Raw genomic sequence first — 144,179 nt, 5'->3', positions numbered from 1 at the left:
TCAGAAGAAGCAGCTAAATGTATTTTGGGGTGCAATTCCACATATCCCCATGGCATGTTTGAGCAATATATCATTTAGTGACAACTTTGTGCAAAAAAAATAAAAAATTGTCACTTTCCCGCAACTTGTGTCAAAATATAAAATATTCCATGGACTCAACATGCCTCTCAGCAAATAGCTTGGGGTGTCTACTTTCTAAAATGGGGTCATTTGGGGGGGGGTTTGTGCCATCTGGGCATTTTATGGCCTTCAAAACTGTGATAGGTAGTGAGGAGTGAAATCAAAAATTTACGCCCTTAGAAATCCTGAAGGCGGTGATTGGTTTTCGAGGCCCCGTACGCGGCTAGGCTCCCAAAAAGTCCCACACATGTGGTATCCCTGTACTCAGGAGAAGCAGCTGAATGTATTTTGGAGTGCAATTCCACATATGCCCATGGCCTGTGTGAGCAATATATCATTTAGTGACAACTTTTTGTAATTTTTTTTTTTTTGTCATTATTCAATCACTTGGGACAAAAAAAATTATTATTCAATGGGTTCAACATGCCTCTCAGCAATTTCCTTGGGGTGTCTACTTTCCAAAATGGGGTCATTTGGGGGGGGGTTTGTACTGCCCTGCCATTTTAGCACCTCAAGAAATGACATAGGCAGTCATAAACTAAAAGCTGTGTAAATTCCAGAAAATGTACCCTAGTTTGTAGACGCTATAACTTTTGCACAAACCAATAAATATACGCTTATTGACATTTTTTTTACCAAAGACATGTGGCCAAATACATTTTGGCCTAATTGTATGACTAAAATTGAGTTTATTGGATTTTTTTTATAACAAATGTAGAAAATATCATTTTTTTCAAAATTTTCGGTCTTTTTCCGTTTATAGCGCAAAAAATAAAAATGGCAGAGGTGATCAAATACCATCAAAAGAAAGCTCTATTTGTGGGAAGAAAAGGACGCAAATTTCGTTTGGGTACAGCATTGCATAACCGCTCAATTAGCAGTTAAAGCGACACAGTGTCAAATTGTAAAAAGTGCTCTGGTCAGGAAGGGGGTAAATCCTTCCGGGGCTGAAGTGGTTAATAAGTCTCTAATTATGTGAGATCTAATGCTAAAACCGCTTGATCTTACCGGATCTAACGAATATCTATTAGCCTGAATGATTTTTGGCCAGAAAATTTGATAAGGGGGGCCAGCCTGTCCATATGTACCACCTAATATCTCTATTTTGATGTGGAATATCTCTGAAATGATGTGAGATCTAACGTTAAAACCACTTGCTCTTACTGGATCTAATGAATATCTATTAGCCTGAATGATTTTTGACCAGAACATTTGATAAGGGGGGGGCCAGCCCGTCCATATGTACCACCTAATATCTCTATTTTGATGTGGAATATCTCTGAAATAATGTGAGATCTAACGTTAAAACCACTTGATCTTACCAGATCTAACGAAAATCTATTAGCATGAATGATTTTTGGCCAGAAAATTTGATAAGGGGGTCTAACCCGTCGATATGTACCACCTAATATCTCTATTTTGATGTGGAAAATCTCTGAAATGATGTGAGATCTAACGTTAAAACCACTTGATCTTACCGGATCTAACGAATATCTCTTAGCCTGAATGATTTTTGGCCAGAAAATTTGATAAGGGGGGCTAACCCATCCATATGTACCACCTAATATCTCTATTTTGATGTGGAATATCTCTGAAATGATGTGAGATCTAACGTTAAAACCACTTGATCTTACCGGATCTAACAAATATCTATTAGCCTGAATGATTTTTGACCAGATTTTTGATAAGGGGGGGCCAGCCCCCCCTCATTAATCACTTAATAAGTCTCTAATTATGTGAGAGCTAATGTTAAAACCACTTGATCTTACCGGATCTAACAAATTGCTTCCAAAATAGCTAACTTTTTGGTCAATTTTTTGATAAGGGGGGGCTGACGGGTTAGCCCCCCCAGCAAATAACTGTTAATATTGCTTCTTCTGTGTGAGATCTAATGCAAACAACAGTTGATCTAACCTGATCTAACAAAGATCTAACAAACTGCATAAGATTTTTTCAAAAATTTTGATATGGGGGCTAACCCGGCAGAGGTACCCCGAGGACCCGCTCATGGCCGACATCGCCCGGGAGTACAAGTACCACCGAGCCGCCTACACCGCCACCGCCCGCACCTGGACCCAGAGACACGCCGGGGCCCACACACAAGAGGGTGGGGCCCGAGAGGGAGGAGCCGAGCAAGAGGCCCTGTCGGGGGGAGGAGCAGGGTGACTTCACGGGGCGGGCTCAATGATGACCGGCTGGGGGGAAGATCTGACTGATGTGACATGTGTGCAGCAGAGGAGTCACATGACTTTGTTGTCCCCATGTGACTCCAGAACCAAACAACACTGCCCCCTAATAATGCCCCGCCCAGCCTGCTCCACCCTGAGTGATAAGACTGTTGATGTCACAGGAGGGTCTGCCCAATCCAGCTCACCCCCTCTGATCCTGCCCCACCCTAATTGATAATGCCCAATCCAACGCACCCCCTCTGATCCTGTCCCACCCTGACTGATGATGTCACAGGAGGGTCTGTCCAATCCAGCTCACTCCTCTGATCCTGTCCCAGCCTGCGTAAATGGAAGCTTGGTGTCCCCATGTGACTACACAAACACTCTGGCTTATCCCTGAGGGTGTCACAGGCTGCTCCACCATAAATAAGACTGCCTGTGTTTTGGAAGGAATAAATGGCTGATCGTGTCCCCATGTGACTTGAGCCCCGAACTTTGGCTTGTATACCTGATGGTCGCCTGGCCTGCTCCACCCTCAATGACGGCCTGTCTTATGATGTATCAGGAGGGTATGAATGGCGACCGCTGTCCCCATATGACTCCAGAACCAACTGATCTAGCTTACCCCTCCGATGGTGTCCCAGCCTGCTCCACCCTGAATTGCAGCCTGTGTTCTGGATAGTCTACATAGCAATCTCTGTCCCCCCATGTGACTTCTGAACCAAACTGAGTCAGCATTAAAAAAAAATAAAATAATAGCTTGTATTGCGAAACGCTTGTAAACCACGTTACTCGCAATCTGAGGTATTACTGTATGTTCCACCCTGAATGACAGCCTGTTATGGATAGTATAAATGGCAGTTGCTGTCGCTGTAACTTCTGAACCAATTTAGCTTTTTTCTGGTGATGGCAGTTGATGTCACCATGTGACTTCTGAACTAAATACTCTGGCTTATCCCTGATGGTATAAAGCAGGGATGTGTAGTTGGCGGACCTCCAGCTGTTGCTAAACTGCAAGTTCCATCATGCCTCTGCCTCTGGGTGACATGCTTGTGGCTCTGAGTCTTGCTATGCCACATGGGAGTTGTGTTTCTGCAGCAGCTGGAGGTCCGCTAGTTGCATATCCCTGATGGTATAAAGGTAATGGGGACGCTGCTGCAGGTCAGTCCACCCTAATGGGTGCGGGTCCAGCTCCTTCCCAGAAGACCTAATGTTCGGTGTGGTGGATGAATACTCTCCAGTAAGATGAACCTCCTGTAAATTTAAAGGTACAACGGGAGAGGTGAGACTTCGAACATGCTTCACACTAGAATGCGTATTAATAGAAAAGTTTGGATTGGTTTGCATTATGTTCGAAGTCTCACTTTGCCCCTGTAATGAAGTGTGTTTTGTTGGGGTGCGGCCATCCTCTCTATTGAATATTGCTATCCCCTGATAGTGTACCAGAATGTTCCTGGATGACGGCCTGCCCCACGATCTCCCAGAATGGTGGATGAACATCAGCTGACTTCCCCACGGGGCTCTGGAACCAAACATCTTTTCCCCCATGTCCCAGTATACTTTACCTTGTGAAGTTGCAGGATGTTCTGGCTGCTGGTGACTCTTTAACCATCCAGTCTTAGTGATATCCGAGCATGCACTGCACTGAATGGTTCTCTGTTCCTCATGACCTCACAAGAACAAGTTTATCAGTGCTGGTGACTCTGCATCATCAATCGTCCTATAATCCAGGGGGGTGTCACAGAATTTCCTTTAAAACCCGTCCTTCGAGAAATATGAAGGTTGTCATTTCTGCCGTACTTTTTGAAAATGCTAGTTGCCTGGCTGTCATGCAGCTTTTCTTGCTTCATTACATTGAATCATTTCTTAATGTTTGCAACCTGTACTGATGACGGCTGCAATTTACAGGCTGCTAGAGTTGGCAATGTGACACTACAGAAATGGTTTTCTCTGAAAGGGTGGCAGGAGGTTGAATGTATATAGATAATAAAAAATGTTTTATTGATGGCTTATAAAATGTTAATTTATGTCCATGCACGGTTTGCAGTGGAGAGCAATTGTGTGAATATTGTGAACAAAAACATTTCAAGATTAAAGTTTCCTTAATGATATTGTTCTTATAGTTGGACCTCCTATTGAATGTTTTTTGCTACTTTTTCCTTTCTTTCATCTCCTCCTCTTCCCGTCGTCTGTCTGGTTTAAGTCCTGCTTTGAGTTTTTTTCTGTTATATTTGTGTCACCCACCCCATCATTTCTTTGTAAGTTCCAAAATAAAGTGAGAGAGAAAAAAAAAAAAAAAAAAGAGTGGTCCCTTCCCTCCTTCTCCTCCTCTTGTTCGTGTCCAGAGGCGGCTCTCTTCGCCCATGTTCTGACAAGAAAGGCGCCGCTGTGTTTCCTGCTCAAGCAGCCCCTCCCCCCTTCCTCCTTCTGTCAGAAAAGGAGAGCAGCTGGAGATGAGATCGGAGGCGGAGCAGCTGGTCTCTGTGTGGATGGGGGAGAATGTGAAGGATAAGGATGGGGGGATACAGGACTTATATAGCGTTGACAGTTTACACAGTGCTTTACAACTTGAGGGTAGACAGTAAAAATACAATACACTTTAATACAGTAGGAATCAGAGGGCCCTGCTCGTTAGAGCTTACAATCTAAGGGGAGGGTCAAGAGATACAAGAGGTAATAACTGTGGGGGATGTGCTGATGGAGAAATAAAATGTACAGTTGTTAGGTGGGGGCCACATAGGCTTCTCTGAAGAGATGAGTTTTCAGGGATCGTCTGAAGGTGGATAAAGTAGGAGATAGTCAGACAGATTGGAGTAAAGCATTCCAGAGGATGGGAGAGGCTCGGGAGAAGTCCTGAAGGCAAGCATGGGATGAGGTGACAAGGGAGCTAGAGAGCAGGAAGTCTTCGAAGGAGCCTTGTGAACTATTTGGTCTTAGTATTTGTTAGTATTATGTATTTGAATTCCCATTTGTGCCTCCAGAAGTTATGGACGAGGTGGAGACCCTCAGAGAAGGCTGGTGTGAGGCTGAAATACAGTGAGGGAAAAAAGTATTTGATCCCCTGCTGAGTTTGTTTTCAATAGTTCAGAAGATATCAACAAAAGAATTTAGCAAGAATACAGGTATAACCATTGTGCAACAATTAGTACCAGACAGATCATAAAATACAGTAAAGATGGAGACCAGTATGTTGTCAGCAGTAGGTTAAGTCTAATAGGGCGTACACACGGTCGGACTTTGTTCGGACATTCCGACAACAAAATCCTAGGATTTTTTCCGACGGATGTTGGCTCAAACTTGTCTTGCATACACACGGTCACACAAAGTTGTCGGAAAATCCGATCGTTCTGAACGCGGTGACGTAAAACACGTACGTCGGGACTATAAACGGGGCAGTAGCCAATAGCTTTCATCTCTTTATTTATTCTGAGCATGCGTGGCACTTTGTCCGTCGGATTTGTGTACACACGATCGGAATTTCCGACAACGGATTTTGTTGTCGGAAAATTTTATCTCCTGCTCTCCAACTTTGTGTGTCGGAAAATCCGATGGAAAATGTCCGATGGAGCCCACACACGGTCGGAATTTCCGACAACACGCTCCGATCGGACATTTTCCATCGGAAAATCCGACCGTGTGTACGGGGCATAAGAAGACTGACTCCAGTGAGAGGGGTCACTCCTCCACCCCAGCACCGCTTAAGGAAACTCGCTGTGCCGGGAGGGGAGGCCCGCCCCCCAGGTGGAGCCTAACATCCAATATTATTGCATATGGTGTAACAAAAGTGAAGCAAAACCGTTAGAAAGGAGAGTGAATCAAAATATGAAGTGTCTAGCATGAAGACTGAACCTAGACTGTTGGGAGAACAAACAGAGATTACGGCAATAGTTGCATGTGGAGGTTCAATAGATGGAGGGAATCGAACCATAGGTCCAATCTTCATCTAATTAGCTTTGGTAACAATCTGAAGAGGCCTTTCATCTGTAAGTAAGTATGGGCTGAAGTAGCTTCTCCAAGTGTTAGCAAAGTAGTAGAACCTGTATGCAGATAACAAGAAGTATAGAAGAGGAAAAGAAAGAGGAGAGAAGAGAAAAGAGAGGGTAGAGAAGAAAAGGATGATACATCGTAAGACGGTGCAGTACTCGCTCATCTACAGAAGCCCGGGTGATGGAGATGCCGTGGGCGGTAGAGATATGCAGGGCTTTTTTTTCAGCGGGAACGCGGGTGAATGCAGTTTCGTCACCTCCACCACTGAATGTATGTAATGGCAAGGAATGCTGGGTTGTGCTACAGTGTCTATTGATGCTGGCTGCTGATCGATCTATTGTTGCTGGAGGGGATCTATTTCTACAGAAGGGTTGATTGCTGCTGGGGAGGTCTATTGTTGCTGGTGGGGGATCTTTTGTTGCTGGGGTGGGTCTTATGTTGCTGGGGGGTCAGTTGTCGCTGGGAGGGATCTACTGTTGAGGGAGCAGTCTATTATAGCTGGCTGCTAGAGGGTCTATTGTTGCTGGGTGGTATTTTGTTGTAGGTGGTCCATTGTTGCAGGGGGGATCTATTGTTGCTGGTGGGTCTATTGTTGTTGGTTGTTGGGGGTCTATTTTACTGCTTTTCTTGTTATCAATAACAAATTCCATACAAATTACTTAGTACCACAAATGTTACTTGGTTCTGTATTCTCTAAAAGTAGCAGTGCTGGGGGTGGAACCAAGGACTGGTGCTCAGAGGTAGGTAGGGGCAAAGACAATGGGTAACTCCCAAAAGGGGGAGTTCCTGCACCTATTCTCTGAGAAAAAAAGCCCTGGAGATATTTATTTAGTCCAGGGATCCCAGATAGCATCGTGTTTGGAGGTAGTGTCCAGAAGGATGCTAACCGTTTTCTCCTGGGCCATGATCCATGAAATCTTTCTCTTGACCAATAGAAATGATACAGTTGGTCTTTTCCAAGCCTGTGCAATTGTGAGTTTAGTCCCAAGGAAAATGAACATAGGAAGTCGTTGGACTAATTTAGGGGTGTTTGGGCAAGGAAAGTTTAGGAGAGCTAGCTGAGGAGACTTTTGGATTGGTAATCCCGTTATTTTCCTAATGATAGTAAATATCTTATTCCATAGGCCCCTGAGCCTGGGGCAGTCCCACCAAATGTGCAGCATGGACCCAATATGCCCACAATTGCGAAAGCACATGGGAGAGGCGTTTGGGTAGATTTTGGAGAGTTTTAGGGGGACCATATACCACCTCATGAGGACTTTCATATTCGCTTCAATTAATGCTATATTCAAAATGCCCTTATACGCTGCAGTAGAAGCTCTATGCCATTCTTCAATACTCCACGTGTGTTGTAGGTCGCTTTCCCATTCTCTCATAAAGAGCGATTTGGTCTCAGCCTTAGCAAGTGATCGGTAAATCACCGTAATTCCGCCCCTCTGCTCCACAGCCTGATCACACCACCGTTCATATTCCGTGATTGAAAGTGGGGTGGGATTGGGGGACCGAAGGGACTGAAGAAAGTGAAATATCTGTCTGTATCGGAATCTTTCTATGCTGGGCATGTCAAGTTTGTTAATGCAATGGGCCAAAGTAAGGGGTCCCGTAGGGTTAGCAAAATGTCCTATCCTATACATCCCCTTATCCAACCACCACTGGAACGCTTTTATGTCCATGCCAGGAGGAAAAAGAGAGGCATTTAATTTCCAATGAAACCCATGTTGATGAGTCATCGGTTTGTGTATGATCAAGAGGAGGAAAGAATGGTCCGACCAGACAGAATCCTTAATGAATGCTTTTCGCACTAGCGGGGTGCGGGGTGTGTTTTTTGCAAAATGAGGAAGTGATCAATTCTGGCTAAAGTATTGTGGGGACTGGAATAGTGTGTATAGTTCCGAGTCCCAGGATTTAGTTCTCTCTAGGCGTCCACCAGACCCTGTTCGAAAATCTGTCTGGCTATGTTGAGACTCTGTCTGGTGGGACGCACACCATCCTTTCCGGGGGGCCGGGACTTATCCTTTCCTGCGTCAAATGCTATGTTCGAATCTCCGCCATATAGGACCATGCCCTCCAGCATTGGAGCTAGGGTGAGAAAGAGGGATTGAAAAAACTTCGATTGGCCTTGATTAGGTGCATAGTATGAGATTAAGGAGTAAAGCTGGTTATCAATGAGTCTCTTCACTAGAATGAACCTGCCATCAGGGTCCCTAAATTCTGAGGTCAGTGAAAATTGGGTTTTGCGGGAAAAGAATATACCCACCCCTTTAGTTTTTTTGTCAGAATTGGCAAGGTAGAACGTAGGGAATTTGGCATGTATGAAAGACGGGGCATAGGATTTTGGGAAGTGCATTTCCTGTAGGAACAGTATATCTATTTTTCGGTCATTATAATATTGAAAGACTTTCCGACGCTTAATTGGGGAGTTAATCCCCTGTACGTTGTGTGAAGCAAAGCGCAGGGCCTGTGTGTAAGTGGTGTGATCAGCAATGGAGCAATGTAGGCTGAAATGCCAGCAAACCCCAATCACCTACCTTCCATCGGAGGGGTGATTCGTGGTCACGAGCCAACCTCAAGACCAATAGATCACGTTCCCGGGTCCTGCGGGCGAGCAAGAGCACACATGTCACTGAAAAGAATAAAAATTTAGCAAAGGGTAGAAGAGGGAAAGAGAGGTGAAGAGTAGTAAGAAAAGAGAGAAGGATCGAGGGATATGGGAGAAATGCGTTCTCCATATCCCGAGATACAAATATGGTACCCCCAACTAGTGGGGGAGATCCCAACCAGGAGCAGGAAGAAAAAAAATTCGGCTCCGAGTGTAGGAGGAGGCGCAAAGGCGCAAAACATTGGTAATAAACAATCTATAACATGTTAGGACACATTCCCCTTCCCAACTATAACTTATAACAAACCCTTTAAAGGTAGATTCTGGGATCAAAACCTGAAGGGGTCACAAAGGGAAAAAAAAAAAACAGTGAAGATCGCAAAGGATCAATGTCCCCCAAGACCTATGAGGAGCCCTCTCAAGACGGAGGTGGGAAGCAGAGAGCCTGTGGGGTGGGTGAGGTGGTAACTCAGGGGATTCTAGAGTAAATGTTTTCGCGGAGCAGCGGCTAATTTAATGCTCGGTAACTGATGGTGGGAAACAAGAGACAACAACGTTCGTCAGGAAAAAGAACCACTTATAGGACCTAGGGAGGTGTAAATTAGAAAGAGAATTAGAAAGAAAGAGAATTCCGGAAATGTTCCCGATCAGGTCATATAAAAGGAAGTTCCACAGCTGAGGGTAACCGTAGCAGTGTACTGAATCCAGCAGGGTAAGTTTGAACCACAGGGTAGTGAGGTCAATTGAAGAGATCAGGGAGGCCTGAGCACCCACATCCCAAAAAGGGATGAGAAAGGGAATAAGTTAAGTGGGTCTTTTAGTTCATGTAGCAATGCCTTCCTTGGCTTTCTTGTACTTGGGTTTTTGCCACGTAGATGTGAGAGGACTAGATGGGGGAGGCCATTTGGGCAGGCTGGACGGAGATGATTTCATCTGTGAATTTGGGTCAGTGGGCAAGAGGCCCAGTTTTTTCAGCAAAAGTTCTCCTTCCGCGAGTGTTGAGAATCTGAAGGGCTTGCCGTTAAATTCAAACTTCAGGCTCAGGGGGAAAAGCCACCAGTATTTAATATTTTTCTGTTGCAGGACAGTCAGAAGGGGTTTGATTGCTTGCCTTTTGTGGATGGTATAGGGAGAAATATCAGCATAGACTTTATGACCCAGAAGCTGAATTTGAGGGATGGTGCGAGCTCTCCTCATGACTTCCTCTTTATCATTGTAGTAATGAGGTTTCACCACAATGTCCCGAGGTAGACCATCTGAGCGAGGGGGACCAAGGGCTCTGTGGGCCCGATCAAGTTCCAATTTGTGAGCTCTGATTTCAGGTATAAGGTTTTTGATGAGAGAGTGCACTGTTTCTGGAATGTCAGTGAAAGTCTCAGGAAGGCCTCTGATCCTAAAGTTCAGCCTTCTGGACCTATTTTCAAGGTCATCAATTTTGGCTATGGCCCCCTCCAACTGTTCATGTAGTTCTTGAAAGCGATCTGTGTTTTGATTGACTCGATCTATTGTGGCGTCCATTTTATTTTCAATATGCTCAATGCGAGAGCACAAGAGGTGAAGGTCTGATTTAATATCTGAGGTGATTTTAGCAGCAGTTTGAGCAAGACCTTTATCGAGCATTTCTGCAAATCTTGTGTAGCACTAACTCTCGGTGGAGCTGCTGGTTTAAAGCGGGCTGTTACCTTCACTCTCGATACCTCTGTTTCACCGGCACCGGGTCTAGGGTTCCGTTGAGTTTACCTCTGGACGATATAAGCACCAAACACTTGAGTAGGTTTTCCAATGCTTTAATGAACCAATAAAAGGAAGTAGCAGGAAAGAGGTACAAGGAAAGCTGCAGGGAAGCTCAAATACCTTTCCTTAGTATTCTTTAGAACATTCTTCGGAATTGAACACTTGTTGCTGAATGCGCTCCCCTTGTGGGATTCAATCTTTTGCCCGCCTGGATAGGCCGCTCTCACTTGCCTAGCAGCCAGTACGTAGCACGAACAAAAGTCTCTGCCACAGACTTGTTTGGAATAAAACCCGTATGATCCTCTGCCACAGGATGTATTGGTTTGCGATGAATGTCAGACACAGTACTTGAACCTTTAAGCCAACCCGGCAGTATGCAGTAAGACTACTTCAGGATACGTCCTCCAACCGAGTCACCAGGCCCCTCTCCAGACCAGCACTCTGCATGATCCTTCCATGACGGGTCCTCCCCTGGGATCTTCTCGGTTGTCCAGCTTCTTCACTCAGGGTAGACAGCTCAGGACCGTTCCTCTGCTGCTGTGGTAGGCCCCAGACAGGCTTCTGGGCCCACCCACAAGCCGCAGCGACGTGGGCCTCCGGAACGGAGGACCATGAGGTGGTATTTTTAACACATACCTGTCGGCCAGGAGGGCCAGCAGGTGGCTGAAAACGAACCCCTAAATATGGCATCTGTTCCATAAATACCCTCTCCCAGAATGCAACTCGGAGGACCACCTCCACCGAGTTATCTCCGGGACAGAGGAGCACTCATCCGCTTCAGCACGTTGCTTTTCCAACACAAGCCCGTGGCGACAACGACACCCACCGGCACAGTGTGGAACTACACGCAACGTCAGCCAAGCTGGAACAGAGGCAAATCTAACTTCCTCTAATAAGCGACCTCCGAAATTTACCTATCAGCGGTAGATCAAAAATCTACCAGTGCTACACTTGTAAGGAGCATAGTGATATCATGGGGATGTGAGGTAATCTGGCTCATATCCTGTTGCTGCATTCCAGGCCGTTGTGAGGCTGAAACAGTGGGTGACTTGTTTATTTCATCCAGAGTCTGATTGATAAGGGATATCGTGGAAGCTGGTGACGCTGGTCCCATTATTGATTGAAGCATTGGGGCCCCTCCACATACCACCTCCTGAAGAGCAGTACGCCAGGGAGAAGAAGCTGTTGTGCCTGTGTAAGCAGCATCGTGGGTCTGCCATTCTGCCGCCATCTTAGGTGTCTTCGCGGCTGCTAGCAAGGCCGTGAAACAGGCAGTGGGGGTCCGTTTCGGTGGACCAATCCGCCCGTATCTGTGCCCGAGGGTTGCCCGGGTATTCCGGTCCTGACTGAGGGTATGGAGGGAGAGCGTGTCCGTTGCGGGGTGGGGCGACGAAGGCTCGGAGCGGGATGGAGCTCTGTGATCAAGCTTCCATGTCACAGAGCGCCGCGCATGCGCCTCCCCTGCTGATTTTGTACGTTTGCTCACTGACAAAGAAATGATCAGCCTATAGTTTTAATGGTAGGTTTATTTTAACAGTGAGAGGCAGAATAACAACAGAAATATCCAGAAAAATGCATTTCAAAAAAGTTATAAATTGATTTGCATTTTAATGAGTGAAATACGTATTGACCCCTTATCAATCAGTAAGATTTCTGGCTCCAAGGTGTCTTCTATACAGGTAACGAGCTGAGATTAGAGCACTCTCTTAAAGGGAGTGCTCCTAATCACAGCTCGTTACCTGTATAAAAGACACCTGTCCACAGAAGCAATCAATCAGATTCCAATCTCTCCACCATGGCCAAGACCAAAGAGTTGTCCAAGGATGTCAGGGACAAGATTGTAGACCTACACAAGGCTGGAATGGGCTACAAGACCACCACTAAGCAGCTTGGTGAGAGGGTGACAACAGTTGGTATGATTATACACAAATGGAAGAAACACAAAAAGAAAAGTCAATCTCCCACCTGCGGCCTGATTGTTTCACACTGTTGCTTTCCTCCTCAGGACTTTAGGGAACTTACCAGACATACCTACTCACTGATGGATTTTTCTTACTGCTGGGCTTCTGATTGCCTTCCAATTCTCTCCCCTGACTCCTTGAGCCCAGCAGCACATTTCAGCACACAAGCAGATGTCTCGGCTGTTGAAGAGCCGCTCAGCTTACTCCTTGACCCCCCAGATACTGTTCGGAGGGGTTTGGGATCAGCTCTTGCACAGGACCCCCCTTTGCAGTCGGCGAGCTGATTTGGTTTGGTTTGGATACGCGCATATAGAGGATTTTAATGCCCTGTACACACTGGCGGACTTTTCGACCGAACTTGTCCGCCGGAACGAATCCGTCGGACAATCCAACCGTGTGTGGGCTTCATCGGACTTTCGACGGGTCTTTTCGGTCGAAAATCCAACGGACTTTAGATTTGAAACATGTTTCAAATCTTCCCGCCGGAACCAGTTCCTATTGGGAAGCCCATTCGTCTGTATGCTGGTCCGACGGACCAAATACGACGCAAGGGCAGCTACAGCACCTGCTGGCGAGAATGTGGATCGCGCTGGTTCTCGGCGACAGGGTACTATACATCTTGCGCTCGCTGCAATAGGAAAAACACATTTTCCTATTGCAGCGAGCGCAAGAAAGAGACGACAATGTCCCTTAGGTCTGGTATGGATTTTAAGGGGAACCCCCTACGCCGAAAAATTGGTGTGGGGGTCCCCCAAAATCCATACCAGACCCTTATCCGAGCACGCAGCCCGGCCGGTCAGAAAGGGGGTGGGGACGAGCGAGTGCCCCCCCCTCCTGAACCGTATCAGGCCGCATGCCCTCAACATGGGGGATGGGTGCTTTGGGGAAGGGGGGCGCCCTGCGGCTCCTCACCCCAAAGCACCTTGTCCCCATGTTGATGAGGACAAGGGCCTCTTCCCGACAACCCTGGCCGTTGGTTGTCAGGGTCTGCGGGCGGGGGGCTTATCGGAATCCGGGAGCCCCCTTTAATAAGGGGGCCCCCAGATTCCGGCCCCCACCCTATGTGAATGAGTATGGGGTACATCGTACCCCTACCCATTCACCTGCGGAAAAAAGTGTCAATAAAAAAAACACACTAGACAGGTTTTTAAAGTAATCTATTAGGCAGCTCCGGGGGTCTTCTTCCGACTTCTCCGCTCTCTCCGGTTCTTCTCCCGCTCTCCGGCCTCTTCTCTGCTCTCTGGTTCTTCTTCCGGGCTCCTCCGCTATCTTCTGCTCTTTTGCTGCTCTCTTGCTAACGGTGGCCTGGTCTTCTCCATCGTCTTCTTCCCTGTTCTCTTCTTCCGATGTTGAAACGACACTCTCTCCCGCTGTAATGCTGTGTTCACGGTGCGCAATGACTTATATAGGCATTGGGTGTGGTCACCAGTTGATGTCACCCTGTGACCCCGCCCCTTATGATGGCACAGTCCCGGGGCGTGCTGACATCACCCGTGACCACGCCCCATGCCTATATAAGTCGTTGCACACAGTGAACACAGCATTACAGCGGGAGAGAGCGTTGTGTCAACATCAGAAAAAGAGAACAGGAAAGAAGACGACGGAGAAGACCGGGCCACCGCTAGCAAGAGAGTGGCAAAAGAGCAGAAGATAGCGGAGGAGCCCGGCAGAAGAACCGGAGAGCAGAAGAAGATCCGGAGAGCAGGAGAAGAACCGGAGAGTGGGAGAAGAGGCTGAAGAGAGCAGAGAAGTCGGAAGAGACCCCTGAAGTCGGAAGAAGACCCCCGGAGCTGCCTAATAAATTACTTTAAAAACCTGTCTAGTGTGTTTTTTTATTGCCTTTTTTTTCCGCAGGTGAATGGGTAGGGGTACGATGTACCCCATACTCATTCACATAGGGTGGGGGGCCGGTATCTGGGGGCCCCCTTATTAGGCTATGTTTCCACTACTGCGACTTATTTTGCGACTTGACACATGTCAAGTCGCATGACAAGTCAAAACCCATGTATTTCAATGGTCCCCGTTCTAATTGGTGCGACTCAAGTCGCAGCGACTCGAAAAAAGGTTCTTGCACTACTTTGTTCCGTCTTCGGTGCGACTTGTTCTCCATAGAAAGGTATTAAGTCGCAATGCAGTCGTATGTACATGTCTGACACCGCGACTTTGTTGGGACTTCCACGGAAGTCTACGGAAGCACATGATCTCTGCTCCTCCCAAATACATCACTTCCTATATTGATGTATGTGAGTGTGGAAGACAGCAGGAAGCATGCCTAGGGCTCGAAAAATTAAGCGACAAGTGCATGACAATGAGGAAATTATTTGGCTTGTCAGACAACGTCCGGCAATATATGACCTCAGAGATCCAGGTTACAAAGATCATGCAAAGAAGGAGAGAGCATGGTTGGAAGTGGCTCGCATATATTATGAGACCTGGGACTCTTTATCAGCCACAGAACGTTCTTCAAAAAGTAAGTGGTTGATATATGCTGCTTAGCACTTTGCGCCTTGCACCTATTTAAATATTCTGTAACCAATGGGTGTGTGTTAACAATGTGCACTGTGTTTTCTTGGTGGGGACCGCTTCTCCTGCCAGGAGATCACAATGGTTTGGCAGGAGGGAATCCCCTGTCAACACTATCTGTGTTGATGGTGGAATTTATATAGTTACTTTCCTGTAACCTGTGGCTGCAGGAAAGTAAATCTATGTGTGTGGGCCAGCAAATAATATTTGACCAGGGTCCAAATAATATTAAATAATATTAAAGATGGCCCTGTCAACATCCTCCAGCACATGGCAAATTATGTAGGTGTCATGGGTAATATATTTAGCGGTTGTTTTAACACCATCCATATCAATTATGCAGCCTAGCAAATGAATGACCTATAGGCAGTTACTAAAGTTTTTGGTTTTAATTTACATTATGCTATGGCATCCTGCTGCCAGGGGACAGAACCAGCAGCAGACATAAAATAAGACGAGAATCCCTCACGCACACTGGCACCATTGGTGGTGCCCCTACTGGCACTCCATTGTGCACCTTCCAGATCGTGCATGAGGGAATCTTCAAAAAGATAGCCATCACGAATTCTAACAAAATTATGAAGCACACATGCTGCTTTTACTGCAGATATTGCATTCTCAAGTTTTAAATTAATCGGTGTATGTAGCAAACGCCACTTGTTGGCTAAAATGCCAAAAGAACATTCTACCACTCGTCTTCCCCTCGTTAACCGGTAATTGAAGATTTGCTTCTCTTCACTCAGACACCTATTGGAATAAGGCCTTAATAGATGCTCACTGAGAGCAAAGGCCTCATCCCCAACAAACACAAATGGCATTGGCGGCCCATTTGTTCCTGGCAACGGACAGTCCTGTGGCAGGTCCAGACCATTTTCCCGCAACATTCTTCCAAACGATGATCTTTGGAAAATACTGGAGTCTGAGCTGCTGCCATATGATCCGATGTCTATATAGCAAAAACAATAATTGGCATCAGCCACTGCTAGTAATACAAAAGAAAAATATTTTTTGTAATTAAAGTATTTTGTTCCACTGCCAATGGGCATCACTACCCTCATATGTTTTCCGTCAATTGCCCCTAGACAATTTGGGAAATTGCAACGATCCCAGAAAACTTCCGCTATCTTGCACCAATCTTCGCAAGTGGGCTTTTTCAGGACCAAATCCCTAAGGACATTCCAGATGTCTCGGCAGATATCGTGGACAATATTGCTGACAGTAGTTTTGCCAACCAAAAACTCATAATGCAAACTTGCAAAGGAATGTCCAGTTGCCAGGTACTTAAAATGGAAAAGTACATACATTTTATGATAATGATACATATTTACACTAAGCTACTTCAATAAACAAAAAAAAATGAGCTAGGAAGGAGGTGCCTGAGGAAGTGAAGAATGAAGAAGAGGAGCAGGAGAAAGACACTGGTGATGTAGAGGCAAAGTTAAGATTGTAAAAACAAGCTTACGCACAATTACATGCTAGTATTTATTTTTGGACTTCATGTAAAGATGATGAAAGAATGATGTGGATCTCCAAATGCCACATTAATGCCACATTGAAGTTAAGAAGAAGAAACAGTAGGTATGAAAAGTTACCTCAATGTTATTATGAGTTTTTCAACAGCTGGAATACTCCTTCTGAAACTTGTGTTTTGTCGCTCTAGATGACTAGAGAGCAAAGCCAACAATTCATCAAAACTGTAAAGAGAAAAAATATGGCTATTATCTACACTGATTATGTAAAAATCAAACATTTACAAATGGAGTTCCATTTTTATAACAATTTGATCAGGTTATAGTTAACACTTCTAGCTATTCAAATCTAAAAATTATAAAAAGAGTCATACTGACCAGGCATATACACATTTTCATAAATATATCTGGCAGCATTTGCAAGTTGACATCAAAAAATGTTCTCACCTCCTAATTGACATCCTTGTGCAGTTGAAGAATTTGTCTTCATGAGCCCGGAGGTCATTGTAAAGGACCCCAAACTGGCCTCTCACTTCCCTTTGGGCGATGATGGGATAGATCCAAAACCTATGCCTTCTCCTCCTCCGGTTATCCTCCTCTTCTTTATCTATAAATGCTGCTACAGCAGCCAAAATGACTGCTGACCCAACATATTGCATAGCCAACATGTTTGCTAACAAACATACAACACGTGACAACGAAAGAGGAAGGGGAAATAAATAAGCAGGATAAGGAATTACATCACTATGACTAAATCGCAGAACATCCAAGTCGCACAAAGTCGTTATTAAAGTCGCAACAAAACGCACCACAAATCGCATCGCAAAATCGCAGTGTAAAGCGCGCGACTTTGGGGACGCACTAGTGGAAACATAGCCTTAAAGGGGGCTCCCGGATTCCGATAAGCCCCCCACCCGCAGACCAGAGGCCCTTGTCCTCATCAACATGGGGACAAGGTGCTTTGGGGTGGGGGGCGTAGGGCGCCCCCCTTCCCCAAAGCACCCACCCCCCCATGTTGAGGGCATGCAGCCTGGTACAGTTCAGGGGGGGGGCGCTCGCTTGTCCCCACCCACTTTCCTGACCGGTCGGGCTGCGTGCTCGGATAAGGGTCTGGTATGGATTTTGGGGGGGACCCCCACGCCGTTTTTTCGGCGTAGGGGGTTCCCCTTAAAATCCATACCAGACCTGAGGGCCTGGTATGCTCTACGACGGGGCTCGCAAGGTGTTAATCTCACCGATAAAAGCGGCAAGATTGACTTCCTTTTCTAGTCCCGTCGTACCTCATCACGTTCAAAATGAATGGACTTTAGTCCGTGTGTGGGTCAGTTCGTTCGGAAGTCCGCCGTAACTCCGTTGAAAGTCCGTCGGGAAGACCGTTGGACCTATTCGGCCGAAAAGTCCCGTCGTGTGTGTGCGAGTCCGTTCATTTGGAAAGTCCGTCGGAAGTCCGCCGAAAGTCCGTCTGGAAGACTGTCGGACCTAGTCTGCTGGAAAGTCCGGTCGTGTGTACAGGGCATAAGGCGAACCTGATAATACGTTGAACCTGGTCTACTGAGAAGGTGCGATCTAAATCCCTCTCCCATTTACTTATACGATTCAAGGTCGTGTTTCCCGCGGGGGAGTTCAGGAGGTTGTACATTAATGATAGAACCCGTGGGAGACTATGCTCTGACGTCCAGTGTTCCTCAAATGTCGTTAATGGTTTATTGAATTGTTGCGGATTAGGTATTGACGTGAGGTAGTGTCGCAATTGGAGGGCAGACCAGAATGGCAGTCTAAAGGGACCTTTGTCGCATCTTAGTGTCTCCAGTGAGGGCCATGAGCCATTTATCAAAAAGTGCTGTGCCCTCGTGCGATTAGCCATGCGTAGTGTATCTCCGATTTGGAGGTCTAATCTAGGGGGGAACTGCGGGTTACCTACAATTGGGAACAACAGTGAGTCAGGCGTGGACAATGAGTGTGCTAAGCAAGCTCGTGATCCTATGCGGAGCGCTGTGCCTATTAATGGGTGCTTCTTCAGGAGTTTTGGCAGGTGGTCATAGCACCAGATCGCTCCCGGCAGCGGAATTCGTGTTTGACCTTGTTGTAGTTGTGTCCATAACTTGGAATTCCGGTGCTGACACCAGTCTATAATTCTCCCTAAATGGGCTGCTTGGTAATACTTCTTCACATCAGGGACTGCCAGTCCCACATTAAGTTTAGGAAGGGACAAAAGATCGCGGGGTAAGCAAGGTTTTTTATTTGCCCAGATAAATCTGTTATATTGAGCATGTACCTGTTTAAAAAATGACGGTGGGATAGAGATTGAGAGTGTCTGCAGCAGGTATAAAAACTTAGGTAGGATACACTTTTTAATTAGTTTACATTTACCAAACCGGGTGTGTAGGCCATTTTGCCATGCATCTAATAGGGTCCGGGTTTTAACCAGTAGGGGTGGAAAATTCGGGCATTTCACACTGGGGCGGGGGCGGCATCGGCGGTAAAGCGGCGCTTTACCGTCGGTATTCGGCCGCTAGCTAGGGCGGTTTTACCCCCCACTAGCGGCCGAGAAAGGGTTAAAAACCACCGTAAAGCGCCTCTGCACTGCACCCTCAGTCCCGGGCCTACACCTGTCACTCCGCATTTCACCATTCCTTCTCTAGGATCGATCTGGCCTATGTGGGAGGAGCAGCTTTGCCTAGAGCCATGGATATCAGGATACTTCCAAGGGGCATATCAGAACATGCACCGCTGCTTCTGGTCATGGACCTGTCCTCGGCCCCGGAAGCTACACTGTGGAGGCTCTCCAGGTTCTGGGTGTTGGACGCGGCGGTGGATGAGCAGTTCAGGGGGGCATTACAGGAGTACTGGGCAGTTAACCCTGAGTCGACTAGTGCGCTGATGGTGTGGGACGCCTTCAAAGCTTACACCAGGGGGCAGTACCAGACCATTATAGCTAAAGTTCGCAAGGAGAGAAGGGCTGAACTGAACAGTGCAGAAATGGAGGCGGGTCTGCATGAAGCAAGATTTGCTAGATCTAGGGACTCACAGGATTATGTCAAACTACAGTCTCTGACTGGGGAGGTGCTACGAATCCGTACCTCTCTCACTCAGAAACAATTGCTGGCCCAATCACAACGCATTTTTGAACAGGGGGAAAGGTCGGGGAAACTTCTGGCCTGGCTATCACGGGAACAGTCGGGGGCTATGTGTTTCTCACATACAGGGCCCTAGTGGAGATCTTCTTTATGCCCCTGACAAAATAAACAGTTGCTTTGTCTCCTTCTACCAAAACCTCTAGCAACCAAAAGCTCTAAGGTGGTATACACCCAGGATGAACTGACTTCCTACCTAGACCCTATTGACATCCCTTTCCTCAACTCGAAGTATTGAAATGCACTTGACGGCCCCATTACAGTGGAGGAGAACTTAAAGGCGCACAAAACACTCCAATCAGGCAAGACCCCCGGCCCGGACAGTATTCCAGCTGAATTCTACAAGCAGTATGCCAAGGAGCTAGCTGTCAGATTACACACCATGTTAATAGAGGCGCAAACGAAAGAGGAACTCTCGAGCTCCTTCAGCGAGGCAGTAGTGGTGTTGATCCCTAAGCCAGGAAAGGACCCCTCCTTGTGCTCCTCATACTGCCCTATATCATTGATAAACATAGACTCAAAACTGCTGGCCAAAGTATTGGCCAATAGACTGAGCACAGTCATATCAGTGATAGTTCACCCGGACCAAACGGGGTTCATGGGAGAGGCACGGACGTAAACATTAGAAGACTTTTTACACACATGGCCAGGGCACATCCAGAGTCAGGCAGATGTGGTGGCCTCACTCGATGCTGAAAAAGCCTCAGACTCAGTGGAGTGGAGATATCTATGGGGGGTCCTTTCAAGGTTTGGATTTGGCTCTAGGTTTATGACTTGGCTGTGCATGCTCTATACCAACCCGAGAGTCAGGGTCCACACTAATGGTAACCTTTCAGATACATTCCCTTTGGGGAGAGGCACGCACCAGGGATGCACTCTATTACCGGTGCTGTTTGCCCTGGAACCCTTGGCCATCACTTTGAGGGCGGAGACAGGTGAAGGGCATAGTGGTCAGCGTGGTGGAGGAGAAGGTATCCCTATATGCGGACGACACCCTGCTCTACCTTGCGGATGCTTCGCGGTCGCTGGGGAGGACATGGACCTATTCGAGAGGTTTGGCCGAATTCTCGGAAATTCGCATAAACTGGGACAAGTCGGTCCTGTTCCCACTGCACCCCTCCATCCCAAGGATAGATACGGGCACCCCCGTATCTAGTGGGTTGAGGAATATTACCTACTTATCAAGATTAAGGGCATTAAGATCAGTGGCACAACAAGCAAATATATGGAGAAGAACATGCAACCCCTCATGTCCCAACTTACAACTAAATGTACAGCTTGCTGCACCCTCCCACTTACACCAGTGGACAGAGTCAATCTCCTGAAAATGATACTCCTTACGAAATTCCTGTATTTCTTCTGTAACACGATGTCACATATACCCAGAGCCTTCTTTAGGTGCCTGGAGGGAATACTAACCACATTTACTTGGGCTGGGAGGCCCCCCAGAGTGGCAAAGCATATACTATACCTCCCCTTATCGGGGATTGGCGCTGCCCAACTTCCTCTTATACTACTGGGCGGCCATCCTTGTCACACGCGCTGGTGGTTCTCCCAACCAAAACAGAATACGGAGGTGAGACTGGAGGCTGCTATTCTGGGGTCTTATGCGGCATTGAGCAATCTGGTATTTAGGGGGGTAAAAGCTCCCCATTCCCTGATGGCCCCCATAAAAACAACAATCTGGGTCTGGCAGGAGGCCAGGGCGATATACAGCAAACCGAACTGTGTGTCCCCACACACTCCACTCTGGGGGAACCCTAGACTACCTCACCTATGCTACATCCCGGACCCCTTCCAGTGGGCTAGACGAGGGATTACCACTCTAAACCATATTGTACTGAACAGGACGATCATGCCCTTTCCAGAACTAAAACGCCTATATTTACTGCCTAGCTCCTTTGAATTCAAATACTGGCAAATGAGACATGCAATGAGGGCCCAGTTCAAAGAAGTGCTGACTCTTGAATCCGATTCCATCGAGCGCCTGTTGATCTCCAGCGTGATGGGAAAACCCCTCTCTACTCTTTATCTCTACAAGACGGTGGCCCATGACACCAAACCCACCCGTTCCCTGGACAAATGGAGGGAGGACATTCCAGCCCTGGGGGAGGACGAATGGGAAGACTGCATATCTACCTTCATTCCCTCTATGATAGCAGCTAAAGACGGATTCATACAACTTAAGTTTATCCACAGGGCATACTTCACCCCGCATAGAATGGCCAGCATATACCCGCATCTCGACCCCTGCTGCCCTAGATGTAGGAACGAGGTTGGGACATTCTGGCATATGGTCTGGTCCTGTCCAAAACTCCGGACATACTGGGAGGAGGTGGCTGGGAAGTTGAGTGACCTGAGCGGGGCACGGGTACCAGCGGAGCCTTTGGTGTTCTTGCTGAGCTATCTGAAGGAGGTTGAGGGGGACAGGTATACCAAACTTTGCATTACCTTCTCACTGTTTTACGCCAGGAGGGAGATAATGCTGCACTGGAAGTCGGCCAACCCGCCCACGCTTGAATCCTGGCAAAAGGCGGTCGACTCAGTAGTACCCCTGTACAAACTCATTTACGAGAGTAGGCAATGCCCAGGTAAATTCAACAAAGTGTGGTCAGCACGGATGGACGCCCGTGGGTGAGGGGGCGTGGAAGAGTGGGTCTGTGTGAATGGGATCCCCCCCCCGTCTATCTATCATACAGTACTTGCCATAATATCCCACATAGTATTGGCACGACTTTGGTTGCTCCCCCCCCCGGGAGACTGATTCAACAACCTTCAATGCTTGAGGGTAAGCTACTGAGGGGGGCTCTAAATGATTATCCATCTTGAATAGGACGCGATATTGCTTTACTCCTCTACAGAATTGATTGCACTATGTATTTGTAGGTTGATAAGCTCCGACTACGGATTACATCTGTAGACAATGCATGTATGGAAACGTTATGAATATCTGTTGCTGACTATGATGTAATGCTGATTTGTTTATTTAAAAAACTTTCTGTTAAAAAAAATAAAATTATAGGCTGATAATTCCTTTGTCAGTGGGTAAACGTACAAAATCAGCAGGGAATCAAATACTTTTTTCCCTCACTGTATGGGAGTTTTTACATGTGCCCAAGCCTCATCACAGAGGAGCCAAAGGGTTTTGGGAGGAGTTCTGTAGTATTAAATGCAACTGTAGCTGGGGCAAATTCATATTAAAGGATTGTGCCCTAATAAACAAATTAGACAGGCCTGGCCAAGTAAGGTCTATAAGCATTTAGGGCCCAGATAAACAGATGGTCCAGGTCCCTAATTCGGAATTCTATCTGTGAGCCAGAGGAGGACTGGCTACTTCTATCTTATTTTGACTTTGTTGTCATCCAATCAGCTGACTCTTCCAAGTTCTACACATGGTCCACAGCTGTGTGTCCAGCTGCTGTGCTGAGGATTCAGAGGACCCTACAAGTTTTGGGGCCCTACTGTGACCCCTTTTGAAAGGACTGTTCCTGTAAATGGACAGAGTATCCACATCTGTAGCTGCTGACTAGGCGTAACTAGAAATAGCAGGGCCCCATAGCAAAATGTTGTACGGGGCCCCCCTGCGAACAGCCCCCCCCAGCTGCCCTAGTGTCAATGCAGCATGACCTGTGCCACATATAGCGTGACCTGTGCACAATGCAGCGTGATCTGTGCCCAATGCAGCGTGACCTGGGCCCCATACAGCGTGACCTGTGCCCCATGCAGCGTGACCTGTGCCCCATGCAGCGTGACCTGTGCCCCATGCAGCGTGACCTGTGCCCCATGCAGCGTGACCTGTGCCCAATGCAGCGTGACCTGTGCCCCATACAATGTGACCTGTGCCCCATACAGCGTGACCTGTGTCCCATACAGCGTGACCTGTGCCCCATACAGCGTGACCTGTGCCCAATGCAGCGTGACCTGTGCCCCATACAGCGTGACCTGTGCCCCATACAGCGTGACCTGTGCCCCATACAGCGTGACCTGTGCCCCATACAACGTGACCTGTGCCCAATGCAGCGTGACCTGTGCCCAATGCAGCGTGACCTGTGCTCCATACAGTGTGACCTGTGCCCAATGCAGCGTGACCTGTGCCCAATGCAGCGTGACCTGTGCCCAATACAGCCTGGTCTGCCTGTGCCCCATACAGCCTCACCTGTGCAGAGGAAGAGGCAAGCCACCCGGATCAGCAGAGAGCAGGATTGCCCACTGTAATAGCTTTCATTTGAATTTCCCGTCTTCCCGGGGCTCATCGTCACATAGCCCCACCTCTTGGCCTGACGCCTTTGATGACGTCACACTTCCTGCATTGAATTGACGTTCTGTCTATCAAAGGCGCCGGAGCTATGTGACGTGAGCCCCGGGAACACTGGAAGTTATAATGAAAGCTATTACATCGGGCAATTCAGCTCTCTGCTGATCTGGGTGGCTTGCCTCTTCCTCTGCACAGGTGAGGCTGTATGGGGCACAGGCAGACCAGGCTGTATTGGGCACAGGCAACGATGTACTGGGCACAGGTCACAGCTTGCCTCTTAATCTCCTCTCTCTTCCCCTGGCTGGGAGACTGTGCCGGCGGTGCTCTCATCCTCACTGGGCCCCACTTGGCTGCGGGCCCCATAGCGCCCGCACGGGTCGCTATGGTGGTAGTTACGCCCCTGGTGCTGCCACCACCATCTCGGCTAATAGAAACCGGCAGTGAATGCCTTGCGGCTTGACAGCCAGTTCCCTACTGCCCATGTGCGAAGTGAGATGCGCTTTCGGGAATAGTCCGGCTGCGGTGGGAAGGAGGAGGGTTGCTGCACTTCTGGCTGAGTTTGCTCAGTTCCGCTGAGTTCAGCGAGAAGTGGGAGCGGATATCTGTCAAAACCAGTTACCTGCTCCCCTCCAAAAGGTGCCAAATGTGGCAACGGAGGGGGAGAGGAGGAGACAGAGAGGTGGAGTTTCCCTTTTTGGGTGGCACTGCGCTTTTCCTTACTGCAACCCTCTCCTTTTGCCATTTGAAGAAGCCGTTTTTTTGTATGTTGGTTTTTAAGTTTTTCGTCCAGCACACCCCCTGCCTCCATTCTAGCCTAGGCAAAATTGGCATGTCCCTACTTCTGCAGTCTTTTGGGATGACCCTGTCATATATCCTAGGGGGTTGAAGGATTAGGGACGCACAGCAGCTGACTGGAGGATCTGAAGGCGAAATGAAGAGAAGATGGCAGAGTGAGACCCAACAGGTGGCAGCAGAGTGGCGGATCGCAGCACAGGAAAACCCTGGAATCGCTGGGCATGCGAGTATATAAAATTGATGATAACTCTACAAAAAACTAAGTGGCAATAGAAAAAAAAAAATCATGGGTAGGGGTGGGGGGAAGTTCTTCTTTAATTCCAGTTAGAGACCTCCCTATAGCAGTTTTACTGCTACAGGGCATCCGCTGTGCTGTATATATAAGTCATCCTGCACTTCCTGGTAGCAGGCTTGAATGCATACCACCGCCAGCTTGCTCCTGCTGTGATTATTCACAGCAGGAACCAATGGGCGGGTACCACAGACTCTATGTCTGCCGGCAACCGCCGATCGGTAGGTACAGAGGCAGAACAGCAGATTACCTTTGTGTCTCTGCAAAGTAGGGACATGGATCCTTGTCTTTCCCTAGTAAAAGCACCCCCCACACTGTAAAAAAAAACACTGGCTAGGCACACAGTTAACCCTTTCATTGCCCCTGATGTTAACCCCTTCCCACCCGTGTCATTAGTACAGTGGCAGTGCATATTTTTAGCACTGATCACTGTATTAGTGTCACTGGTCCCCAAAAAAGTGTCAGTTAGTGTCTGACTTGCATGATCCATACCAGTCCTTACGGTGATGTCACGAGGCAGGTTCTCCGAGTGACGTCACAGGATGGCCATGGCTATATAAGAAATGGCAGACAGCGGAGCCGACACAACGGAGGCAGCCATCGTTGGAGGCTTTTTTTATTTTCAGTGGGTCAGCAGCAGTGGAAGAAGAAGACATCACCAGAAGACAGCGGAGGTAGAAGACAGCACCAGAGGGAGAAGACAGGAAGAAGAAGACATTGGTCCCAGAGAAAGAAGATACGTTAGAGCTACAACGGGGTACATTCTTTGTTTTTGACAAATCCTTTATTAAAAATGGTCTGTTTTTTTTTTTTTAAACACTTCAATGCTTTTTTTTGAGTGAATGGGCAGGGGGAAAATGTACAGCATACTCATTAACATGGGAGCCATACACTCCTCTATATGGGAGAACTAGAGGTCTCCACCTATGACACAGGTGGACACCTCTGGAGCACCCCACTCCCTCATCATTGCCTCTCATTAGTGTCCACCTGTGTCATAGGTGGAGACCTCTAGTTCTCCCATATAGAGTCAGGGCTCTCATGGTTCAGAGAAGCAGGATCTCCCAGTCTGAGGAAAGTATAGGACCCACTAATCATGGGGTACTTTGTCGCAGTAAGTGGGCTTAAGCACCATATAGCAATATGGTGTGACCAAATCCCCATATTTTTTAATAATGTTTTTTGAAAAGGTGTTTTAAATAGCCTTGCAGGAGGTAAATGTCTTTTTTGCATGTGTGAGCTGTAATATTTTGTTCCTCATTTCTTAAAGGCGGCTCGCAGATTCCCATAAGCCTCCAGCCCACAGACCCCCACAACCAGCGGCCATAGGGACAAGGTGCTTCGGGGGGCAGGGCGCTCGTTCGTCCCCTCCCTTTCCTGACCTGTCGGGCTGCATGTTCAGATAAGGGTCTGATATGGACGCAGGGGGGACTCCACGCCATTTTTTTAAGAATTTTTTTTGTCGGCAATTCTTTTATTTTACATTCAGTTGTCAGTGGGGAACCCCACTAACAGCTGATGACTCATTGGTTGGAAAGAAAGCAGCGGCCAGCTTCCTGGCCCGCTCCTTAGAAACAAGCTATATACAGTGTGATTACAGTGTGTTTAAAGAGGGGTTCCACCCAGGGGGCCATAAAAAAAAAAAAAAAAAAAAAAAATTAAAAGTCAGCAGCTACAAATACTGCAGCTGCTGACTTTTAATTGGACACTCACCTGTCCTGAAGTCCAGCGAAGCGGGGGATCGAAGCCCCGCTTGTCTCCCCCTCCGTTCAGCAGTGCTGGCATTGCAACTGTGGGCGCCGGGCTGTGGCTTCACAGCCTGGCACCCACTGCGCATGCACGAGCGGCGCCTCTCGCCGTAATTGGCCGCTCAGTCACCTGGGACCTGTAATGGGTCCCAGATGATTGACAGGAGGGAGGGAGCAGAGCGGAGCCCTTCCTGTGCCGAGGGGGAAGTGATGTCACCAGCCCAGGCAAAGGAAGGGGCAGACTACGAGGGACCACCTAGCAACAGGCATTTAGAGGTAAGTTAAAAAAAAATAAAAATATAAATTTTTTTTGTTTTAGGATTTTTTATGTATTTTTGTTTTTTTGGGTGGAACCCCACTTTAAAGAGAGAAAAAAAAAAAAACACAAAATGCATGAAAACTGCATGCAAAAACGCATGAAAAACAAGGGTTCAAAAACACAAAATGCACCCCGCATAGATGTGAACCTAGACTAATTGAGGACGTGGCTTTGCGGCCTGCTGGAGCGAGATGCAGCACTCGTTATGTTGACTGATTACATTTGCCGGTGAACTGGCACCCTTTTCTGGTGGCCGGGGCAGCAACAGAGCAGTCACTGATGGCGCTGCGGGCTTCCACTGCCTGCTCCCACCTCCGACATCTCCTTCCCAAGCCCTCAGCTGGGAGGAGGTTGAAGGTGTTGCGGGCTTGATCTTGTGCCCTTTCCTTAATGGTGAGTGGACAGGAAGTGTGGGGCAGCTGGTTGGAAGGCTTCAGTTTCATTTACACACACCCTCCCCCACAAAGATGGAAACAGGTTTTTATTAAATTTATTCCGTTTGTTTTATTAAAATTAATTTTTATTCTTTTTCATTCTCTTCAGTTTTGTACTCTCTCCCTGTCATGCCAGGTCCGATCAGGTCCGCCTGTCAGTTTTTCTGGTGGACCCTTCAGTCTTCTCTATGGAGCAGCAGATGTCCGCTGTCACACGCCACCATCTGATCCGACAGATGGTGGTCCTATTTTCCATCCATCTGGTGGATCGGATCGGATGGAAATTGGCAGGCGGTCTGCTTTTATCTAATTTCCCTATAGAGAAGAGCGGGACAGTGTGCATGTCCGCTCTGCATAACGGATCGGACACTGACCTGTCATCCGCCTGTTCAGCAGGGATCAGCGGAGAGATTCCCCGCTGAGCAAGGGGATCCCGCTAGCGGAGCTGCCCATGTGAAAGGGGCCTAAGGTGGCACGAGTCACTGGATCACTGGATTTCATATCGCTTCCCATGTTTGGTTCTAGTAGTTTTTATGTGTATTATTTTATTACTATTTTTATTTTATGTGTAAATTCATTTTTTTTTTTTGTCGTTGAAAATAAAGCTTAGTTAAAAAAAAAAAAAACTGGCTCCTTACTTTTTTAGCTGGCTCCTAGATTCCAAGCAAATTTGTCAAGCCCTGACCTAAATGCACCCCATCTCATGTAAGAGTCATGGAACAGCTTGTAGAGAGTGTAAAATGTTTTATTGAAAGTACAATATTATATTTAGTAGTTTGTATTATAGAAAACATGATTCTTAATATCTATATAGAAACACAATCTCAGTGAGGAAATAGGATGAGACCTGCACCCTAATACGCTCACTGGCCTGTCTACATACCCCCCTAAAATACTCTTGCAGGCCTATTCAATAAGGCAGTGTACAGAGCAATGAAGACATGCAGAATGCGGTTAACCCTGGCAACCAATCCCTCACGGAATATAGCCGATTGGTCCCTGTGGGTTATTTCACTTTGCACATTTGCTCTTTACCTTTAAACACAATCTGTCATAAAGCAAATCACCTGTGTGAAAAGTCACAGACACAAGTATTTATTCTCCAACCATGGACTTCACACTATGATGCCAAGGCTCTAAAATTGGGCACACATCCGAGGGTTGTAAACTGGAAGCTACAATCTAAGGCTTCTCACATAGGTGGAACAAGTGCTCTGACACATTCCTCTTCAATAGGTCCGTGGCTCTGTGTCCTAGTCTGACACGCCATTGAATTCACACTCTTAATGTTTGCTGCAATCTTTGCCACGATTCGCACTCTTCCACACTCACAACCGCAACTTCACAGACAATCTTGATGTCCAGCATCCGACTCCTATAGCAATCAGTCTCGGCATCTATTGCCTAGTTTGCCAGGGTACTATTTTTATTTTTCCCACAGTAAACCGTTTAGCCATAATTTACGACTAAGGGTCTGTGTCAGTGGGCTTTAGGCTTAAATTGGTGGCATCAGTTTGAGATGCTCCTGAGATCATTGACAGATGCATTTGACCTACAGGTGACTTCTTTCTGAGCTGCATTTGACTTGCTTCAAGTGAGTTCTGCAACCCTATCAACTTGTATGGGAATGCAAAACCCTCTTGAGGTAAACAAAAGCCCATTAACACCGGCCCTAAAGCACATTGAGGGGAAATTACTAAGTCTGGAGCTTAATTGAACAAGCTGAAGAGGGAAGCTGATAGGTTACTATGCACAGCTTCTCCAGACTAAGTTTACACTTGCTGTTGGGGTGCAGTAAAATCATGTGGTTAGCTGCGTTTTTACCTCCTCTCCTTAAAACTGGAGACATATCACCTGTTCACTGTCTGTTGAACACCTCTGAAAAGCGATCCAACCGCAGTCCTTGAAGCATGTGTAAACAAGCACTTACGGTAGAAATAGTATAGGCAGAGCACAAGCTACACTGTAACTTGTGGCTACAATTAAAGTGAACCGATTCAGACCTTACAAGTAAATTCCTGACATTTCATATGCAATTATGCATGTAAAAACTCCTGACATACTATGCTTATAGAGAAATGGTTTCCAAACTGCAGCCCTTTTCTTGCCTTAATCTGGCCATTGTGGGAGTATTCCTCTCACTGATATGAAACACTATTCTTCCCACTGACACCAACAATGAGGCACCATTCCTTCCACTGACACCAACAGTGTGGCATAATTCTAGCCACTGACACCAGCGTTGGGGCAGTATTCCTCCCCACGGACACCAACCATTGGGCACTCTTCCACTGACACCAACAATAAGGCACCATTCCTTCCACTCACACCACTAATGGGGCACTATTCCATTAACCCCTAAGTCTGAAGGAGAGTAAACTGGCCCTTGATCTGATTTGGGTATTTTGAACACAACCAAGAACTGCTGCGGCCACAGGATTTACATGATAATGTCATCTTTAAAATGGCATACCAGACTAGGAAGCTGCTGACCCTGGATGATGCCTGAGCAAGGATGGCTCTGAGCTTCTGGAGAGAAAATCAGATAACGGTATTGCCGGGGGGAGTGCACTGATCTCTGAAAGAGATAATAAATATCACATTACGTGCACTGGTGTGCTGGAGTGCTATTCATCATGAGTAGTGCCCCAATGCACCTACAGGTCTGTGGTGGTGCATTGGGCAATCTATTCAAATGAATGGGCTGCCTTAATACAACACACATTACCTTGCAACACAGTATACGTCAATGCACCTCAAATGACCCGACTGGAGTGATTAGGCTCTAAATGTTTCATGTATTCATTACTTTCACTTATCATGAAAACTATATCTGAAACTAGGTACACTTTACCTATGAATGGTAAGGAGCCTTTCATTTCACCACTTAGAGATCACTTGCAGCTGCTTGCAACAGATTTTTTTTTTTTTTTTTACAAATTTAAAGCAAACCTACAGGTACATTCAGAGTCATAGTTTTCCTTCACCAAAAACTGCCTATGCAGATGAAAAAAAATGGGCAGCTTTGACCAAAGTTGAATAATGCCCTCACTATATGTGTAAGCCATTTGCATTACTCATGAAGCCTGACTGAAAAACTCCCAGAGATAACATCTTCCCATCCTGCCTTGTTGCTAGGACGTTGCTAAGACACACCCAGCTGTTACTGTTCACATTCACCATCACAGGAATGATGCAGCCATTTCCTAAAAGCATGCAGACAATATTAATATTTGATTTGCTTCTTTTTTTTACTGCTTTTCTTGCCCTGCAAGAGAGAAAGCCAGAATCTGATTGCTATAGGCAATAAACAACGTAATAATCAAATTTCACAATCTCTTTACTTCACCTTTCATTATCTTACATACACACTCACACCCACACTCCTTTTACATTAGCAACGTAAGTGCTGTACTTGTCATACAACCCAAAACATTGGCACATGCCAACCACTCTGTGAGATAAAAGCTACAGTCTCCTAATGGGGACATTTAAAAACTCACATCACTTTGCAATTGTACACTTATTGTATGGTAAAAAGTTATATTATAGTTTTGGACAAGTTAGGAATGGGGTTAGTAACTCTGTTGGCTGACATTGTTGTCATGAACTTAGCTGGGGACGCTTTCCCTCATTTTCAGCCCTAGTGACAAATTTGTCATTGGGACAGGAAGTGATGAAAACGTCCAACAGGGACACAGCGATAAAAAGTATTTTACTAGAGTAGGGCACTTTAGGTCCCTTTCACACATGCTGTCTGTTCAGGTATGCCTGTCAGTTTTTCAGGCGGACCTGATTGGACCCTCCACTCTCTTCTTTGGAGTGGATGTCAGCGGACACATGTCTGCTGACACCTGCCGCCATCCGATCTGATCCTGTCTGCCAAAAACAGAGAGATGATGGTCCTAGTTTCCATCTACCTGGTGAATCGGATGGAAACGGACCATTGTCCCATAGAGGAGAGTGGGACTGTGTGTTATGCAGAGCAGACACAGACCTCTCATCGGCCTGCTCAGCAGGGATCAGCAGAGAGATCCACCACTGAGCAAGTGGATTACGCTTTGCGGAGGCACCCGTGTGAAAGGGGCCTTGGAGTAGACCTCAGTCAGCTTTTTGTTGTTGTTTGTGTCCCCTTTGCATATATTGCCTCACTTCCTGCACAGAAAATGTTGTCCATGAGGCAGGAAGATAAAGGTAATCTTCCCAACCAAACCTCAGATAGCAATTAAAACCTAACAGGTGTTCTAACTCTTCTTTGCTCTCCCCCAAAAATGTAATTTTGGTTGGACTTAATGAACGATTTAAAAAATATAAATGGCTTGTTTTTGGTACATAAATTGCTGGATACTTGTTTTCAAAAGTGTTTATCATAATTTTGCCATGTGCTATATGTGATGGGTGGATATTTGTAAAACATGGCTAACAATCCATCAGTTTCAGCCTTTACTGAAATTTTACTGATTATATTCCTGAAAAAAAGTAACAAATAAAATGAACTTTAGGAATAAAATAATGGCACATTACAATACATTTTTAGTTTGTATGAGTTTTATAAGTGTCCAGGATGCATTTTTCTACACCTCCCAGAATTCAGATTGCAGCAAACTTTGTCAGCTGCAGAGATTTAAAATAATATTTGAAAACCTCTGCATTCTCAAGGAAAAAGCAACCAGGAGCAGACATGTCCAAGAGAAGTCTTTTTGGACCTTTTGCCACAGCTGACAAAAGATTTGCCTCTGTATAGGAAGGCTTACCCTGTCCCCCAGGAGAGAAACCCATTCCTTATCTTTAGGAAATGGCCTCCTTTACCACAGTGATCCCAAAACCCAAAGGTTTGAATGGTAAAAAAAAATTCTTGGCCTGTACACTTGACTTTACTGTCCTAATAGGAGGCCAACAATCCCAACTTTATCCTGGCATGGTGAGGGATTTTACACTTTTGTTGTTGAGGAGGTATGATTTTCATTTTCAGTAATCAAGAACTTATTATTCATGTAATTTGTGCATCTCTGGAATCATCTTGGCCTTCTGCTTTACTTTTCAGCTCCCTACAGATCATATAATAAATATCACCTATCTAATAGACTGTATCTTTGTTTTTTGTATCTACCCAATTTGTTACCTCTCCACTGGGTGGCATTCTGAGTTTTAATATGTCACTGTTTTGTATATCACATATCACTTAAAACTTGCCTTGTTATGTTTTCCTCCAACTACTGGACACCGTGTTGTCTACTGCACCTTTACTTAATATGGGGTATCATGATGATTGTCTTCAGTAGATACTATCATCTGTATTGTCTTTCTCATTCATGCTGGACCCACCACGTAAACAACACCTACTAGTTACTACCAGACGCTATTTTATTTAGCACATTTACACTGCTTTCTGTCTGACTCCATCTTGTGTAGCATGGATTTTGCTCATTCACCAGTCTAGGTCATTGTTTGCTACATAATAACATTTGTCTTAGCATCCCATGCTATGATATGCATCCATCTTGTTCTTCTGTCTGTACTTCTTAAAGCAGAACTAAACACTCCTTGCCTTTACAGCCAAGGAAGCTGCCATCTTAGCCTATGTTTAAACTGCAGTTGCCATTGTGCTGCACATGCGATCAGTTATGGCATCAGCCATTCAATGGCTTGACAGTTCAGTTGAGAGCACAGGTTAATGTAACAGTTATCTTTCAAGGAATGCCTTGAATGTAACTGTTTTGGGAAACAGTTAATTCGATAGGTTTAGTTCTGCTTTAAGTCATTGATATTTCACTATCTGGAACTATCTTGTGAACCTCACACTCTCACTGGAGACACCATTTTGCTCATCTCACCTGCGGTTGACCACAGGACACCAATTATCTCTCTTTTGAGACTTAACCTTAGCCAGTGCTCATTACCCAACTCCATACTGAATCTCACACTCCAAGCTCAGTCACACTTCACAGTAGTCCGATCACTGGCCTGGGGGGTTCGATATAAACTGGCTTTCTAAGTATCAAAGTTATAAGAATAGGTATTCTCTAAGTATCTGTTAATGGTTTCTCTATAAGCAGTTTCTATTTGTCCCTCCACCCTACTTAAAAGTCAAGGCCCCTGCAAAACAAGCAATGCCCATTTATGGGTGATTTGGGGTGAAATCAGGCACTCAGTTGTGTGACCAAAGTTCAGCTCTGGAAGTCAGCTGGGAACCATGAATATGTCACTCTGGTGGGGGAATTGGCGTCAGTTGGTACAGTCTTAAACGGAGAATGCTGCAGCAGTTCATTGGTTGAGGGTCACACTGTGCCTAATCAAGAATCATCTTCCATACTAAAGCTACTGTGACGGCTGCTTGTCTTGGAGGCTCCTGGAGAGACGGAAGAGAGGAGGGGGTCAGACCCTCCCAATGGCGACAGAGCATCATCCATAAGTATATCTGCAATGGCCGAATCTCCAGTCAAACTCAATTCAAAACCCAGGCCATGATCAACAAAGTCACTCAGGTGATCTGAGAAGTGCAGTGTTCCAAAATCTAGGGTGGAGGGGTCCAGAGGTTGTTGGGTGGCCAGAGCCCCAAAGGCAGACACAACTTCAGATGCAGTTGCTGTTTTGACAACATCTGTGGGGATCATAGCTGTTTGATTGCCTGAAAATCCATTTAGCTGAGCCTGCATCTCCAATTCCTGCAAAAAAAAAAGAAAGCATTCATCTAGTTAGCTAGGTTGTAAAAAGGTACTAGTCTATCACGTTCAACTTCTCACCAACTACAGCATTTTATAACTCAAGGAAAAGCAAAACAAAACCAATTTGGGCAAAAGATCCTTTCTGGACCTACAGATGTCGATTAGCGAAATTGCTTGGATTAAGGGAGCGCCTTACCTTTAGGCTACTTTCACACTGAGGCCCTTTACAGGCACTAAAAATAGCGCATGTATAGTACCTGTAAAGAGCCTCTCCTGTGTCTCCAGTGTGAAAGCCTGAGGGCTTTCACACTGGAGTGTTGTGCTTGCAGGACAGTCAAAAAAGTCCTGCAAGCTGCATCTATGCAGCGCTGTAGGAGCGGTGTATACACCGCTCCTACAGCGCCCCTGCCTATTGAAAACAACAGGGCAGTGCCGCCAAACCACCGGCAAAGCGCCGCTGCAGCGGCTGTTTTAACCCTTTTTTGGCTGTTAGTGGGGATTAAAACCGCCCTGCTAGCAGCCGAATAGCGCCGCTAAAATGACAGTAAAGCTATTTACCGTCAGTGCCCACCCCAGTGTGAAAGTAGCCATCTATGGGTGCCAAGTATAAGCTTGCCCTGATAACCGTATCATATTACAACTTTTATCAATTTCATTTCATGTACATCATGTATCAAATATTTGTATATATTTGATTGTTTATCATTTGCTCTGTCTGTCACAAATCATGTTTATTAATTATTCGCTATTAAATGTACTATTATTATATACATTGATTCTTTATGACTACATTCTGTATCATAAATGTTTCACCGTTATCGGTTTTATTATGCTTATTATTATTATGAATTACCCCTAGGGGATTGTGACATTCAATTTATTCATGTTTATTCCATATTTTATTATACACATCAACATGCCTCATGTAAAGTCCCAAACCCACTTCTCTTTGTTCTTGTATAGACATGTGACAGGTACTCTTTATTTAGATTTTTTAAACTGGCACAGATGGTTTCCAAGTAAACTAGAAGTGATGTCATGTCATCGCTTCCAGTTTACTGTTACGAACAGCCATTTAAAGCCAATCCCAGCTTTGCTTGGCTGCAGGCATCATCCTGGTACAACCACCCAAAGGACGGGAAATGGTTAATGCCGCCCAGGGCAAACGCATTGTTTGGCTTGTGGTAGATACGCCCCTGACTACGTGGATCATGCAGAATTAAAACAAAAAAATTATCTCTTAAAGCCACTAAAGCTTTTCCTTTATATTCACATATAATCAACATGATAATCATAAAGCGGAGTATCACCCGTTTTTTAGTTTATTAAAAGTCAGCGGCTACAAAAAGTGTAGCTGCTGTCTATTAATAAACAGACACTCACCTGTCCCACGGTCCAGCGACGCAGGCGCCCGAAGCCTCGCTCCTCTCCCCCTCCTCTCAGCGGCTCCATCATAGCAACTGTGGGCACCCAACCATGACAGCTTACGGCTTCACGGCCGGGCGCGCACTGCAGATGCGCGAGTCGCGGTGCGCTCTGCCATTGGCAAGGCAATCTTCTGGGACCTGTGACGTGTCCCAGAAGATAGCTGGCAGGGAGGGGCTGCCTAGGGCGAGAGGAGGAGTCACCTGGGCGGCCGAGAAGACGAAGGAGGAAGTGGGACAGGAAGTTCCACTAAAATAAATGTACCCAACCCCCCAAAAAAAAAATTACATCCAAATGTGGCATGTAAGGGGGAGAGGAGTGCTTAAAGTGGAAGTTCCACTTTTGGGCGGAACTCCGCTTTAAGGATGGATGAAAGGTTTAGTGCAAAATATACAACTCGAGCAGTAAAATAATACATTTATACAGAGCTCCAAACTAAGCACATTGAAAATAAAGAAGGATTTGGTTCTGAAAGAGTGTCAGTTTCTCCAAATGAAAAGAAAAAGTAGTAGTAGTAGTAGCAGTAGTAGTAGTAGTGGACTTAGCACTATATGGCCATATGGTGTAACTAAATCCCCATATTTCTGAATATGCTCAGGTGTTTTTAAATAGCCTTGCAGGAGTTAAATGTCATTTTTGTATGTGTGCGCTGTAATCTTTTTATTTAGAGGAGTGTATTGCTCTCATGGTTCAGAGAAGCAGGATCTTCCATTCTATGGATAGCGTAGGACCCACTGATAATGGGGTACTCTGACATAGTAGTGGGCTTAGCACTATATGGCCATATGGTGTAACTAAATCGCCATATTTTCTGAATATGCTCAGGTGTTTTTAAATAACCTTGCAGGAGTTAAATGTCATTTTTGTATGTGTGCGCTGTAATCTTTTTTTTCTGTCTATATGGTCTTACGGCTGCACCATCTTTTATGCATTTTTTTAGGGTGTGCCCCCCAAATCTTTGTTTGTCTAGTTTCTCCAAATGAGGGACTTTTGGGAATTACGCAAATGCTACTGAATGCTTTCTATAGCTTTATGCTGGCTTCTGCGCTATCCCTGTCACAGGGTATTTTTTATGAATATCATTCTTAGTAAATAACACTATTTAGCCTATATTTCTGCAGGAGATTAGTATAACGATTAAGTTCGTACATTATACTAAAATACTGCCTTGCCACTATACATAATCCCTTTAACCCTGCATGTACTGCACAGTACCTGTACACGTAGAAGCAAGCTCTGGTTCACATGCTCTAGTTTGCGCTGGCGTCCCTCTAGGTCGCGCACTCGCTGCTGGTCCTTCTGCAGCTTCCTGATGTACTCAACAGACGCCTTTAAGATGGTGCCCTTATTCCAGCGCAGCTCCCTGGAAATAGAAAATATGCAAAGCACATAAGGCTGAGAAAACAATAATGAGGAAGTTGGAACCAAGAGGAAAAACTGACATTAAATCTGTAAGCACAGGATGGAGCTTAACTATGATGAGCGATGCCATGAGAAGCTGTATCCTGTGTCATTTGAAATGTTTATCCCCGTCACTGTTCACAGCCAATGCCAATTTTAGAATTCATTAAAGGAGAAGTTTGGAATACATAAAATAGAAACATACTCACCTCCATACTGCAGCATCTGTATGACACCGCAGCTGTCCCATGCCAGCTCTGAGACTGAGATCAGTCAACACTTGTTCTGCTCACAGCGGTTAATCACTGCCTCCTGTTTTGCAACTCCAGTGTTCACTGGTGAGGCGGTGGTTGCAGCTGGCTTCACCTCTCTGCTGCACCCCAAAAAGTGGAGACAGCCGTCAATCGGGCAAATGGGTGCATCCTGACACTATTGTCAAGATCCTTTCTATACTTGGACAGCTCTGACCCATCAGCTGATAGTGGGCAATAGCTATGATTAAAGGGGTTGTAAAGTTGTTTTTTTTTTTTTTTTTAAATAACAAACATGTTATACTTACCTTCACTGTGCAGCTCGTTCTGCACAGAGTGGCTCCGAACCTGGTCTTCTGGGGTCCCTCGGCGGCTGTTTCAGCTCCTCCCCGCAAGCATTTACCACCTTAATGCGAGCTCCCTCGCACGGTGGTGAGTGCTTGCGGGCGCGCTCCCGTGATACAGCTGGCGGCTATAGCCGCTCGCTATATCACTCGGCCCCGCCCCCCGGCGCGCCGCGTCATCGGATGTGATTGACAGCAGCGCGAGCCAATGGCTGCGCTGCTTTCAATCCATCCACTGCAGCCAATCAGCGACCAGGCTGAGCTGCAATGAAGCTGACGAGGACGAGGAGCGAAGATTCGAGGCGTCAGGTAAGTAAAACGGGGGGGCTGGGGGCGGCGGTACTGTCAAAAGTTTTTTCACCTTAATGCATAGAATGCATTAAGGTGAAAAAATTTTTACCTTTACAACCCCTTTAAGCACCAGTGAGAGTGGTGTGAAACGCGTTAGCAGTTTGCCGTTTTAATCTGTTTTGTATGGACTGTATCTTCAATAAAGGAAACGACTATTTTTGGATCTTTATTTACTCATATGCATTCTATACACTGAGCCAGCATCCTCGGCAAGGAAGGTGTTATTCAGGTACAGATATCTAGAGCGGGTTCTCTTCTTATAGATATAGTTTAAACAGAAGTATGGACAAACCCTTTCTTTTGGGTCACAGGAGAACAAAAGTAAATGTATTCCTAAGATCCAAAAGAAAAGGTTTGTCCATACTTCTCTTTAAACTATATCTATAGTCAAGACTTTTTCTTCTAGTTTTGGGCGAAGTAGAGAGGATATAACCAGCGTCAGGTTTTTATTTCTGTCTGTGTTACTGATGGCAAGATTCACGCTCTCTATGTGTCCTGGTGACCAATGCAGCTAGGATAAGATGTAATAGGAAATACAAAGTTCTACAGCTGTCACTGGAAAAAGAAGAGTTAAAGTGGTTGTGGTTGTTAAGCCACTGTTGTGTGCTCTTCATACAATCCTCTCTTTGATAATGTTGGGTGCTCAGTGTATGTGCTTTATAAAAAAAAATGCCGGTTTGTACCTTATTTCAGAACGCCGCTTGGCGCTCACGTGACTGCCGATCTGACAGCTACAGCGGAAGGCCGAGAATCACCCGCTGATGTCAGTCGGGAGGAAAGGAGGAGAGAGACGGGCGGTCACATGAGCGCCCAGCGGTGCTCTGAAATAAGGTACAAATCTGCATTTTGCGCAAATACAGTGTGACATAAAATATTGCAACAACCGCGATTTTATTCTCTAGGGTTTCTGCTAAAATAAAATATTTAAAGTTTGGGGGGTTTTAGCAAAAAATACAGATTTTAACTTGTAAGCAACAAGTGTCAGAAAAAGGTTTAGTCTTTAAAGGTTCAGTTCACCTTTACAGAAAATTTGTAAGGTGAACTTACACAGGACCCCCTCCTAACCCCCCACCCCCCAGTCCCGCTGACCTGGAGCACGGCGATCACCCACTAGGAGACATTGGGTCGCCGCCTCATCGGTCCGGGGCTTAGAAATCCACCACAGCTTAATCTCCAAAACGTACCTCGTCAGGTACGCCAGCATTCTAATTGGTCGGTGCCGACCAGTCAGAACCCACGTAGCCCATCCTGTCACCGCAGGCAAAGATGACAGAAAGCCACAGGGATTTCAAATTCCCAGACTGGTACAGCGGTGATATGATCTGTCAGTGCGGGGGATCGCTGGACTCCAGGTTGGTGGGATGGGGGGGGGGGGGAGTGGGTCTAGTGTAAATTCACCTTACGGATTTTCTGTAAGGGTGAACTTAGACTTTAAGTGGTTAAACTGACCTCATTTACAGACCGAAGTTCATTCCTTTGATATAAAAGAACAGAAGATACAATGCTTCTCTTTATCTCCACCTAAACGATGTTGTGATAAAACTTTTGTCAGCTGTCAGAAGTGAGCAGAGAACTCTCTGCACTTGCTACATTAAATAACAAACATGTTATACTTACCTCAACTGTGCAGCTCGTTTTGCACAGAGTGGCCCTGAACCTGGTCTTCTGGGGTCCCTCGGCGGCTGTCTCAGCTCCTCCCCGCAAGAAATAGCAACCTTCATGCGAGCTCTCTCGCATTGTGGTTAGTTCTTGTGGGCGCGCTCCCGTGATACAGCCGGCGGCTATAGCCGCTCACTGTATCACTCAGCCCTGCCCCCCAGTGCTCCGCATCATTGGATGTGATTGACAGCAGCACAAGCTAATGGCTGCGCTGCTTTCAACCCATCCTCTAGCCAATCAACGGCCAGGCTGAGTGGCGAAGAGGACATCGGGGGCAAGCGCAGCAAGTTTAGGGGCTCAGGTAATTAAAACAGGGGGGCTGGGGGGGCCGGTATTGTTGGATGTTTTTTCACCTTAATGCATCAAAAATGCAAACCTTTACAACCCCTTTAAGGTCGTGAGGAGAGTTGAATTGCAATGTCGATTCTTTAACGATTAATCGTGCAGCTGTACTACAAACTATGAGATATATACTGTTTTTCTTTTAAATTTTATATACTAGTAACTTATAACTGAACTGTGTCAGTATGGCGGGCATCCTGACACTTTGTGGGAACTGGCTAACTGCCACTGACATCTCCAGTGACACTAATACAGTGATCAGTGCTAATATTATACACTGACACTGTACTAATGACACTGGCTGGGAAGGGTTTAACATCTGGGGCAACTAAGGGGTTAAATGTGTTCCTAACTATGTGCAAAGTGTTTACTGTGTGGTACTTTTACTAAGGCATGTGCTGGTTTTTATTCCCTGCTTTGCAGGGAAACAAAAACTGGCACATTTCTGCTGTCAGAACAAAGCTTTGTGTTATTTACATACACAAAGCTCTCTCCTGTCACTTGATCCGACAATCGGCGGGTCCCTGCCATAAATCATTGGTAATCAGAGGCTGTCAGTGATCATACTTACGGGTCACTGGATTTTGGGATGAGGGTCCCAAGCTCTTTAATCCTGTCGTTGATATTAAATCTTCGCCGGCGTTCAACTGCAGAAAAATAGATAGGGTAAGATATCTTCTGTACCAAAACCAACAAAACAAATGGGTACATTTATACATGGCAACCAGTTGCATCAGCATTTTGCAGCATTCATTCGGCAGGATAATGATTACTTATGACTGGTTGCTCTGGGCTACTAAAAAGCTGCATCCCAAAAAAAAAAAAAAAAACCTGACAAGGGTGTTAACTAGGGATGCACCAAAACCAAGTATTACGCGAGTATCGGTACTTCCTGATAAAGAAACCAATACTTTGCGGTGTGATTTGTGTCAATATAATATGAATGGGAGCAAATCACGCTGCAAAGAATCGCATGCGATTTGAACAGGAATGCGGTGCAATTCCTGTCCGAATCGCATGTGATTTCCACCATCACTCCTGTGGGTGTGTGTATAGAAAGGGATTAAATCGCCACCTAGTGGGCAGTTTAAAAAATGTTAGAACTCACAGCACATAGAGCCTGCAGGCAGCTGGAAGTGCTCACAGGGCTGGAGGAGATGTAGAAGCGGTCCGTCCCCAAGCTGACATCACTTCTGCCCTATATCCACGGGGTCCAGGAACTTCTCCCCCAGCCCTGTGAGCACCTACAACAGCCCTGATTTGCTATCATCAGCTGACCCGGACACCTATGCAGATTATTTTGCATGTGGCCAGATGTCCTGTGAGTTCTGAAAATTTAAAACTGACCACTAGATGGCGCTTTTCCCTTTTTATACACACAGGAGCAGTGGGGGAAAATCAAATTTGATTCAGACAAGAATCACACTGCATTCCTGTTCAAATCGCATACTATTCTATGCAGTGCGATTTGCGCCTATTATTTTTTCTATTGACGCAAATAGCGAAGTATCGGTACTCAGTATCGGCGAGTACTTGACCGAAAGTATCAGTACTCATACTCACCGATAAACAACCGGTATTGGTGCAACCTCAGTTTTAACCTTTCCATGTTGCATGCAAAGCTAAAAAAAAAAAAAGTATTGGCTTTATATACGTTTAACGTCCCGGTTCACATATATGGGATGCGGGAACCAGCGCGATTCCAGTGCGGGTTCCCGCATCACATGTCACCTGCCAGCAGTTCACACTGACATCTGTGAACCGCTGCGGGTGTCAATGCAAAAGGTAATGACACCCCCAGATCGGTTTGCAGATCGCAGTGCAAACTGCCAAATGATGCAGGAATCATATCGCATAGATGTGAACACCCATGCAATTCCATCCCAGTGCAGACCAAAAAAAGGGTCCTGCACCATGTTGGTGTGAATGCGATGCGAATTCAGCCATACAATTTCTATGGCTGAATTTGCATCGCACAGACATTGCATGTGATCTGCACAGCGGTGCGGTGCGAATCACATGCAATGTCTAACATCACACAAGTGTGAACCTAGCCTTAAGGAATTTATGAAGGTACTATTGCCAACCTCTAATGAATATACTAGTTGCCTGGCTGTAGTTTCTATCCTCTGACTCCACCAAAAAAGTAGATGCAGATATGAATCACTGGTGTTGCACATGTTTCACACGTGTTTCACTACTTACATGCTTGTTGCTGGTCAGTGACAGAGAAGTTAGAATTGCCAGAAGGGTAGCAATGCCTGCATGCATATTGTATTCATCACACTATGATTTCCCTTTAAATGGCATCTAACATAGAGCAACAGGCTGCACAGCAGAGTTATAGATAAAATGTTGGACATCTCGTTTTCTGTGCATGTTACTGACTTTTTCACTCCTCTTTATCTTTTGCTTCCCCATAGATGTATGTGCTGGAGCATGTTAAAAATATTTTTGTGGTGAAGTAACTAAAAACACAGACGTTTCCAAGCACTAGCAACACCCAGACTGGCCTGACTTGCTCTGTCAGCATTCCTGTGGCTTAAAGAAGGCAGCTGAAAGCCTAGGGGCCGCAGTCCGCCCACACATGTTCAGCGCAGGCTCACTGCAACCATCACATTTCACAACACGATGCTCTATTGTCTCCCAATTTGATTTCTTTCTTATCCAGTTCTCACAAGGTGAATCGATGTTTATCAGCGCAACCAGACTGCACCACACAACCAGAAAGCTGGTCTTTAGGTTTAAAGAGGTTGTAAACCCTATAAAAAAAACCTGTAAGACAAAGGCATAATGAGTTGGTATGCATCGCATACTAGCTCATTATGAATTACTTACCTTAGAGTGAAGCTCTCTCAGAGGTGCCCGCACACCGCTGAGACGGCTGACATTTTCCCCGGAGTTTCTTCTGGGTTCACAGACTGGTGCTGTGATTGGCCAAAGCTACAATGACGTCACTCCCACACACGTGCCAACGGTCACAGCACAGGATCCTGAAGAAACGGAACGGGCGGCCGTTTCCTCAGAGCGCATGTGCCGATGACAGTGGCGTATATAGTAAATATCTCCTAAACGGTATTATAGGCTTACCTGTAGGTACAATTAAAAAAGAAGACTTTACTTCCTCTATAAAGGAAGCATACTTTGGGGTTGATTTACTAAAGGCAAATAGACTGTGCACTTTGCAAAGTGCAGTTGCAATCTGTAAGAGCAGTTGCTCCAGAGCTTAGTAAATGACTTACATAGTAGGTGAGGTTGAAAAAGACACAAGTCCATCAAGTCCAACCTATGTGTGTGATTATATGTCAGTGTTACATTGTATATCCCTGAATTTTGTGGTCGTTCAGGTGCTTATCTAATAGTTTCTTGAAACTATCGATGCTCCCCGTTGAGACCACCACCTGTGGAAGGGAATTCCACATCCTTGCCGCTCTTACAGTAAAGAACCCTCTACGTAGTTTAAGGTTAAACCTCTTTTCTTCTAATTTTAATGAGTGGCCACGTGTCCTGTTAAACTCCCTTCTGCGAAAAAGTTTTATTCCTATTGTGGGGTCACTAGTACGGTATTTGTAAATTGAAATCATATCCCCTCTCAAGCGTCTCTTCTCCAGAGAGAATACGTTCGGTGCTTGCAACCTTTCCTCATAACTAAGATCCTCCAGACCCTTTATTAGCTTTGTTGCCCTTCTTTGTACTCGCTCCATTTCCAGTACATCCTTCCTGAGGACTGGTTCCCAGAACTGGACAGCATACTCTAGGTGCGGCCGGACCAGAGTCTTGTAGAGCGGGAGAATTATCGTTTTATCTCTGGAATTAATCCCCTTTTTAATGAATGCCAATATTCTGTTGGCTTTGTTATCAGCAGCTTGGCATTGCATGCCATTGCTGAGCCTATCATCTACTAGGACCCCCAGGTCCTTTTCCATCCTAGATTCCTCCATAGGTTCTCCCCCCAGTGTATAGATCCATCCATTCCATCATCCAATCACGTGCAAGCAAAAATGCTGTTTTTTTATTTTCCTTGCACATGATTGGGTATTCTTTGCAAAGTGAAGCTTTACCTCATTTGCTAAGCTCTGGAGCAACTGTTCTTGCTGAGAGCAACTGCATTTTTGCAAAGTACACATTGTATTTGCCTTTAGTAAATCAACCCTATTGTGTTTACTTTATTTATTATGTTAAGGGCAGCAAAAAATAAAGGCTCAAAAAAACCTATTTTAAGATTTGATCAGATAAATATGAAACATTACACTACATTACACAATATTTTATTTTTACAATTTCCAGCCAGGAGGTGGAACTTTGGGGTACTTTCCACATTTACCAGGCTAATCTTAAAGCAGAACTAAACTTGCTTATTTATGTCAGAAGAGACGTGTAATTGTGTATGTCTCTTCTATCATAGATATTTCTACCTGTCTGTCAGCACTTTTTTTTTCTGTAAATGTACACTGAGCTGCGCATGTGCAGCCCGGTGTACAGTCTTGGCATGATTTTGCTTTGGGATGAAGTAACTCCTTCACCCATGGTCATCTGGACCTGGCCAATCAAGGGGCTGAAGGCTCTGTAACTGGAGAAGATGGAAACACTGGCGACAGAGGGGACGCTGAAATTGCAGTGCTGGAAAAGATCTTTGTTGGGAAGTCTGCCACAGTGTGCAAACATGCTCTGCATACTTGCACATTATGACAAAAAGCTTCTGAAGACCCAAAATTTTGCATTTGCTCTGGTGGATTAATTCCACTTTAATAATAATAGTTTCTCTTAAAAAAAGCCTGCTGTTTACAGGGCTCAAATAGCTGAATCTCACATTATGCACACCGAATGAGTCAGAAGAGTGATTCCCTCCGCCCTTTGCACAGCTCCATACACATTTTCAATTAGAGAGAGAGACAGTGTGAAAGAAAACAGTTGTAACCACACTTTAGAAAACCCTTAGGCTGGGTTTGCACTAATCCGGATGCGACTCGCAGCAGGGGTCCGGTGCGTCCCTGTTCTCCCTTTTAAGGGACGAATCAGGGCCGAATTCAGGCAAAGAAAAAAAAAAAACGGAGCCAATGACACACAGGACTCCTGCAGCTGCCCCGCAGACGTGTGAACCGGCTCCATAGAATGCTGATCACAATCTCCTGTCATGCCAATTGGATGCGGGGAAACCCACATCCAATTAGTACTAGTGTGAACCCAGCCTCAATGTTAGCACCTCTATATGCCACACCAATCCACCACAGCAGCTCTGCAACCAGAATCACATGCAAATATGACAAACTCAGGTCTCATAATTGCTAATCAAGCACCAAGAGCTGCATTATAGGAGATGGGGGAGATGTCTATACTCCACATCCAGAACTCAGAGTGCCTAAGTGGCTAATACAGACTAGTGGTGAGAACTTTTTTGGTAGGTACTTTTTGAAGGCCAGTTTGCTTTATCTCCAATATCACTTACTTAAGTTATGATTGTCCTTCTTCTGACGCTCTTTCATCAGTGTTTTTGTGTCATGTTCTGTGTGAAGGAAAATAGAAAATATGAAAATCTGGGAAGTCTAAATTAATTATTGCCATCTTTTAAAGCCACATAATGCAACTGCATATAAATTATAGAAATCTACAACCATTTCACTGGAGAAATTATTTAAAAACAGGAACTATGTCTCTAATGCACGGGCTGTCCAATCAGGTCCACCTGTCAGTTTTTCAGGCGGACCTGATCGGACCTTGCACTCTCCCCTATGGAGCGGCGGATGTCAGTAGACACATGTCCGTTGACATCCCCCGCTATCTGATCCGATCCTGCCTGCAAAATCCAGATGGATGGTGGTCCTATTTTCCTTGTCAAAAGAAGTTTATTGAGTATACAATGTTATAAAGATACATAAAGTAAGTTTACAAGGATCTATAAAGTAAGCTCATTGTTTTATAGTAGGGTTTATATAGGTAAATATCATGAAATTTCAAATATTAAACATTGGGTTCACGTAAACCTAAATTAAAGATATATATCATTTCCTTAGTTACTTTTGTAGGTATTTAAATGATTTATACCTACTATACATATTGTTTACAAGTAGAGTGTATATAGGTCAAATAAATTCTGATAATGAGCTTTAATCGTAAGGTGGAGAAAAGGAAAGAGAAAGAAGAAAAAGGGTTGAAAGGTAGAGGTATGGTCCACAAGGTTGTCCCGCTCGTCAGTTTATTATTCTTTTTAGTTCTCTTTGAAGCCTTAGAATGGGTGTCTCTGTAAGTCATTTAATCTGTTACCATGGCAACAGGACAGAGTCATTGAAGTTTGACAGGAACTGTTGTTTTATCCAAGGATGCCAAAGTTTTTCAAATTTTGGAATTTGATTTTGATCGATAGCTACCATCTTAGCGTGGGACATTGTATTATTCATTCTGTGAATTGTTTCTGCTAGTACCAATGTAGGAGATTTCCATGCTTTGGCCACTGTTTGTTTTGCAGCCGTTATTAGTTGGATCATAAGTTTGAATTGAGAGAGTGTTAACCATTCCGGTTTTAGATTAAGTAAAGTTAAATATGGATCTGGTTGTATTATTTTTTTAAATATTTTAGATGCAATCACGAAGACTTCCTTCCAGAAGGTTTGGATTACTGGGCACGTCCACCATATGTGTAAATATGTGCCTATTTCTGGGCATCCTCGAAAACAAAGAGCTGAGGTATTAGGTGAATATTTTGCCACTCTAGCGGGTACAAGGTACCAGCGAGTTAGGACTTTATAATTTGTCTCCAGTGCTAAGATGTTGGGTGAAGATGACTTAGATGTGAGCCATATGTTAGACCAGTCAGTGTCTTCTAAAGTTCGTCCCAGGTCCTCCTCCCACCTCTGAACGTAAGAGGGTCTATTAAGATTTACTACTCCATAAAATTGATTATAAAGTGATGAAATTGTACCTTTAGCAAATGGATCTTTTGTACAGATTGATTCAAAAATGGATAATTGGGATAATGGTGTATCCCCCTTTAGGAATGGTGTATAGAAATTTTTGATTTGGAGATATCTAAATATCTCAGAGTTTGGTAGATCATATTTTTCTCTAAGCGATGGGAATGAAAGGAATGATTTAGATGCTATGAAGTCATTTAGTGTCTGAATGCCTGATGTTGTCCAAGCTTTAAAAGAATTTGGGTAGATCCATGCCGGATAAAAGGCCGGATTTCTGATAAAAGAAAGGAGAGGATTGTGTGGAGATTGTAACTGATATTTGGTTTTTAGTTTATCCCAGAGAGATAAGAAGTGTTTAGTTATGGGATTATGAATTTTAAAGCAGTCTTTAGGATCAAGCCATAATAAATTTGATATTAATAGAGGGTCATTTTCTGAAGCCTCTATAAATACCCATAATGGGATTTCCTGTTTTGCATGGTATTTGGACAGACTGGCCAAATGTGCTGCTCTGTAGTAGTTAGTAAAATTAGGGTATCCCAGGCCTCCTTTATTTTTGGGAAGATGTAGTGTGTGTATAGGTATACGTGGTTTAGAAGAGCCCCATATAAACGAAGTTGCTCTTTTTTGTACTATTCTCAAAAAATAGGAAGGAATTGGAATAGGGAGGACTCTGAATAGATAAAGCAATTTGTGTAGAATAGTCATTTTGATTGCATTAATCTTCCCTATCCAGGATAAAGGAAGTTGCGACCATTGTTTTATTAGATTTGTGATCTGTCTTAATACAGGAGGATAATTGGTTGAGAATAAGTCAGAATGAGATGCTGTTAAATGAATTCCAAGATATGGGACTGATTTTTCTGCCCATGTGAATGGGAGTGCAGCCCTAGTCGGGATCAATTCCATGTTTGTGAGTGAAATATTAAGCACTAGGCATTTCTTAGGATTAATCATAAGGCCGGATAGGGCTGCAAACCCATCAAGAGCTGGTATTAAGTTAGGACCAGAGACCTGTGGTGATGATAGAAAAAGTAATATATCGTCTGCAAATATACATAATTTGTGTGTAAGGCTCCATTCACACTAGCGCGTTTTTTGATGCATTTTGCATTTTGCAGAAATGCATGGGAATTTTTTAACATGGGTTCCTATGGAACATGTTCACATCAATGCCTTTTTGTATCTCTGCGTTTTTGGAAAGGGTCGGGGACTTTTTTTCATGCAAAAAGCAGCGTTTTGCATGTAATGGATTTCAATGGACAAGCATCAAAAACGCAAGTGCACCGTTTTTGCAGCGTTTTTGCAGCGTTTTTGGTGCGTTTTTGGTGCGTTTTTGCCGTTTTTTATTTTTTTATTTTTTGTAATTTTTTTTTAAGACTGTAAAAAAAAATGAAAAAAAAAAAAAAAAAAAAACGCAAAACGCAAATCGCGGCAAAAACGCCGCAAAAACGCTACAAAAACGCTACAAAAACGCTGCTCAAAAACGTGCCAAGCATGAAAAAAAAACCTCCAAAAACGCTCAAAAGCAACATGCATAGGTGTGAATCGAGCCTAATACCTCCTACTTCAATGCCAGTTATAGTTTGGTTTGTTTTGATGTATTGGGCCATGGGTTCGAGTATAAGGGCAAATAATAAGGGAGATAATGGGCAACCCTGTCGGGTACCTCTTTCGATATTAAAGGCTTCAGATTTGTGGTGGTCCTATTTTCTATCTGTCTGGTGGATCGGATCAGATAGGATGGGATGAAAATGGACTGGCAGTCCATTTTCACATGATTACCCCATACAGGAGAACAGGACTGTTACATAGTTAGTAAGGTTGAATAAAGACACCAGTCCAACCAGTTCAACCTGAGTGAGTGTGGGTGTGTGTGTCTACAATTATCCTTATTTTTATTTTAAGGTACTACCCATATAGCGCTGTCAATTTACGTAGCGCTCCACACATACATCGCACACTCACATTGGTCCCAACCCTCAAGGAGCCCACAATCCAAGGTTTCCAACTCACATTCATGTACTAGGGCCAATTTTGGACAGGATCCAATTAACCTACCAGCATGTCTTTGGAGTGTGGGAGGAAACCGGAGTACCCGGAGGAAACCCACGCAGGCACAGGGAGAACATGCAAACTCCAGGCAGGTAGTGTCGTGGTTGGAATTCAAACCAGCAAACCTTTATACTGCTAGGCGAGAGTGCTAACCACTACACCACTGTGTCTGTCTCTGCTCTGCACAGTGAGCATATTATGTTATCTTGCTTCAAAAAATGCGAAGGTGCCAGAATTACTGCACTGTGATATATTTTATAAAATAAATAAATGCTATGGCTTAAAGCGGAGTTCCGACTAAAAAAAAGCTGCTGACTTTTAATAATCGGACACTTACCTGTCCCATGGTCCAGCGATGCGGGGGAACGAAGCCCTGCTCATCTCCCCCTCCTCTCTGCGGGGCCGACATTGTCACTGTGGGCGCCAGCTGGGCACGCACTGCACATGTGCGAACTGCGCTGCACACTGTGACTGGCCGGGCAATTGCTGAGAGGGAGGGGGGAAAGGTGAACTTACTTCCGGCACCGCGGTGCCCCGGGCGGAAGTGGGAGCTGGAACCCTCTAAAAGGAGGGTTTTCGCTCCACCCCCAAAAAAATGACATGCCAAAAGTGGCATATCAGGGGGTCATCTTCCCTTAAAGCGGAAGTTCCATTTTTGGGTGGAACTCCGCTTTAATAATATGTAATGTGAATTGCACAACAGGCAAATATTTGTATTGTTATTTACAGTCTCAAAACCCAACCCACAATTCTTCATTCATTCCACTCTTTCACAACTGAATTAGATATTCTAAACACTAAAATGTATTTCTGTGCTGATTAACTACAGGTCTGTGAAAGATCGCAGACCTGTGGTTAGCAGAGGCAATAAAAATGCCACTATTTGTGCTACAAGCCCAATACTACATAGGAGGAATGTAAACAAGGGACGGACATCTCTTTCCACTATAGCAGGAGAACCTGCTCATTGGATAATAATATGCAGTACAGTATATTGTCAGAAGACCCATTGATTTAGGCTGTCCAAGTCAATAAATGGGGCGAAATGTCTTCAAGAAAACCTACCTGAATATTCTTTTTTAATGTTTGGAAGGTCGGCTGGACAAGAGTTGCTAACAGTGATACCGGGAGCGGACATTCCTGGAGTGCAGAACATATCAAGGAGGTTTCCTGATCCTGGAAGCTGGGAAGACATGAAGTTCATTAGAGCAATACCCTATAAAAAAAAAATCAAACTTATTCAAAGAAGATTGTCTTATTCAGTAACGGTAAAAAGTTTAAAGTACACCTGTGCCCAGACTATGGACCTTCATTTTTTCACATATTTTCAAGCCTTATAATAGCTTTTGAACCAGCCATCCTCAACCTCTCTTAGTTGCAGGTAATGTGAAGTAATTCTTTCTCAAAATCTTTGAAGATCACAACAAAGACTCTAAAGTCAGGTTTTGGTTGTTTTTTTAGGCTAATGCACACTGGCCATTAGGGCAGTACACTGCCCAGATCAGTGTGTTTCTGTAGGGAGGAAGCCCATACAAATCAATGACAGGCTGAAACTATCCATAACTGTCTGCAGCGGTTCACATGCAAATCACACACTGAGCGATCACCTAGAGACGAATACATGTGAACTCTCTGGGGTTGATTTACTAAAGGCACAAAAGCTGTGCATTTTGCAAAGTGCAGCTGCTCCAGAGATTAGTAAATGAGCAGAAGCTCTGCTGACTTCCATCATCCAATCATGTGCAAGCAAAAATGCTGTTTTTTTTTACATTTTCCTTGCAAGTGATTAGGTATTCTTTGGAGAGTGAAGCTTTACCTCATTTACTAACCTCTGGAGCAACTGCACTTGCAGAGTGCAATTCACTTTGAAAAGTGCACAGTCTATTTGCCTTTAGGAAATCAACCCCTCTGTGTCCAGGGGAGAACATCTGTCCCTAACTGCAACTAATCGCTTAATGTGTGATTACATGTGAACAACCATTCGCAGTCATAGATTCGTAGAGGCTTACTTTCTGCGGCTGATCAGAAACACCTGGCTGCCACATATACACTATATTACCAAAAGTATTGGGACGCCTGCCTTTACACACACATGAACTTTAATGGCTTCCCAGTCTTAGTCTGTAGGGTTCAGTATTGCGTTGGCCCACCCTTTGCAGCTATAACAGCTTCAACTCTTCTGGGAAGGCTGTGCACAAGGTTTAGGAGTGTGTCTATGGGAATGTTTAACCATTCTTCCAGAAGGGCATTTGTGAGGTAAGGTACTGATGTGGACGAGAAGGCCTGGCTCACAGTCTCCACTCTAATTTATCCCAAAAGTGTTCTATTGGGTTGAGGTCAGGACTCTATGCAGGTCAGTCAAGTTCCTCCAGCCCAAACTCCCTCATCCATGTCTTTATGGACCTTGCTTTGTGCACTGGTGTGCAGTCATGTTGGAACAGGAAGGAGCCATCCCCAAACTGTTCCCACAAAGTTGGGAGCATAAAATTGTCCAAAATGTCTTGGTATGCTGAGGCCTTAAGAGATCCCTTCACTGGAACTAAGGGGCCAAACCCAACCTCAGAAAAACAACCTCACACCATAATCCATAAGTCACCATAATCCATAAATCCATAGGTCCATAAAAACATGGATGAGCGAGTTTGAGGTGGAGGAACTTGACTGGCCTGCACAGAGTCCTGACCTCAACCCGATAGAACACCTTTGGGATGAATTAGAGCAGAGACTGCGAGCCAGGCCTTCTCATCCAAAATCAGTGCCTGACCTCACAAATGCGCTTCTGGAAGAATGGTCAAACATTCCCACACTCCTAAACCTTATAGACAGTCTTCCCAGAAAACCCTGGGTCTTCTTGAACTCTGGGTATCTGTGCCGGACTGTCTGGGGTGAGCACTCCCTGACTAATCAAGGCTTGTCTGGGTGACTAGTTGTTAATTAGCTTACTGGTTAATTTAGATCACTGTTAGCTGTTCATTAAATGTACTCAAGGACGTTGATAAGGCAGTACACCAAATGATTTGGATCAGTGCACAAAGGAAGGTCCATAAAGACAGCGAGTTTGGGGTGGAGGAACTTGACTGGCCTGCACAGAGTCCTAAACTGAACGCGATAGAACACCTTTGGGATGAATTAGAACAGAAACTGCAAGTCAGGCCTTCTCATCCAACATCAGTGCCTGACCTCACAAATGAGCTTCTGGAAGAATGGTCAAATATTCCTACACACCTAAACCTTGTGGACAGCCTTCTCAGAAGAGTTGAAGCTGTTATAGCTGCAAAGGGTGGACCAACTCAATATTGAACTCTCTGGACTAAGACTGGGATGCTATTAAAGTTCATGTGCGTGTAAAGGCAGGTGTCCCAATACTTTTGGTGATATAGTGTATAGAACTAACAAGTCATGTGCATGAGCCCTTTAACAGCTTATTGGGCAGGCAGGCCGCCAAGATCTGCTTGCCACAGAAAGAAGCTCAGATTTCACTGGGCTCTTGTGAACATTGAAGATGAATTCTTCCACAATCCTTATAACTAAATGGGTCAATGTGGGCTTATATTAACATGGCTTTACTGCTTGTTCGGGATATGCAAATACTTTAGTGTGCATGGTCTGAGCACAGATTCACTTCAAGTTTGAATTTACCTTCTACAAGTTTGCTTATGTATCCGTCATTTATGAAGAGTTGATCACATTACTGTCCAGATCCAGCTCTGCTGGAATCTCAAAACACAAAACTCTAATTTAACTGGTTCAATACCGGGCATTTTCACCCCCTTCCTTCCCAGGCCAATTTTTAGTTTTCAGCGCTGTCGCACTTTAAATGACAATTGCGCGGTCATGCGACGTTGTACCCAAAAAAAATTGATGTTCTTTTTTTCCCCACAAATAGAGCTTTCTTTTGGTGGTATTTGATCACCTCTGCGGTTTTTATTTTTTGCGCTATAAACAAAAGAAGAGTGACAATTTTGAAAAAACACAATATTTTTTACTTTTTGCTATAATAAATATCCCAATTTTTTTTTTAAAAAAACTACATTTTTTCTTCAGTTTCGGCCGATACATATTCTTCTACATATTTTTGGTAAAAAAAAAAAAAAAAAATCGCAATAAGCGTATATTGATTGGTTTGCGCAAAAGTTATAGCGTCTACAAAATACGGGATAGATTTATGGCATTTTTTTAAAAAAAGTATTTATTTTTTATACTAGTAATAGCGGAAATCGCAAATTTTTTTCGTGACTGCGACATTATGGCGGACACATCGGACACTTTTGACACATTTTTGGGACCATTCACATTTATACAGTGACCAATGCTGTAAAATTGCATTGATTACTGTGTAAATGTGACAGGCAGTGAAGGGGTTAACCACTAGGGAGACACAAGGGGTTAAATATGTTTCCTAAGGGAGTGTTTCTAACTGTAGGGGGCGGGGACGTACAAGGGGAGGAGACTGATCAGTGTTCCGCTGTACTAGGAACACAGATCGCTCTCCTCACAACTGACAGGACGTGGATCTGTGTGTTTACACACATAGATCCACGGTCCGGCCCGATTAACGGGCAATCGCCGGTGCCTGGCGAACATCGCGGCCGCCGGGCACACGCACCGGGTCCCGAGCAACGTGGCGGGCGCGCCCCCTAGATGGTCGGGAAAACCAGGCCGTCATATGACGTCCACCCAGGATGGGAGATCCCATCTGTGGACGTCATATTACTATGGCTGGGTAGGGAAGTGGTTAAAAGCTATACAGTATGTTACAGCCTGGGTGTCATCCACTGAGCTACATGTAAACTTGTGATCTCTGTGATGTTCTCTTCCAGTTATTCTCCTTGTTTTCTGCACTGGCTATGTCTGCAACTGTACTTACTTGTACATTCATCTTCACGCTTTACCTTGCCCGTATATCGACCCTATCCTACCTTGTCTTAGCAGTCAGAGGTTATTGAATGATTTCTCTCTGGCTGCTGGTGCATTGTGTGGTTGTACTGTGACTTATCTATTGTTCTGCCCGAGTGTTCCTGTGTTTGAAACTTGATCATTTAACGTCTATTTGCCAGTCTATTGTTGCCTGTGGGACGAACCCAAAGATTGAGGTCTCTTTCACACTACCCGTACGCTAAATGCTCCACTTTAGGCCTCGGTTACACTGGATGATTACATCCGTGACCCATTTTACTGGCATGGGGATGCACAGGTGTTCTATGCACCCCGGTTCCAACGGTCCCATTGTTGTCTTTTGGGACACAATGGCTGCACAGACACAGCTGCTGTGTCCCAATTTGACATTCCTATGGGTGCAGGTCCCTGAACTCACCATGTTTACTTTTGGTGACCTGCACCCACACAGATGTCATACTGGGACACGGTGTCATTGTAGCCACTGTGTCTCAAATGTCAGCTCTTCTAACCATGTTTCTTGAAAGACCCAGAATTCCCTGGGGCAATACTTTTACAGAGCTCAGGCCCAGCCCATCCCCCCTAACAACCAATCCTTGGTGACCACTCAGCCACCTTGTCCTGCACCTGGCCATGCCCCCATCAGTCAAGGCTCTCTTTCCCTAAGAGGCTCAAGAGGCCTTCAACAATAGGACTGCTGGCACAGGGATGCAAACAACACCTGTGCATCCTATTGCCAAGAAAACATGGCTTTACATGGGGCACGGATGTAATCCCTCCGTGTGAATGAGATCTTAGCATGCGGGTAGCTGTCAGTTTTGCTCTGCAGTTAGCTGCAAAGTGAGGCACATTTTATTCATTTTTTTTTTAGAACTTTATTTGAAGTGCCCAAAGTGAGACTTAATTCATGTCTCTGCACAGCAGCACAGTTTGTTGCTCTGTAGTGTGGTGACCTGCAATACTATCCAGTGCACTGCAGAAAAATGCATGTCTGCATCAAACCAGTGTTATGGTGTGAACACAGCGTAATTGTTTTCTATTTGTCCTTGCAGTGCCCTGGGTTAGAGTGTCACCCAGCACTGTTTAAGTGATGGAAAAGGCTCCCCAGTGAAGAAAAGCCACTACTTATGTGCTGTGCCTCAGCATAAACCCATTCCCACCACTGGTGACACCGATAACCTGCTACACACTAGTAACAGGTTTCCAGCACTCTGGGGGGTTGATTTACTAAAGGCAAATAGACTGTGCACTTTGCAGTTGCTCCAGAGATTAGTAAATGAGCAAAAGCTCAGGTGAGTTCCATCATCCAATCATGTGCCAGCAAAAATGCATTTTTTTTTTCCTTGCATGTGATTGGGTATTCTTTGCAAAGTGAACATTTACCTCATTTACTAACCTCTGGAGCAACTGCACTTTGCAAAGTGCACAGTCTGTTTGCCTTTAGTAAATCAACCCCTAGATGTCACAAGACCAGCTTGTGACATCCACTACATGTGACGCCAGGATAGCAAACCTAAACTTTCCTCTGGTGGAACTGAAAAACATGACCAAAAACCACAAAAGACAGCCAGAAGTAAACACAGTGTAATTATGAAAAAGTTGCAAGACAGCTTGTAAAATCTAGTAGTTTATAAAGTTATAAAGATAAATACTGTAATGTAAAAGTTACGTGTTAAAGTGTACAGGAGTCACTTACTGTGCTAGGTAGGTTCGCACTGTCCACAAATCCCATGATTTCATCATTGTAGCTGGATTCCAAACTTATGATCTCATCGATGACATCACTAATCTAAAAGGATGAATAAAAACCGTCTAAGGAGAAAAATATAGGTTCACTTTAAGGACCAATAAATTTCAAACCGTAAAGTTACCGTATGTGAAGCAGCTACAAATGACATTCAAAATGGTGGTGAGGGAACAGTTAGTATTTCATGTTCCCTACATAGCGGCAGGGTCTCCATATTGGAGCCCACTGTGGTACAGGGCCTGCCTAGAGACCGAGCCTGGGGTCAAGGCCTTGCTGAGTAAAGTTCACTGACTTCCATGTGTGCCTAAGGGCCAAAATATGCTCAGTAAAGATGTGAGACAAGATGGTGGAGTTATGTACATACTTAATATTACTTTCTCGAAATGCTATGGCGCCATGTGTTGGGACAGGTAGGAAGAGTCTATGTCACCGGCTGAAGAAAGGAAAAGACGCGGTCCTTCTGCAAGGGTGTAATGCTACAAGTGCATTGGGGGCTTCTGGCCTGAAAGTTTAAGTAAACTGTCAAATGTCAAATAAATTAGATTTTCTACTCCCGAGATGCCCCTAGGGGGCGAGATTCTGGGGCCACTTGTGCCCACCCTAACATGCCTATAGTGTATACCCAGCCAAATTTTTTTCCCTAGTTTTGGGATAGAATAGAGAAGGGTTAGAACCTCACTCTTGGTCTAGTCAAACAGTTATCACTGAGGCAAAAATGTAAGAGAACATCTCTCTAGCAGAGCCCTAGAGATCAGTAAAAATCAGACATGGGTTCTCATCCTTACCCACTCAATCCAAAAATTAAAAATTAGTTTTGGGCTTGACATACACTTTACAAAAACCTGTAATTTATGTCCAGTAGCTATTTAAGGCCTGGGTCACACTAGTGTGATTTCTGATGCAACTTGAGTCACACAGAGTACCATGACAATGGAAATGACATTGCCTGTTCAAATCAATGCAGTACAGATGCGACGGGCCTTTGGGGAAGGGTCCTGTACTATTTTGGTGAAATGCAGTGTGATTTTGTTGCATTTTTTTTGCATTTTGCCCAAAGTAGTAGTAGTAGTACCAGAAAATTGCATCCAAAACACACACACACCACTAAAATCGCATTACAATCGCACAGAATTTGTACACACAAAAAAAAAAAGAAAAACAGCACCTGCACTGCATAATAATACCTAAAATTGCTTTGAAAACCGATCACACTAACCAGGCCTAAAATAAAAAACTTTCTTAAAATGACAATGACCTAACATTGAACATAAATGATTCTCAGGGCATCTTTAACATATCTGCCCGGAATACTTTCTGAAAATATGCAGCAGTTTCGCCATGAGGCTGTTTAGTTTTGATTCCTTCCTCATTCCTGTGCTTGTATACTAAGGCATGTACCGTGTCTATGCTCTGTGATATAAGCACAGGAATGAGGAAGGAATCAAAACTAAACAGCCTCATGGCGAAACTGCTGCATATTTTTAGAAAGTATTCCGGGCAGATATGGTAAAGATGCCCTGAGAATCCTCTCTATGTACATTTAAACTTTTACACACTTGCAAACTTTAAGCAAAAGCAAACCTGAGAGGGAAAGGTATTATACCTGAGAGGGAAAGGTATTATTTAGTGGCCCTCCCATGCCATTCTTTTAAAGCTCAGCTCCAGCCTCTAGTGGTAGTGTCACAACCAGTGACACTAATACAGTGATCAATGCTAAAAATATGTACTGTCACTGTACTAATGACACTGGCAGGGAAGAGGTTAAACATCTAGGGCAATCAAAGGGTTAACTGTGTGCCTAGCCTGTGTTTTTGTGTACACTGTGTGCTGCTTGCACTAAGGGAAGAGATCGATTTAGTCTCCGCTTTGCAGAGACACAGAAGCGGTCCCTTCCCCCCTATCAGAACTGAGATAAGCCTTGTTTACATAGGCATATTTCAGTTCTTTGCGTTTCACTAACGATCGCCGGGTGGCGGAGGACATCGAGTCCCCTGGACCCGCAGATCGGCTTCTGCTGTGAATTATCACAGTAGAAACGGCCCGCCACCGGCGTGCGTGCCCCCTGCAGGCAGAAGTGCAGATTCACGTATATATACAGTATGTGATCCTGCGCACAGCTGCCGCCCTGTAACTGTAAAAGTGCTATAAAGCAGTCAGCAAGTAGATAAAACCAATCATTGTTGAGTATCTTTTCAGTAGTATCCCAGAGCAACAGAAGTAAACATCGTACATGCAGAAAGCAGTAAGTGAAAAGTGCAGAGAAAAGTGAGAAGCATCGTAGCCCCTGCATCATTTTTAACGCTTACCTCCTTCTCCGAGTTGGAGCCTATTTTCAGCTGGGCCAGGGGGCTGTTGGGAGCGCTGCTGGCCGATGGAAGGTGCCTCTGTTCTGTCTGAGGAGAGACCCCAGTCACAGGGGGGGCTGAAGTGGTGGTGCTTGGAGCAGATGCATGTATGGGCATTTTGGTTCCGAGGGTGGTGGAAAGGTACTGCTTGACCTGCTGCCTCTGTGACTCCTGAATATGGTACTTCGTTGGGTTCTCCAGGTGGGTCTGCACCTAAGTGAAGACAACACGTATAAAAGGGAGGCCACAATAACTTTTATACAACATATATTGCCTGTTCACAGATCATACCTTTAGCACCTCCAGCGGCACCTGCGCTGGAGTTGGCCGAGCTGGCTGAGTCACACTGATGGCTGGTGTAGCTGGGGGGACATTGCCACGCTCCGACAAGAGCTGTGTGGCCTTCTGTTCCTGTTCTCTCCGTTCCTGCTCCTGGGCCTGAGCGCGCATCAGCTGCTGCCGGAGAAGAACCCGCGAAGACATGACACTGGAGGTCTGTAGTGGAGTGTGAGGGGAGGACACTGGCGTCTGACTGCATGGAAAACATAAAGACCAGTAAAAAAACACAATCTGCAAAGTCAACCTAGCATAGGATATCTTACAATTTTATTTAGCAAGAGAAGGCAGTTGCCAAAACAATCAACATACAACGATCAAAAAGAAGGAAGCATCCATGGGTACAAGGTCCATCTTCCAGTGTTTGACAGGCACAACGTAAATACAAAGTACAATCGGCTTGGAGAAGGCGATAAATAGACAATACACAAAGAAGGTAATCAAATAAATGTGTAGTACCTTACAATACAAGCCCAAGAATGGCAAGATTATGAAAAAGGTGGGTCCACACAGACCCATGACTGTGGAGAAAACCACCTAAGTTTTACATACTGTATAAAGAAAAACGCATGTAAAAATGCCCTAAAGGAGGGTGAAATGTAGACCGAAAAATGAGACTGGAAAATCAGTAAACAAATGCATAAACTTGCCTGTTCACACTTAGGCCTCATGCACACGGACATTTTTACAACTGCTTTTTTGAGCGTTTTTTGCAGCTCAAAAAGGCCTGTCTATGTTAGTCTATGGCTTCATGCCCACCTAGGCATTATTGAGCTGCAAATGGCATAGGCGTTTTCAAGCTGTAAAAAAAAACCCAGGACCAGTGGGTTCTGAGAGACGTTTTTCAACTGTAAAAACGCTGTAATGCTGATAAACGCTTAAAAACGCTCAAAAACGTCACTCACCAACGTTTTTTAACGTTTTTGATCCATTGAAAAAAAAAAAAAAAAAAAACGCTAAAAACCGCTAATAAATGCTAAAAAACGCTATTGCAAAAACGTTGAAAAAAGTTTTTAAAAAATCACTGCAAAGATACTGGCGTTTTCATAACGTTATTTTAACATCCTGTGTGCATGAGGCCTTATGGACAACTGCTGGACAGTAAATCACAGTGGTTTGGGTCAGGCTGGCTGCAGTGATTCAGCGCATCACACAGCTACCCCCCCCCCCCCTTTTTTTTTTTTAACAAACTTTATATGAAGTGTAACAAAGTTACACTTCATTCTAGTCACTGTACAGCATCCCATCCTCTGCAGTGCGCTGTGATAAAATGTAGCAAGTCTGCATTATATCACAGATCATTGTAGCGCAGCTCTGGGCTGCATTTCAGTATGAATAGGACACATAGAAAAAAAAATGTTTCCTGTGTGTCCTAGGATCAGACAGCGCATGGTAAGTTACATAAAGGGACAAATACAAACCTTTCATAAGCATGTCTCAGCAATTGTATTAATTTAAGAAGTTCTTGCATAAGCCTGATTGTGACTGGTTCTACTACTAATTTCCATTCCAAACAGGTCTTTACAGAACTTCCATTGACATTTGTCAGAGAAAATCCTAAATTATATGTTGCATTGTATTGGGAAGCTGTTAAAAACACATCACAGATGTATTCATGTTTAAATAGTTTCAGTAAATAAATTCAGGGTATCCCTGATAAAAATCCCTGATCTTGGGGGAATTATATTTACCAAACACAGCTGACTTCCTGTCAACCATTACCATGAAGGAAACTGAGGAGCATTTTATTACACGGAACCGGTGGATAGTATGGATTGATGAGCTTTATCACAAAATGTGGCTTTAGGCTGGGTACACACTATTGCGAATTGGATGTGGATTTCTCCACATCCAATATGTGGCCACATACAATCACATACATCTGTGGCCGCCCCGGACATGTGTGAACTGGCCGTTCACACTCTCCTGTCATGCGAATTGGATGCAGAGAAATCAACATCCAATTCGCATGACAGGAGAGTGTGAACGGCCAGTTCACACATGTCCGGGGCGACCACAGAGCGCACAGCAGAAGAGTCCTGTGCGTCTTTGGCTCCATTTCAGGTCCAGGTTCAAAAATTCTGACCTAATTCGGATCTGAAACGGTGAACGGGGACCCACCGGACCCCCTGCTGCGAGCCGCGGCCGCATTAGTGTGAACTCAGCCTTAAAGTAGAACTAAATGCAGGGCTTTTTTTCTCAAACAATAAGTGCTGGAACTTAACCACGGCCCCATCCCTCCCCCTACAAACACCAAATAGTGGGTGTGGTCAGTCAAATTTCATGAAAACAGTAGGAGGGTCTTAAAGGGGCATTAAATAACAGGATTGCATTACATACAGAGTGCAGAGCTGTCACTTGTAAACACAGAAACCAGACTTCTGTGTTTACAAGTGATTGTGGTGAGCAGACACCAAAGGGTCTGAGCCAGAGGTGGTGGAACCGAGTTCCACCAAGTTCCCCCTGAAAAAAAGCCCTGACTAAATGTATTTATTTTTTCACATTTTAATGTGGAGTTCCAACCAAAAATGGAACTTCCGCTTTAAGGTAAGTTGACCCCCTGACGTGCCACTCCTACTTCCTCCTGGCGCCCCCGCGGCGCCGGAAGGAAGATCACCTCTCCCCCCTCCCTCACGGCAATCGCCCGGCCAGTCACGATGCGCCGCGTGGCTCGCGCATGCGCAGTGCGTGCCCGGGTGTGACAATGCCGGCGCCGCAGAAAGGAGGGGGAGACGAGCGGGGGGCTTCAATGCCCCGCATCGCTGGACCCTGGGACAGGCAAGTGTCCAATTATTAAAAGTCAGCAGCTGCAGTTTTTGTAGCTGCTGACTTTTAATTTTTTTTTTTCAATCGGAACTCCGCTTTAAGTAGAGTAAAGGAGGGATTTAATGGCTGGCAGTTTTTTGCCATCTGTGCCCCATTGGGATGATTTTCCTTTACTTCCTGTCCCATAGCCAAAAACAGGAAGTGAGGGGAAATTCCCCCAAAGTGAGGGAATCCCTTGTTGTCATCAGGATCATCAGAACTAGTGTCCCCATTGGTAGATTTCCCCTCTACTGCTGATCTGGAAACAACCCCATGGATATTCTTTTACTTTCACTTTCAGTGATAACTGTACCATGACAAATAGAGAGGGTGCATCTCTAATGGGAACAGAGGCAGTGATAAAAACTGACAGGGGTTCTAATCCTTCTCCACTATCTTTAACTTAACAACATATATTTTTTTTATAAAAGCAAGAAAATGCTTGCTTAAAGCGGAGCTCCACCCATAAGTGGGAAGCTCCGCTTGTTTGCTTTCTCCCCCCCCCCCCCCTCCGCTGCCACATTTGGCACCTTTCGGGGGGGCAGCAGGTACCTGTTTTTGACAGGTACCCATCCCCACTTCCGGGGGACCTCGCCTCAGTGAGGTCCCCCAGAAGTGTTGTCCCTCTCCTCCTTCCCCCGCCGCGGGGCCAGTCACAAAGCTTCGCCAGTACAAGGAATGGCAGCGGCAGCACCCAGAGAACCGATTGAAAAATCAGCTGGGGTACCGATATTGCGGGATCCCTGGACAGATAAGTGTCCTAATATTGAAAGTCAGCAGCTACAGTATTTGTAGTTGCTGACTTTTCATTTTATGGTGAGGGGGATGGAACTCCTCTTTAATTAAAGCCTAACTCCAGCCATTGTATTTAGTTTTGGTTACAGTGGCTAAAAGTTACCTTTCTGCCAGGCTTAATTTCTGTCACCCCATTAGGTGATTTTGCCTCACTTCCTATCCCTGCGACATCTTCACAAGAAATGGGGACACAGTCCTCCTCAGGACAGGAAGGCAGAGAGGGCATATTGTCAGCAATTCTAATCCTTCCTCACTCTGATAAAATACTATTTTGTTTTCATCTGTGTCCCCATTGAAGAGATTTCCCATCACATCTTGGCATGGGATGGACTGAGGGAAATCTCCCCAGCAGGGATGTGGGCAGCATAAAACCCCACCAGAGGCTCTAACCCTACCCTACTCTCTATCTTTTTTTTCATAATTTTTATTTTATTGAGGTTTACAAAAGTTTACAAAACAAATTATGGCAACAACACTCATAAAACATGAAAAACAGTTGTGCTCCATAGAACAAAACCAACCATCGATCAATTACAGTTACAGATGGAGGCAAGAGGATAATGGTGAATATCTATATCAGCAATGGGCGGCCACATACGTAAGCCTATGTCCATTTCACAAATAATATATAGAAATCAACCAAGATCACAAAGCCTCACAACAGCAGAGGATGTATTCCACACGCTGGGCGGGGGACTGTTCCGTGTCCAGGAAGCCTGATGGTGTATGTGAATCAGGACTTCCTAGCCATGCGGACCAGACTTTATCGAATTTAGGATAGACATCCTCTACCATTGTAAGTGGCCTTATATACACTCATCGGCCACTTTATTAGGTACACCTTGCTAGTACCGGGTTGGACCTCCTCTTGCCTTCAGAACTGCCTTAATTCTTCTTGGCATAGATTCAAAAAGGTGTTGGAATTCCTCGGAGATTTTGGTCCATATTGACATGATAACCTCATGCTACAGATTTGTCGGCTGCACATCCATGATGAAAATCTCCCGTTCTACTATTGGATTGGCGATATTGGATTGAGATCTGGTGACTGTGGAGACCATTGGAGTACAGTGATCTCATTGTCATGTTCAAGAAACCAGTGGTGAGATGATTGGAGCTTTGTGACATGGTGCATTATCCTGCTGGAAGGAGCCATCAGAAGATGGGTACACTGTAGTCAAAGGGATGGACATGGTCAGCAACAATACTCAGGTAGGTCGTGGCGTTTAAATGATCCTCAATTGGTACTAAGGGCCCCAAAGTGTGCCAAGAATATATCCCCCACACCATTACACTTCTATCACCACCAGCCTGAACTGTTGATACAAGGCAGGGTGGATCCATGCTTTCATGTTGTTTATGTCAAATTCTGACCCTACCATCTGAATGTCACAGCTGAAATCGAGTCTCATCAGACCAGGCAACGTTTTTCCAATCTTCTATTGTCCAATTTTGGTGAGCCTGTGCAAATTGTAGCCTCAGTTTCCTGTTCTTAGCTGACAGGTGTGGCACCCAGTGTGGTATTCTGCTGCTGTAGCTCATCTGCTTCAAGGTTCGATGTGTTGTGCGTTCAGAGATGGTATTCTGCATACCTTGGTTGTAATGAGTGGTTAGTTGAGTTACCATTGCCTTTCTATCATCTCGAACCAGTCTGCCCATTCTCCTCTGACCTTTGACATCAACAAAGCATTTTCATCCACACCACTGCCGCTCACTGGATATTTTCCCTTTTTTGGACCATTCTCTTTAAACCCTAGAGATAGTTGTGTGTGAAAATCCCAGTAGATCGGCAGTTTTTGAAATACTCAGACAGTCTGACACCGACAACCAAAGTCACTTAAATCCCCTTTCTTCCCCATGCTTATGCTCGGTTTGAACTTCAGCAAGTTGTCTTCACCATGTCTAGATGCATTGTGTTGCTGCCATGTGATTGGCTGATTAGCAGTTTGTGTTACCAAGCAATTGAACAGGTGTACCTAATAAAGTGGAAGGTGAGGGTAGAGGAAGAACAGAGTTCACCAAAGACTTCCAATTCAAAGCTGGGGGCATAAAACAATACTACTCCAAGCAGTGTTCTAGACAAGCCACTAGAAGGCGCCAAAACATGGGATGCATAGGTTGAAATGAAAGTCTATGAATGTCTAAATAAATGTCTCAGTGATGTTATGCAAATCAAAGATGGCCATAAACAAAATGGTCCCTGTAAAGAAACATATGTAACAAAACTACTTCCCTTATGAACTGCTATCGCTAACAGTACACCACATAAACCTCTTCACCACACTCAGCCAGGGGGAAACGTATGGACTAACCTACAGTTGTGATGTAATGTATGTAATAACCACTAGGTGACATCATAAATAAGTTCCAGATGACTCCAGTGACCCGAATAAAAAAGGTGAAATCCATCCAGAAAGAATAAAACAAAGGTCAGGCACATATACAATGCCTTGAAAAAGTATTCACACCCCTTGAATGTTTCCACATTTTGTCATGTTACAACCAAAACATAAATGTATTTTATTGGGATTTTATGTGATAGACCAACACAAAGTGGCACATAATTGTGAAGTGGAAAGAAAATGATAAATGGTTTTCCACATTTTTTTACAAATAAATATGTGAAAAGTGTGGCGTGTATTTGTATTCAGCCCCCCCGGAGTCAATACTTTGTAGAACCACCTTTTGCTGCAATTACAGCTGCAAGTCTTTTTGGGGATGTCTCTACCAGCTTTGCACATCTAGAGAGTGACATTTTTGCCCATTCTTCTTTGCAAAATAGCTCAAGCTCTGTCAGATTGGATGGAGAGTGTCTGTCAACAGCAATTTTCAAGTCTTGCTACAGATTCTCAATTGGATTTGGGTCTGAACTTTGACTGGCAATTCTAATACATGAATATGCTTTGATCTAAACCATTCCATTCTAGCTCTGGCTGTATGTTTAGAGTCGTTGTCTTGCTGGAAGGTGAACCTCCACCCCAGTCTCAAGTCTTTTGCAGACTCTAATGCTGTGTACACATGACCGGACTTTCGACGGACTGAATCACGTCGGACATTTCAACGGACTTCTGTCGAATCGGACTTGTCTACACACAATCACACCAAAGTCCGACGGATTCGACCGTGATGACGTACGACTGGACTAGAATAAGGAAGTTCATAGCCAGTAGCCAATAGCTGCCCTAGCGTCGATTTTCGTCCGTCGCACTAGCATACAGACGAACGGATTTTTCGACCAGACTCGAGTCCGTCGGAAAGATTTGAAACATGTTCTAAATCTAAAGTCCGTCAGTTTGATCGAAAAGTCCGGCCGTGTGTACACGGCATAAAAGGTTTTCTTCTAAGATTGCCCTGTATTTGGCTCCATCCATCTTCCCATCAACTCTGACCAGCTTCCCTGTCCCTGCTGAAGAAAAGCATCCCCGAAAACATAATGCTGCCGCCACCATGTTTCACGGTGGGGATGGTGTGTTCAGGGTGAAGTGGAGTGTTAGTTTTCAGCCACACATAGCATTTTGCTTTTAGACCAAAAAGTTAAATTTTGGTCTCATCTGACCAGAGCACCTTCTTCCACATGTTTGCTGTGTCCCCCACATGGCTTCTCGCAAACTGCAAACAGGACTCCTTATGGCTTTCTTTCAACAATGGCTTTCTTCTAGCCACTCTTCCATAAAGGCCAGATTTGTTGAGTGCACCACTAATAGTTGTCCTGTGAACAGATTCTCCCACCAGAGCTGTGGATCTCTGCTGCTCCTCCAGAGCTACCATGGGCCTCTTGGCTGCTTCTCTGATCAATGCTCTCCTTGCCCAGCCTGTCAGTTTAGGGGATGCTTTCCTTCAGCAGGGACAGGGAAGCTGGTCGGAGTTGATGGGAAGTTGGATGGAGCCAAATACAGGGCAATCTTAGAAGAAAACCTGTTAAGAGTCTGCAAAAGACCTGAGACTGGGGTGGAGGTTCAACTTCAAGCAGGACAATGACCCTAAACATACAGCCAGAGCTACAACAGAATGGTTTAAAACAAAGCATATTTATGTGTTAGAATGGCCCAGTCCAGACCTACAGTAAATTCAGTTGAGAATTTGTGGCAAGACTTGAAAATTGCTGTTCACAGACGCTCTCCATCCAATATGACAGAGCTTGATCTATTTTGTAAAGAAGAATGGGCAAAAATGTCACTCTCTAGATGTGCAAAGCTGGTAGAGACATCCCCAAAAAGACTTGCAGCTGTAATTGCAGCAAAAGGTGGTTCTACAAAGTATTGACTCACTGGGGCTGAATACAAATACACGCCACACTTTTCACATATTAATTTGTAAAAAATTTTGAAAACCATTTATCATTTTCCTTCAACTTCATAATTATCTGCCACTTTGTGTTTGTCTATCACATAAAATACCAAAAAAAATACATTTACGTTTTTGGTTGTAACATGACAAAATGTTGAAAATTTCAAAGGGGGGTATGAATACTTTTTCAAGGCACTGTGGAATTAAAAAAAAAAAAATATATATATTTTATATATATATATATATATATATATATATATATATATATATATATATATATATATAGGAAAAATGCGAGGAACGATGCTTTGATGCAAAAAGTGTCCTTTTACTGAAAATCCTTCATTACATAGTTCAAATGTAAGCAAGCATATATTATATATATATATATATATATATATATATATATATATATATATATATATATCACCAGGCTCAGACTTTTTGTGCTTTCCAGTACCATAAATTATCTTTGATGTGCATGCTTCATTCCGAATAGTGATTTAGAATGTATTGAAGCCAGAGGATCGGCCTACAATCAGGCTACTAGCATTTTCAGGCAAAAAGTCCAGAATTGGCAGCCCCCTGGGTTTCTACAGTCACAAATATTTACAGGTTAACTCCACTTTCGTGTGGAAAAAATAGTAAATAAAGAAAAAATAATATAGCGTATACAGTTACGACACAAGTCATATTGTAATTGAATGTTATTAAACATTACCTTTCCTCTTCAATCTGCAACACTGTAATTTTCTGAAAATGCAATGCAATATGGCTACCTGGAGGTGCTATGTACACAGAATGACCACACTCCAGAAACATACATTTCCTGCTTGTGTGATTGGCTCACTGATTTTCCCAGAAGTCTGCCTAAGATACAAGTCAGATTTCAGGCATCCCCTGCAACAAAAAATGAAATTTTTGGCGAGATACTCCCCATAGGAACATGTCTAAAGGGATGCAGGCTCAGCAGCATTCCTCATCAAAAGTGGAGTCATCACAAATAGGGAAATCGTTTTGCAGTACCAGCCACAACCAGAAGTAGGAGCTCCTGGGTCCTTCTGTATGTTGCAGGATAATGAGAAACATGCTAACACAATACGGTTATTTGAGAAAAGTGATATGACATTATGCAGTAAAAGATACTTGATTGTAAATGTTCTTTTTTTGGCCTGTTATTGCCCACCATCATGTGTTGCTGTTTACAATGATTATTTGAGCTGAGCATTGATTCCACATGTGCACAGCAGACAACGAACCGCCATGGATCGCACTTTTTATTTTGTCCTGATCTAACCTCTTGGACAACAGCCAACATAAAAATTAAAGTCTTTGTATATGTAAAGTCTCCAGAATTTTTTTTACAGTACAGGATTTGATAAATGTTGCAGAAAATTAATGTATAGAGTGCAGTTACATACATGTAGGGCAGCTAGATTTGCACAATAACAATGCAACATAATGTTCCTCTTATCGCTATTCAAATCTATGGGTGAACTAAGAACCGTAATGATTCTTTAAAACAGAATCTTTTTGTGACTTTTCTTGCAAATGTTTTTATCTCACCCAACTGCCCTGTATGTCATAAAGAGAGAGCACCTACAAATCCAAATATGAAAAGTCTTCATAGAAATATGGAGCAGCAAACAAGTGAACATTTAGGCCTCATGAACATGGCATAAAAAAAACGCAGCTTTTACAGGTGTACAGCATATTTTCTTTACACCTCTAAATGTAGTTCTATTTTAGCCTATGTGGCCATGTACATCGGACATTTGAATCAACATGTAGTTTACCGGAAGCTATCAGCCGTAACCCCGGTATTTTGTTTTCAGCAGGCAGCTGGCTTTCCCATGGAAGCGGTCTAAGCAGCTCATTAACTGCCAGATGGCTTTTAGAAGCGGCAGGAGGGGACGCCCCCCCCCCCTTTCCGCCACCGTTTCTCGGTTTTAGCGTTTTTACCAGCGTGCCTGAGAAACGAGAGTGCGGCCGGCTAGCCACAGAGGCGAACAAAGACCAGATTGTCTCTGATCGCCTCTATGGCCTTGGAGGACCGGAGCAAAATCATTACATCACTTCCGGCCTAGGGTGGAAGTAAACAATTTTTTTTTTAAAAAAAGCAAAAGATCTTTGAGGCTTGTAAATGCGTTTTTTTTACAGCCGTGTGAACGAGGACTAAAAAAAAAAAAAAACACACTGAAGCATAATTTACATGTGTAAATCCACAAAAACGCACATGTATGAGCGTAAATGTATTCCAATGGCCAGAATATATTAATAATCTGGCCCTTATAATGCATTTACGCTCAGCGCCATACATGCATAAATCTGCATTCTTATGTGACATTAGAAGCATTTTTTCTGCCAAATTCTGGCAAAAAAAATCTAGCACATCTGGAGAATAAATTCATATGCCTGTGTGCATGAGGACACACATTGGAATACACCGCTGTTTCCCGTTAAAGAAACTGAATTTGTACAGACAATACCAGACGCCTGATTTAGGAAACTGTATTTTCTGAATTGCTGAGCGTGTGTCCCTCTTATCTCGGCATGTCAGGAGTTGTCAGAAGTTGTCAGCATTGCTGCTTTTTGTTGTGTTCATCTGAAGTTTATCAGCTCTTCCTGTTGACTATCTCTGCCTGTCTCCTATATTTGTGTCTACACTGCGCATTCTTCCTGCGTGGGTGTCACCAGTGTCTGGTCCCAACAAAGCTCTGATTATCTCACCTGGCAGGGATTGGCTGGCTCTTCAACTCGTAGAACTGCTCCTTGCTGGGCTCTAGGGCCGTCTCAATGTCGATGTCAGCGACAATGCCAGATTCGGGAAGAATGGGACTCAGGCTGTTAGGGAAATAAAACAAATGGTTACAAATGGGAGGCTTTACATTAGGCAAATGTTGTATTTCCTAAACAATTATACAGTGTTATCATCCTAATACACAGACATCGGATCACAATGATCAATGTCATCTAATCAGGACACACTGACCTCTCCTCCTAATACACAGACATCAGGATACACTGACCTCTCCTCTCCTAATACACAGACATCAGGATACACTGACCTCTCCTCTCCTCCTAATACACAGACATCAGGATACACTGACCTCTCCTCTCCTCCTAATACAGAGACATCAAGATACACTGACCTCTCCTCTCCTCTCCTAATACACAGACATCAGGATACACTGACCTCTCCTCTCCTCCTAATACACAGACATCAGGATACACTGACCTCTCCTCTCCTCCTAATACACAGACATCAGGATACACTGACCTCTCCTCTCCTAATACACAGACATCAGGATACACTGATCTCTCCTCTCCTCCTAATACACAGACATCAGGATACACTGACCTCTCCTCTCCTCCTAATACACAGACATCAGGATACACTGACCTCTCCTCTCCTCCTAATACACAGACATCAGGATACACTGACCTCTCCTCTCCTCCTAATACACAGACATCAGGATACACTGACCTCTCCTCTCCTCCTAATACACAGACATCAGGATACACTGATCTCTCCTCTCCTTCTAATACACAGACATCAGGATACACTGACCTCTCCTCTCCTAATACACAGACATCAGGATACACTGACCTCTCCTCTCCTCCTAATACACAGACATCAGGATACACTGACCTCTCCTCTCCTCCTAATACACAGACATCAGGATACACTGACCTCTCCTCTCCTCCTAATACACAGACATCAGGATACACTGACCTCTCCTCTCCTCCTAATACACAGACATCAGGATACACTGATCTCTCCTCTCCTTCTAATACACAGACATCAGGATACACTGACCTCTCCTCTCCTAATACACAGACATCAGGATACACTGACCTCTCCTCTCCTAATACACAGACATCAGGATACACTGACCTCTCCTCTCCTAATACACAGACATCAGGATACACTGATCTCTCCTCTCCTCCTAATACACAGACATCAGGATACACTGACCTCTCCTCTCCTAATACACAGACATCAGGATACACTGACCTCTCCTCTCCTCCTAATACACAGACATCAGGATACACTGACCTCTCCTCTCCTCCTAATACACAGACATCAGGATACACTGACCTCTCCTCTCCTAATACACAGACATCAGGATACACTGACCTCTCCTCTCCTAATACACAGACATCAGGATACACTGACCTCTCCTCTCCTAATACAGAGACATCAGGATACACTGACCTCTCCTCTCCTAATACACAGACATCAGGATACACTGACCTCTCCTCTCCTCCTAATACACAGACATCAGGATACACTGACCTCTCCTCTCCTAATACACAGACATCAGGATACACTGACCTCTCCTCTCCTCCTAATACACAGACATCAAGATACACTGACCTCTCCTCTCCTCCTAATACACAGACATCAGGATACACTGACCTCTCCTCTCCTCCTAATACACAGACATCAAGATACACTGATCTCTCCTCTCCTCTCCTAATACACAGACATCAAGATACACTGACCTCTCCTCTCCTAATACACAGATATCATACATGATCACCTTTAATACACAGGAAGTTGCTGTTTTAATACATAGACATTGGAATCAATTCAAAGCCTCTTAATTTTTCTTATCGTTTATTCAATTTTGAGAAATATAACATCTGTGCTGTACTATCTGGATAAAGCATTGCTTCAATCTGATTGGATGGCCTGTGAGTTACACAACCCTCACCCATGGTTCAGAATAAAGGGGTCACATTGCACAATTTTTCCTTTTTGAAAGTTGCATGCAGTACACATTCGCGTTTAACATTACGTAACATTAGGACTCATTTCTGCTTCTGACATTTCCACTTTGCAGAAGACCGTCCTGACGTATAGCAGATAGTGATAGGACAGAGGAAGTAACTCCTGTGACCCAGGAAGTCCTTGTGACCTGCAGAGAGGATGTGGACCATTCAGGGACCATGACTTGCCTCTAGCCGGGGGTGAAGGAAGCCCGGGTTATTTTTTTTATCATTATTATTAGATCAGCGGGAGTAGCAATCCAATTCTACAAGGTTACCACCATGTCTAGAGATATTGAGGGTCTGGTTTAGAGGCGCTTCAAGGAAACACCTTAGACTCTTTTATATTCTATACATTTTTTATTAATGTTTTCTATATTTCAAACAAAATTACAAAATAAAAAAAGTGTCATACGCAGCCTTTAAGCTCATCACACAAACGTTACAATCTGATTGTACAATCTCCTTTAGATCTACCAACAACTATGTAGTGCAAACACATTTTTATGTAGTGCAAGGGCCTGCCTGTCTGGATACAAAGTGATTGGATAGATAAGGTAGGTCCTCATCTTACACAGTCCTAGTAAATCTAAAGTTGATTGTATGGTCATGTTGTAACATATATGGTGACCCTTAAACTACTGTGTACTTGTTCAATAAGGACGACACATAAGACACACTCGGTTTCCATGCTAGAATAATGATGGGTTTGTACCCATACAAACATGGCATTATAAGCCTGGGGTGGGGCTGAGGAATAGTGTCTCCATAGTGACTTTTTTTCATTCATTAACAATGAAAATACAGGGCTGTACACTCATATACGGAATCTTAGTAATAGAAAACTGACAGACACAATTGAAAAGTTGTCGTTTCTGTAGAATAAGAACACAGAAACACTTAAGCCGCGTACACACGCTCAGATTTTCAAACGGGAATTGTGTGATGACAGGCTGTTGGTGGAAAATCCGGCCGTTTGTACGCTCCATCGAATAATTGTTGTCGGATTTTTCACGGACAAATGTTGGATGGCAGGCTTTAAAATTTTCGTGGACAAATGTCTGTTGTCGGATTTTCCTATCGTGTGTACACAAGTCCATCGGACAAAAGTCCCAAGTACAAACACGCATGCTCGGAAACCAGGACGAGCCAGAAGCGGTCGCTCTTGTAAACTAGCGTTCATAATGGAGAATTTACATTCGTGACGCGGCAAATTATGAAATCTCGAAATGCAGCGCACAATTCTCTTCTTCTTTAATGGGATAATAATGAATCTGCTTTGCTGGTGATACTGATGAAGTTATTGCAAACAAATTTTCAAAGGCTTTTTTTTTTCTAGTGATATCAAGAATATTATCATTATGCTTGTTTTGTTTTTTGTTTTTTCGGTGCAAGTTACCACAACACCATTATCCCATAGTTTTTAAGAACAAAGATACAACTTTGTTGGTGTCCCTTGTCAATTTTACATTGTATTTTTTAAAATGTAATTGCCTACTCCTAAATTGTAATTTGAAGTAAAACACATAGCCAAGTATTATTCTACACAATTTTTTTATTGTGCATTAAAAAAAAGAAAACAAATAAGATTAGACATGCAATCTGCCAATAGAACTTATCAAAAAGTACATTCTATGCATCCAAAAATATAGAAAATATAACAAATCAAATCATTATTCAACCAAAAAATAAAATAAAAGCCTCATGCATGTGTCCTGCTTCTTAATATAGTGGATCAACAATGTCAAGAGTTGGTGAAAGCAGGGGTTCGTCATCCGGAGATAATTCCGAAATCACCTGGATTATTCTCCTGGAGCTCCCGCAGCAAAGGTATATGACATAATTGGTCACGATGAATAAAGCAACCAATTTTTGGTCCAAGAAATCCTCCTCCTCCTGTTCCTGGACTGGACTTGGGTCAAAGCAATAACTCCAAGGCCAATAATAAATAACACGTTATCTCCTCCAAATCCGCAACTGGCTGCTTGACAAACGACCGCTGAAAAACGAAGCGGAAAAGTGCAAAATGAAAAGCGCGAATCAACACTCAAACTTCTACTAACACGAAATTAGCAAAAGGAGCACAAAGGATGGCGGATGGCGCATGACAACTGAACTTAATCTTTTTCGGCTCGTAGTACGTTTAGTACGTCAATACATTCGTGTTTGTTGGCCGACAATTGTGTTTGTATGCAAGACAAAATCCAGGCACACGTCTTCAGACAAAAGTCAGAGGTTTTGTCTGCCGAAAATTCAATCGTGCATACAAGGCTTTAGGCTCGGTTCACACTGCCACGACCTGAAAGTCGCGTGACTTACAGTGCGACTTTGCCAGGCAACTTTGAAGCAACTTCAGGGAATGCCTGTGTAATCTTTTTTTAATGTCTGATCCAAATCACATCAATTAAAAGTAGGATCCGATTTGGAGGCGACTTCCATTAAAGTCTATGGGCACAAGTCAGATAGACGTCACCTTGAAGTAGTACAGGAACCTTTTGTAAAGTCGGAGCGACTTCAGTAATGCTAATTAAAAAAAAGCTCTCATTGACTAAAATGGGATTTCACATGTCACGCAACTTGGAGTCTCACAAGTCGGATCTCAAGTCGCGGCAGTGTGAACCGAGCCTAAAGATGGCCATATATTTGTAGATTTTCAAACGAATGCCCGTACGAATATTCTTACAACAACTCTCATCAGTACATTCCATGACGTGAGGAATGTCATTTAAAAGTACTTCAAAAACGATTGCTTTTAACATTCAATTTTGGAGCAAATGGACTTTCCCAAACAATAACTACATTCACTGTTTGAGGTTCGTTTGAGAAAAAATTTCCATCCTGCTCCTTCAAGTTTTCTTGTCACCACAGTTGTAAACGAACGGTCTATTTGACCCCAGTGACCATTAGAAAGTCACTGAAACGTTCTTAACCACCTCAGTACTGTGCCATAGCAGAAAGACGGCTACAGCGTGGCTCTCTTGTTCTGGGAGGGTGTCCATGGACATCCTTCCAGGACTCTATGTGGAAAAAAGAAAAGAAACATCCTCCCAGGACTCGTCTCCTGGGTGCCCCCTGGGGCGTTCATCGGGCGCGCTCTGTAACACTTTTTTACACCGCTGGTCACAGATCAAGGTAAAGGGCCAATCACAGCGGCCCTTTAGCATGTGTTTAACTGTGTCTAATCACAGCTGATCACATGTAAAAACAAACTTGCTGGTTATCGGCAGTCCTTTCTTCACGCGCTGTCACTGTGTGAGGAAAGGAGAGCCAATACTCGGCAAGGCTGACAGTGCACATTTACACTGATAATCAGGGCACCGATTATCAGTGCAGCCCCATCAGTTCCCTCTATCAGTGCAGATTATCAGTGCAGCCTCGTCAGTGCCTCCTCTTCAGTGCCCATCAGTGCAGCTTATCAGTGCTCCCTTATCAGTGCCCATCAATGCAGCCTCACCAGCAGTGCAGCCTCATCAGTGCAGACTTATCAGCGCACAGCAGTGCAGCCTCATCAACACACATCATAGAAGAGAAAAATTATTTATTTGCAAAATTTTATAACAAAAACTAAGAAAAATATTTTTTTTTTTTCAAAATTTTTGGTCTTTTTTAGTTTGTTTAGCAAAAAATGTAAAAACCAGTGGTGATTAAATACCACCAAAAGAAAGCTTTATCTGTCTCAAAAAAATGATAAAAATTTCATATGGGTACAGTGTAGCATGACCGCGTAAATGTCAAAGTGCGACAGCTCTGAAAGCTGAAAAGTGGCCTGGGCAGGAAGGGAGTGAAAGTGCCCAGTATTGACGTTAAAACAAAAAGTTTTGACTCAAATTCTACTACAAAATGAAGTTGTGAATATAAGAAAGAGAGCACTTCTATGGCCACATCCGTATTGGGGGATTGTAACTAAAAAAAGAAATAAAATGGGCAAAAGACAGTCCTGGGTCGGACTTTAAAGGCCCCAGAGAAGTGGTGGATGTTCTTTTGGAGGGCTGTTTGGACGTAGTACTAACCATGGCTACTCTGAGGGACTAATGGACTTGCTGCAAATCTTATTGATTTTCGCCACCTGCAGGGTGGGCTGTTTCCCACAGCTCTTAAAGACATGGTTATGCCTGGCTAATACATATACACCACCGGCACTACGGATTAAATGCAGTCCCAAATGGCTATGCCCATACCACCCTCCCCCTTCCTGTTTTTCTGTTTCTCCCCCTATCTACTCTTGAATAATGTTATTGTAATATATATGCTTGAAGTGACACTGGATTTACTTACCATTGGTCACAAATATCTGAATATTATAATCCTATGCCAATACATGGTGATGCCCAGCGGGGAGATTATCTGTGGATTTTTTGACAAGATAGTGAGACCTGTTTTTTCCAACAACCCCCGAGTGTGTCCTGATGAAGCAATACAGCGAAACATGTTGATGCACAGGGGCTCACTGTTGCCTACATGGTGCATACATTCTCTCTGCACCATGTACTCACGTCTAATGTGTGATATATGTTTTTAATTCTTTAGGTTTATTTTGCTCTGTTTGCATAACGAATTGTTATTAATAAAATATATTTTTTACCTATTCTTCTTCCAAAGTGCCTTTAAAGTCCAACCCAGGGCTGTCTTTTGCCCATTTTTTTCTTTTTTAAATTACAGTATGAAGTCCTTTCACACAGGCATGCTCCTTTCCATTCAGCAGGGGATTTGTAAACAGATCTCCTCCTGAATTGGAGCAGAATGGGACTAATATCACTTCTGTGACATCCATGATTGAATTTTGATCCATCTATGGGCATTTTCAGACTGGTCCTTCCAAACATTCTTTACAAACTAGTCTTGACTTGTAAAAAAAACATCTAGAAAGAGACCTGTTTGACCCTCAACATAGAGGAGAAATCCCTGTAACCGATCCTGTTTGACAGCATGCAGCCACTGTTGCTAGCGTGCATTAGCACTGACGCATTTCAAGGGCAGACACACTTCATCAGAGCTTTTTAAAAGGTATATTTAACAGACCAAGTGGGAGCAAAGAGAAAAAGTTCAATGTAAGACCCCTTTCACACTGAGCCACGGCCGCATTAGTGCTAAAGCGCTGTTTAAGCGGCACGTTTGCGCCGCTTTTCGCCGATAGCCGGGCACTTTTAACCCCAAAGAAGGGGTTATATGGCACGATCTGGTTAATCATCATTTCAAATTGTAAAAGGATAAGTGAGATGGGTTCATTCACCCTGTAGAAATGGTCTTATGGGCCAACTACACGGTTTATTTTTTTTTTTATGTTTAGGAAAAATCTGATGTAGCTGAGGCCAGTTTCAAGCAGACAGAATAATCAGATTTCCGGTCTGCAGGGGAGAGATTGTCGTAGGATTTTAGTGTATTTTAGTAAGCAGACCAGTAATCAGCTATAACTGGGCAATTCCAAATTAAAGTGTGTGTGCCACAACACATCGTAGCGTTTTGCTTGCGGTTGCAGCATAGCTCCATGCACTTGAATAGGTCACATTCAGTGGTGGTGATACTGCCCGCTGAATGTGACAGGGAGGTTGGGTTAGGGAAATTTCCCTTTACTTTCTATCCCAGGGATAGGAACAGGAAGTTAGAGGAAATCCCCTAAAGTTCCAGTCCCTGGAATAGGTGTGCAGACATCCCAACCTGCAAACACTCATTTCAGGGAGGTGGGTGTGGCTTAAACTGTGTTACATATTGTGCGTGGCTAAAATGGGGTGTGGTTTTATAGAGTCTGAGATGACTTACATAGTGCAGAATGTAGTAATGTTAAATAGGGAATGTACAATGTGGAGTGTATGGAGGTGGGTATAATGTGCATGTGAGGAGTGTGGAGTGTACAGCAGTGAGTAGTATGCGCAGGATGGTGTCAGTAGGGCGGTGGACGGTGTCAGTAGTTCTTTATTTTTTAAATAATTTTTTTTATTTTTTGTTTTTCACAATGATTGGGGTGGGGGTAGTAGACAGTGTCAGTAGAGCAGTTTGTATTATTTTCTCTATTATTATTATTTACAATTTTGCTGTTTATTATTTTCTTTAAATAAGATTTTTAAATATTTTTTTCACAGTGCTTCTGGGGAAAGGGTGGGGAGTATGTGGCGGTGATGGTGTCAGTAGGGCAGTGGATGGTGTCAGTAGTTTTTATTTTTACATATTGTTTTTTTTACAATTAAATTTTTTATTTTTTTATGCTTTTTGGGGGGAGGGGGTTGGGGCAGTGAACAGTGTTGGTAGGGCAGGGGGGTGGTGTCAGTAGTTTTTTTATTTTATAATTTTTTTTATAATTTTTTTTATCAACCCTGTGGGGGGGGGGGCTTTGGTGAGATATCAGGGGTATCAGGGGTCTAAACAGAACCCTGACATCTCCCCTTGGAGACAGAGAAAGAGGCTGAGGACACAGATTCCCCAGCTCTTTCTCAGCATTGAAGATGAATGGACAGGAGACAGCGGCTCCTGTCCATTCATAAACTGAGCATAGTAACACACAGGTTACTCTGCTCGGTTTTCACAGGACACAGGAGCGATCTCACTCACTGTGTCCAATTCAGAAAAGGAAGGGGCCGGTATATGATCGGTCCCTTCCTCCAATCTCCATCCTGACAGATCCCGGCAGGAGAGGAGAGGAGGGAAGCCGGATGTGGGGATGAGGAAGGGCGGAGGAGGAGGACAGGGAGCTGGAGAAGAACAGGGGGGGGGGGGGGGGCATGGAGGAGAGCTGTAGAAGAACGGGGGAGAAGAACAGGGGGGTTAGAAGGACACGGAGGGGAGGATACAGGGGACAGTCGGGGGATGATCGGTGCAGCAGGAGAGACAGCTGTGATCACCGATCTCCCTGTATAGCTTTTTAGGAAAAGAAGGAGAAGTGGATGTCAGCTATACAGGGAGATCAGTGTTCATAGCTGTCCTTCCTGCTGCACCGATTATCCCCGACTGTGAACCAGCGACCATCCAGGATCAGTCCCGCAGCCGGATATCGGGCAGCACTTGCGGGTGTCCGGGAGCCACCCCCGAAATTCGGTAGGCTCCCGCACCTCGCGGGAGACTTGGGATGTCTGAGTGTGCCCATTGGAAGCTTTCCCCTTACTGCTTGTTCAGGCAATGATTAAAATTTTGACTTCCTCTGACTTTTTTCCCTGGTGGTAATGGTCACCAGTACAAATATAGTGGTGAATCTCTCTCCCTCTCTCTCAGCGGAGACATAGAAAGCAATAAAAACCTGACAGAGGGTCTATCCCTTCCCCACTCTATACAAAGTACAATAAAGGTTTTCTCTAGACCAGTGGTCTCCAAACTGCGGCTTGGGGGCCAGATAAGGCTCTTTGCTTGCTTTTATTCAGCCCCTGGGGCTCTATTTCATCTACTTGTTACCAACAATGGGGCATAATTCCCCTCCACTGAGACCAGTGAAGGGGCACAGTCCCTCCCAATGACACCAATGATGGGGCAAAATTCCTCCCACTGACACCATCGATGGGGCAGAACTCCTTGCACTGACACCAACGGTGGGGGGGATACAATTCCTCTCAATGACACCAACACTTGGACCCAATGACACCAATGATGGGGCATTGTTTTTATTCACTGACGTCGGGACCTTTTCTACTCCCAATGGTCACAGTCTGGCCCGCATAAAGTCTGAAGGGCAGTAAAAAGGGACCCTGTTTAGAAAGTTTGGAGACCGCTGCTCTAGATATACAATTGAAGTGTTCACAGTCTGCTTTTGGTTGGGGGCATTTTATACAATCTGAGGAAGATGTTTGGCCCATGGCTACAGCTAGGTTTTATAAACTGAATGAGCACGTTGGTTCATCCATGTTGTCAAGAGGAGAAGAGGAAGAGTAAGATAACATGAATGTTCATTTGAAGTGGCACCCTTCCCAGACGATTTCACAAGCCAGGCCCTTGCATTACTACATTCAGGTCTTATCTAATTCGCACTCTTTGTACGGAATCCACCCAAAACAGCCTTTTTCCAGGAAAAAAATCATCCGTTCACGTTAGGGAACAACATTCATATATTGCTGTTATTATATCTAATCATTACAGTATCACAAAGTCCCCAGCACAGGAGCTGAGTAGTTGCTGCATTTAGCAATCGGTTGTTGAGGCCTAGCTAAAATGCAGCCATCTCCACAAAAAAGGGTGGTAATTCTGGTAACAGTCTGTTGATTTTGTAGAAGTCTGCTAAACCAGTACCTTCGGTGAGGTCACTCCTTCCTGTCAGGCTACATTCTCTAAGCTGGGAACTTTTCATAAAATGTGACCGGAGACTGTGTACACTGTGACGCCACTTTCTGAGGTGAGGTGGTTTATTGGTGTAGCTTCTCACAGTCAATATATCAGCACAGACTTTGCCCTCATACCTCCGTGTACAATAATTGGACTGCATTTTTCTTGTGTTACCTTTGAGCCCTCGTTCACACTGAATGCGGCTTTAAAATTGTGCGACTTCAACGGAAAGCACACAATTTCAAAGCCATGCCAGTGCAACTTCAGGTCTATGCAAGTCGCACTCGAAAATAGCCAAAAGTAGTAAAGGAACTACTTTTTCAAATTGACGCAAAGTCGGCGTCGCAACGATTTGAACATGGCCGACAATAGGGTGCACCTTGTCATGTGATTTGACCTGTCAAATCGCATGACAAGTCACTTTAATGTGAACAAGGGCTTAAGGCTCATTTCGACAAACCTTTCCACCTTATGTTCACACACAAGTATTTTCCTGAGGCACAAAATAATTCTCGGTTTTGCCAGTCCTGCTGTTCACATAGCCACTTGCTGACTGCCTAACTGGGAAAATACATCATTACTTTGACGTTTAATACCGGAGTTATGGCTGTAGCTAGATGCCATAACTCCAGTATTCATTTTTCCCTCAGGCCTGGACTTTCTGCTACAAGTGGTCTGAGCGGCGGATTCACTGCTGGATTGCTTTCAGAGGTGCGAGAGGGGTCTCCCCAAGCACCCCTCCTCCCACCATCAATTTTCAGAGGTTTACCTAGGCGATCGGTAGCTCCGGGGACCGATCAGGCACTGGCGGCGGCTGGGCACATAAACGAGTGAAGCAAAGATGTCCTCCACTCTTTTCTAGGCCTAGGAGGACCGCAGAAACTTTTTGAGAGGGACCAGAACATCTGTCGAGTTTTATAACCGTCTGTGCCCCCCGTTTGAGAGATTCACCCTCTTTTGTCATGATTATCATTATCATTGAAGGTGAAAGTAAAGGAGAATCCTAAAGCTTAGACTGTCCCCAGAACAGGAATAAAGGGGGGAAATCTTCCAGTGGGGACACTAGTCCGGGATGTCTTCTCACTTCTTGTTTTGGCTATGGGACAGGAAGTGAAGGGAAATCTCACCAACAGGACAAAGATGCAAATAAAAACCTGACAGTGGTTATAACTTTCCCTTAGTCTATTCCAAAATGAAAAAAGTTTTGCTTTTAGTACTACTGCAAGGAGTTTCTGCGCCTACCAAGCTTCCCTGAACCACAGCGTCATTCACACCTGGGTTAATCAGTCAGAGCACTGAGCCAACCTCACTGTTGGATTGGCCTGCAGTAAATCATTCATTTTAATGACTATGGTTGTATAGGAGCTAAAATAGCACAGAGGCCTAGATGCTATTTTGTACCCACTACATGTTTCACAGATGGAATGGTGGCACCTTAAAGCGGGGGTCCACCTATCTATCGTTTTTTTTTTTTTTTTAGTTCATTCACAAACTTTTCTTCTCAGCATTACATACTCACATATTGTGTGTAATATGTCCGCCTGTGTCAGATTTCGTCGGAAAGAATAACTTATATTATTCACTGCAGGCGGTTTCCATCTTCATTGTGGGCATTTGAAGCCCACAAGCATTTATTTCCTGGATGTGGTGAATGCTGTGCTCCCAGCATTCCCCACTTGTTCCCGCACATGCTCAGTGGCATCCTGGGAAGCCTGAGACTAGCTCCCAGGAGTCTGGGAGAAACACGCCTACTCCCACGGGAGGAGAACCAGGAAGTGCAAAGAAGAACAGAAAAATAAAAGGTAATTACGGCGATTTCAATTTTTTTAAACGGCATGTCAGCATCTAGGCAAGGAAGAGAATACATACAGATATTGTTCAAAATTTGGGTGGAACTCCGCTTTAAAGTGCATAGACACAGGATGACATTAGTGTCAGTCCCCCATGTCAATAGGACAGCACAAGAATGGGTAAGAAAACTTTGCCTGATCACGTCTGGTTTCCCGGACACAAGGGCCTTCCTCCCCATGCTACTAGAGCGCTCCTGTTTAGGGGACACACTGGCCCATGGAACTTTGTAAAGAAGTCATACCGCTCCATTACACATGTGAAGGAAGTTTGTGAATTGTTGCTGAAGGCCACACGAGGGAGGAAAGTTCATACATAAGCCGGTTAGTAAGGTGATGCAATGTTCTGCAGAAACAAGTTACATCACTAGCCTCAATGAGGTCACTTATTCCTGCCAAGCTGCATTCTTCTCAGCACTGCTTGTTATGGCTGCCCTTTCACTACAGTTTATGACTTATTTCAGTCAAAGAGAATATGTAATATAACTATGTTTAGATTGACTGTCTGCATTGCCCATAACAACGAATCACCTTTTCCATTTCATGTTTCCAGAGAAAGCTAGAAAAAGCAACAGCAGGTGAGATCGCTGCACTCAAATAACTTGTGTTAGTACAGCGATCTCTCAGTTTTTTCTTAATTCAGTCTGCTGGGTTGAACGAAAAAAAAAAAACTGAGTGTGTGTACCAGGCAGTAAATGGTTTGTCTCATACATGTAAACTGATGCATTCTGCTGGAGAGATTGTGCTTCTGAAAAACAATAGACTTGCTGGCTGGATCACCAGATGAAAATAGACAAAAGAAAGCCTAAAAAAATAAACTAATACACCCATCATATCTAAGAATTGGTAAGCTGTAATATAAATGTTTGCTTCCATTATTAGTGGAAGAAAGTTTCCTGGAGGATGAAACTGCATTAAGTGCAATGGCTAGATGTCATGGATAAACTCAAAAATACATCTTTCCCTTAAAAAAATCCCATAACATTGGTGATCAGTAGCACAGTACCCTCACCACATTAAATTGCAATTTTGACCTCTTAGTTACATAGTTAGGTTGAAAAAAGACACAAGTCTATCTAGTTCAACCATAACAAAATGAATAAAAAATATCATACAATCCCATATACCCAATCCTATACCCACAGTTGATCCAGAGGAAGGCGAAAAAACCCCCCAGAATGTAGGATCCAAGTTGCTATAGCAGGGGAAAAAATTCCTTCCTCTTGCTTCTGTCTCTCTCATGGGTCCTGTTCACACTGGCATTAGCTACAGGTGTTTGCAGCACGTTGTTGCCACTCCCCAAAGGCCTAGCAAAGCAGCCTACAATGGATAACATGGACAGTGGACACAGCTGTTCACATTTGAAAAACATGTAGCTTTGCATTGCCTCGCATCGGTGTGTGGCAAAAATGAAAAATATAAGTCAAGTCTGGGAGGAGTTGAAGCTTGTCACTCCTTCCATTCAAGTCTATGGTAACACGCTGTAAGGCTCCATGCACACTGACTTAAAAAACGCTGCTTCTACTTTTATAAATGGCCACTCGGAACTGCAGCTCTCCTGGCTGGTTATTTCAAGTGGATGTAAAGCTAGAGCCCGGATTCACACCATAATGCGCTGCGGACCGCACAGGAGCGCTGTGCGTCCCTGTTCACCGTTTCAGGGACGAATCAGGGACGATTCTATGCCTGAATTCGGCCCTGAAACTCAGCCAAAGACGCACAGCGTTTTTGTGCAGTGCGCACCGCAGCCGCCCCGGAGATATGTGAACCGGCTCTATAGAGAGCCAGTCACATTCTCCTGCTATGCGAATTAGATGGGCGGAAACGCACATCTAATTCGCATAGGTGTGAACCCGGGCTTAAGGTTTTTCCCTTTAATGCATGGATGCCCCCATGGAAAGCGGCTTTCCGTGGGGGCACCCGATGAAGAGGAGGGGGCCTGGAGCACCGGCAGGGGACCCCAGAAGAAGGAGGATTGGGCAGATCTGTGCAAAACCATTGCACAGAGCAGGAAAGTATAGGCATGTTTGTTTTTTTCGTTTTTTTTAATCAAACGTTTACAACCACTGTAACTACAATGGCTGGTCAGGAGATGGTTAATTCAACGGGGTAATTTTCTTTTCAGAGTAATCCTTACTTAAGTTGGCCATAGATGGATCAAAATTCTGCCGGTCTAACGGGACTGGCTGAATTTTGATCCATGTATGTCCGTTCCTGCTCTACAGAAGTTGATCCAATGATCAACTTCTAACAAGAATGTTGGAAAACCTTTGTCGATTTGGCTGAGGCAATGTGCTGCAGCCGCTGATCAGTGTATCCTAACAGGAGTCCAACAGTTAGAATACAATGGCACAGTGGGAAGGATTCCTCCATCCACCTCCCCTGGGTGGATGGGGGAATCCAATCTTTTCTTTTCTTTTCAATCAGCCTGCTGGCTAATTGAAAAAAAAAAACAGATTGTCTATTGCCAGGCTTAAGCTATGCTAAAGGCAATAATTGCATTATTATTATTATGGAAGATTTATATAGTGCCAACAGTTTGCGCAGTGCTTTACAATGTAGAGGGGGGACAGTACAATTACAATATAATTCAATACAGAAGAAATAGGAGGGCCCTGCTTATGGAGCTTACAATCTAAAGGGGGGTGAGGGGGTACAAAAAGGTAACTGCTGCGGGGGATAATCTGATGGAGGTGACTCGGTACAGGCTTCCCTGAATAAGGGTCCTTTCACATGGGCTTTCCGCCTGGCGGACTCCATTTTGCTCAGCGGGGGATCGCTCTGCTGATCCCCGCTAAGCAGGCGGATGACAGGTCTGTCTCCGCTCACTGTGCAGAGAAGGACCTGTCAGAGCCCTGCTCTTCTCTATGGGGAGATCGGATAAAAATAGACCGCCTGTCTGTTTTCATCCAAGCCCATCCGATCCGATAGACGGATGGAAAATAGGGTCTCCATCCCTCTGGATTTCAAGGACAGGATCGGATAGTGGCGGGTGTCAGCAGGCTAGGGTTGCCACCTCATCCCTTTAAACCTGAACACATATTAATTACACAGGTTCTGTGGCTGATTAAGGTGGTAATTAAACTCACTTAGTGCCTTACCTGCATTCAATTAGCCACAGAACCTGTGTAATTAATATGTGATCGGGTTTAAAGGGGTGAGGTGGCAACTATACATCAGACATGTCAGGGTTGAATTAAGCAACTGATGAGGTCCGCCTGAAAAACTGACAGGCAGGTCTGATGTGAAAGGGGACTAAGTAAGGTTTCAGGGATCGCGGACAGGGTAGGGGCTGACCAGACATACTGAGGCAGGGAGTTCCAGAGGATGGGAGAGGCTCTGGAGAAGTCCTGGAGGCGAGCATGGGAGCAGGTAACAAGGGAGCTAGAGTGCTGTCAACTATGACAATTAGTCAGAGTTATAAGAGCCAACAGAAGCTGAATTATGACTAGCTGGGAAGGGGCTACTGTAATCTGTGCAATGCTCCTTGGCTCAATAGATAAGTCTTATTTACTAAAGCAGTGAGGCTGTGGTAAGACTGTCTTCATCCAAACAACTAGACTTCACCTTTGCACAGTCTGGGACTGGACGAATCGCATATCATGGTAAGCCTCTCAGAAGTAAAATAAATAAGTGGCATTTTATTGTCTTCTTTTTAGCTAGGGACTTTCCATGAGCAATACAGATTAAGGGGGCCTATCAAGGAGGGGCCCCTTTGAGCTTAGCTAGGGAGCCTTGATTGTGTGTGAGCAGACTGCAAGAGTCCAAGGATTGCACAATTTCAAGAGTAGAGTCTAGGAAGGAGGGGGTGCTGAAGTCAGCTATTCTTACTTGTTGTGGACAAAGACAAGCCTATACATTAACCCTAACCTGATAAAAAGAGCCAGCAGTTCAGTACGACTTAACCCATCACCCGCTGCTCTGTTATCAAGGCTGTATCTGTATAAGCGACCCTTCTAGTTGCCAGCAAGTCCCGGCTTGCTGCCGGTTTCCAGTTCTGACCTCAGACTTCCCCTTTTTTTCATATTCAATTAAGATCTTATCATTGTTTGCGTTTTATAAGGGCTCTTGGATGCAGCACATTATTAAGAATACAAAGGATGTTCTAGGGTTCACTGGCACAGTGATTTCTCCCTGAAAGCTATTTTAAAATTTCAGTCTCTTTTATTCCCCTTCCCAAGAACGCTCTGCCTTGTGGAGCAATGTGTCGCAGTCAATAGCATCCAATCAGAGTTCAGCTTTCACAGATCTGACAACAGTAAACTGAACTGTGATTGGCTGCTATGTGTTCTTGCACTTTGCACAACCTCGCTGATGTTTGCCCTCCTTTATTTATTAGGCCGGTGTTGACTGATTGGGGCCAGGGTGTAATTTGAGGCTGCCATGTTGAGCCTGCTGGGTGTGTGTATTAATAGATACAGACTAGTGCCCTTGTTTTCCTTTGACTGCGTTGAGCTGAATGACTAAGCAAAAGCTGCGTATTGCGTTCCTCCTAGCTGTGGCCCCCCCACCCTCTTTTCTCAGCACCCCAATGCACTGAGTCAAGAAGAATGGGCTGTGGGGTGCCCTACTAGAGTTGCCACCTCATCCCTTCAAACCCAAAGACCTTTGAATTACACAGGTTCTGAGGCTAATTAAATGCAGATAAGGCACCAAGTGAGTTTAATTACCACCTTAACCAGTTACAGAACCTGTGTAATTAATTTGTGTTCAGGTTTAAAGGGATGAGGTGGCAACCATATGCCCTACCATCCTAGACCACCTTGATTTTTTTCAAACTTGCACGCTTCTTCCCTTTGCTTGTCCATGCTTTCAAAACAGCATGGACAACCATCTTTAGCAAAGATATTTTCCAACATGCTGAAAAATCTATTTTGCAATTACATTAACCTCAGATGATGTAAGAGATCATTACTTGAACTAATTGTTGAACATGGTGGTATCACTTGCTTATATCCTACTGGTGTTAGACAGACTTCTTCCTTTCAAATGCTAAGGACCTACAGGTCTCTGTCCATCTGGGGATTTGGAATTACTCCATAGAAGGAGAATAATAGTTTGGCCAGTCCACTTTGGCCATCTACAGAAGTTATGTACCCACCAATATTTTCATGAGACACTTTGCTGCTGAGAAAGTATATAGGAAATTATTCAAGGTACAGATTAGAAGGCCATTAAAGCCATCTACTACATGGGTCAAATTCCGAAAGGACTTTCTTTCGAAAATCGTAACTAAGGATTTTTGTTCAAATTTTGCACCATTAGTGGGCTCCAGCAATGGCCAGTTTTTGTGCACCCATCTAATTTGAAAGCATGCTAGAAATGTTTTTCAAAACAAAGGAATTTCTAATCAATGATGGGAGAATCGTGGGAAAAATATAATCGAAAAAGAAAGGCGCATTGACCTGGAAAGAAAAGAAGATTCCCGGCCAAAAAAAAATTATTTTCTGTAGCAACATGAGGTGAAATCGATGGCTTGGTTGTTTGAATTTCTGATTTTCCAAATTTGATCCATGTATGGCCTGCATAATAGAGGAGAAGAATTAAACATGTAGAAAAAAAAAGGAGGATGATGCATTGCAGACTGTCAGGGCCACTGCCTAGGACCAAAGTTTCCAAAGACAAATTTTCAAAAGCCAAGACTTTTGCTAGAAATCAGAGACCTCCAACCATTGTACAACACAGTCTAACCATAATGGTGTCCCCTATTTTTATTAAATCCAAGCAGCTTAGGTGTTCTCCCCAAGATCACCCCCAAAATAAAAGTTGTCTTCCAATGGCTTTGGCTGACCACAGATGTCTCAGGTGTGAAAATACTGTTCCGTATGGAGTCAGCTTTACATAACCCGATTGTACACAACCGTCTCCTCGCCAGCCACGCACTCTGCACCAACACAAGCTGCGCAGGGCCAACTGAGAGACGCACATACACACAACGAGGCGGTAGTGAGCGTTACGACGCTCTGCCTTACCTCAGCAGCTGAATGCTGTCTGCGCTGGAGCCCACCAGGACATAGACTGTATGCTGTGGGGGGCTGCGTACTGTGGGGTCCTCACAGCCTATATCATGAGACATCTCTAGGGAGTTGCCGTAAACGGTGGACCCCAGGTAGTCCACCACTGTTGACTCGTTCGCTCTTCAACCGTGGTCACCTGTTTTGCCGCAGCAAGTTTTCTGCTCGCCCCTGGCCTCCCCCTGTATGGTCTGTAGACTGGTACTTTTGTCGCTGGGTTGTGTAGCTCAGCTCAGTGTCTTCAGCTTAGTTCATACTGTACTTCCCATAACTAGGACAGAGCAAAACAAGATCCCCCCTCCCCTCCTGTCCTTCCTTTCTGAGTCTGCCTCCCCCTCCCTCACTTTCCTCTCTCCCTCTGCACTTTCACCCTTTCAATCCTGGATCAAGACACACTGGCTGCCTCTCCTTCCAACAGCCTGGCGTGGCGAGAGTTAAGTGATGACTCACAGACAAGGGAAATTCCGCAGCCAGCATGGGCTGACAGAAGGACAATGGTACAGCCAATGAAAGGCCAGCTCAGGTGGAACGTCATCAATTAACCCTGTGCTGACCGGCGGTGGGCCATATACAAAGGCAGCAGTGTAAACATACACCTACAGGCATTGCATAATAAATCCAGGCCTTGAGCTAATTATAGGGGATACATTGCACATTTTTTTCCATAACTCAGGATTTTAGATGGCGATAATTATGATACCAGGCTAGCAAGTTTCTACTATCATTCCATTTTGGATTGCCATTTGCTCACTGTACTATACAACACAGCTGTTTTCGTTTTTGATTATTGGGGTTTGTGCGGATCCAAGCAGCCCTGTACGGAGAGAACACCAAGATCGATTACTTGCCTAGGGGCAAGGTTTAAAATGTAGGTATAGCCCAAACTTAAAGCGGATCCACACTCTAAGGGCTATGTTGGGCTGCCCTTTCTCCTCCCCCTCTTTTATAAAAATGTAATCATTTTTTCTTTATTTTTTTTAATAGCTTTATTTGTGCTGCAAAGCAGAACTTCTGCAATTCTCACCTAGGCGAGAATTTTCCCACAACCCCTGTGCCTGCCAAAAGAACCATGTGGTACATCCGCACAGGCGCGAAGACTATGACCAGTGAAGTCTGGAACTTCCCTTTTTTTGTGTATGCACTAGAAGTCACCTGCGCATGCATGGATTTGCCGATGGGTTCTGCCAGGCAGAGCCTGCGGGTACATCTGTGCATTAGCGATAATGGTGGCACCTGAGGAGGGCAGGGCCACCTTGGGAGGTTGAACCTCGCTTCTGGCGAACTTTCGCTTTACGTTTTGGATAGGTTATATTTTTTGTCTGATGAGGGAGGTTATCTTTTTCACTTCCTGAAGATGCAAAAGGAAATGAGATGAAATTTCCCCAAAGTGAAGGAAATTTCCATATAAAGGCCCTTTCACACTGCTCTATATGTGATTTTGCTGTTTTTCAGATGCGTTTCCTGTGCATTTTTGGATTGCCTACACGTATGAAAAATGGACATGTGAGTCAAAAATGCACCAAAAACGCAAATCATGGTGCGTTTTTACCACAATTTAGCAGCAATTTCCATTCATTTCAATGGGAAGCTACGATATGCAAGGTGTGATAAGTCCCATAGGATTTAAAGGGAAACATTTTTCTTGCGTTTTTTTTTTTTTTAGCAAGGTAAAAAACACAGGAAAAGCATATCAGTGTGAAAGGGGCCTAAGGCTAGATTTACACCTAACCGCTGAGATGTGTTCCTTTAAAATGTACACTTTAACGTGCGCTGCATTAGACAGCCTATTCAAAATGAAGGAGTTAGCAATGTTCCTCGACGGTTAAAAAAAATGTACCTGCACCTTTTCTGGAAGCTGCCATTTTAGCCTCCATCTGCACCGCAACGCATGTCATTGGGTTGCCACACCTTTGCGCTAGACTGCAGTGCTCCTTGTTGTCAAGGTGTGTTGGGATGTCATTCAGTACTACTCAAGTAGCATGCTGTGCCATGCGTTTCTTTGCTTTGGGGCAGGAATTAAACTCCTTGTTGTTTTTGGTGGACATCTGTAATGCACAATCCATTCAAACGAATGGGGCTGCTCTGCAAATGCCCTGCAACCACATGCAATGCGATTGTGGAGAACTAGTGTGTGGTTGAAGGGGTTAAAGTGTAAGTCCACCCTAACACTAAAATCCCTGCATCTACAGACATCCACGATCTAACACTAACCTATATAGCCCTTAAAGAAAAAAATCACTATACATACGGTACATTTTTTGAAGCCAATCTGATCCAGTCTCCAGCGGCGAAAGCTCAGCAGAGGACACAGCCGACAATGGCTGTGAAATGAATGAGGAGTGATGTCCCCCATAGACTTACTATGGGGTTTCCGTTGTCAGACGTGTCTTCTGCACTCGCCTCCACAGCGAAGCTGTGGCTGACAGCTCAGCGTGGGATCCGGTTGAAGCCGCGGCTGACAGCTCAGCGTGGGATTGGGTCGGATCGGCTTCAAAAAAGGTATGTATAATGATTTCTTCTTTACGGGTTAGAAAGGTTATTAGATCATGGATATCTGTAGATGCAGGGATTTTAGTTTTGAGGTGGACTTCTACTTTAAAGCAGGTGGTTGGAAGGTGATACAATGCCTCCTCACTGTCTGTCAATTGCTCTCTGAAGAGCGATCTGAAAGTAGATCGCTCTTCAAAGATCAAAACACGTGTGAAAGAGCCATTGTGGTTTTAAGGTAGCATCGTGAGCAGAGCAGTGGGGTGGTCATATTTTGACCATGAACCTGTCCTAACCTTTCCTGAAACAATAGGATCAGACACTCGGTCGCTGTGTGTTTTCTTGCAATTGTCAGCATTATGTAAAAGTGCATAAATAAGTCTGTGGGAAACCCCAAAATCCCTTCCAAACCTGATATTCTTCCTTGCAGGCTGGTACCACCCCCACCATGATCATTTCGTTTCTAATTCATGAAACTTGGCCTAGTTGCCCCAGCCTAGAAGTAGTGTTAATTTTGTTGACGAAAATATTTTTGCCATAATTTTTGCCAGCGGTATGTTTCCAGTGACAAAAAGTAAACGAAAATTATTCAGAATTTTCTTCAATTGATGAATTGAAAATCAATTCCAATTTTCGTCAATGTATCAAAACGTAAGGAAAATGTGCGGGAGGGACTTACTTATAAAGACATTATACAGTGCCTTAAAAAAGTATTCATACCCCTTGAAATTTTCCACATTTTGTTATATTACAACCAAAAACGTAAATGTATTTTATTGGGATTTTATGACAGACCAACACAAAGTGGCACATAATTGTCAAGTGGAAGGAAAATGATAAATGGTTTTCAACATTTTTTTCATATAAATATGTGAAAAGTGTGGCGTGCATTTGTATTCAGCCCCTTTACCATGATACCCCTAACTAAAATCTAGTGGAACCAATTGTCTTCAGAAATCGCCTAATGGGAAAATAGAGTTCACCTGTGTGCAACTTAATCTCAGTATAAATAGAGCTGTTCTGTGAAGCCCTCAGAGGATTTTAGAGCAGTGTTAGAACACTGCACTGATGAGGCTGCATTTGGTGGACACTGAACTGATGATGCTGCATTTGGTGGGCAGAGATTCACATCCACAAATCTGATTTTTTTTTTTTTTTATGATCAAAGGAAAACTGGCCCAAAATAGTAAAAAAATAATATTTTTTCTTTATAGTTAGCTGTATATTTCTTGTCACTGCCATAACTTGCCACCAAAGGACAACCCAAATAAAATTCTCCTTCTTCTGAAAATCGCAGCGATACAGCATATGTGTTGTGTATGTTATTTCTTGTTTGTACCTGTAGTACAGCCCAGAAACAATGGTGCGCAATTGGCTTTTTTTTTTGTTTTGTTCTACCTAAAACACATTGACACTCATACCAATTTAAGAAAAAAATATCCTGCCCAAAATATACTGACCCTGACCTACGATTCTTACTTGACCCAAACACTAAACCTGGAACTGTCCTAAATCAAACCTTGATCTAGGTATTTTTTCTTTATTTTTTTAATTTTATTTTTTACTATTTATTTATTTTACACACACTTGTTTTTCCTCTCTTTGTAAGGAGAGATAAAGATACAATGTATCTTTCCTCTCTATTCACAGAGAGAAAAACACAGGGGCAGCCTTCACAGTGACTGATCACTTTTTGAAAGCCCATGGCGTGTGAAACACACTCAAAAACTTCACCCGGTGCCAAAAAATGTGCACACACATAAAGAGTAAAACACAAAAATGTGCAAAGGGTGTACACAAGCCCAACCTTGCCCTGATCCCCCGGGGTGTGAGGCTCCAGACTGGGACTGGGGTACTTTACACTTGGTCCATCTGGCCGAAACCAGACGGACCCCTTTCTCTGGAGGGTCTGCCGAAACAGACCCACCCAAGTACTAGGTGGGGCTCCCCCGAAGGAAGACCCCATGAGAGAGGGCGAACCAAGCCAGAAGGCCATGTCCCCTCCCTCCCAAGACTTTCAGTGCAGGCCCGAGGACCTACACCCTACCAGTCACACATGCAAAAACCATGTACAAAACATAAAAATACAAAAAGTGACAAACAAAGGGCTTAAATTAAAAAAAGTGGGGGAGAAGGAAGTGGAGAGGAGAGGGAAAAGTGGTCATTGTGTGAAACAATGACCAGGCCCTCTGGCCAGGAATAAAAAATTCCTCCTGTCCCAAGCAAAAGGCCCGGCCCAGGAGGCAGGTGAAAAAAAACATGTGGTATGGTGCAGTGACCGTGGTGCCATAAATCAAAGTGACCCTCACTCACAGTGACTTTACGGCACCCCTGGACTGCCACTCCAGGGGCACATACACCATGGGCTTCTTTCCAACCTTGGCCCACAGCCAGACCTTGGCCTACCCACCCCCCGACGCAGCTTAGGGAGAACCCTGGATGCAAGGGCTCAACCACCACTCCTATCGCTCCTACCTAATTACATTCAGGAAATATTAACCACCCCCCTGGTGGGAAAGGGGGGCCAGTGTTCTTTCCCAAAAAACTGAGAGGGGCAAGGACCACAACAATCTAGGCCAGAAGGCCAGGGACCCGACCCTTCGGCCAGACTGGTGCAGCACCCATCCTCACCAGGAGCACCCTTCAAGCCTGTTTGGATATGACCATCATTGGCCTCTAAGACCTAAGAGCACCTTAATGTGGCCCCTACCGAAACAGGCCATCCAGGTACAATTACACCATCAGATTTGCATAGCCCTCCCCTTTTGGAGTAGCACAGCGCCTCCTCTGGCAATTTATAAGAACAGATACTACACTTGATCTTAGCCAAAAGGCAGAGAAGCCACTTTTGATTGAAAATGTATACTTTATTTTGCAAGAAAATATACAAAAAACAAATGCTTCAACAGGGTACATTCCACTCTGTACTGCGACGCAGCGCATAAATAAACTACATAACAATACATTTCCAAGCATACAAATAAATTACATTCATCCTGCGGTATGATGCCTGATGTGTTGCGCAGAGTACCCCGAACCATGACATCATGCATGACGCCGCATTACCCTGAAAGCATTACTTCAAAAACATGTCACAAAAAGTCAGGTCATACTGTCTAGTAGGCTGAGAAGCCACTGTGGTAGCCAGTCAAAGGCTACCACAGTGATCAGGTAACCCGGAATCAGGAGTTCCAGGTCCCGTTCATTAGTACGGTGTGACCCCGATCTATGTGCTGGAAATGCGCTTTGCGGCACGCTCCCAGCACAAAGGAAGATATGTAAAAAGCCCAGTGCAGTGGGGTCATATATTTATGTTACATCGGCGTCAAGGGGTTAAATAATGCATTACAATTTAACTGAACCCATTCGATTTTAGTCAACTAAAATGTTCTGGAGATTGCATGCCACACTGCAGCTTGATATACATGTCAGATAGTACAGCCCCCTCCAGGACTAAGACACGATGCCTTCCTAAGGGGGTCGGACCCCCTCTGTCGCAGGTTATGCCGGCGGGAGTTGTTCCAGGTGCCAAACAGTGTCATCTCCCCGTGGCAGGGAGACCCCGGAAGAGACTTGGGGGCTGACACACATGGTTATCTGGCTGGCTCCGGCCAACGCGAGCACCGGTCTTCCACAATTGACTTGGAACTCACAATAACCATTTTGGGGGACCCTTCCCACAGTCTATATCCTTGCAAAATAGAGTTGGCCCTGCTCATCCGGAAAGTATAAGACTCTATATACAGAAAACTGTTAACGCACTGTGTTACTTGGGTCGTCTCTATCAGGTTGTGGCTAGGGGAGGGGGGGCAGGATTGAGAGTGGCTATGGGACAGGTGAGGGTGATGGGGTCTTTGTGTTGGGTCCTTGGCTGTTGCCACACTACCTGGCGCTTTGGCTCCTCAGGCACTGCTGGGGGGGGACCCAGGAGGTCATTCTATATCCGGGGGGGTCTCCTCATCCCCAATGCTATTTTAGTCGGGCTTGCCCCGACGGGAATCCACCCAAGGAGGTGGACCCCCACGGATGGGGGGTGACCAGTGCTGAGCTGGGCGGTAGGAGCTCAGTCCAATGATGGGTATATGAGGATGGGGATCTGGTATGTGGGCAATTTGGTTATTGACTTAATTTTCTCCTCCCTACTGCACAGAAATGCCCGAAGTTATGCTTGTTGCTACGTCGACCTAAAATTTTTTACTAAGGTCCTCTCGATGCAGTTGTCGGAGTGGATTCCATTGCTCGTCCATTCGGATCAGGTTGATTTTGTGCCCTCAAGAGAGGCGAGGGACAACACCACAAAGGCAATTAACCTTATCCATGCTGCCAAAACGAGGGGAACCCCGATGTTGCTTCTCTCGACCGACGCCGAAAAGGCGTTCGATAGGGTGCATTGGCCCTTTCTATTTGAGACCCTTCGACACATAGGTTTGGGCCAGCGGATGATGAACTGGATACAAGCCATCTATTCCAGACCCTCAGCTCAAGTAAAAGTTAATGGTCAGCTCTCCTCCTCCTTTGTGATTACCAATGGGATGAGGCAGGGGTGCCCCTTGTCTCCATTGATATTTGTCTTGTCCTTGGAGCCCTTCCTCCGTACGGTGAAAGACAACCCTAACATATCGGGACTTCATCTAAGTGACACCCTGTCTCCTAAAATAGCAGCTTTTGCTGATGATTTGCTTTTCTTTATATCCAATCCCCTGGTTTCTATTCCAAACCTGATGGCAGAACTGAAGAAATACGGAACGTTGTCCTTCTTTAAGGTCAATTTCCAGAAATCTGAGGCTTTAAATGTCTCCATGCCGACCTCTTTAGGCAACCTGCTACGTGCAGATTTCCCTTTTAAATGGGCAAATTCTTACATCAAATATTTGGGCATCCGCCTGCCAAGCAAGACGGAGGATATCTTTCCCCTCAATCCCCCCCCCCTCCTGACGGCCATCAAAAAAGACCTACGGAAGTGGCAGACGGTCATGTTCTCCTGGTTCGGACGCTGCAGTATAATAAAAATGAATATTATGCCCCGTATACTATACCACCTGCAGACCCTCCTTAGGATCCCGAATGCTTTCCTTAAAGCAGCAAACCGAGCATTGATCAGGTACATTTGGGCACAGAAGCCCCCGCGGCTGGCTCAGTCAATTTTACGCTTACCTAAAATGCTCGGGGGAATGGCTCTCCCAGATATGGGTTTGTATCATGCGGCCTGTCACTTGACAAGAATCGTTGATTGGTGTCGTCACTAATGTGACACTAAAACAATGGATCCAAATAGAGCGGCTCGTATCGGGAATGGAGTTGGACGTGTTGCCTTGGTGCCAGAAGTCCCTACCAGACCATGCAACAAAACATCCCACAGTAGGGGAGACATGGCGGATAGCCCAAAAAACCTTTCGCAAACATTCAATCGCACCCATCCCCTCACCGTTTACCCCGGTAATTGGGAATCCTGATTTTAGTCCGGGACTTAGTGATCCCAGATTTCAAGACCTGAAGGGAAGTGATAGGTGTCAACTCCGCCACTTTACCAACAATGGTAAGTGGATATCAAGATAAAACATCATAGAAGACCCTCTTCTAGCGAACCTCTCCTTCTGGCAAAAGCTCCAATTAGCTCACTTTATTAGATCGCAGCCCCCCCGGTGCCCTTCAAGAGAGCCTTGACATCTTTCGAGCTTCTCTGCTTGGAGCAAGAACCAGTGTGTCAGACGATCTCATTAACATACCAACTCCTTATCTCACCCCCCAAGGGATACAGACCTCCCTATATATCCAAGTGAGAACGAGACCTGGGAATACAGCTAACCGAGAGACAAGTGGAGAGAATAATTCTCTTCACGTGTAAAACATCGATATGTGCCAATCAGCAGGAGGCAGTGGTACTACACTCCAGTCAGGTTACAGCGGATGTTCCCTCAGAGTTCAGACCTATGTTGGAGATGTGGGGAGGGATCAGGCAATCTTCTATACATCTTCTGGTATTGTAGGCTCCTGACCCCCTTCTGGACAGAGGTCCATCGCATTAAACAGAAGTTCACAGACAGGGTGCTGCCCAAAACTCCCGAGTTCTTTCTATTACACCATCATGAAATACCGAGCAAGGCCTACAGGAAATCTATCCTGCCCCTGCTGGTCACAGCAGCGAAAATTTGTATCCCCCGGTTTTGGAAGAGGACGGAGCCACCAGGGGTGGCTGCCTGGCTGAGGAAGGTAGCTGATATCCACAAAATGGAGGATCTGGTGGCAACCGATAGGGGACTCAGAGAACAGTTCCTTAAGAGATGGTTCTATTGGCTCGAATTCTTCTATTCAGAGGAGTATGCAAGGCTGCTGGTTTAATTACCCAGTGAGGAGGAGACCTGTGATGAATCTTGTGAAGCCGGTGGAGGGACTGGGGGAAGGGTCCCTCTTCCCCCTACTTTTTCCCACTACAATCCTTTGCCCCCTCTCTGCTCCCCCCCATAGTTAGTAAGGTTGAATAAAGACACCAGTCCATCCAGTTCAACCTGAGTGAGTGTGTATCTACAACCATCTCTATTTATTTAAGGTACCCATATAGCACTGCCAATTCACGCAGCACTCCACACATACATCGCACACCCACAATGGTCCCTACCCTCAAGGAGCCCACAATCTAAGGTCCCCAACTCACATTCATATACTAGGGCCAATTTTTTTTTTTAACAGAAGCCAATTAACCTACCATCATGTCTTTGGAGTGTGGGAGGAAACCGGAGTACCCGGAGGAAACCCACGCAGGCACAGGGAGAACGTGCAAACTCCAGGCAGGTAGTGTCGTGGTTGGGATTTGAACCAGCGACCCTTTTTACTGCTAGGTGAGAGTGCTACCCGCTACACCACTGTGCTGCCCATCTCCCCCCCCCCCCCCCTTTTTTTTTCTTTCCCACCCTCTCCTCTTCTTTTTCTCTCTTATTCTCATCTTACCGAGTATTTTTTCTTAGGTCTTCTGTAGGACTGCCCTCCCATGGGTCGCACTCCCCCCCCCATTTCTTAAGTTAAAATTGGAGTTCAATTTTACACGGGACACAGCGAGCTTCTTAATCTTGGGGTTGGTCACCCAGCCCATGCCTGTTTCGGGTTCTACAAACAGTCATGCCTTGTGGTTTGGCTTGTATGGTCTGACCACTTGAGTTGCATCTATAATGTATGCCAAATTGTTGTGACCTAAGTATCAAGGTATGTTTGCGGTTTTGATCACATTCCTTCATAAACAAAGAATCTAACAGAAAGTTGGGTGGTATGACCAGGGGTTTTTTTCAGCAGGAACTAGGGGGAACTCAGTTCCACCACCTCTGGCTCAGGTCTTCTGCTCCCTGCTCACCACTATCACTTGGTAAAACTGAAGTCCAGCTTCTGCGTTTACAAGTGATAGCTTAGTGTAGCATAGATCCCACTGAGTGCCTGACAGGGACAAGGGAGATACAGAACAGGTGCCCAGGGTTCAGTGCGGTCATGGGCAGGAGAGGGTGCGTGGTAGGCTGCACCCCTCTGTGGTCTCCATTTTTCCCTGGTGACCAGTTGTTAATGCTCCTACTGCATAATCTCCCTTGCAAGTGACTGTAATATAGTATAGTATGCTGGGAGGTACTACAGCCGGATAGGTGTTTCAGATTAATATTACAACAAAGGTAAGACATATGACAGATGGTGGAGCTTTTAAGGAGAGGGGAGAAAATGAGGACAGTGGAGGGAGGGGGTTGTATGCAGAGGGAAGAGCTACTATTTGATGCCATTTGGCAGGTATGTGTGTGTGGCGGGCATGGTTGAGTTCCTGCACCTATTCTCTGAGAATAAAAGCCCTGGGTATGACCATACTACATACTATGTTACCATTTAGACTGTTACTGTTTGTAATTTTGATATTTTTGCACGGAGGTGATGGCCCCTGCGAGAGCGTGTTTTGGCCTCTTTATGTTGTGTTTGGTATCTCTATGCAAAATCAATAAAACTTGAAAATTTAAAAAAAAAATGTACTGGAGATTTTAGTCGACTAAAATACGACTAAAACAATTCATATAACTAAAATACAACTAAAACTAAAATGGCATTTTAGTCAAAAGCCTACGACGTCCTGTCTATGTGATCAAATTTGTAATATGTGGCTGGAGTTACTGTGAAAATGATAGTTGCTGACCCTCCAGCTTTACTCACTGACGCAAAGCGAAGATGAGATCAAGAAAGTCAGAGTAAGGCCCCTTTCACACTGGGGCGGTGGGGGCGTCGGCAGTAAAATGGTGCTATTTTTAGCGCCGCTTTACTGTCATTTTTGCGGCGGTATTCGGCCGCCAGCGGGGATTAAAACCACACCGCTGGCGGCCGAATACCGCCACAAAAATGACGGTTAAAACCGCTCGCATAGCGCCGCTACAGTGGCGGTATAGCCGCGCTGCCCCATTGATTTCAATGGGCAGGAGCGGTTTAGGAGCGGTGAATACACCGCTCCTTCACCGCTCCAAAGATGCTGTTTGCAGGGGGTTTTTTTCTCTCCTGCCAGCGCACCGCTTCAGTGTGAAAGCCCTCGGGCTTTCACACTGGAGAAACAGCAGCGGCAGTTTTAGGTCAATTTGCAGGTGCTATTTTTAGCGCAATAACGCCTGCAAACCGCCCCAGTGTGAAAGGGGCCTTAAAGTCCTAAGTTCCTAATTACATACTTGTTCTGAGTCAGTAACCAGAGGGTCCACATGACAGCCAGGACATTTGCATTTCCGACCGTGTGTGGGCTCCATCGGACATTTTCCATCGGATTTTCCGACACACAAAGTTGGAGAGCAGGAGATAAAATTTTCCGACAACAAAATCCGTTGTCGGAAATTCCGATCGTGTGTGCACAAATCCGACGGACAAAGTGCCACGCATGCTCAGAATAAATAAAGAGATGAAAGCTACTGGCCACTGCCCCATTTATAGTCCCGACGTACATGTTTTACGTCACCGCGTATAGAACGATCGGATTTTCCGACAACTTTGTGTGACCGTGTGTATGCAAGACAAGTTTGAGCCAACATCCGTCGGAAAAAATCCTAGGATTTTGTTGTCGGAATGTCCGAACAAAGTCCGACCGTGTGTACGGGGCATTACAGCTATGATTCTTTCAGGAAAGGTCTCCTTTAAATCCTGTGTCATCAGAAATTGGATGGAACACCAGAGCCGGTATCTTTCCAGCTCGTTGCCCATAAGCGTTCTTTGTCCACTCTGTTACTTTTCCTGGAACTGTGACCGGGTCATCCTCCCCCAGTGTGAAATGCTTATCATGTTCTCCTAATTATGTCTTGTTTCCTATAGCATTCAATCAGACTCTCTTTTTTTTCCTTTCTCAGTTCTTTCAAAAGTACTTTCCTAACTTTTGCATAGGTTGCTGGTAGTTACTGCATTTAAAATAGTAGTGCTAAATGCTCTGCCCAGTACCTTGTTCTGCCCCCCTGTTCCCAAACACTTACCTACAATCCTGCTTCACTGCCCTGGGGTCCTCTGATCTGTGCTGATATCCTGATCTGGGTACTGACAGCAGTAGAGCAATTGGCTCTTTCTGCCCTCAGTCACTGCCAATTACTGGAAAGAGGGAGCTGGGGCATGGCTTACTGGCACTATCTGACACCCGCATATGGGAGAAGGTGCCTGCAATGGAGGCAATTTGAAAAAAAAAAAAGAATCATATTATTTAAGTCCTTTTCAGAAAAACCATTTAGATTTTAAACAGTAACTAAATTATTATTATCTTTTTTAGTTTTGGATAAAGTGGAGATGAATTAGAACACCTATTATTGCAGTCTGTGCCCTCATCTGGAGATTCATCTTTATTTGTCCTTGTGACAGACCCAACCAGGACAGGACCTTTTGAAGAGGACTGCAGGGTAGCCTCCTGCCTACTGACTATGGGCCCTGGCATTTGAGGGAGTTACTAGCATTTAGGACGATGTCCTGTTATATAATGCAAGATGACATGTTATTACCACATTTAACAGTCAAGGAAGCCACGATGGTCTCTGCACTTGAAACTCAGTGAGAAGATGGATGTGAAATGAAAGCTGGTTAAGGAGATTTGGACAACCCTGGGTCTTCTTGAACTCTGGGGAACTCAGGGCCGCTGATAAGGCAGTACACCAAATGATTTGGACCACTGCACAAAGGAAGATCCGTAAATACAGCAAGTGTGGGGGTGGAGGAACTTGACTGGCCTACACAGAGTCCTAATCTGAACCTGATAGAACACCTTTGGGATGAATTAGAGCGGAAACTGCAAGTCAGTCCTTCTTGTCCAAATCAGTGCCCGACCTCACAAATGCGCTTCTGGAAGAATGGTCAAACATTCCCATAGACACACTCCTAAACCCTGTGGACAGCATTCCCAGAAGAGTTGAAGCTGTTATAGCTGCAAAGGCTGGACCAACTCAATATTGAACCCTATGGACTAAAACTGGGATGCTATTAAAGTTCATGTGTGTGTAAAGGCGGGTGTCCTAATACTTTTGACAATATAGTGTATATATAAAGGAATTTTTTACATATATATGTAAGGATGCAATTGTTCAATATGATGATCATTTCAACAAGAGCATGGCTTCTCTCATACATTGATTGCACCAGATCCAGTTAAATATGGACAAACTGAAGTAATCCTTTCAGAGCAAAAGATCATTTGAAACAAATTAATCTGTAACAGTGGCGGCCCGTCCATTTGGGGCGCATGGGCGCCGCCCCCCTCTATCCATGCATCCGGACCCCTGATCTACATAAAGGGCGCCAGACTCATGGATTCCAATGGCAGGGGTGTGTTTTTTTGAAGCACGTGATTAGAGCTAGAGGCTCTAATAGGCTTCAAAAAAGGGTGGGCAAGTTGTGCGACAATAGCGAATGAATATTCGCTATTGCCACACTGATCCTCCTCCCTGCCAATCAGGAAGTGGGTCTTGAGACCAATCACCTGATTGGCTGAAAGGACAGCTGATCCTATTGGATACCTAGGAGGAGGAGAGGGGAGCTGCATGACGGAAGCCGCCGAAGCTGAGGAGGAGAGGACACAGAAGCCGCTGCCCACAACCCGCCCGCTGTCCGCCGTCGAGGAGGAGAAGACACAGGAGCCGCGCTGCCCGCAACCCGCTCGCTGCCGAACTGGAGAGGACACAGGACCTGCGCTGCCCACAACCTGCCTGCTGCCTGCCACCGAGGAGAGGACACAGGAGCCACACTGCCTGCAACCCGCCTGTTGCCCGCCGCTGAGAAGGAGAAGACACAGGAGCCGCACTGCCCGCAACCTGCCACCGAGGAGGCGGGGACACAGGAAACATGCTGGCCGTCGCTGAAGCTGAGGAGGAGAGGACACAGGAGCTGCGGCCCGCAACCCGACCACTGCTGTAGGAGCTCGCAACCCGGCCGCCACCTAGATAAGTGTCGGGGGGTGCCGCCTACCGACCGACCAACGACCAACCCCCCCCCCAAAAAAAACCCCACCATCCACCGCTGATCTGTACATGTAAATTTAGCATTTACATGTAAGGTGAGCATTAGGAAGAGGAGCATTAAAAGCTCTTTATTGAGTAAGTCTTATCAACTTCTTTAGATTTACTAACAATTATTTAGAAATAGCCCTGTCTCTGCAAAGACTAACACTTACTAAGGGAACATGGAAGAAACAGGTCGGATCTAGCTAGGACTTAAAAGAGAAGTATGGGAATTTTTTTTTTCACATATTCATACTTACCTAGGTGGATGCAGCACCAGTCTGATGCTGCATCTGTCCCCTGCCGCCTCTTCACTGAGAACCGAGTCACCGAACACCGCAGATGGATCAGTTCTCTTGGCTCCCCAAGCGGAGAGCCGCTGCCTGTCAGTCAGCATCTCTCCTGCTCTGCTCCACCACGCTCATTGGAGCTCTGAGCTGTGGAGGAGCGGGGATTAAGAGTCTCAGCGGCTCGCTGAGAGGCTGAGACTGCCATCAGTCCAGGCACCTGGCAGATCCAGACTTCTATAGTCGAGATAACGTGGTGCCTAGACTGATCTGTGTGACATCAGCAGAGAGCGGACTTTAGACCGCTCTGTGCTAAAAATGGGTCCTAGGAGTGCAATTGCACTCCTGTGACCCGTAGGAGAAGCCCAGCCAAACGAGCTCAGGCTGGACTTCTCTTTTAACTAACTAGCACTAAACTGGAGGGGAGGACAGATGAAGACACCAAATTACATAATCACGTGTTATAGTGACCCTAAACCACCTCTACATGTAAGCATACATCAGATCAATAATACCTTGATGCAGTTCAATATAAAAACAGAAAAAATACATGTAGGTGGGGCAAAAAACAAATGATTCTGGAGACCACATTTCCAGTGTGACTTTAGAACCCCATTAGCTGAAAAGACCTCCATGTATGTCCTGTATCTTCACACTGAAGGGTGACAATTACTAATGATACAAGAACCGTCACACTTCTATTTTCACACACGTTATGGAGAGTAGCTGTGTCATAGAATGTGATAAAAGGTAACAGCCCACAGACAACACGCTTCATCCTGCCACACATACAAAGTTCAGTGTCATTAGCAGAGGCCAATCATTTCTGACACACATTCATCTGTATCTGGTAACACATTAACCGCTTACCAACCGCCACACACACATATACATGGCAGAATGGCTCATACAGGCAAATGGGCGTACCTGTATGTCCCTTCACGTCCCTTTGAATTTGCCGCTTTGCGGGCGCGTGCCCGTGGGTCCCGCAAACTCAATGTTCGCCGGTGGCCCGCGATCGTGAGACAGAGAGGCAGAACGGGGAGATGCCTATGTAAACAAGGCATTTCCCTGTTCTGCCTTGTGACATGACAGGGATCTACTGCTCCCTGTCATCGGGAGCAGTGATCGCTGTCATGTCAGTGGTAGCCCCCCCCCCCACAGTTAGAATAACTCCCTAGGACACACTTAACCCCTTGATCGCCCTCTAGTGTTTAACCCCTTCCCTGCCAGTGTCATTTATACAGTAATCAGTGGCTATTTATAGCACTGATCGCTGTACAATGACAATGGTCCCAAAATAGTGTCAAAGGTGTCCGATGTGTCCGCCATAATGTCGCAGTCCCATTAAAAATCGAATTACTAGTAAAAAAAAATTAATAATAAAAATGCCATAAATCTATCCCCTATTTTGTAGATGCTATAACTTTTGCGCAAACCAATCAATATACGCTTATTGCAATTTTTTTACCAACAAAAAAAAAAATTGTCTTTTATATATTTTTTGGGGATATTTATTATAGCAAAAAGTAAAAAATATTGCTTTTTTTTCAAAATTGTCACACTTTTTTTGTTTATAGCGCAAGAAATAAAAAACGCAGAGGTGATCAAATGCCACCAAAAGAAAGCTCTATTTGTGGGAAAAAAAGGATGACAATTTTGTTTGGGTACAGAGTCGCACGACCGCGCAATTGTCAGTTACACAGTGCCGTATCGCAAAAAATGCTCTGGTCAGGAAGGGGGTAAATCCTTCCGGGGCTGAACTGGTTAAACAGTATAGACACCTATTTTTACTGTTTTTATATAGCTATACCTGCAAAAGGGGCCAGCCTAAAGTGATCTAGCAGGGCTTCAAGTGGTTGTAAAGCCACTTGTCATGTCTCTACAATCCACCATGTTAGGCCCCACTGTATATTCTTTATTAAAAAAAAAAAGCAGATTTGTAACCTTTTTCAGAGCGCTTCCTGGCGCTCACGTGAACGGCCACTACTCTCCTCTCCTGGGCTGACAGCTACAGCGGGAGGGGATGAGAACTCCCACTGACGTCAGCCGGAGGAAGAGAGGAGAGGAGGAGAAGGTCGGGTGGTCACATGAGACTGGGTGGCGCTCTGAAATAGGTTACAAATCTGCTTTTTTTTAATAAAGGATATACAGGGCACATATTGTTACCTAATAGAGTGGCTTGTAGGGACATGACACTGTTATGGTAGCAGCAGGAGGGGGAAGATCAGGGAGCAGATTGGAGCTGACAGGCAAGGGGGGGGGGGGAGAGGAGGACAGAGGAGAGCTGCAGATGACAGAGGCACATAAACTGACCACAGTATCAGGGGCTCAGCAGCCATGATAAACGTGGTCAGTTTACAAAAGGGAGGGCAGCACCAGGCTGGATCAGCCAGGTATTTCAGGTGATAGAAAGGGCCAAATGACACACCACAAGCACTGTACTGTTTAACATGCTTTAAAGGAATAGGACCCATTTTTTTTAAGGTTATAAACACTTTAAACTTCTGACCAAAGTTCCACTTTAAACAACTTCAGCTTCTCTCAGTAGTTTGCCTTCATGCTGAGGCCCACCACTCTTTAAAGGGGTTGTAAACCCTTGTGTTTGTTCACCTTCAAGGTGAACAAACTTGTGGCACTGAGCAGTCCCCCAGCCCCCCTATTCACCTGAGCCTGTTTGCTGCTCCGCCCAGTGTTAATTTTGTCGACTAAAACATTTTAGTAGACTAAATGAATACTATTTTAGTCGACTAAAATACGACTAAAACTAAAATAATTGGGATGACTAAAATATGACTAAAACTAAAATGGCATTTTAGTCAAAAGACTAAACTGGGACTAAAATTAAAATGGCATTTTAGTCAAAAGACTAAGACTAAAACTAAATTGAAATTTGACTTCAAAATTAACACTGGTCTGTAGTGCATGTTCATACCTCAATACCTTAAATAATTTATGAGATTTTTCACTCCAGCGGTATATAATGAGTTTGGAAATTGTAGAGAAATGTTAACTAATGCATTACAATTTAATTACACCCATTAGATTTTAGATTTCAACTAAAATGTACTGGAGATTTTAGTCTACTAAAATGTCCTACGTTTTAGTTGACTAAAATGTACTGGAGATTTAGTCGACTAAATACGACTAAAACTAAAACAATTGCAGAAGACTAAAATGGGACTAAAACTAAAATGCCATTTTAGTCCTAAGACTAAGACTAAAACTAAATTGAAATTTGCAAAATTAACACTGCCCCCACCGGAGACGCGCTCTAACTCTCTGGCCGGGGTTCCCGGCTCTTGATTGGATAGATTGATAGCAGCGGAGCCATTGGCTCCTGCTGCTGTCAATCAAATCCAATGACGCAGGCGCCGGGGGCGGGGCCGAGTCTGGCATTCTGCCTCTACGGACACAAATGCTGGACTCACAGTAACCCCCAGGGAGAGCGCTTCTCCTAATGGGTTTACCGATGCAGGGAAGAGCCGCGAGTTCCATTGGGGGACCCCAGAAGACGATGTGGAGGTAAGTACGACATGTTTGAACTGCACAGTGGAGGCAAGTATGACATGTTTGTTATTAAAAAAAAAAAAAAAGAGGGTTTACAACCCCTTTAAGGCTAGTAATAAACTGAGAAAGCTTGTTTAAAGGCACCTTCCTGTACTTCCATTCCTCAACCTAGCTGAGCTTCCAATCTTGGGCTCTAGGCTCTGGAGCTGCTCCTTCACAAAGCAGTAGACGTGGGAGGCAAATGGTGTTTGGACTCTTCTCGCTTTCTTCAGGCAGCAATTAGAGGACCTCCACCCCTACATCTTCTCCAGACAAAGTCTGGGAGGCAAAAGACTAGAAGGGCCTCCAAAATATTTATCTCTTTCCCTGAACCCATTTCACTGGCAATAATCTTCCTAGTGATTGGCCAGGGTGAAATAAATATTCTTAACCCCTAACAATGTATCTTCTTGCTCTAATAACTGGAGAAGGCTCTCCATGAGTACGTTGGAGGTAATATGCAGTAGGCTTAGAGGAAATTATTAGTATACAGGATTTTCTGTATATAGCGGCAACACTTTGCGTGGCGCTTTACAACATGAAAACTAACAAAAGCATAAAACAATGATCACAGCGTCGGCTAGTTACAGCCTGGCTGTGACACCAGATTTAGACTAGTAGCACTTCAATGTTGGCACTGCTGCTACACAACAAAGAGGACTAGACCAGGGCTCCAGAGAATGAGACGATTCCAGAGAGATTTGTACATTATGCAGAGTGACAAGGTGAGAGAGCTAAAAAAAATAGGTTGAATGCTTGGATTTTGGGATGAGCTGACGTGGCTGGGTTTTGGATGTTATGGGTTACCACACTGCTCACCTGGTCCTTTGTTACTTGCCCTCTTTATTGAACAAATATCCATATTCAGAGGAGTGCCTGCGCCCTCTAGAGTTGGAGACCGTGAAATGCAGACAGCAGGCTTTTCAATATTTTCTTGGAGTTTCCCTGATTTTCCATAATGTAGAAATACAATAAACTGGAAGGTACTTTTTACTATGGCTCTGTGGGAGAGGCAAAGACATTACTACTGCAGGGAAACTTAAAGTATATGTAAACCCAATAACGAATATCTCATATAAGGTTTAACACGTGAACCTGTATTGTGGAAGCTGAGTCCCAAAAATTGGGGATGAAGAGAACTAGTCTAGTCTAGTCACCAGTATTGCCTTTAGTCTTCTTGCAGTTGATCCTTTCCCATTACTGACTTACAATGAGTTTTTCTATACTATATGCTCAATTTACAAAGCTAGTACACCAGTATATATATTTTTTAAGAGTACAAAGTAATTTCAGTTGAACCCAGTGAGACCTAAAAACGGTGTGGTTAAACTAAAGATACTAATCGCTGTGCTTGAAAATGAGCCTTATATCTATATGTAAGGGTGGCCATCTTGGTAGAAGCAGGGCTTTCCTCATACCAACGCTGCCCCCTTGATTTCATACCTGGTTGGGGATTTTTCAAGAAACTTTCCAGTAAGGAGAAAAGTGAGCAGAACACTAGTGACACCACCAAATCTCCTGAGATAAGCAGTCAGAGGCAGCAGTGCCTTAGATCTCACACTGCAGATATACAGCTATGAGGCTACAGGACAGGACTGCATTGGTACAGGAATTGAACAGGAAGGAATTCAAGACAATAGATCACACGGGACACTTTCTGTTATAGGAACACAATGCAATCTGCCTGTCTCCCTAGGCCATTCTGACACACATCATTTAGGGATGGTCTACTCTTGTTACCATCTGGAAACCTGCCTAGAGAAATGCCATGCAGCCATCTCTAGAATGCTTGCATATAGACAAGAATTGGCTGTAAATATGCTGCGGGAGATTGGTAGCACTGAATTACTACTAAGGTTGAAAAAAAAAAGGTGAAAACAAGTATTTTTATTTACAAATAGCAACTTTTTAGGATACATAGTGATTTAGCAAACCAAATGCCATTCAGTTAGCCCTGGTTCACACTATGAATCGCACAGCATTCCTGTGCAATTTAGATGTGATTCAGTGCGGTGAGATTTGAGCCTATTCATTTTGAATAGGGTTGCACCGATACCGAGCATTTGCACAAGTACTTGTACTCGTGCAAATGCTCCGATGCTTAATCCGATACCTTTGGCAGCCTCAGAGATGATCAGTGCAGTGGTGGGGGAGTTACAAGCACCGATCTTCCTGTGTGACTTTCAATAAAGCAGCTCAGTGATGTCGCTGGGGGGGCGGGGGCCGCACACTTGCCAGAGGGGTGACACCTGTGGGCAGCAGTGTTGCACGGTCCGCACACCCCTGCACTGATCTGTGTCTCTCCGTCTGTCTCTCTCAGCGGAGCGGACTGAAGCCGCCTCCTCCCTCCTCTCTGTTTACATGTACACAGGACAGGAGGAGGGACACACCGCTATGCATATTCCGCGCTGTTTGAGGTCTGAACAGTGTATTGTATCTTAGATGGACATGTGGTGGGGCGCTATGGGAGGGGGGGGGAACTACTAGCGCAAGTGGAGAGGGGGGTCTGCACTGGGGGTGTGTCTATGCTGATGGAGAGGGGGGGTCTGCACTGAGGGGGGGTCTATGTTGATGGTGGGGGGGGTCTGCACTGAGGGGGTCTATGCTGATGGGGGGGCTATGCTGATGGAGGGGGAGGGTCTGCACTGAGGGGGGAGGTCTGTACTGATGGAGGGGGGTCTGTACTTAATGGGGGAGTTTATACTGAGGAGGAGGGGATCTGTACTGAGTGAGGGGGGTCTCTACTTAGTGGGGGGGTCTGTAGTTAGTGGAGGAGGGTCTGTATTTAGTGGGGGGTCTGTACTTAATGGAGGGGGGTCTGTACTTAATGGAGGGGGGTCTGTACTTAATGGAGGGGGGTCTGTAGTTAGTGGAGGGGGGTCTGTATTTAGTGGGCGGGTCTGTACTTAATGGCGGGGGTCTGTAGTTAGCGGAGGTGGGTCTAAAATGAGGGAGGGGGGTCTGTACTGAAGGGGGACTATAGTTGGTGGAGGGGGGATGACACCAATTTTTTCCGCCCTGGGACGCCACTGAAGCAGCTGACAGGCGCTTTTCCTCCTCTCCCTCCCATGGCTTTCAGCTGCTTTATTGAAAGCCACACAGGGAGATCGGTGATTGTAACTCCCCTACCGCTGCACCAATTATCCCTGACTGTCCCCTGTCCATGTCCTCCTCTGGTCCCCGTCCGTGTCCTCCTCCTGTCATGATGGAGAGCAGATGGGAACCAGAGGAGATCTATGTAATTTACCGGATCCTTCCTTTTCTGAATGAACAGAGTCAGTGATCACTGACTCTGTTCATTCATAACTGAGCATCGTAAACTGTGTTTACGATGCTTCAGTTTATGAATGAACAAGAGCCTCTGTCTCCTGTCCATTCATCTTCAGTGCAGAAAAGGACTGGGGAATCTCTGTCCTCAGTTCCTTTCCCTGTCTCAAAGGTGAGATGTCAGGGGTCTGTTGAGACCCTTGATATCTCACCAAAGCCCACGTTTATTACAAGTATTGTAATAAATATTTAAAAGTTAGATTGTAAAAAAATAAAAAAAACACTGACACCCTCCACTCCCCCCCCCCCCCCCAAAAAAGGAAGCATTGTAAAAAAATATATGTATATTAACAAAAAAAAATATGAATTGTAAAAAATACTAAAAAAAATAAACATTGTAAAAAATGTAGTTGTAAAAGAAATTTAAATAAAAAACTACTGACACAGTCCATGCCTCATCAGTGCCAATAAGTGCTGCATATTAGTGCCACTGTCTGTCACATGACATCAAAGTATCAGTAATCGGTATCAGCGAGTACTTGAAAAAAGTATTGGTACAGTCAAACTCACTGTGTTTGCGACCTGCTTTTGTGGTGTACTGACACCCACTGCAGATCACAATGGCAGTGAGATTTGAACATGGTCCGGGAAATGTGCACGGATCGGGAGTTTCCCGCATCGCATTCTAGTGTGAACTTGGGCTTAGGGTTTATATCTACTTTAACCCCTTCCATCCTTGACAAAAGCAACTAGTGTTTCTGTGTTGTGTTGGGTACTAAACACCTCAACTAAGCATCATCTTGACCACATATAACTGCTTTGCTGTGTGCACAGTTTGCAGAATGTATGCTTACTTTTGAAAGTTGGCCAGTCACAAAACCTGTATCAGGATTTTCAAAGCCCCCACAAAATAGATGCGAGTGTGCTCTCTGCAAACACTGTGTACCAGCCTCAGATTCGAGGTCAGATCTCATATTTGTTACAATGTCCTTATCCACTGTGCACTCTCTACAGAGCTGTAGTAGACGTCATGTGAGGAGCTGGCCTTCACCAGCTGCAACGCGTTGGTAGCCTTGAATTAGATATTGCTCTTGTTTGTTAGCATTTTGTATCCAAGCAACCCATTGGAGTTATTTATAAAAACTGCTAAAAAAATTTGCTTTTTTTCTTCTTCTAACTCCACTGTCAAGAATTGTCATGGGAAGTGCTCTGATCATCAGGTTGCCTGCAGATACAAAATGAGTAATACACAGAGATATGTGGAGCAATTTTATTTGTTTCCAAACTGTTTAATAACAACACAGTATAAGGATATTTTAAGGTGCAATTCCAGGGAACAGTAAAGGTAAAGCCAGTGAATGACAAAGTAAGAAACACTGAAACCATAATAAAATCAGGAGGTCTACTTATTTTACCCTAATCTGGGTTACGGATCTGTAATCCTCTAGAACCAGTTTTCACAGAGCATCTCACATGTGCATTGGCTGGATCTGCTTCCTGAATCCCCTTGATAACATCGTCTATTTCTGCATGCTATATCACCCTTCAGAATTAACTATCCATCTAGGTGGCTGCAAGAAATGTCTTATCCATTAATACATAAGACCTTTTGGGGGGAATTTATCAAGATTGGAACAAACAGAATCAGTAATCAGCTTCTAACTTTAGACTCCTTTCCAACTGATGCGCACAAAAACGCAATTTTTCCCCTTTAAATCGTATGCGACTTTTAACCTCGCTACTCTGCATTTGCTCTGCGGTTTGAAAAGTCCTGCATGCTGCATCTTTGGCAGGCTTTCAAAAAGCCCGCCAAAGATACACCTTCCATTGAAGTCAATGGGAACCATATCAAAAATTCACCAAAAACGTGCCTGGGGTGTGATGTTAGGTGCCTTTTTGGTGTTACATGCCAAAAATATGCTGGTTGTTAAGGAGCAGGCACCCGCCTGCGTCCTTAACAACTAGTGAATAGCTGATTATTATGGAGCTGGCTTCCTTAAAAATCAGTCGATAGGTAAACAATGTCCCCCTGAACTCCCCCCCTCTTCCCCACCAGCCTAGCATGGGAGTTCTGCAATCTTGCCATCCAGCTCCTCCAGTCCAGCCGCCCCCCTTTCCTCCCCTTACACATTATGGCTGTTACTCCAGGCTGACCTGTCCACCCGCTGTTTCTCTGCCTCCTCCCCTTCCGTGGTAGCATCATGCAGCAGTCTTGTCTTGGGGGCCATGATAACTCACACAAGGAACCAGCTAAGCAGACCATATTTAGTTATTCAAGCTTTTTTTTTATCATATGGATCCGAATTGCCTTGCCTAACAATCCGATCTTAACCAGTCATTCTCAAATAACTTTATTCTTTCAAGCTTTGGACTGCCCTCAAGGGTTTCCCTATCAGCTGCATTAGCCCTGATGTGCTGCCCCCACTCTTATGCCACGTACACACGGTCGGACTGGTCCGACAGACTTTCCAGCGAACTTTCGACTGACTTTTTAACAAACGGACTTGCCTACACACGATCACACCAAAGTCTGACGGATTTGTACGTGATGACGTACACCGGACTAGCCAATAGCTGCCCTAGCGTAGTTTTTTGTCCGTCGGACTAGCATACAGATGAGCGGATTTCTGGGTCTGGCGGAGTTACGACGTAAAGATTTGAAGCATGTTCCAAATCTAAAGTCCGTCAGATTTGCGACTGGAAAAGTCCGCCGAAGGTCCGGTGAAGCCCACACACGATCGGATTGTCCGCCAGATTTGGTCCGTTGGCGTCCGTTGGACCAGTCCGGTTGAAGAGTCCGACCATGTGTGCGCTGCATTAGGGTTGACATGGACCCTGCCAATTGGACTGAACGTTTTGTGCTCCTGATTGCTTGCATGAGCTCCTGAAGAAGCAGGTTGTTGGCAAAATGCATAAAGATCAGAGACCAAGACCAGCATCTTCTGTGATCCAGCCTAATATATTTATGGATAATAGTTGTTGTTAATACTTTTTTTGATGTACATTCATATTTCATATAAGCTAGGTCCTAAGAGGACAAATATACTCCAACTGAATTGAGGCTACACGTATGACAAGTGTTTGCAGCTTCTATACCACTTTTTATGGAATTTTGTGAATAAACTTTTGTGTTTTTTTTTATTGTTTGTGAGTACTCATTTCCTTTACCTGGGGTTATAAGTGGAAACCTTTAGGCTGAGTTATATACGAATTGGATGTGGGTTTCCCGGCATTCATTAGACAGTTATTTACACCACTGCACTGCAAAAACGCACATTGTGTGTGCATGTGTAAAAATATATAAATGGCACCCCAATGCACCTTTCCAATACATCTCCACTAATGTATGTTGCAGTGTACTGTGCTGCACGGAGGAAACATTCCGCTGGAGTGATTTTGGGCAATTGTGGCATGTAAGGCAGCCCATTCAAAGTAAGTCATTGGCTGCCTAAACACAACGCACATCAGTGCTTAACATAATGGAGAGGGGAAGATTTACTAAAACTGAATCTGAAGAAGCTGTGCAAAGTAACCAATCAGCTTCCAGGTTTTATTGTCAAAGCTTAAAGCGGAGCTCCAGGCTCCTTCAGAAAATATTAAAAGTCAGCAGCTACAAATACTGTAGCTGTTGACTTTTAATAGAAGGGTACTTACCTGTCCAGCAAATTTTTCCATTGGCTCTCTGGTGCTGCCGTCGCTATCTTGGCCTAAGAGAAACCTAAGAGTTCTCTACTGAGCATGTGCGAAGCGCGCTGCGCTTTGTGAATGGCCCGGTGGAGGGGGAAGAAGGAGGGGGGGTGAACGTCTATCTGAGTTCGCCGCGCCCCCCCCCCCCCAAAAAAAGATGCTAAATGTGGCAGCGGAAGGGGGGGAGAAGGCAAACAAGCAGAGCTTCCCCGTTTGGGTGGAGCACCGCTTTAATTTAACAAGCTGAAATTAGAAGCTGATTGGTTACAATGCACAGCTGCACCAGATTCTGTGTGCACCAGTTTTAGTAAATCTCCCCCAATATGTGAATGGGCCCTGAATTTTGTGCTTGGATTCACACTAGTGTGTTTGGAACACTGCATGTGATTCGCACAGAAATCGCACTGCATTCCTGTGCACATCACATGCGATGTCTGTGTGGTGCGATTTGAGCCATACATTTTGTATGGCTCAAATCGCATCAAATCCGCACCAAAATGGTGCAGAACCCTTTTTATTCCCCGCACCTGAATTGCATTGCATGGGTGTTCACACCCATGCAATGTGATTCTGGCAATTACACTGCTTTTTTAATCTATTTTGGGATGCCGTTAATCTAACATTGACACCCACAGCAGATCGCATGGATGCCGTTCGATTGCTATGCAGTGCGATGAGGGGAAACACAGCAAATCGTGTCTGTTTCCCACATCGCACCAGTATGAACCAGGGCTCAGTTTTAATCCGCTAAATACATTCCAGGTACATCAAAACAAAAGCTGTGCAAAGTCTTACAATTTATTTCTTTGGAAAAGCAGAAACAACCTAGTAGAAAAGCCTGTCCCCTGGCAGCATGCTGCAGAGTGGAATCCTTTGCTCTATGGGTAAGCAGTGATCTCCTCACAGAGGTCCAATAAGTCCCCTGCTGCTTCAGAGCCAGAGCTCTCCAATCAGAGGGGAAACTGAGCTTTGCTGATTGTACAGCTATAGGTCTGAAGGCATGTTGGATCTCTGCAGAGAGACCACTGCTCCCCACAGAGAGCAAGGGTCCCACTCTGCAGCTGCTGGCAGGGTACAGGCTTTTCTACTCACGCTTCCTTTTGCTAGGTGAACATCCTCTAATCTTTTTGTAAATCAACCCCACTGCACTTTTTTGAAGGTTGACCATGACTATACAGTTGAAAAACTCAAGTCAGTGCATCCCAAAGTTACTGCACTGAAAAAATAAGCTAAAAGACATAACAGGAAATAAGCCAACTCATCTGGTGGAAACCTCTACAGCATGCTATGCACAAATTCTCCACCAGATGATGCTCATGTTCCATACACCCGCCTCTCTGGAGCTTTCTATAATACACAATGGGTGCTCTTTGCTGACTATTTCTCAGGATATGAACTAAGAAATTCAACCTGGTTGTGTGTGCAGTGGCATCACTAGGTTTGGTGTCACCTGGTGCAGTAAAAAATGGTGTCATCCCCCCCACCCCCCTATTTTCGGGTCGGCAGCCCACTGCTGGAGCTCATTGGTATGTGTTGCGGCAGTCAATAAGGCCTGTAGGCAGCATTAAGGTTCGAGAATAGCAGGGTAGGCACTTCCTAATGGCTCAGTCCCTAGGAACAGTAATGGATAATGGCCAACAAGCCCTCCTTCCAGATCCAGTGAAACTGCAGCAGTGATCCCTCTGGCTGGACGTTCGCTCAATCTGGGTTGCCCAGGCCGGCTCTGGTCAGTAGTGTTAGCACGGCTGTGTCACATGGCAGTGGCTCAGTCTTTCTCCCTCTGGTGGTGCTGGCCAGCGTGGCTCTCTCTCTCTGATGGTGCAGATACAGCTTGGCTCTCTTTGGTGGTGCGGGTACAGCGTGGCTAGGGTTGCCTCCTTTGCTTCAAGCCAAACCGAACTCTTTACCCACCTGGGACACCTTTGGGTGCCCCAAGGAGAGTAGTAATGTGGTGTGCATAGCGTGCCACAGCGAACAGTGGGTGTAGCCAGGGCTTTTTTTCAGCAGGAACTAGGGGGAACTCAGTTCCACCACCTCTGGCTCAGGTCTTCTGCTCCCTGCTCACCACTATCACTTGGTAACACTGAAGTCCAGCTTCTGCGTTTACAAGTGGTAGCTTATCTCAGATGCCCAGGATTCAGTGCAGTCATGGGCAGGAGAGGGTGCTTGGTAGGCTGCACCCTCTGTGGTCTCCATTTTTTCCCTGGTGACCAGTTGTTGATGCTCCTACTGCATGATCTATCTTGCAAGTGACTGTAGTATAGTATAGTATGATGGGAGGTACTACAGCCGGATAGGTGTTTCAGCTTAATATTACAACAAAGGTAAGACATATGACAGATGGTAGAGCTTTTAAGGGGGGGGGAGAAAATGAGGGCAGTGGAGTAAGGGGGCTGTATGCAGAGGGAAGAGCTACTATTTGATGCCATTTGGCAGGAATGTGTGTGCGGCGGGCATGGTTGAGTTCCTGCACCTATTCTCTGAGAATAAAAGCCCTGGGTGTAGCCAAACAGCTCTTGCTGACATCATCGTCCTGCCACAGCGAACAGTGGGTGTAGCCAAACTGCTCTTGCTGACATCATCGCTCTGCCCCCCAATGATACCGAACCTGCCCCCAGACAGCCGCCCACAGTTCCCAGATGACAACAGATTTGTGTGTGACTATCTTGGTTACTTGGGGAGCCACAGGACAGTCTGCATAATGTGCCTGTGTTTCAGTCAGACACAAGATTCACAACTCGAATTGTCCGGGTGAATCCTGGACAGGTGGCAACCCTAAGCGTGGCTCTCTCTGGTGGTGCGGGTACAGTGTGGCTCTCTCTCTGGTGGTGCAGGTACAGCGTGGCTCTCTCTGTGGTGGTGCGGGTACAGTGTGGCTCTCTCTCTGGTGGTGCGGGTACAGCGTTGCTCTCTCTCTGGTGGAGTGGGTACAGCGTGGCTCTCTCTTTGGTGGTACGAGTACAGTGTGGCTTTCTCTCTGATAGTGCAAGTATAGTGTGGCTCTCTCTTTGGTGGTGCGGGTACAGCAAGGCTTTCTCTCTCTCCCCCCAGCAGAGTGCATGCTGGGGGCTTTAGCCTGCTCCTGTGGACAAAACTGGGGCTGCCCATCTTCTGGGACTACATGTCCCATGATGCTCCGCTAGACCCTAGTCTCTGCTGTGGCCAATGGGGATGGAAACAGACCGGCAGCAAGCTATGCAACAAACCAGCTGATCCTCCATTAGTCCAGCACAGGGCACCGAACAAACACTCCTCCCTCTTATCACACCAGCTCTGGGCGGCTTAGGTGTAACTTGGTGGCGAACACAATGCCATACCCACCCCTCGTCCCCATCATCACAGCAGCTAACCTCGGGCTTGGGAGGACACCCCCCCATCGCAATTCAAGACCCTGCCTGTTACCGCACCAGCTCAGGGCCAGTTTGGGCAGCAGCCGGAGAAGGCATGGAGATGGTGACAGGCAAAATCATCAGTAGTGCAGTAGTGAGAGGAGGAAAACACAGGTCAGATGCGGCATTGGGCTGATAAAAAAACTGTCAACAAAAGCCAGGGCTTTTGCCACCCTCTGGATGGTGTCACCCCTCTAGCGGGTGACACCGAACGACGCCACTGCATGTGTGTGTGAGACACCACTATTTTCCATATACCTGTACATTGTGTTTGCTGAGAAACACATCTAAGGCTCTATTCACACTTGTGCGATTTGTCTTGTGACTAAGGCTGGCCATACATTATATAATTTTCTTATTCAATTCCTTTAGATTTACCTTCAACTATGTAGTGCAAGGGCCTGCCTGATTGCATACAAATTGAAAGTGTTTAGGTCTGACCTCATATTTTATGGTTTTGGTAAATCTAAAGGAAAGCTGTATAATGTATGGCCAGCCTTAGGACACAAAGTCGCATGAAAAGTCGCAGCCCATGTATTCAATGAAAGCCGACTTTAAAAAGGTTCCTGCTCGACTACTTTACTGCAATTTGTGTGCCATAGACTGCAATGTAAACTCTCAAAAGTCGCATCTTTATGTTATCAATGCAGTAGTTGTGCAGCAGTCAAAGCCAAAGTTGCATCCAAGTTTTACCCATCCAAAGTTGCATCAAAGTTGCAATGGAAATCGCATGACTTTGGAGTCGCACAAGTGTGAATGGAGCATAAAAGTGTTTTGCATTTATCTACACTCCCTGCTGACACAACCAACTGTGGAAGGGAGCTCCATCTCTTTACCACTTTAACAGTAGAGAACCCCTTACACAGTTTAAGATTGAACTGCTTCTCATTCAACTTCATTATATGGCTGCATGTCCTCTTTAGAGATCGTAGTCCTCTTTAGAGGCCTTTAACCACTTCCGGATCGCCTGCAGTACATATACTGCCCCAAGGCGGCTCTATTATGCAAAATCACGTACCTGTATGTGATTTTGCTAATAGTCACTGGGGGGTGCCACTAGAGCCACGATCGCACGCTGATTGGCCACAGGGGGAGCCAATCAGCGGGCCCTGCGGCCACCCGCAACCGTTCCCCGCAGAGACAGAACGGTGGTCTGCCGATGTAAACAAGTAGACTGCTGTGCTGTCAGGCATGAACACTCTGATCTAGTGTTCCTACTAATCAGGAACACGGATCAGAGTGTCCATGCAGTGAGCCCCCCCACAACAGTTAGAAACACACATAGGGAACACAGGTAACCCTTTGATTGCCCCTGATGTTAACTAAGGATGTGCTCAGGCGTGTTCGCAATCCCCACGTGCCGAGCCCGCCAGGAAGTCAGCACTGCACATCGCTAATCACAAGCAGTGAGACATTTCTTGATCTCTGCAGCCGCAGATCGGAAAAATGTCTCACTGCCTGCGATTAGTGCTGTGCAGTGCCGACTTCCTGGCGGGCTCTGCACGTGCGGGTTGCGAACAAGCCTGAGCTCATCCTTAATGTTAACCCCTTCCCTGCCAGTGTCATTTATACAGTGAGAATGCATATTTTTAGCACCGATCACTGTAATAATGTCACTGGTCCCCCAAAAAGTGTCAATTAGATGTCCGATCTGTTCGCTGCAATGTCGCAGTCCCGCTTTTGCCACCCTCTGGATGGTGTCACCCCTCTAGCGGGTGACACCGAGCGACGCCACTGCGTGTGTGTGTGAGACACCACTATTTTCCATATACCTGTACATTGTGTTTGCTGAGAAACACATCTAAGGCTCTATTCACACTTGTGCGATTTGTCTTGTGACTAAGGCTGGCCATACATTATATAATTTTCTTATTCAATTCCTTTAGATTTACCTTCAACTATGTAGTGCAAGGGCCTGCCTGATTGCATACAAATTGAAAGTGTTTAGGTCTGACCTCATATTTTATGGTTTTGGTAAATCTAAAGTAAAACTGTATAATGTATGGCCAGCCTTAGGACACAAAGTCGCATGAAAAGTCGCAGCCCATGTATTCAATGAAAGCCGTTCAAATCTATGTGACTTTAAAAAGGTTCCTGCTCGACTACTTTGCTGCAATTTGAGTGCCATAGACTGCAATGTAAACTCTCAAAAGTCGCATCTTTATGTTATCAATGCAATAGTTGTGCAGCAGTCAAAGCCAAAGTTGCATCCAAGTTTTACCCATCCAAAGTTGCATCAAAGTTGCAATGGAAATCGCATGACTTTGGAGTCGCACAAGTGTGAATGGAGCATAAAAGTTTTTTGCATTTATCTACACTCCCTGCTGACACAACCAACTGTGGAAGGGAGCTCCATCTCTTTACCACTTTAACAGTAGAGAACCCCTTACACAGTTTAAGATTGAACTGCTTCTCATTCAACTTCATTATATGGCTGCATGTCCTCTTTAGAGATCGTAGTCCTCTTTAGAGGCCTTTAACCACTTCTGGACCGCCTGCAGTACATCTACTGCCCCAAGGCGGCTCTATTACGCAAAATCACGTACCTGTATGTGATTTTGCTAATAGTCACTGGGGGGTGCCACTAGAGCCACGATCGCACGCTGATTGGCCACAGGGGGAGCCAATCAGCGGGCCCTGCGGCCACCCGCAACCGTTCCCTACAGAGACAGAACGGTGGTCTGTCGATGTAAACAAGTAGACTGCCGTGCTGTCAGGCATGAACACTCTGATCTAGTGTTCCTACTAATCAGGAACACGGATCAGAGTGTCCATGCAGTGAGCCCCCCCACAACAGTTAGAAACACACATAGGGAACACAGGTAACCCTTTGATTGCCCCTGATGTTAACTAAGGATGAGCTCAGGCGTGTTCGCAATCCCCACGTGCCGAGCCCGCCAGGAAGTCAGCACTGCACATCGCTAATCACAAGCAGTGAGACATTTCTTGATCTCTGCAGCCGCAGATCGGGAAAATGTCTCACTGCCTGCGATTAATGCTGTGCAGTGCCGACTTCCTGGCGGGCTCTGCACATGCGGGTTGCAAACACGCCTGAGCTCATCCTTAATGTTAACCCCTTCCCTGCCAGTGTCATTTATACAGTGAGAATGCATATTTTTAGCACCGATCACTGTAATAATGTCACTGGTCCCCCAAAAAGTGTCAGTTAGGTGTCCGATCTGTTCGCTGCAATGTCGCAGTCCCGCTAAAAATCACCGCCATTACAAGTAAAAAATAAATAAATAAAAATGTCATAAATATATCCCCTATTTTGTAGAAGCGATAACTTTTGCTCAAACCAATCAATATACACTTACTGGGATTTTTTTTTACCAAAAATATGTAGCAGAATGCATATTGACCTAAATTGAGGAAGAAATTTGATTTTTTATTTATTGGATATGGTTTTATATCAGAAAGTAAAAAATATAGTTTTTTTTTCAAAATTGTCGTTTTTTTTTTGTTTTTATCGCAAAAAATAAAAACTGCAGAAGTGATCAAATACCACTAATGCCGCGTACACACAAGCGGACTTTGACGGACTTTCGACGGACTTCTGATGGACTTTCCCAACAAACGGACTTGCCTACACGCGATCACACCAAAGTCTGACGTTTGTACGTGATGACGTACGACCGGATTAAAATAAAGAAGTTCATAGCCAGTAGCCAATAGTTGCCCTAGCTTCGGTTTTCATCCATCGGACTAGCATACGAACAAGCGGACTTTTCGATAGGAACTGGGTTCGGCGGAGTTCCGACGTAAAGGTTTGAAACATGTTCCAAATCTAAAGACCGTCAGATTTTCGACCGAAAAAGTCAGCTGCAGGTCCGATGAAGCCCACGCGCGGTTGAATTGTCCACCGGACTCGGTCCGTCGGACCAGTCCGGTCGAAAAGTCCGCTCATGTGTACGCGGCATTTGTGGGGAAAAAAGGAAATCAATTTTCAGTTAAAGCGACGCAGTGCCGTATTGCAAAAAATGGCCTGGTCATTAAGGTGATAAAATCTTCCGGGGCTGAAGTGGTTAAAGTGGAACTTAATTGTATCTGAGAATCACAAACTGAAAATGCTATTTCATTTATTTTTAATATTCAAAGTAAACTCACCCATTCGTCCATGTCTCCATTCTTTTTTTTTTTTTTTTTTTGAGAAAACATTCCCGTAGCATTTCTAGCTGTAGTCATCTTTAGCATGGGCAGATGATTCGTGTAGCATTTACTTCCTGGATTCCATTTACCCTTAACTCAGGCATGCAGGCAGGAGGGTGTGCTTGACTGAGAAAGATCCTTCTAGCCTCCTTCAGATGAAAGAAAAAAAAATGCCCATGAAGACTCCTGGGATTTATGACATCATTTTGGCCTAGGCCAGAAACAAGGAAGCAACTAAAAAAAAAAGTAGAAAAAAGTAGAAAATATATAAATAGAATATACTTTACTATCTATTTGAAAATATATAAATAGAATATACTTTACTATCTATTTGAAAATATATAAATAGAATATACTTTACTATCTATTTACTAAGTCTAGCAGCATAGGGATTCAAATATTTAATGCTGAATGAGAGTGTTTGGTTCTGCTTTAACCACTTCACATGTGCCGTACGCATATATGCGGCCTCTCAGTGGGTGGGCCTTAACGCAGAGTGGCCACATACACTATATTACCAAACATATTGGGACGCCTGCCTTTACGCGCACATGAACTTTAATGGGATCCCGGTCTTCGTCCATAGGGTTCAATATCGAGTTGGCCCACCCTTTGCAACTATAACAGCTTCAACTCCTCTGGGAAAGCTGTCCACAAGGTTTAGGAGTGTGCCTATGGGAATGTTTGACCATTCTTCCAGAAGCAAATTTGCAAGGTCGGGCACTGATGTTGGATGAGAAGGTCTGGCTTGCAGTCTCCGCTCTTATTCATCCCAAAGATGCTCTATCGGGTTGGAGTCAGGACTCTATGCAGGCCAGTCAAGTTCCTCCACCCCAAACTTGCTCATCCATGTCTTTATGGACCTTGTTTTGTGCAGTGGTCCAAATCATTTGGTGGAGGGGGGATTGTGATGTGGGGTTGTTTTTCAGGGATTGGGCTTGACCCCTTAGTTCCAGTGAAGAGAACTCTTAAGGCATCAGCATACCAAGACATTTTGGCCAATTTCATGCTCCCAACTTTGTGGGAACAGTTTGGGGATGGCCCCTTCCTGTTCCAACATGACTGCGCACTAAGGTTGCCACCCTATACCTTTAAACCTGAACACATAGGAATTACACAGGTTCTGAGACTAATTTAATGCAGATAAGACATCAAATGAGTTTAATTACCACTTTAATCAGCCACAGAACCTGTATAGTCAATATGTGTTCGCAGGGCTTTTTTTCAGCGGGAACGCGGGGGAACGCAGTTCAGGCACCTTCAGCACTGAATGTATGTAATGGCGAGGGGTGCTGGATTGTGTTACAATGTCTATTGATGTTGGCTGCTGGGGGATCTATTGTTACTGGAGGTGCTATTTTTTTGCAGGGGTTTATTGTTGCTGGGGAGGTCTATTGTTGCTGCTGGGGGACCTATTTTCTCTGGAAGCAATCTATTTTTGCAGGGGGAGGTCTGTTGTTGCTTGCGGGGGATCTATTGTTGCTGGCGGGGAATCTATTGTTGCTGGGGGGGGTCAGTTTTTGATGGGGGGATTTACTGTTGAAGGAGCAGTCTATGCTGCTGGAGGGTCTATTGATGCTGCCTGTGGGGGTGAGATCTGTTGTTGCTGCCAGGGGTCTATTGTTGCTGGAGGGGGGTATTTTTTTCTGGTGGTCCATTGTTGCATGGGGGGGGGGGAGATCTATTGGTGGCTGCAGGGGATCTTTTTTTACTGCTTTTCTTGTTATCATTAACAAATTCCATACAAATTACTTAGTACCACAAATGTTACTTGGTTCTGTATTTTCTAAAAGGGGCAGTATTGGAGGTGGATAGGGGTGGAACCAAGTAAAGGTGCTTGGAGGTAGATAGGAGCAGAGACAAGGGCTAACTCTGAAAGGCGGACTTCCTGCACCTATTCTCTGAGAAAAAAAAGCCCTGTGTGTTCGGGTTTAAAGGGATGAGGTGGCAATCCTACTGCGTACCAGTGCACAAAGCAAGGTCCATATAAACATGGATGAGCGAGTTTGGGGTTTCTATATGCATACTTGTGACTGCCAATCATGCTGGTCATATGACCCAAATGCCCGCCTCCTTCTCTCAGTCTTTAGAACTCTTAAAGGGCCAGCAGGTGGTCAGCGTGAAGGGGTTAAAGTGAACCTGTGTTTTGTCCATGCCCGGTTAAACAATGGGTTTACTTCAGCGTTGAAGTTGCCTTTATCTACTTTACTTTCTCTACCCTGCTGCCCTGTTCCGCCATGGGCCTAATGAATAAGCTCCAAGTCACTGGACTCTCTCCCCACTCCATGTGACAGTGCTGGGTGCCTGAGCAGCCAATGACAAAGCACCAATGTTATCATGGCATACCTCCCAACATTTTGAGATGGGAATGAGGGACACCTACTAACAAATGTATGTAGGCATAGGATACGCCCCCTGCCACACCCCCTTAAAGGAGAATTAACCAAAAAAAAAAATGGTTGATTAAATCCACAAGGACTTTTTTTTACCACTACTATTCCTTTATATTGGCTTTTAAAATGTCCAAATGCAGCAAATTAGAAATTGGATGAAAGGTTTAGCACTGGGAAACACTTTTTGAAAGATAAAAAATGCATTTTATATACAACTATAGAGATCAGACAAAAATGAGAGACAAATGAGGTGGAATGAGGGACAGAGGGACATTGCTCCAAATCAGGGACAGTCCCTCCAAATCAGGGACAGTTGAGAGCTATGTCATGAGGAGGGAATGGAATAAAGCACATGCCAGAAATACCAGGTATGTCACATTACCTCATTGGGCGAACACAACAGCGAGGTTGTGAAAATAAGCAAAAGATGCTGCAGGTGCCTGTGTCGCCGGCTCCGGGGCGCATGCGCGGTGGACTGGCGCTTCACACACGTCCGCGGCCCGATGGTGTGGCGCGTGCGGGTGCACGGCGGTCCCCGTGTGCGCGCCGTCGCCCGTGTGGGTACCCGGTAGCGCGTCACGCTGACGCGCTCGCCGGGGGGGAGACTATTTCTGACGACTCCAGCGCCCAGTTGGGTTGCTGGTTCGTCGTCAGCTCCTCCTGTTCCCTGTATCCCTGCTGATTACCTGAAACCTGCTCTGTGTACCGAACCCCTGGCTTGTGAAACACTGACACCACTGTCTGCCTGATACCCCTCTGACCTCTGCCTGCTTAAACGGACTTGCCTCTGCCTGATTACCTGGTGCTGACCTCTGCCTGCTAAACAGACTTGCCTCTGCTTGATTACCCGGTTCTGACCTTTTGCCTGCTAAACGGACTTGCCTCTGCCTGATTACCCGGTTCTGACCTTTTGCCTGCTAAACGGACTTGCCTCTGCCTGATTACCCGGTTCTGACCTTTTGCCTGCTAAACGGACTTCCAGTGCCTCAGTCTCCACCTACGGATCTCTCGCATACCGGAAGCCCGTGCCTCCGCGTGCCCCCAGCTCCCTGTATCAACTCCAGGGGTCTGGGTGCGCGTGGTCGTAAGGGTGAGCCGCTCTCGGCATCTTGGCCTCGGTGAGTATTAGTCGTGATAGTGCGAACCAGCCAGATGTCCGAGGCCGACAGAGCGCGCTCTCCTTTGGAGATCCTGTGTCAACAGGTATCCACTCTTGCTGACTCCGTGCAAAAACTACAGGAGGGATATACCCAAATTGACAATCGCCTTCAGAAGATTACGGGGTCACTTCCCTCTGCAGCCACAGCTCCCGAACCCAGTAGTGGGGGTTCGCTCCCTCAGGCTTCCGCCAATCCCACAGTCGTCATGGCGCTCCCAGAACCCAGGGTTCCCACACCGGAATGGTTCTCAGGGGACCGTAAGAAGTTCAGGGCCTTCAAAAGAGCATGCTCCCTCTACTTCGCCCTCCAGCCCAGAACCTTTTCATCAGAAATTGTTAAGGTGGGATTTGCGATTTCTCTATTGTCCGAGGAACCTCAAGCCTGGGCCCACGGCTTGATGGAACAGAGCAGTCCAGTTCTAAACACAATTGATGCCTTCTTTGAGAGTATGTCCCAGCTCTATGACGATCCACAGCGTACGGCTACAGCTGAGGCCATCCTGCACCACCTGTCCCAAGGAAGAAGACCAATTGAGAACTATACGGTGGAATTTCGTAAATGGGCGGCCGACACAATTGGAACGAGCCGGCCCTGCGCTATCAGTACCGCTAAGGCTTGTCCGAGTTACTCAAAGATGAATTAGTCAGGATGGAAACCCCCGCTTACCTGGAAGAGTTAATTCAAGCAGCCACGAAATTGGACAGGCGACTGCGTGAGCGACGCTCAGAGCGCCTCCAAGGCCCGTGCCCCGCCTGGATGCTGCCCAGACCTCCGTCGGCCCAGACCCCTACCTCAACGACAGCTGCTGCTACACCAGTTCCTGAGGTCGAACCTATGCAGCTCGGCCTGGTCCAGGCTCCGCTGACCTCTGAAGAGAGGCAATGCAGATGGCAGTCCAACCTGTGCCTCTATTGCAGAGGAGCCGGACACTTCCTACGCAACTGTCCAATCAGGCCTAGTAAGTCCCCTCAGCCAAATGTGATTAACTGTCCAAACAACAGTATCCCAAAGACTTACGTGATATTGTTTGTTTCCCTACAGCTTCCAGAAGGGGAGACCCGCTTGCAGGCCATCATTGATTCCGGAGCGTGCAGTTGCTTCGTAGATGCTGCCTTGCCCCACAGTCTGAATATTCCTCTGCAAACCAAAACTCAAGGTCTACGGGTACATCTGGCCGACGGATCCCTTCCTCGCTCAGGACCCATCACCCAGGAAACCCAACCTATTCTTGTAACCACCGATTCCGGCCACCAGGAATTTCTACAGCACAACCTTATTCATTCACCCATCTTTCCTGTTATACTGGGCTTGCCCTGGTTACAGGCTCATGACCCACAGATCCAATGGAGTACCAAGGCGGTATCTTTCTCCTCTCAGTATTGCTCTCAACATTGTCTTCCCACGGCTCCTAAAGTCTGTGCTACGATTACTGTTCTGTCAGGCAGCCTCCAACATGTCCCCTCCGAGTACCTTGAGTTCCAAGAAGTCTTCAGCAAACAAATGGCTGATCGCCTACCACCTCATCGGTCTTACGACTGTCCGATCGACCTCCTGCCCGGATCCGAAGTCCCGTTCGGCCGTATATTTCCTCTCTCGGAAACTGAGCTAGAGGCTCCCAAACAATATATCGATGAGAATCTCAAAAAGGGCTTCATCCATCCCTCGTCCTCACCTGCCGGAGCCGGTATCTTTTTTGTTGGGAAGAAGGATGGTTCTTTGAGGCCTTGTTTAGATTATCGGCAGCTCAATAACATCACTATCAAAAACCGGTATCCACTGCCACTCATTCCCGAGCTGTTTCAACGGTTCCGATCAGCTAAAGTGTTCTCTAAACTCGACCTCTGGGGGGCCTACAATCTCGTCAGGATCAGGGCTGGGGACGAGTGGAAAACGGCTTTTAGGTCCAGGTTCGGGCATTTCGAGTACCTAGTGATGCCATTCGGACTCTGTAATGCCCCGGCCACCTTCCAACACCTGGTGAATTATATATTCCGAGAATACCTGGATGACTTCCTTGTTGTATACCTGGATGATATTCTTATTTTCTCCTCCACTCTTGAAATGCACAAGGGGCACGTAAAAAAGGTCCTTACCATACTAAAACAACACAAGCTATACCTAAAAGCTGAAAAATGTGAATTCGAAAAATCGACCATACAATTTCTTGGGTTCATCCTTTCAACCAATGGGGTCGCAATGGACCCACAAAAGATTCAGGCAATTCAAGAATGGCCGGCCCCATCTGACAAAAAAGGGGTACAGCGGTTTATAGGGTTTGCCAACTTCTATCGAAAATTTATTGTTGGATTCTCTGCTATTGTGGCACCTATCACTCAACTAACCCGTCAGCACGGTTCTTTTCAGTGGTCCCCAGCCGCTCAAGAAGCTTTTTTGAAATTGAAGACGTTGTTCAGTTCCACCCCGATTCTTCGTCATCCTGACCCGACTCAACCATTTGTGCTGGAGGTAGACGCATCGGAAATCGCAACTGGAGCAATTCTTTCCCAGAGGCAGGGACCTAAAGCCATTCTACATCCTGTAGCTTTCGCATCCAGGAGACTCAGCTCGCCGGAACTCAATTATGATGTGGGTGACAGGGAGCTGCTGGCCATAAAGTTCGCTTTGGAGGAATGGAGGTATTTGCTAGAAGGTGCAGTACACCCGGTCATGATCTTTACGGATCACAAAAATCTAGAATACCTCCGAACGGCAAAATGACTAAAACCCCGACAAGCCCGTTGGGCTCTTTTCTTTTCCCGTTTCAACTTCCATATATCCTACAGACCTGGTGCAAAGAACGGAAAGGCAGACGCACTCTCTCGGATGTTCTCCGCAGATTTTCAAACATCGGAACCAAGCACTATCCTCTCTCCACAAAACTTTCTTGGACTGACTCAGGCGGACCTAATGTCATCCATCAGATCCTCATCTAACTTGTGTACTGAACCAGAGGTACATTCCTTGAAGAAATATGAGGATCTTTTTTGGATTTGAGGAAAAATTTTCGTACCGCAAGAGACACGGCCTTTAACCCTTAAAATGTGTCACGACCATAAATTGGCGGGGCATTTCGGGATAAAGAATATGTCTGAGCTGATTTCTCGCTCCTTCTGGTGGCCTGGGTGGAGACGGGATTGTAAGAAGTATGTGGCGTCCTGCCCTCTGTGCCAACGGTCTTGGGGTATGCTCAAACCTTTGCCCATCCCGGAACGGCCATGGGCCGATGTGTCCATGGATTTTATTGTTGATTTGCCAGCCTCAGAGAGTTTTACCACCATTTTTGTTGTTATCGACCGTCTCTCCAAGATGGCCCATTTTTTACCCATGAGGGGCACTCCTTCTGCTGTAGACACAGCCAATATCTTTTTGAAAGAGATTGTTAGGCTCCATGGTGTACCGAAGAGCATTGTGTTGGATAGGGGCGTGCAATTTACGTCCAAATTCTGGAGGGAACTCTGCAAGACTCTTGATATCAAAGTATGTCTCTCCTCAGCGTATCACCCTCAAAGCAACGGCCAAACGGAGAGGACAAACCAAACTTTGGAGCAATACCTCCGTTGCTTCTGCTCAGGTTCCGAGGACGATTGGGCAAGCCTTCTCCCGTATGCCGAATTTGCCTATAACAATTCAGTTCATGCCTCTACCAACCAAACACCCTTCTGGGCAAATTGTGGGTTCCACCCTACGTTTCTTTCTAATGACATCCCTGAGATGACAGTTCCTGCAGTCCAGGACAGGATAACCTCGTTGCAATCCAACTTTCAGAAAATCCAAGACATGTTATACAAGGCGCAAGAGGATTACAAAAAACAATATGATCGGGGCAGGAGGGTGAATCCAAAGTTTGACTTAGGAGAGGAGGTCTGGCTATCCACCACTAACCTTAAATTACCTTTGCCATCTCGAAAACTTGGACCCAAGTTCATCGGTCCTTTCCAAATCAAGAAAATCATTAACCCTGTGGCTGTTGAGCTAGCACTACCCAAGACATACCGGATTCATCCTGTTTTCCATGTATCCTTGTTGAAGCCTGTTGTGCCCAGCCCTTTTTCGGGAAGAGGAGAACCTCCTCCTCCGCCGATCAGGGTGGATGGCGAAAACGAGTTCGAGGTGGAATCCATCCTGAACTGTAGAAAGAAGGGCAGGCAGCTACAGTACCTGATCCAGTGGAAGGGTTACCCACCTGAAGACAATTCTTGGGAACCCGCTAGGAACCTGCATGCACCATGCTTAATCCAAGCCTTCCACCAAGATCACCCGGAATTGATGTCTAGCCTGGGCGTCCAGTGTCTGCCCTTAGGAGGGGGGCACTGTCAGGAGACTGCAAGTGTCTCCGCTCGCCGGGCTCCGGGGCGCATGCGCGGTGGACTGGCGCTTCGCTGCACACACGTCCGCGGCCCGACGGTGCGGCGCGTGCAGGTGCACGGCGGTCCCCGTGTGCGCGCCGTCGCCCGTGCGGGTACCCTGTAGCGCGTCACGCTGACGCGCTCGCCGGGGGGGAGACTATTTCTGACGACTCCAGCGCCCAGTCGGGTTGCTGGTTCGTCATCATATCCTCCTGTTCCCTGTATCCCTGCTGATTACCTGAAACCTGCTCTGTGTACCGAACCCCTGGCTTGTGAAACACTGACACCACTGTCTGCCTGATACCCCTCTGACCTCTGCCTGCTTAAACGGACTTGCCACTGCCTGATTACCTGGTGCTGACCTCTGCCTGCTAAACGGACTTGCCTCTGCTTGATTACCCGGTTCTGACCTTTTGCCTGCTAAACGGACTTGCCTCTGCCTGATTACCCGGTTCTGACCTTTTGCCTGCTAAACGGACTTGCCTCTGCTTGATTACCCGGTTCTGACCTTTTGCCTGCTAAACGGACTTGCCTCTGCCTGATTACCCGGTTCTGACCTTTTGCCTGCTAAACGGACTTCCAGTGCCTCAGTCTCCACCTATGGATCTCTCGCATACCGGAAGCCCATGCCTCCGCGTGCCCCCAGCTCCCTGTATCAACTCCAGGGGTCTGGGTGCGCATGGTCGTAAGGGTGAGCCGCTCTCGGCATCTTGGCCTCGGTGAGTATTAGTCTTGACAGCCTGCATTTAAAGTGGATCTCCATTACCCCCCCGTTTTACCGTTTTATCTCGCCCCCTTTACCTGTTATGCTAGGTTCTTTTCAAAAGACATACTCACCTATCTGGCAGATTCAGCAGTGTCCTGCAGTGATCCACTGCTCAGGCGTCACAGTCTGTGTCCTGTGCCGCCAACTTGGTCCTCTTCAGGCAGCCTAGCCCCAGATCACACGATGGAGCTTTCCCCCCAGGCGCTCTGTGGACGGGCTTCCACAGCCTCCAGGTATATGTGATGAGTAAGGATGAGCTCGATGTTCAGGTCGAACGTATGGGGCGCTGTGGAACACCCCATAATGCACAGCACGCTCTGCTAAGAGAGCCATAATTGGCCAAAGGCAGGGTGCCTTTGGCCGATCATGACTCAGGGGGACTAAGTCCACACCCCACACTATATAAGGCTGCTTACACGGCGGCCGTATGTGGTGTTGTTGGCGTAGACAGAGAGATAGCTTGATTTAGATTAAGCAGGCAGGTTATTCAGTTAGTGGCAGTGTATTTGAGATATATCTATATATATATATATATATATATATATATATACTCTGCATCCAGTGTAGCCTATATCTACAGTGCATTCCGTGGTGTACAGTTTCTAATATACTTCAGGTGGGGTACACAGTATCTAATACAGTGTGTACAGTTCCTACTACACTTCTGGTGATGTACACAGTATAAAATACAGTGCAGCCGTTGTACAGTTTCTAATACAGTGAAGGCGGTGTACACAGTATCTAATACAGTGTGTACAGTTTCTACTACTTTTCTGGAGGTGTACACAGTATCTTATACAGTGTGTACAGTTTCTACTACACTTCTGGTGGTGTACACAGTACACAATACAGTGCAGCCCTAGTACAGTTTCTAATACAGTGCAGGTGGTTTACACAATATCTAATACAGTGTGTACAGTTTCTACTACACCTCTGGTGGTGTACACAGTACACAATACAGTGCAGCCGTAGTACTGTTTCTAATACAGTGCAGGCGGTGTACACGGTGTCTAATACAGTGTGTACAGTTTCTACTACACTTCTGGTGGTGTACACAGTACACAATAAAGTGCAGCCATAGTACAGTTTCTAATACAGTGCAGGCAGTGTACACAGTATCTAATACAGTATGTACAGTTTCTACTTCACTTCTGGTGGTGTACACAGTACACAATACAGTGCAGCCGTAGTATAGTTGCTAATACAGTGCAGGCGGTGTACACAGTATCTAATACAGTGTGTACAGTTTCTAATACACTTCAGGCAGTGTACACAGTATCTAATACAGTGTAGTGTGGTGTTGCAAAGCAAAAAATACATCATGTCTGGAAGGCCACCAAGGAGAGGTGGACGCTCACAGGCCACTAAAAGAGGGCAAGCAGCCTCTGTGTCTAGAGTCAACAGTGGTGGTCAACGACATGGTGCATCCTCTGCAGGTGGCCGTGGGGCAAGCTTGTCCTTTTTTCCTGCTGCTGGCCATGTTATTGAGCCAGAACATGCAGAAGAGTTGGTGGAGTGGATAACAAAGCGAGTAGTTTGCCTTCCAACACAACTGCCAAAGCAGCTTATTCCACCGCCTCCTTGTCCACAGTCACTCCTTCCGTAGCCCCATCATCATGCATGGAGGAGTCCCCAGAATCATTAGATTGACGGGTACATGCTGCTGGAGGATGCGCATCGATTTGAAGGCTCCGATGTTGGTTCCCAGGTTGAATAAGGGAGTAATGTGAGCCTCTAGAGAGAGGTGGTGCCCAAGAAGGACAAGAAACTGGCAGTCATGTTCCCTCGGCTGCAGCATACTGCCAAGTTTGCTCCAGTGACGAGGAGGGAGGGGATGATGAGGTCACTGACTGTACTTGGGTGCCCGAGAGAAGAGAGGAGGAGGAGGCACAACTCCAATGAGCCAGGATGTCCTCTAGGGGGCAGCTTAAGGGCAGTCACCCTTTTGCATCACACCACAGTGCTCCGTAGGTGCAGGGAGCTGCTGACTCCTCGCTGACTTTTAAAAGTTCCTTGGTGTGGGCCTTTTTTGACACGTGTGCAGCAGATCGCACCGTTGCTGTTTGCAACCTATGTCTGAAACGGATCAAGCGTGGTCTGAACAGCAGCCGCTTGGGCACCACATGCTTGACCAGACATATTCGTTGGCAACAGCACTTGAAAGGCCCACATCATAGAAAAAGGCAGACTTCTCCTTGCACCTCATCTGGGATCTCCAACTCTACTTAACCTCCAGTCCTCTCAAAAACCTGCACTGAGAGGAATGAAGGTATAGCAATAGGTGTCCCAAGTACTTGCAGCCAATCTGCTAGCAGTACACCACCATCTGATTTTAGCAGGCAAACTTCCTTACCCCAGTTGCTGAACCGTAAAAAGAAATTCGGTCCCAGCCATCCACATGTCTAAATGCTAGCTTGGCCAAATTGCTAGCACTGCAACTGCTGCCTTTTCAGCTGGTAGTCTCTGCCCCCTTTTGTGAATTTGTGGAATGTGCTGTACCTCAGTGGCAGGTTCCAAAACGCCATTTCTTTTAATGGAAGGCAATTGCGGCTCTCTACCGGCATGTGAAAGGCAATGTTTTGGCCTCGTTGGACAGAGCAGTCAGCAGTAAGGTTCATATTACTGCTGACTCATGGTCCAGCAGGCAAGGGCAGGGACGTTACTTTCCCTTCACGGTGCACTGTGTAACTCTTCTGGCAGCTGGGAAGGATGCAGGACAGGGTTCAGTGTTGTTGGAGTTTGTTCCGCCACCACGCCTCCAAAATGCTAGTGGTGATTCTGCCACAGCTCTCTCCTCCACCCCCTCCTTTTCTTCTTCCTCTATGGCCTCTTCTGCAGATTTGTCCTCTGAACTAGCAGTGCTCAGTAAGCGTTCAAGGGGCTACGCAAGCAGTCATGCTAAAAGATGCCATGCAGTGCTTGAGTTGGTCTGCCTAGGGGACAGGAGCCACACTGGAGCAGAGATTCTGTCAGCTCTGCAGGGGCAGGCTCAGAGGTGGTTGTCGCCACGCCAGCTTCAACCGGGAATGTTTGTATGCGACAACGGCACCAACCTTCTCTCCGCCCTCCGACAGGGACGCTTGACCCATGTTCCATATTTGGCACACGTACTGAATTTGATGGTGCAGCAATTCTTGAACAGGTACCCAGGCTTACAGGGTCTCCTGAGGCAGGCCAGAAAAGTCAGTGGTCATTTCCGACGGTCATACAATGCCAGTGCTCGGCTGGCTGACATTCAAAGGGAATGAAACCAGCCCACCAACCACCTCATTTGTGACATGCCCACCAGGTGGAACTCAACGTTGGCAATGCTGCAGCAGCTGCACATACAGCAGAGATCCATCAACGAGTACCTGCACGAGTATGGCACAAGGACAGGGTCAGGGGAGCTTGGCTTCTTTTCTCCATGCCAGTGGCTACTGATCAATGACGCATGCACTGTCCTGTCACCATTTGAGGAGGCCACAAGAACAGCGGGAGGAAGAGGAGGTCTTCCTTACCTCTCAAGGTCCCCTTTATCCAGATAGCATTCCTGCGGGCCCGCCAAACACACAGGAAGAAGAGGAGGAGGATTGTGTCAGCATGGATGTAGAGGATAACACTCAGCAGCAGTCTTCAAGGGATGGTTTTCAGTCCCCAGAAACCCAAGGAGTTGTACGTGGCTGGGAGGAGGTAGTTACGGATCATGTAATCCTTAGTGACCCAGAGGACTCAGAATCGAATGCCTCTGCAAACTTACGCTGCATGGCCTCCCTGATTCTGCAAAGCCTGCGACAGGACCCTAGGATTCGTGGTATCAAGGAGAGGGATCATTACTGGCTGGCAACCCTTCTTGATCCATGTTACAATGGTAAGGTTGTAGAACTCATCCTGCCTTCGCAGAGGGAGCAGAGGATAAAACATCTTCAGGAGGCCTTGAAGAAAGGTTTGTGCAACGCATTTCCAGACTTTGGGAGGTTACAATTTCCTGGTGCTGGACAATATGTTGCTAAGGCTTCATTCAGTCAGAGGAAGAGCGGTGGAAAAGGTGGCCGGCTGACCGATGCCTTTAAACAATTTTTCAGTCCTTGGCGCCAAGGTCTGATTGGTTCAAGCAACCATCGCCAGCATTACATGGTGCAGGTGCTAGGGGCAAGAGCAGACTTGGAGACCTTTCCAACAGAGCATCCACTGGGTTACTGGGTCTTGAGGATGGACCACCGGCCAGAACTTGCTCAATATGCATCCAGTGTGTCCTGCATCCAGTGTGCTTTCTGAACGCACATTCAGTGCACTGGAGGGTTTGTAACAGATCAAAGAGTGCGCCTGTCCACAGACTCTGTTGATAGGCTCACGTTCATAAAAACTAATCAGTCTTGGATCAGCAGCTATTAAGCACTTGATGCTGATGTAACTGATTGAATTTGCTATGGATGTGGGATCCCCTGAAGACTGCCTATGCTGACTATCCTATTCCTCCTCAATCTTGATGATGCTAGCTTCCAACAATATTATTGGTTTAGGGCACCACCACCCAAGGCCCAGTTTTTCTGCCCCTGTTTAACAGGGTCACGTAATTACAATTTTTGATTCAATATTTCAACGCAGGGCCCATTCCTGCGCCCAACAAGGGTAACTGTGAGGGGTTACAGTGTTGTGGCACCACCACCCAAGGCCCAATTTTTCTGCCCCTGTTTAACAGAGGCATGTAATTACAATTTTTGATATAATATTTCAATGCAGGGCCCGTTCCTGTGCCCAACAAGAGTAACCGTGAGGGCTTACAGTGTTGTGGCACCACCACCACCCAAGGCCCAATTTTTCTCCCCCTGAACAGGGGCACGTACCGTATTTTCCGCACCATAAGACACACTTTTTTTCCCCAGAAATATGGGGGGAAATGTCTTTGCGTCTTCTGGAGCGAATGTGTGCTAGGCACCCCCCCCCTCTGCCGCCACCGCCAGAAGAGAAGCAGGAGTGCGGAGGAAAAACATCTGAAGCCCCCGTGAGCGTCAGGCAATCTCCCGACTGGGCCTGACATTGTTGCTGAGACAGAAGACAGAGCATTGTATATTAACATTAAAATTCTCCTTCAGGTGAACTTGTTGCTTGGTCCTACCATGAGAAAAAGTAGGAGGCTGCCATTACTGACCTCTTTTGAAAATGCTAGTTACCTGCTGTCATGCTGATATACTTGGCCCCAATACTGTCACTGACTTGGAACAAATATACAGATCAAGACTTTGGCTTTCCCCAGCTGTAGCTCTGCTCCAGGCCAGTGATTCAGAAAGTATTAAAGCCACTGATCAGCAAAACAGCAAGGAAACTGGCATGTTCTGAAGGAGAAGAGCATTGGCAGGTGCTGTATTTTTGTCATGACAAGTTTCCTTTAAAACCAGGGTAAATTACCGAAACAGGAAGCACAACAATAGGTGTGCCCTGATTCAAAGTGCAAAGTAAGTGAATACATTTTGACAGATCCAATTCCCTTCCATTTCCTGCTTGTGAACATTATCCTATTACATATGCAATCACTTGCCAGTTTCTGTCGAGCTGGATCTGTACTGGGTTAGGAAATGGGGGGGGAGGAGTGCTGGTTTTATTTTGACTTAACACAGTGAGGAATCTGAAAATAAATTGACAAATTAGGTTGTGAGGGGAAAGAACAGTACGTGATGTTGTAAAGCTGTAATGCTCGCCATATGTGGCTCAGGTTTTGTCCGATTCCTGCTGAATTGGCCTAAATTCATGCCGTCTGTGGCCTTGTTGGCGCTACTTATTTATTTATTTTTTGTATTTTTTTTTTTTTGTTTGAACTAGATAGGCTTGTGTCTTTTTTCAACCTGACTAACTACCGCTATGTAACTCACCTCAATTTAAAAATCAAAGCAGCTGGGCAAGAACTTCTAGGCCGAACCGTAACTGCATCCAATCAGATTCAGACTGTTTTGGTATTCTGACGGCCATGAGAGTAGTGGCTCACCATTTTTGCATTTTTTTTGCACACAATTAACCACTTGCTGAATAGGCCTTTTTCTGTCATTTGTTGTTTACAAGTAAAAATCAGTATTTTTTGCTAGAAAATAACTTAGAGCCCCCAAACATTTTATATATATATATATATATATATTAGCAGAGACCCTAGAGAATAAAATTTGCTAAAACATTAAAGTTAGCCCAATTTTTTTTTTGTATAATGTGAAGGATGATGTTACGCCAGGACAGGAGGGAGCACTACAAAGCTGCTATAGGGAAGCATCAGCTTACAGTATGTGGCTTATTCTCCCTCTGTGGCTGCCTGCTTCCTCTGCAGTTGGTGCTGGCTCCATGCACTCTGATGCTCTGGGACAGCAGGTTGGCAACCCACTGATTGCGATCTGGGCTTGCTGACCCACAATCCAAGAGCATGGGCATGCACTTCCCTGGTTTGAGGTTGAGGGCCACAGTTTTATAGTTAGCTATGAACAATGGGCCAAGAATTATTGCACTCACTCCAGCATACACGTACTGTATGTAGTATGTGTAACGCAATTAATGTTTCCATGCGTAGGTTCCCATGTGCGCATTTATACTTGTACGTGCATGTTTGGGGGGGCATTTTAAGTGCTTGGGTGTAACTTTTAATTTTTATGCTTTTTTTTTTATTTTTCAAGTTCTTTCTTTTTTTATACTAAACTTTTTTACTTAAATAGAATACAAAAACTTCCCTATGTGATGACCTAATGCAGGTTACTTTTCTGTATTTTGGCTGGCGGTCGGACTCTAACATCATCACATAGAAACATCCTGCATTGTACAAAAGGGCGGTAAGGGCCTACACACAACCTTGAGCATCAGGGGGGGGGGGGGGGCACCAGTGGCCTGGGGAGCGAGGAAAAAGGTAAGTATTGCAGTTTTTACTCCCAGTTCAGGTTTTCACCTGCACTTACACCATCTAGGTCACAAGCAGCGCTTCCTCCGGGCTTCCCCTGCTTCTCCTCAGCATCACAGCAGCTTCCGCCATGCATCTCCTCTCTCCTCCTCCTAGGCTAATAGGATTGCTTCTCCTTTTGGCCAATCGGGTGACAGGTCTCAGGACCTGCTTCCTGATTGGCTGGGAGGAGATTCAGGAAGACAATAGCAAATATTAATTCGCTATTGTCACACAACTGGGCAAGCCCACCCTTTTTTTAAGCCTATCAGAGCCTTTGGCTCTAATCATGTGCTTCAAAAAAAAAAAAAAACCCATTGGAATTCATGCGTCCATGTAGATTAGGGGGCCGGATGCAGGGATAAGAGGGCGGCGCCCCTGCGCCCTGCATTGCGGCCTGCTACTGAGCTTAACACTGAAAGGTACTATTTACCTCTGACAGAGATCACCTTTCTGGAAGGACTTGCCATATTTGTTCATCCATCATCTGGGTCAGCATCTAATTTCTGGACTGAGGTCCCGCTTCACAGACAACACAGGCATGTAAATACTGGTACCTGTGCAGTTTTTTTGACTGTGTTTACAAATGTCTAATACAAATCAACCCTGCTAAAGCCTCTTACCTTGTGACTTGCTACACTGAAAGGGTCCTTTCACACGGGCTGTCCGATCAGGTCCACCTGTCAGTTTTTCAGGCGGACCTGATTGGACCCTTTAGTCTCCCTATGGAGCAGCGACACATGTCCGCTGACACCCGCCGCCATCCGATCCTGCCCACAAAAATGGTGGTCGTGGACGGATGGTGGTCCTATTTTCCATGTGTCCGGCAGATTGGATCGGATGGAAACGGACAGGCGGTCCATTTCCATCCAATTTCCCCATAGATGAATGTGGGACTGTGTCTGTGTCCCCTCTGCACATCAGTGCGGACGCCGCCCTATCATCCGCTTGCTCAGCGTGGATAAGCGGAGTGATCCTCTGCTGAGCAAGTGGAATCCACTACAAGGAGGCGTCTGTGTGAAAGGGGCCTTACTGAACAACCTGAATTATCACTGGGGGATACGTATCTGAGGAAATGCTTCCACCTTCCTGCAGCAGACTGATTACATCATTTCAGCCTAGGCAAAGTCACTGGACTTTTTTTTTCAATAACAAACATTTTATACTTACCTGCTCTGTGCAAGATTTTTGCACAGAGCAGCCCCGATCCTCTTCTTTTTGGGTCCCCCAGTGGTGGTCCTGGCTCCTGTCTCGTCAAGTGACCCCATAGCAAGCCTCTTGCGATCTCCCCTGCCCCCCCGCCAGAACACTACAGTCAGCACTCTCAGCCATGAGCTGAGAGCTCTGTCCCGGAGACGGTCGGCAGACCTTTTTTTGGTCATGCCCTTTTCGACAGAACCCAGACAAACGGTCGGCTTCTGTCAGAACGGCTGCGATGCATACTAGCTCATTATGCCTTTGTCTTGCAGGATTTTTTTTTTTTTTTTTTGGGGGGAGGTTTACAATCTCTTTAAGGGTTGGTGTATAGGGATGTGACTGTCTTGCATCTGAGATACTTTTCCTATGAGCTCCTTTTGCATTCACTTTGACTTGTATAGATAAGAAATGCAACTGTCCAAGTACACCAGTCATAAGGGCACATAAACTCTGGCCATTACTGATACCTGACCCAGCTTCACTTCAAACGTTCCACCGAGGAACCAGCGTAAATGGCGACAGTCACCACAGCCAGTGTTCAGTTTGGTGCAGCGAGGCAAATTTTCCCTAAGGACTATATACTGAGTTATTAGTACTCTGGAACTCTTCTTGGCACCTGTGTACAATACCTTGTCCCTGTGATTGCACATTTAGAGAGTGACATTTGCTCAAGTTCTGTCAGATTGGATAGAGAGCGCCTGTGAACAGCAATTTTCAAGTTTTGCCACAGATTCTCAATTGGATTTAGGTCTGGATTTTGACTAGGCCATTCTAACACATGAATATGCTTTGATCTAAATCATTCCATTGTAGCTCTGGCTGTATGTTTAGGGTCGTTGTCCTGCTGAAAGGTGAAACCCAGTCTCAAGTCTTTTGCAGACTCTAACAGGTTTCTTCTAAGATTGCCCTGTATTTGGCCCCTTCCATCTTCCCATCAACTCTGACCAGCTTCCCTATCCCTGCTGAAGAAAAGCATCCCCACAGCATGATGCTGCCAACACCATGTTTCACGGTGGGGATAGTGTGTTCAGGGTGATGTGCGCTGTTAGTTTTGCTTTTAGGCCAAAAAGTTAAATTTTGGTCTCATCTGATCAGAGCACCTTCATCCACATGTTTGCTGTGTCCCCCACGTGGCTTCTTGCAAACTGCAAACACGACTTCTTATGGCTTTCTTTTAACAATGGCTTTCTTCTTGCCACTCTTCCATAAAGGCCATATTTGTGGAGTGCACAAGTAATAATTGTCCTTTGGACAGATTTTCCCACCTGAGTTATGGATCTCTGCAGCACCTCCAGAGTTACCATGGGCCTCTTAGCTACTTCTCTGATTAATGCTCTCCCCACCTGGCCTGTCAGTTTAGGGGGTTGCCACTATCTTGGTAGGTTTGCAGTTGTGCCATACTCTTTCCATTTTCGGATGATGGATTGAACAGTGCGCCATGAGATAATTAAAGCTTGGGATATTTTTTTATAACCTAACCCTGTTTTAAACTTCTCCACAACTTTTTCCCTGACCTGTCTGGTGTGTTCTTTGGCTTTCATTATGCTGTTTGTTCACTAAGGTTCTCTAACCTTCACAGAACAGCTGTATTTATACTGAGATTAAATTACACACAGGTGGACTCTATTTACTAATTGGTAGACTTCTGAAGGCAGTTGGTTCCACTAGATTTTAGTTAGGGGTATCAGAGTAAAGGGGGCTGATTACAAATGCACGCCACACTTTTTAGATATTTATTTGTAAAAAAATTTTGAAAAAACGTTTATCATTTTCCTTCCACTTCACAATTACTTTTTCAATGCACTGTATATGTACAGTATCTCACAAAAGTGAGTACACCCCTCACATTTTTGTAAATATTTTATATTTATATTTTATTATATCTTTTTACGTAACAACACTGAAGAAATGACACTTTGCTACAAGGTAAAGTAGTGAGTGTGCAGCTTGTATTTGTTGTCCCCTCAAAATAACTCAACACACAGCCATTAATGTCTAAACCACTGGCAACATAAGTGAGTACACCCCTAAGTGAAAATGTCAAAATTGGGCCCAATTGGCCATTTTCCCTCCCCGGTGTCATGTGACTCAGTGTTACAAGGTCTCAGGTGTGACTGGGGAGCAGGTGTGTTAAATTTGGTGTTATCGCTTTTACTCTCTCATACTGGTCACTGGAAGTCCAACATGGTAACTCATGGCAAAGAACTCTCTGAGGATCTGAAAAAAACAATTGTTGCTCTACATAATGATAGCCTAGGCTATAAGAAGACTGCAAAGACCCTGAAACTGAGCTTCAGCACGGTGGTCAAGACCATACAGCGGTTTAACAGGACAGGTTCCACTCAGAACAGGCCTCGCCATGGTCGACTAAAGAAGTTGAGTGCACGTGCTCAGCGTCATATCCAGAGGTTGTCTTTGGGAAACAGACGTATGAGTGCCGTCAGCATTGCTGCAGAGGTTGAAGGGGTGGGGGGTCAGCCTGTCAGTGCTCAGACCATACGCCGCACGCTGCATCAAATTGGTCGGTATGGCTGTCATCCCAGAAGGAAGCCTCTTCTAAAGATGATGGACAAGAAAGCCTGCAAACAGTTTGTTGAAGACAAGCAGACTAAGGACATGGATTACTGGAACCATGTCCTGTGGTCTGATGAGACCAAGATAAACTTCTTTGGTTCAGATGGTGTCGAGCGTGTGTGGTGGCAACCAGGTGAGGGGTACAAAGACAAGTGAGTCTTGCCTACAGTCAAGCATGGTGGTGGGAGTGTCATGGTCTGGGGCTGCATGAGTGCTGCCGGCACTGGGGAGCTACAGTTCATTGAGGGAACCATGAATGCCAACATGTACTGTGACATACTGAAGCAGAGCATTATCCCCTCCCTTCGTAGACTGGGTTGCAGGGCAGTATTCCAACATGATAACGACCCCAAACACACCTCCGAGACAACCACTGCCTTGCTAAAGAAGCTGTGGGTAAAGGTGATGGACTGGCCAAGCATGTCTCCAGACCTAAACTCTATTGAGCATCTGTGGGGCATCCTCAAACAGAAGGTGGAGGAGTGTAAGGTCTCTAACATCCACCAGCTCCGTGATGTTGTCATGGAGGAGTGGAAGAGGACTCCAGTGGCAACCTGTGAAACTTTGGTGAACTCCATGCCCAAGAGGGTTAAGGCAGTGCTGGAAAATAATGGTGGCTACACAAAATATTGACACTTTTGGCCCAATTTGGACATTTTCACTTAGGGGTGTACTCAATTTTGTTGCCAGCGGTTTAGACATTAATGGCTGTGTGTTGAGTTATTTTGAGGGGACAGCAAATGTACACTGTTATACAAGCTGTACACTCACTACTTTACATTGTAGCAAAGTGTCAGTGTTGTCACATGATAAGATATAATATAATATTTACAAAAATGTGAGGGGTGTACTCACTTTTGTGAGATAGTGTGTGTATATATATATATATATATATATATATATATATATATATATATATATATAATGTATATATATATGTTTTTTTTGTCCGCACAGCTTAGAAGCTTAGATAAGGCTTAGTGTCATAAAAGGCTATGGGAAATGTACAGTAGGTTAGGCAAATCATCCTTCAGTTTTCCGTTTAAACAACCAAACGAGCAGCTACTGTAAACTCCGTCAGAATAATGATTACCTAGCTTAACCTTTTCATGAGCTGGATATTAACGATCCTCTCCTCTGTCCATTCAGAGCGTCTTCCTGTTTCCCTCAACCCCCCTTCTGTCCATGACAGTACAGGACTGTTTGTATCATAATAGGGGAATGTCACAGCTCCATCAGACAGGATATAGAAGCCTCAATGACATTGGCCCAATGTGGGTTCACTCTTTCGTTGCTGGCAATCTGCAGTAGTTCGAAGGTTAAATCTTTCAAAGTGTACCATTCTAACTGAAGACTTTGTAGTGAGGGGCCAACGATGTTGCTAGTTCCTAATGGGCTGATTGTTTTCTCTGAAATATTATTTCACTAAGAATATGGCTGCTTCAAGCTTCACGGGCAACAGGTGCATGTTAAAAAAGGGCAATAGAGGAAAAGAAAGCAACACTTGGGCCTTGTACACACAGGCTTCTATAAGGGCAGTGTGTACAGTGTGCTTTGTGCACGTCTTTAAAGTGTATTTTCACTTTTACAGCCAAATTAGAACAACACCTACTTCATATTTGTTACATATTCTTATTTATATAGCATAACTTATAAAAAAAATATTTAAACTTAGCTTTTTACTTGCTTAAGGCTCCTTTCTCACTTCCAGGTCTCTAAAGATGCACAATTTCCAGTGCGAGTTTAATCCAACTTTACACTCTTTGGACCGCATCAAAAGTTGCACCAAAGTAGTGCAGGTATCTTTTCAAAATCGCTACAACTTTAACACCTTCCCGCCCGGCGTATAGCAGAATGACAGCCGAGCAGTGGCTTTCCCATCCTGATTGGATGTTATATGACATCCCGTCAAAAAGCACTGATGACTGATCAGTGTACCGGCTCGCTGCCGGTACCATGTGACTGCCGTGACCAATCACAGCAGATCACATGACATTTGTACACAATGGATGGCTTCCTTTTGCGATTGGTCAATTTGATCACATGGTACAGACAGGGCCAATCACAGCTCATGTCTGTGTACCATGTGATTAGCTTTGACCAATCACAGCTAATCACAACAACACAAACTGAATGAATCAGTTTCAATCAGTAAAATGCTTGCTTATAGATGTAAATCTATAAACAAACATAATTTGTAAAGAAAAAAAAAAAAAAACCCTGAGCACTTCCCTAGAGTAGTACAATATTACTATGGTAACATTATTTTGCTCTGGTCACAGTGTGTTAACCACTTAAGGACTAGCCACGTTTTGGATTTTAGGTGTTTACATGTTTAAAACAGTTTTTTTTGCTAGAAAATTTTTTTTAATATTGTGAAATATAATGTTACACCAAGTAAATTGATACCCAACATGTCACGCTTCAAAATTGCGCCCGCTCGTGGAATGGCGTCAAACTTTTACCCTCAAAAATCTCCATAGGCGACGTTTAAAAATTCTACAGGTTGCATGTTTTGCGTTACAGAGGAGGTCTAAAAAACCACCGTTTTCATATGCGGACGCTACTCACGTATGCGTTTGCTTCTGCGCGCGAGCTCGTCGGGACGGGGGGGGTTTAAAAAAAGAAAATTTTTATTATTTATTTTACATGATTTTATTTATTTTTACACAGTTTTTAAAAAAAAAAAAAAAAGTGTCACTTTTATTCCTATTACAAGGAATGTAAAAGCATGACAGGACCTCTTAAATATGAGATCTGGGGTCCAAAAGACCTCAGATCTCATATTTACACTAAAATGCAATAAAAAAAAAAAAAAAAAAAAGTAATGTAAAAAAATGACATTGAAAAAATGTGCCTTTAAGACGTATGGGCGGAAGTGACGTTTTGACGTCGCTTCCGCCCAGCAGTGTCATGGAGACGAGTGGGCGCCATCTTAGCCTCACTCGTCTCCAGGCACAGCACGGAGAAGGACGCGATTGCCTCCGCCGCTACCGACGGCTCTGGTAAGCAGCGGAGGGCGACGGACTGCGGCGGGAGGGGGGGGTCCTCGAGATCACTTTTATCGGTGGCGGGAGGGGGGGCCCTCTCCCGCCACTGATAAAAGTGATCTTGTGGCGAATCCGCCGCAGGGACCCCTTTTATCTTGAAGCCGATCGCTGCACGAAAACGGGGATACCGGGGTTATGGCAGCTAGCTGCTGCCATACCAAACGATATTCACCGCCAAAGTTTGAACGTACATCGGCGTGCGGCGGTCAGCAAGTGGTTAAAAGTAAATCGTAAAAAAAGAAAAAAAATGTAATTACCAAAAAGAAAAAAAAAGAATATTTTTAAATGATTATAACATTTTTTTTTTCGCACTGTCAACAGTCAGTGTCCCTAATCACCGCCACACCAGTTATATGATATGATATGATAGTTATTATTATGATAGTTATTTATTTTTTTGTTTTTTTTTATTTCTTCATTTTTCAAAAAATTATGACAAAAAATTACAGCTTCAAAAAACCCTCCATGCATCTTACTAAACACCTTGGACTGTCTACATTCCAAAAAGGGGTCATTTGGGGGGGGGGGGTTATTTGTACTGTCCTGGCATTTTAGGGCTTCAAGAAATGAGATCAGTACATCAGAACTAATCAATTTTAAGATATAAATACCATAGTTTGTGGACTCTTTAACTTTACGACAGATTTGGGTTATTTTCACCAAAGCAAAATAGTAGAAAACATTTTGTGCTAAATTTACGAAGAACAATTATTTAGTTGCAAAATTTTAAAACAGAAACAAAGAAAAACTTTTTTTTTTCAAAATTATCAGTTTTTTTTCCCGTTTATTAAGCAAAAAATAAAAGTGGGGAGTAAATACCACCAAAAGAAAGCGCTAGTTGTGTGAACAAAATGATAAAAATTTCATATGGGTACAGTGTAGCACAATTGTCATTTAAAGTGTGACAGCGCTGAAAGCTGAAAATTGTCCTTGGCAGCAAGGGGGTAAAAGCGCCCAGTATTGAAGTGGTTAAGTTGCACCAAACTGAACAGATGCCATTGAAAAGAATGGGCTGCGACTTGTCATGTCCAAAGTCACATGATAAGTTGTACAAATGTGAATGGAGCCTTAAAATCCTAACCAGCTTTCCCCTTTTATGTAATGTTAAAGTGGACCTTCACTCAAAACAAAAAAAAAAAAAAAAAACGTTACCGCACAGTAGGACAGGTAGTGGGGCAGTTTTACCTTGATGCAGAAAATGCATTAAAGAACTACTAAACTCAAAGACATATTTGCCTCCTCATTTCAGCAATGGGGAGGTTAAGTCTCTCTTTGAAAAATATATGCTAACTAAATATACTCGCGCTAATCAGTGAAATTAAATTGCAGCTGCTATACACAAAGTGCTAATCACTTGGAAAACATGAAAAAATTGATATAAATATAGCACTTACAAACAATAAATAAATATAAAATGAAAAATAATAAAACAACACAAAGTCCAAAACAAGTGACTCAAGGTGCTCCAATCCAAAATGAAGAGAAGAAAGGTGCTTCAAAAAATTCAGATGCACAACATCCCCTTATGTGTCCCCACTCACCAGATCCACATGACCCCCAGCTTTTCAGTCTGGTGGGTCACTCAAGGCTTAATATGGATGTCTTTAGGATGGTGGATAGGAGATCAGGTCATCAGACCCAGGGTTGCTTGGTGAATGGTTTCAGCCAGACAAAACACATACCCAGAAGTAGAAAAACGAACTGATAGTGAAGTACCATCAAAAAGGGGTTTATTTGAACAAAAGATGGGTACTTACAAAACATAGGATAAAAAAAAGCATCAAGCATGGAGCAGATCATATAAAACGGCCATTTCAGGCGTGCGTTCCAAACAACCGGAAGTGGCGTCAGAATTCCCGGGATTTCTGACGTCACTTCCGGTTGTTTGGAACGCACGCCTGAAACGGCCGTTTTATACGATCTGCTCCATACTTGATGCTTGTTTTTATCCCATGTTTTGTAAGTACCCATCTTTTGTTCAGATAAACCCCTTTTTGATGGTACTTCACTATCAGTTAGTTTTTTAACTTCTGGGTACGTGTTTTGTCTGGCTGAAACCATTCACTAAGCAACCCTGGATCTGATGACCTGATCTCCTATCCACCATCCTAAAAAACATCCATATTAAGCCTTGAGTGACCCACCGGACTGAAAAGCTGGGGGTCATGTGGATCTGGTGAGTGGGGACACATAAGGGGATGTTGTGCACCTGAATTTTTTTTGAAGCACCTTTCTTCTCTTCATTTTGAATTGGAGCACCTTGAGTCACTTGTTTTGGACTTTGTGTTGTTTTATTATTTTTCTTTTGATATTTATTTATTGATTGCGAGTGCTATATTTACATCAATTTTTTCAGGTTAAATCTCTTGACAGCGACTGTCATCTTCTCCCTGGCTACTCCCAGGTACTGGGTTTTTGGCCTCTTGGTTGACCAGGTGGGGGACTGATTGCATGCCTATTCTGTAATTAAGAGTGGTCTGCTCAGTTTTTTTATCAGTTATGTTT

At 45.1% G+C, this 144,179-nt stretch overlaps 1 protein-coding gene and 1 pseudogene across 2 annotated transcripts; both read right to left on the bottom strand.

The window, feature by feature from the left end:
• Positions 1-28,262: 28,262 nt before the first annotated feature.
• Positions 28,263-87,387, bottom strand: TFE3 (transcription factor binding to IGHM enhancer 3). 2 transcript variants are annotated; one of them, XM_073599786.1, is made up of 10 exons: positions 86,984-87,387; positions 68,881-68,994; positions 58,219-58,459; positions 57,889-58,140; positions 55,532-55,624; positions 50,005-50,122; positions 45,423-45,479; positions 40,548-40,623; positions 36,844-36,991; positions 28,263-34,203 (listed from the first exon to the last, which is right to left on the bottom strand). In XM_073599786.1, the coding sequence occupies exons 1-10, from the start codon at positions 87,085-87,087 to the stop codon at positions 33,832-33,834; spliced, it is 1,575 nt and encodes a 524-aa protein (XP_073455887.1). In that variant the 5' UTR covers positions 87,088-87,387; the 3' UTR covers positions 28,263-33,831. The 2 variants fall into 2 exon arrangements, with proteins under 2 accessions (XP_073455887.1, XP_073455888.1); XM_073599787.1 differs by lacking the exon at positions 86,984-87,387 and adding an exon at positions 66,872-67,050.
• A 4,890-nt stretch (positions 87,388-92,277) lies between these two features.
• On the bottom strand, positions 92,278-92,358 carry LOC141109079 (U2 spliceosomal RNA; annotated as a pseudogene).
• Positions 92,359-144,179: the final 51,821 nt, after the last annotated feature.

The sequence above is a fragment of the Aquarana catesbeiana genome, linkage group LG09, assembly GCF_042186555.1.
Source record: "Aquarana catesbeiana isolate 2022-GZ linkage group LG09, ASM4218655v1, whole genome shotgun sequence".
Taxonomy (NCBI): domain Eukaryota; kingdom Metazoa; phylum Chordata; class Amphibia; order Anura; family Ranidae; genus Aquarana; species Aquarana catesbeiana.
Note: the sequence above shows the minus strand (reverse complement) of the source record. Positions and strands in the feature narration are given on the sequence as shown.

What these genes read in the sequence shown, in the direction of transcription:
- TFE3 (XM_073599786.1), bottom strand. Translation starts at nt 87,087, where the DNA reads ATGTCTCATGATATAGGCTGTGAGGACCCCACAGTACGCAGCCCCCCA. An exon ending in AGCCAGCCAATCCCTGCCAG is followed by an intron (nt 58,460 to 68,880) that starts GTGAGATAATCA and finishes TTTTCCATGCAG; the next exon opens with TCAGACGCCAGTGTCCTCCC. An exon ending in CATTAAAAAAGAATATTCAG is followed by an intron (nt 45,480 to 50,004) that starts GTAGGTTTTCTT and finishes TCCTTCACACAG; the next exon opens with AACATGACACAAAAACACTG.